Source organism: Malaclemys terrapin, chromosome 9 (genome assembly GCF_027887155.1).
Source record: "Malaclemys terrapin pileata isolate rMalTer1 chromosome 9, rMalTer1.hap1, whole genome shotgun sequence".
NCBI classification, from domain to species: domain Eukaryota; kingdom Metazoa; phylum Chordata; order Testudines; family Emydidae; genus Malaclemys; species Malaclemys terrapin.
The window spans coordinates 26497499-26641677 of NC_071513.1; the positions used below are offsets into that span (position 1 = coordinate 26497499).

General features: G+C 42.1%; 3 protein-coding genes across 8 annotated transcripts in view; all 3 read left to right on the forward strand.

The window, feature by feature from the left end:
• The first annotated feature begins 19551 nt into the window (after positions 1-19551).
• Positions 19552-72227, forward strand: LPAR4 (lysophosphatidic acid receptor 4). Of its 5 annotated transcripts, XM_054040790.1 has the most exons (4): positions 19552-19853; positions 53515-53868; positions 62719-62835; positions 70003-72227. In XM_054040790.1, the coding sequence occupies exon 4, from the start codon at positions 70148-70150 to the stop codon at positions 71195-71197; it is 1050 nt and encodes a 349-aa protein (XP_053896765.1). In that variant the 5' UTR covers positions 19552-19853; positions 53515-53868; positions 62719-62835; positions 70003-70147; the 3' UTR covers positions 71198-72227. The 5 variants fall into 5 exon arrangements, with proteins under 5 accessions (XP_053896765.1, XP_053896763.1, XP_053896766.1 ...); XM_054040788.1 differs by lacking the exon at positions 62719-62835; XM_054040791.1 differs by lacking the exons at positions 53515-53868; positions 62719-62835.
• Positions 72228-112952: 40725 nt separating this feature from the next.
• LOC128843197 (putative P2Y purinoceptor 10) lies at positions 112953-127044 on the forward strand. Its single transcript, XM_054039808.1, has 2 exons — positions 112953-113030; positions 123715-127044. The coding sequence occupies exon 2, from the start codon at positions 123759-123761 to the stop codon at positions 124737-124739; it is 981 nt and encodes a 326-aa protein (XP_053895783.1). The 5' UTR covers positions 112953-113030; positions 123715-123758; the 3' UTR covers positions 124740-127044.
• Positions 127045-134250: 7206 nt separating this feature from the next.
• LOC128843363 (putative P2Y purinoceptor 10) overlaps positions 134251-144179 on the forward strand; it is a 10529-nt gene continuing 600 nt past the window's right edge. The window contains exons 1-3 of one of the 2 annotated variants that reach the window (XM_054040164.1): positions 134251-134270; positions 134412-134429; positions 143078-144179. The exon at positions 143078-144179 is cut by the window's right edge and continues 600 nt beyond it. In XM_054040164.1, the coding sequence (XP_053896139.1) occupies positions 143131-144179 (1049 nt within the window). In that variant the 5' untranslated portion in view covers positions 134251-134270; positions 134412-134429; positions 143078-143130. Of the gene's footprint in view, positions 134430-143077 lie in introns of both variants that reach the window. The other variant, XM_054040163.1, reaches the window with a different exon arrangement.

The following is a 144179-nucleotide window of genomic DNA, read 5'->3' on the forward strand; positions in this document are numbered from 1 at the left end:
GATGGCACAGAATTGACTAGATACAGTCAATGAATATGTACAATGTCCACAGCTAAAATTCTTGGTTGTGTTGTTTACCAGCTGAAGGGCTACTTTAAACACAGGGTTTTTTTAGTTAGCAAAATTGAATATATCTGGAATATTCTCAGTGAACAAATATTTGTAAAGTTACAGATAATTAAGAGTGCAAGGGACAGAAGACTGACTGGAGAGGTTCAGATGAAATTGGAGGAGAGAAACTCCAGGAGTGCATAGATGAGTTTAGAGACGAAAGGGAGAAAGTAGACAGATCAGTAGTTGAAGAAGCAAGTGGGGTCCAGCATGGTTTTTTTAAAATGGGAGAGACTAATGCATGTTTGTATGGCCAGGGCAAAGATCCAAAGGAGAATGAGAGGTTAAGGAGAATGATAAGGGTGGGCATGAGGGAGATCAGAGGATTTGATAGAATGGGGTCACTTGGGCAGGTGGAGGGGCTAGAGGAAGAAAGGAGACTAGAAGTTTCTGCATCTGTGAAAGGGGAGGAGAGAGACTTTTATACACTTCGTTGACCTCCTGACTCCATTATTACTATTATTTTTATTATTTAAATCTTTTCACCTTACTGGCATTCTCTGTTTAGTAGCAACTCCTCTTTCTTTAGGACTGTAACATCCAGATGAATTTGTCCCACGTCCAAGCTAAAAAATACCCACACCTTGGGACCTGTGAAACCTCAGACAATACAGTGTCCTGACAACAGTAGTGATAGATACTAATTTTGATGTTGGACAGTTCTTTATACATAGAGTCACCCTTATAAGCGTGATATAATGTTGGGAACTTAGGTTTCCTGGCTTATACATGGTTTGTAAAACATTATTTAAACGATTCTTTTAAATATCTTAACACATTACAAGTCAATTGGATTTTATTAAGAAAATGGCAGCACAAACCTATTTAATGGCCTGATCTTGCAGATATGCACTGGACGTAGCTCCAGTAAAGTCAATAATACGGCTTGTAAGCTTAAAGTTAATCAGGTATGTAAGCATTTGCAAGATTGTGTCTTATATTACAAAATGTGCTTTCTGCGCATGATATTTATTTTAAAGAGCCCTGAAGACTAGAATTCCAGTTTGGAATACGCAGTATAAGACAGACAGTGAAAAAAAACACAACATAGCATAGAATGAGTGCTACAAATATTTTAGCTGTTGCAATGCTCTTGACTCTCGGTTAACAAGAAATGAAGAGAAGGCCCTGTAAAGACTACTAAACTGTGGTATTAATTAACCCTTTCAGATCAATGTACTGTGGTTTTTTTTTTTTTTTTTTGGTAAGACGACTGTTTTTGCACCAGAAAATGAGATTATCCTTCTAGAATGGCAGGATTTGGACCCTACAGAATACCAAGAGCACAGATATTGTGACATGGGGGAGGTAGCATGGTGTTTTTCTTATGTATTTGTATAGTACCTACCACAACAGGATCCTGGTACATGGCTCAGGCTCCTACTTGCTATCAGGATACAAACAGTAAATAAATAAATAGCAAAACAAGAACCACCACCAATAGTATGCTAGACTGTGGCTCAGGAGACATGGGTTCTATCCCCAGTGCTACCACTGACCTGCTGTGTGACCTTACGTAAGCCACTTCACCTTTTTGTGCCTCTGGTTCCCCTCCCACCCTTTGTTACCCTTGTATTCTTCAGGGTAGATAGAGTCCCAGTCTTGGTCAGGGCCGCCAAGCACTACTGGAATACAAGTGAGAAACACTAATAATGAAGGTTACACAGGCCCATCAGCACACCTCCAGTCCTGATGGTAAGGGACTATTTCTAGGAGTAAGGCAGCATCATTGAGACTCCAGGCACATTCAGCCTTCTGGTGATCTGCTAAAATTTCCAGGGGAGACAAACGCTGGCAGTTTATATGATGCTGATGTTCAGGAAACTGAAGTTCAACTCATTTTACAAAGGCCAAACAGGCCTCATGCTGCTGCCTCATGCTGGATTCAAACCAATGATTTAAAAATGAAAGGCTCCATATAACATTGTTTTATCAGTCCCCTGAGCCATCCTGTCTCCTCTGTACTATTTATTGGCCATGAAACACATACTTAGAAATTTAGACCCGCCCTGCAAAATATAATCTAGGGAGCTGAAAACATACCATCTCTAATGACTCCCACCCCTACCCTACTTTATTAGAAGAATTCATTCACAATAGAGGCAGCCAATAGAGTAGATTTAGGTCACATTTTTATTTTTTTCAAAATCTGAGTTTCAAACCTTGAAATCATTTCTGAGCTGGAGAACACTAACAAGAGAAGTAACAGACCGAAAGTGGGGCTGCCATATGGAAATGTCACACTTGCAATCAGTGCTGAGACTAATGCATACACAATTCATGGCTAATGCAGCAAAATATACAACTCTAGTGCAGGGGTCAGCAACGTTCGGCACGCGGCTCGTCAGGGTAAGCACCTCGGCGGGCTGGGCCAGTTTTATTTACCTGAATAAATAAACCTGGGAAGCCGCGGCCAGCACATCGCTCGCCCGCGCCGCTTCTCACCGCCCCCATTGGCCCGGGACAGCAAACCGCGGCGAGTGGGGGCCGCGATCGGCCGAACCTGCCGCGTCAGCAGGTAAATAAAACTGGCCCGGCCCACCAGGGTGCTTACCCTGGCGAGCCACGTGCCGATCGTTGCTGATCCCTGCTCTAGTGTATGCTAGTTGCACATTCTCTCAGACACCTGGCCAAACAGACGGTAGCCATATGGCAAGCTTTTAAGGTATCCTATTTTGTCACGGAAGCAATCCTTACCTCATTTAATGGGAAGCATGATCATCTTCATTCCTCCTTAAGAGCAAGGAAGAGAAAGTGGAAAGAAGTCATTAGCTTCCCCCCCACCTTGAGAACTTACGAAACAATTAGAAAAAGACTTAATGCCACAGAAATGTTCTTTGTTTTCTCTAAGCAGTAAGATGCCCTACACAACTGTCTTCATGCAATGTTTTAAGATCTTTGGCAACTCTTATTAAATTACTGAATCTCTGCATAACATTTCATAGTCATTTGTTAAATGTCGCTTTGGCAGTTATACTGCAATACATCACTCCCAGATGTTAGAGACATGCAGTATTATCCAGCTATAAGACAACTTGTCACATGCACTTTCCCTCCATCCTGTGCAATCTAGCAATGTTGCTTGCTGCACTTCAGATGCCAACATGCATTATAACTGGCAGGAAATGATTGATTAGCAAAGGACATGTTAACTCACTGAATCCAGGCTTGGACTTGTGTGGGTAATCTAATTCAAATGAAGGCCATCCCCAATTCTCAGATTTGTAACAGGGATAAATGCCAGATTCTTTCCAGATGTTTTTGAATATCAGTGTCACTGTCAATCAAGTGTAGAAAAATGTCAGCTATAATTTTAAGAAAATAAAGAATTCTTGTATTTCAGTCTGTCAGGTACAGATTTATGGGTTGTCCAACTAATACAGTATTTGTTCTAATACTTCTTTTAGTCCAGCTTTGACAAATTCCACTTACTCATGGCCCAGAGCAAGCAATTTTTTTGGACAGGTGAGCGAAATATCATTAGCTCTTACATTCTCAATCAATACTCATAGTAAATGTCAGGCAAAATAGACTTTGAATCTGGGCTGGTAAATGTTCATTTCAATTTTGCAAGGCTGTCTTAGCCCCACTTAGCTCACATAACTGATTCCATATAGAAAGTGGTGAGAGGCGTTCGACTAAATAGTGTAACTTAGTTAATTTCTAGTATTACATGTAGAAAACATAAAATAAATCATTTTAGCACATCACAGGCTCATTCACTCCACTGTATCCTAAAGGTTTTAGGGTTTGATCCAAAGTCCTCTGAAGTTAATGGAAATATTTCCATTGACTGATGGGCTTTGGATCAGGCATTTGATGTACCATATTTACCTCTGGACCAAGGCCCTGGGAACAAACAAACAAACAAAAAACAAAACAAACAAATAATGGAGATATCCTGTCTCCTAGAACTGGAAGGGACCTTGAAAGGTCATCGAGTCCAGCCCCCTGCCTTCACTAGCAGGACCAAGTACTGATTTTGCCCCAGATTCCCAAGTGGCCCCCTCAAGGATTGAACTCACAACCCTGGGTTTAGCAGGCCAATGCTCAAACCACTGAGCTATCCCTCCCCCCCGCAATTAGTAATAGTAAACGCATGGCAACAAAGGAAGAGAGACCTGATTTTCCACTTTAATTTTGATTTGATTGTTTGGTCTTTCTTTATGGCCAACTGGATGCTCTCTGACCAGCATCCAAAGCATTCTTATGCATTCACAGTGACGTCAGCACTAGCATGTTACAACGCCTAAAAGGGTAGAGCAAATTTGTTCACTTCCTGTCTGAGTGGAGTTGGTCAAGTGGCAACATTCTTAGAGTCTCCAGCGTGGTGACAGAAAGGGTTGGTCTTCCACTGCTTACTGTAGTGCCAGTCGGGAGGGGCTAACATCTCAAAGTTTAGGGCCAGATCATCTGCTGGTGTAAATAAATATAATCCCATTAAAAAGAAGAACAGGAGTACTTGTGGCACCTTAGAGACTAACAAATTTATTAGAGCATAAGCTTTCGTGGACTACAGCCCACTTCTTCGGATGCTGTAGTCCACGAAAGCTTATGCTCTAATAAATTTGTTAGTCTCTAAGGTGCCACAAGTACTCCTGTTCTTCTTTTTGCGGATACAGACTAACACGGCTGTTACTCTGAAACTTATAATCCCATTGATGTCAATGCAGCTATGCTGATTTATAATCACTGAGAGCCTGTCCCTCAGTGCTTATGTTTGGTTTGGATAAGCATCTGAAAATTCAGACAATTATTCCAAATTTATCTGAACTATCCAAACATGATGGCTGCGCACTAACCTAAGGAGCGGTCATTAAACCCTTCTCTAAGAAACCATCACATGACGGTTGCCTTCTCATAGCTATCATGTGGTCTCTAAACGTCCTGTTTTGGGAATAGTGTTGAGTTCTGATATGACCCAGATAGTAGGTTATAATACAGGCTTCAGGCTGATAGTACAATATAAATGGCTATAAAATAATAATAGTAAGAGATTATGCTGATACCTATCATAATTGTATAGAATGCTGCACTGACGAGCTGCTAATAGAATTAAATATGTTGTGCCCACTCTTTGGCAGCAAAAAATCCAACCCAACAAAATAAAAATTTTGACTACAGTGAAAAATTGCACAACGTTAAGCACGGGTGGCACTGTATGTGTTTCTTTGACACAGGTAAAATGTCATTGCATCTTATTCCATTGTCTGAAATTGTTCTCAAAGGAGAGAAATGAATACAATGAAAACAGTTTCTCTCAAATGTGGCATATGGCCAACTATTTAAAATATTTAACTAGGACCTTGAGAATTACAGAAGGATGAGACTGAAGCCCTAGTGTCAAAAGAAAGTGATTCCTTGCAGAGTTTTGTATTAACACATGTTTACTTTTAAGGATTAACTCAAATATGCTTTGTACAGACTACAGATGGCCTTAAGTACTGGGTAGAAGGGAAAATGTTTAACTCTTTGCCTCAGAAAGGCAATGTGCAGCTGCATCCATATGAAAAGGAACTTCTAGGATATCTGATCATTTCACTGTATATAGGTCAGCGGTTCTCAAACTGGGGGTCATGACCCGTCAAAGGGGCGTGAGATTATTACGTGGGGGTCGTGAGCTGTCAGCCTCCACCCCAAACCCTGCTTCACCTCCAGCATTTATAATAGTGTTAAATATAAAAAAAAACAACATGTTTTTAATTTATAAGGGGGGTCGCACTCAGAGGCTTGCTGTGTGAAAGGGGTTACCACTACAAAAGTTTGAGAACCACTAATCTAGGTAAACATTTACTCAGAACAAAGAAAGTGAACAGAACCCATAAACTCTACATATTGGTGCTAGGATGAAAGAATTTTTATACATCGCAGGGCAACTCCTGGCCTCATACAGCCCCTTTATGTCTCACAGGTATTGCAAATGGGCCATAAAGCTACCTCAGCTGGGCAGCTGACGGTGGACCACGCAGGTATCACAGAGCTAGCTCTGGGCCCGTTTGGCACAGGGGATGTGCTGGCAACATGTGCGATGGAGAGGGTTTGGCCAGAGCACAACTTCACTTCACTGATTCCAAGTTGGCAGAAAGTCCTCCGGGGACCATTATCAGCTGATGTATGTTAGAGTAGCCTGGAGGTTGTGCATAGCGGGGTCAAACTGGCTGTCAGCAGCCTGGGTGACTGGAGGAACAAAGAAGTGACATCTTGCCCCTTTGGCCCCTCTCCTCAGGTCCTATGCCCACAGAGCTCAGTCCAAGCCCAGGGTCGGGCCCAGTAAATTTGAAATGTGGAAGTATCTTGGTGTGAAATATTTGTTACCAGGCAAGGCTGAGACCATACAAAAGCAGGTAGCTTAACAGCCTGAAACATAGGCAGAATTCTTTTACCAGGAATGGTCAGCAAGGACAGAGACCTGACAGGCTGAAGATCATTAGAAGTTTATATTGTCCCCATAGGCACACCAAGACCTGTAGCTTCATTAGAGCCTCCACGCTTTACCTTTATTTCTTCCCCTCTTGCATTATGGAGACTCCTTCCAGCCAAACAGGGCTGAACACCTCTTCCTGGGGCAGCCAAATGGGTGAGCAGAGAAAGATGGGCAGTATCTCCTCTCTTGGCTTCAGGGGAGGAGCTCACATGATAATAGTACTGTCACCCTTCGCTGGCCTTAGGAGCAAGGGATTAATGCTGGACTTCTATCCTCTAGGTCACCAAGCATGCCATGTTGCTATTAAATCACGGTGACTGCCTCTATTTTACACGTTTAATGCAAATTGCTGTCATGTCAGTATACTTTGAACACTTATACGCACTTCTCTAGGCATCTTTTAATAACTATTTTGTCTGGAGATTGTTTTAAAACTAAGGGTAGTGATCTGCTTACCATAATACTACATTGGGATTTTTAAGCAGTTATTTCTTCTGCTGCTGACCTGAAAAACCCTTCTTCTGCTTCTGCCACATACCTTCTGTGGTCCAACAGACGGGAAGTGTAACTGTTAGGTGAAAAGATTATGTGCTATCCTAGCAGAGCGATGTGGCTGACTATTTAATCTCTGGCTTTTTGTAATGCTGTGAAACCATGTAATCTCTTTCTCAAGTTAAACGGCTTATCAGCTTTCCTTGTATTTCTTAACAGATATGGCCACAAAAAGAAAAAGGTAACCAATATAGCAGTTATGGGAAAAGTGGAACAAACTACAAGGGAACAAACTACAAGGGAAATGGTAGACTCTCCAAGACTTCAGCTGTTCAGCTCAGGAGTGGATGCCTTTCTGGAAGATATGCTTTAATCAAACTCAAATTATCAGGCTCAATAACTTGGGGGTAACAAGGTGAAATGTAATGGCCTGTGATATAAAGAAGGTCAGACTAGATAATCTAATAGTCTCTTCTGGCCTTACACTCTATTGATCTATGAATACTTCAGCTGCATTTGATGAAACTTGGACTTTTCAACTGAACATTATTTCCGAGAAGCAAAGAAATTAGAAATGGAACAGTAATTGTGTCAGTTCTTTTGCCAGTGCAAGATTGTTCCCTTCAGCATATACAGATATTTATTTGGTGCTTTGCCTGGGTTTCTCATCTGATGTCAGTCTTCCCCAGCTCCCAATAATTAAGTGACTCTTTTCACCAAAAGATTCAGAGAGTTCTTTGTGAAATACTGAAGTGCTTCCTGACTTGACCAGAAACTAAACGAAGTTAACAGCAGTCCCTGAGTTAACTTTAATAAAGAAAAAATCATAATCATTTGATTCATTCATGATTTTCCATTCACTGGCCTAGTGTCCTTGTAGCGGGGTGGTTACCTGCTCCTGCCCAGAGGGGTTTAAAGACAGCCCTGGGAGAAGGCTAGGGCAGGGGAAAAGCTCTAAAAGCTGGACTGATTGGGGAAGCAGCCGCAGCTGGGCCACACCCCAATCAGGCCACAGCTGGCCTGTATAAAAAGGCAGTGAGCCAGAGGCCAAACAGTCTCCCTCTGCCTATAGAGGGAGAAGGGCCTGGCTGCAGGGAGCTAGAGACAGGGTACCTGAGTGGAGCAGGGCTGGGAAAAGGCAGAAGAGCTCCAGCCTGGAAAGCCCCAGGCTGTGGCCTAGCATAAGGCCAACAGGTACTGGGGGTTGCAGAGGGCAGCCCAAGGATAGGCAAAGGCAGCAAGTCCAAACCCAACCTTGTCAGTGATGAGTAGGCTGATACTGCAGTCTAGGGGTACCATATTTCAGCAAGCAAAAAAGAGGACGGGAGGAGCCCCGCCCCTGTCCTGCCCTAGCCCCGCCCCTGCCCCTCCCACTTCTCGCCCCCCTCAGAACCCCCAACCCTCCCCCATTCCTTGTCCCCTGACTGCCCCCTCCTGGGACCACTGCCCCCCAGGACTCCACCCCCTATCTAAGCCTCCCTTCCTCTTGTCCCCTGACTGCCCCCTCCTGAGACCCTCCCCCCATCCTAACTGGCCCCCTAGGAGCCTACCCCTACCTATACCCTGACTGCCCCAACCCTTATCCACACCCCCACCCCGACAGCCCCCCCCCCCAGAACTACCGACCCATCTAAACCCCTCTGCTCCCTGTCCCCTGACTGCTCCGATCCCTCTCCCCACCCCTGCCCCCTGACAGCCCCCCCAGAACTCCCAAACACCCCCCCCCGCTCCTTGTCCCCTGACTGCCCCCTCCTGGAACCCCTGCTCCTAACTGCCCTCCAGAACCCCACCCCCTACCTAAGACTCCCTGTTCCTTGTCCCCTAACTGCCCCCTCCTAAGACCCCCCCAAACTGCCTCCCAGGACCCTACCCCCTACCTGTATCCTGACTGCCCAAAACCTTCTCCACCCCCCCCCAAAAGTCCCCCCCCGAACTCCTGACCCCCCCTCGTCTCTTGACTGCCCCCTCCAAAATCTCCCTGCCCCTTCTCCTGCCCCCTGGCCCCCTTACCCCGCCGCTCAGAACATGGTGTTGGGCTCTGTGTGGAGCCGGACACGTGGCTGCGCTCCCCAGCGCAACACACAACCCGGTCCCTGCCCCTGCACAGTGCTGCCGGAGCGGGGCGCTGGGCTGCAGGGGAGGAGGAGCTGCCGAGGCCCGATGCAAACGGCCCGGCAGACCGGCCGGCTCAGAATGTGGGGGGGGGGGGGGGGGGAGGGAGGGAGGAGGAGCTCTACAGCTGCTCCGGAGTCCAGCCCGGCAAGCTGCAGGGGGAAGGGCTCTGGCTGCCAGAGCCCCATGCGAGCGGCTGACTTTCCTGCAGCCCTCACAGCCGCACCTCGCTCTGCATGGGGGGGAAATCCCGGACATTTTTAGTGATTTACAAATTCCCCCCTGGACGCTATTTTTAACACAAAAAGAAGGACATGTCCGGGTAAATCCGGACGAATGGTAACCCTACTGCAGTCTGCCCCAGGGCATGGGACTAGGCGATGACTGGCAGTAGCCTTATACTGAGGTGAGGTGGGGATAGTGGGTGGGGGTTTCCTGGGGAGGGGAGACCCTGAGAGAAAGGGGTTACTGCCGGGGGTAGCACCCCAGCTAACAGGGCACCGGAGTCCAGGGAGGGACACGGGGGCCAAGCGGTAGTGGATCACCGGCCTGCAGAGGGCGCTCCGGGCTGGAAATCGAGCTAATTCCCTGAGAGACTAGCAGGAGGCCCCGCAGGGGTGAGTCCGCGCTGCTACATTCATTTATAGCAGAGTCCCACGCAGGACTAGTGTAGGGCCCTGCAGCGGGACTGTGATCCCTCAGGACCTGCTACCATAATAGCCAGATTGTGTGGGAGTGGGATTAAGAATAGTCCCGCGCAAGGCTCTACTTTATAGCATTTCTGTTACCTCTTGTGCAAGCTCCCTGCTCAGCAAGTAGTTCTGTCACTGGAGCATAGTGCACCCTTTCCTCCCCACGCTTGGGAAGCCCCACATGCAATATGTTTATGTAGCTCTGTGGATCCACCCTGCCCTCTAATTACTGCATAAATTTTGGCCAATACTCACCAATTAGTAGAAACAATAACTTACATTTATTTAGCATCCTTTATCTTAAAGACTTCCAAAGTACCTAAACAATTACACTACTAATCATTAAATAGATCTGTTCACATGATACTGTAAACAGAACTTCTAGGATATCTCATGATTTCATTGTACCTCGGTAAACATTTCCTCAAAGCAAAGAAACTGAATAGAACCCAGGAGCTCTACAAATTGGTACTAGGATGAAAGATACCTGGGATTCGGGAGACACAGGTTAAGTACCCAAGACAGTCAGTCTCTCAATATCTCTGACTGGACCTGTTCCATTCTGATTAAATATTCACTGGGCCAAACAAAGTGACTGACTCTCCAGCACAGTAGTTAGGGCATTTGACTGGGATGTGGAAGAACCAGGTTAAGTGCCCTAACCACCAGGCTATTGACTATTCTGGGGTGTCTCTATTGCAGGTTATTTCAAAAGGTCTCATTTTTGTTCTGCATTGGAACAAAATATTTAAAAAAAATGTTTTTTAAGGTTTCAAAAAGACCTATCCCTCTGAATAATACTAATTTGCTCTTGGACTTTCCAAGAGCCTACAGGTTTGCTCCGGTAGACTTTTGGAAAAGGATGGAATCTTGAAAATGTAAACAAGGTAAAAATACTTAGAATGGGAAAGATTTTCAAAAGGTACCATGGAGAGTTAGACACCCAGCGTCTATTGATTTTCTGTGGATGTTGGGTGCCTAACTGCCCTTTAAAAATCTCCCTCAAATTTCCTAGTGAACACAAGGCCAGATAGAAAAACTCTACCTGCTGAATCAGCAACATCATGTCTTTCAGCAGCCTAGATTGTCTGTGATAGTCTCACATCCAAGTAGCAACTGGTGCAAGCCTGCTTGGTTTGAGAGACTCTGATGAGATTTCAGCCTGAGATGGTATGTAACTAGTCAATTAATGAAAAAACAACAACTTTTAAGTCTGTTAAGTCTTTTAAGTCTGTTATTGAGTGTCCAGGGAGACACACCACACAACAAAAACACTAATCTAGGAACCAATCCCTGCAACAAACCCCGTTGCCAACTCTGTCCGCATATCTATTCAAGGGACACCATCATAAGACCTAACCACATCAGCTACACCATCAGGGGCTCGTTCACCTGCACATCTACCAATGTGATATATGCCATCATGTGCCAGCAATGCCTCTCTGCCACGTACATTGGCCAAACTGGACAGTCCCTACACAAAAGAATAAATGGACACAAATCAGACATCAAGAATTATAACATTCAAAAACCAGTAGGAGAACATAGGAACATAAGAACGGCCGTACCGGGTCAGACCAAAGGTCCATCTAGTCCAGTATCTTGTCTACCGACAGTGGCCAATGCCAGGTGCCCCAGAGGGAGTGGATCTAACAGGCAATGGTCAATTGATCTCTCTCCTGCCATCCATCTCCATCCTCTGACAAACAGAGGCTAGGGACACCATTCCTTACCCACCCTGGCTAATAGCCATTAATGGACTTAACCACCATGAATTTATCCAGTTCTCTTTTAAATGCTGTTATAGTCCTAGCCTTCACAACCTCCTCAGGTAAGGAGTTCCACAAGTTGACTGTGCGCTGCGTGAAGAAGAACTTCCTTCTTCACTTCAATCTCCCTGGACACTCAATAACAGACTTAAAAGTGGCAATTCTTCAACAACAAAACTTCAAAAACAGACTCCAATGAGAAACTACAGAACTGGAATTAATTTGCAAACTGGACACCATCAAATTAGGCCTGAATAAAGACGGAGTGGATGGGTCACTACAAAAATTAATTTCCCTCTGCTGATGCTCACACCTTCTTGTCAACTGTTTGAAATTGGCCACCTTGATTGCATTGGCCTCATTAGCACTACAAAAGTGATTCTCACCTCCCCTTGGTATTCCCCCTTCTTGTCAACTGTCGAGAATAGGCCACTTCCACCTTAATTGAATTGGCTCGTTAGCACTGACCCCCCACTTGGTAAGGCAACTGCCATCTTTTCATGTGCTGTGTATTTATACCTGCCTACTGTATTTTCCACTCCAGGCATCTGATGAAGTGGGTTTTAGCCCACGAAAGCTTATGCCCAAATAAATTTGTTAGTCTCTAAGGTGCCACAAGGACTCCTTGTTGTTTTTGCTGATACAGACTAACACGGCTACCACTCTGAAACTAGTCAGTTAATTGTATTTCTTATGGTAATGGTATACATTTCTTTATAAAAACTTTACAAATTTTAAAAAGTTTTTAATTGAGTTTTTTTAAACAGATGCCGATCAAGTCGTAAAGTGGCTGATCAATAGCAAGGAGAGTAGGGGGGAAGCAAGGAAACTAATTTAAGAAAAAGCCTCTTTTTTATCCTTTCTGGCTGGTAGTCCAACTACTTGACCTGCCTTTTCTGGAAGTTTATTAAAGGAAGGAAAATAAGAAGAAAAACAAAGATCTTATCTTCTGAACTGTTCAGGGGAAGGGAAATTTCTTGGTTATAAATATCAAAGTACTTTGAGCACAAGTAAGGATAAGAACGCAATCATGTCAAAACGCACATCAAGGTTTTGTTATTCACAATTTAATCCTCTGGGAATGAGAGGCAGAATTTATCATAGTTCTTGTAATGGTTATGAAAACAGTTTAATTCAATAGAGTTTTGTTACGCAAGTTCACTTGTGTAAGAAATGCCAAATACATTTGCTTAACAATTACAAAGCAAAGCACATGTTGAAGATTGCAGCAACAACAAGAAGAAGAAACGGTCGTGCTTTTTGTGTTAATAGCTTAAATAAAATAAAGATATTGTATCTCCTAGAACTGGAAGGGACCTTGAAAGGTCATGGAGTCCAGCCCCCTGGCCTCCACTAGCAGGACCATGTACTGATTTTGCCCCAGCTCCTGAAGTGGCCCCCTCAAGGATTGAACTCATAACCCTAGGGTCAGCAGGCCAATGCTCAAACCACTGAGCTATCCCTCCCTCTTACTTGTGCTTCTTATTTAAAGGACATAAGGAAGCAAAAGGATGAATAAGATTAAATTCCAATTTTTTACTTTTCAACAACATATATTTTTAAGATTCCAAGTGACTATAATTTGATGTCATATCCTTAGCTCACCATTCCACTAAACTCGTTATTCCTATGGTTTCGGTTCCAGAACCTCTACAGCGTTTCTTTAGCTGAACTCCTATGGTTCCCAATGATAATTCTGCTCAACAAAGTTCCTGGGCACTCCAAAGCATACCCTGTATGGAAGGAAACCCATATCAATAACATTTGGACTCGACTCAGTGTGCTCAGAGGGAATATGCTACCAGCCACATAATGAGGACTGCATGAAAATGACTCACACCAGTGCTTGATGGCACACTCCCAAGGGAACAGAGATTTAGAAAGGATCTCTCTGCCCATGTGAGCTAAATCTATTGTCCCTCGTTAATGCTCTGGAGGAAGGAAGAAAAATACAAGGGTCCCTGCCAATAGGACACAGGAGAAGAGTCTTTCCTAACCCCCAGGGCCTATAATGCACAAAGCACTGGTTAGGTGTCAGGAGTCCTGGTTCTGTTCCCAGCAGTGACACGGCCTGGCTGGGTGAGCTTGGGCAAGTCATTACATACCTTAGTTTCCCTTCCTTTGAGATCCATGGATGAGAAGTTCTATATTCATTATTCTCTCTCTCTAAGCTGAGAGTGCCCACAGCTTCAGTCGACTATAACATGAGTAGAAGGTACTCAGCACTTTGTAAGACTAGGCTACAAATCTGATGATCATTTCAAACATGTGCATGTGAGCAGGTGTAAACAGCACAGCGGGTAGGTAGGCAGATGCAAAGTACTTCCCCAGAAGTAACAAATTCAAGGCCTGTACCCTCTGCAGCTTATACTCTAATGAACAAAAAGAAGAACAGGAGTACTTGTGGCACCTTAGAGACTAACAAATTTATTAGAGCATAAGCTTTCGTGGACTACAGCCCACTTCTTCGGATGCATATAGCTATATGCATCCGAAGAAAGCTTATGCTCTAATAAATTTGTTAGTCTCTAAGGTGCCACAAGTACTCCTGTTCTTCTTTTTGCGGATACAGACTAACACGGCTGTTACTCTGAAACTTATCTAATGAACAAAGGAAGTGAACAGGTCCTGAAAGCTCATAGGTGAAAACTATTTGTTAAAACTATTTGGCAAGTGCTTACGAATACAGAATCCATTCATAGCAACGGGGACTGCCAATCTGCTGACAAAAAAGGGGCTAAATTTGTTATGAATGTTATTCTAAATCAAGAGTTCAACCAGCTCTGCCAGTCACACACACTGCGCCTAAACAGGGTTTCCAAAGCACTGTTCTAGAGAACAGTTTTTAAAACTTCCTCTTAACCATGATTTGTCTGGCCTGTGTAAAGCTGAATTAGCCTCAGCTGCCGTAAACTAGTTCAGGAAGCACAATTTAACCACAGGGTAGATAGAGACATAGAGTGAAATCCTGACTTCACTGAAGTCAATGGGTGTTTTGCCATTGATTTGAATAGGGTCAGGATTTCATGCACCCATAGTCTTTGTAAGTATTTCTGGTTCATATCCCAACCTTAATGACAGGAGCCTGCTATCATGCTGCTGCCTATGATGCACTTGTGGCTATAGTACTTGCCTAAGAAACTGCGAGTCAGAACTAGGATCTGTTTTCCTGCCCTGTCATAGACTTCCTGTGTAACCTGAGGCAAGTTAGGTAATCTCTGTTCCTCCGTTCACTACTATATCTGCAAAATGGGGATAAGGCTTCCCTACCTCACAAGGGTGGGAGGTGCTCAGATACTATGGGGATGAATGCCATAGAGAAGCCTATAAATAAACCTCTCCTAAAGGTTAATAAAGGGGCAATGACACTGCCACCCTCCAAACTGACAAGGGGCAGTCCTGCTATTGACAAGACTGCTCTCTGGCCTTTCCCTTCCACTGCAAACAAACCAGAGCAAAGACAGCAGAGTCTGGGGTAGAGATCAAACAAACTTATCTGCAGGTGGGGACATGAGCATTGCAACATACTCAGCCAGTCCCATCTGAAAGAGCCTTATGCCCAGTTATAGAGAATTCTCAGTACCTTGGGGGAAAATGAGACATATTTGCTTCTCTCTTTTCAAGTAAAATATAATACAAATTACATGACCAGTCTACTGAAAAGCATGAGAAGAAGGTAACTGGTTTCACTTTATAAAATACTGTATTTATGATGAGATCATCTTTATCTTAGCATCCCAGGATCTAATCCCGCAACTCTTGTTAAAGCAGAATTTAGACAAATTTCCAGTGACGTCAAAGGAAATTTTGCCTGAGGAAAGACTGTAGGATTTGGTCCATCGTATTAATTCCAGATAACACTAGTTAGGTTGATCTAATCTGCCCCTAGTATTTTGCAGGCATTGTTTACATTATTCTTGATATTGCTTTATCCCACCTGTTTTTGCCATCATGATGGCCCAATGACAGGTTTCAGAGTAACAGCCATGTTAGTCTGTATCCGCAAAAAGAAGAACAGGAGTACTTGTGGCACCTTAGAGACTAACAAATTTATTAGAGCATAAGCTTTCGTGGACTACAGCCCACTTCATCGGATGCCACAAGTACTCCTGTTCTTCTTTTTGCATGATGGCCCAAGCAACTCTTCTGGTAATCTATTTGCTGCTCAATTGTTTCTATTGTTTAGTATTTTTTTCTTAATGTCTACCTTAATTTTTTTTTCTTCCTCAACTTCAGGCCACTTCTCCTTATCCTACCACCTTCTGAAACAGAATAATTCCCTTCTTTCATTTATATTTTTACCCTGGAGGTATTTATAGGTCTTATTGTACTCCACTTAGCTTTCTGTTTTCCAGACTATGTAAATCTGGCTCCATCAGTATCTCCTCATGTTTCTGGTACGTCAATCCTTTTTGCTCTCCCTCTAGTAGATGGTGCACAATATAGCATGCATCCATCTAGCTAGTTATCTGTGTGCATACATTTTGCATGTGCACAAATGTGTGTGCAAATGGAGCACTTAGATTTTTAAAATCTCTACCTTAATTCCAGGTATTAATGTAAGATGCAAAGAGGCTGATTCAGATGTACATATTAGCGTGTAAAATCCAATGATTTTTCTGTTGAAAAAAAGTTAACTTCCCTCCAGGCCACTTCAGTTTTATTTTTTCCAGGGAACAATGAAGAAAAATGAGGGGGGAACCCCACCAAATTCCTGCAGGCTGTACTATGGAGGAGTCCAAAGTGCTTTAGGTGATGGTGTTTTTTCACACACATTTCATAATTTAATTACAACTCAAAATGCTTAAACAGTAAGTCTCACACCACACCTTTGATGTAGGAATTATTCCCATATGATAGAGGGGAAACTGAGGCACAGGAAGACGTTGAATGACTTGTCTGAGGTCTCCCACAGCAAACCAATGACAAAGCCAGCAATAGATTACTGATTGCCTGAAGCCTATTCATTGCTTTAACTACCAGATAATACTCCCTAATTTTGGTACAATATACCACCAAACAATCTCATTTATTCAAATAAGTATTCAACAATCATCATTTTCCAAACTCGCAAGACTTAATTCTATGTACTTTAATTCAAATAAGTAAAATATCTGGATATATCTGATATGCCCAGCCATATGAGATAAACATTAATTAGATATTTCTGACAAAGATAAGCAGTCAAGTAGTTAGCAATTCTGGGATTTAGGATGAGTACTCACAATTAGTCTCCAAAGTTAACACACCATTAGAATAAATGGGAGAAACCCACCCTTCTCCTGGGTGCTATTTCCCTCCTAAAGATATAGACCAGTGATGTCAGGATGTCAGCCAGGATCTCTCTCGATCCAGGATTTTGGTTTGGCTCGTTATAGTCATAGGAGCCAGCGATGGGAGGAGTTGAGGGCACCCAGCAACTTTCAGATGACCAGCAACTTGCTGGATCGAGCTGCAAATTTGCAAGAATTGTTGTCAATGAACCAACACTAGTGCACATGCACATGCACATGCACATTCCCAGCCTCAAAGAAAGAGCCAGGAACTGTGCATTCCTTTTTATCTGGGCTTTTCTCCACTGCAGCCCGGCCCACCTGAACACTGTCAGAACAAGTTTGGGTTTCTGAATTGTGATCTCCACATTTCTCCCAGGGACTACCTTTGGAGTCAAACTTCTCTAAAGTCAGACCTTCATCCCGATTGTCCTGGAAAGACTAAGAATATGAGGATGCACTTCATAAAGCCACCCCTACAGTCCCTCTGATGGAGATGGATTATAATTTACAAATGACTAAAACCCAATTAACAACACTAAAATAGACCCCAAAAGACTGTAGTGCATCTGTTTATATTTTCAATGCTATCTTCACAGCCAGAAGGGCTGTATCCTTTTGTAAATGAAAACTTAGATAATAAAGAACACATTCTGCAGGAAATCTGGAGGAAGACCTTACATCCTTAGAAATCACTGGTTTTCACTGCCCAGAAAATTGTCTATTGTCCCGGGTAATATGTTAAATGCTGGTAGTGCACTGACTATGTACCAATAGAACAGCCATTATGTATTCCACAGCAACACATACACAATTATTTGCCTGCATTATTAAGACAGGGAACTTGGCCCAATCCCTATCATGTATTCCTTCTGAACACTTCCAGAGCATGAGCGGGGTGAAAAATGTTTTTTTTTCTGTCCTGCAAAAAATTCTTGAGATTTAAACATTTTTCCTGTCCCGAATTAGGACAAAGTCAAAATCTGAAAATTTCCATGACCTGAAAATATGAAAAATTGGGTCAATCTAACCACTTAAGTTTGATTATCTGAAAATGTTTCATTTCAATTTTGACCTTTTTACAAAATAATTTTAAAGTTGTGAAACAAAGTTGTTTCGAATTGAAAATTTGAAACTTGTTTCAAAATTGTCAAAATGGAATGTTTTGATAATTTCAAAACTATTTCCCCCAAATTCAGGAAATTCATTGAAACTGACCCCCTTTCACCAAAAAGTTTGATTTTGACAAATCTGCTTTTTCTGATGAAAAGAAGTTTCAACGAAAAATTCCCATCCAGCTCTAGCAAGAGCAATGTTAACTGTTTCTTGGGTGCCAGAGACAGGCAAAAAGGATTTAATAGAGCGTTTCTGACAACATAGGTAACTATTTAAACAGGCCTGTGAAATATATTTGCAGCTCCCCTTTGTTATGATACTGTCTCTTCTCCCATAATTTCCTGTGCAACTCTACTGTCTTCAGATTATGACCTGAAGGACACCTATGCATGGATTTGTATAGGTCTGACTGGCTCCGCAATGGTAACATGGACTTGGCCTGTTCCTGCAAAGATTTAAACACATGATTAACTTAATGTATGCGATTAGTCCCTTACTAAGATTGTTCTATGTTTGTACAGTTCGTAGCACAGTGGGGTCCTGTCCAAGACTGGAGAGCTCTTATAATAATAAGTTAAGCACATGTGCAGTCTTTGCAAGACTGGAGTCTTATTAAACAACTCTGTTGATGAGGCACAAGAAAGAATTCAATCCATCTCTCTCATAATACTGTTGGCTAAGCAATGCTAATAGGAGTAAAATAATTTACTATTGTCCCTAAAGGAAGCAGATATTAATTTGACTATATACAAGGAACAGCTCTGTGGAGTAAAAAGGTGACATTTTTGCGTAGTACATTTTCAAAGTAGAACTGCACTGTAACATGCCTGTGGCTGCCTAACCAATAGGCAGTGGCAAAGTATCACTGTTTTCAAACAATTCAAGAACTTCATTCCTTAAAAAAAAAAAAAAAAAAGAATCACCCCAGAGGGTAAATGTATGTGAAAACTTTACAAGAATGTTTAGCTGCAGCTGAATGCTTTACAGCTCTAACTAGATTTGTGTTTCTACTCTCCTGTACATTTACCATCAGGCTTTTAGTCGTTTCACGAAAATATAAATTCCTATTTCTAAAGAAATAATTTACTAACCCTGACCAGCTGCAAGGAATCCAAAATGTCAGAAGGTATTAAGTCCAGAAATAGTTGTAGCCAGATGCAAAACATTATTCTTTCCAATGAAGGTCCTTTCTTGACACTTAGTATATGAATGTATGCATTTAGTTATTAAAGATAAATTGAGCAATGGTTACTTGCACTTTTTAATATAGTTAAATTTGCAAACACTTGGTAGAATTTATTCAGCCCATAAGTTCTCAGGGTGAAATAAAACAATGTCTAAGATCTCTCGTATGCAGAGATTTTCCAATAGCTTTGTGCTTTAGGGAAAAAAACTCTGAGGACCACAGGCAAAAACAGTATAAACGGAACCATCTGACTGGGGATTGCAAATGACCAATGATGTCTAAACTATGCAAGTGTAGTGCCAGACTGGCCTGAGATTAAGTTACAGTGTGGAATGACCTCACTGCTTACACAGAACTCAGCTCTTCTTTGGGTCTGGCAATTAAATTAATCAGGAATTTTACTGTACCTATGTCTACATCTCTTTCTGTGAAGATCTTCAAAGTTCATCAAATCACTGAGCCTGATATTCATACCCTTACATGCTATTTGGGACCTTGATTACTATGTTCAGTGGTTACTGTAGGCAGTGACTGAAAATGTTTATAAAAGAGACGATAAAAATCAGACAAAGAGGCTCCCTGTCTGCGGCCATCTGTTGCGTTATGTTTGACAAGCACCAGAGAGGAGAGAAACGTTATCTGAGGACTGAATAACTTCCTAAAGTGAGAGAGATTTGGGTAAGTTCATTTGTTTTTTCTGTACCTTTTCTTCCTGTTAAACAACTTTTTCCCATTACTGACACACAAAGAAAGGAACCAATGATCATCCCAAGCACCAAATATTGCAGAAAACAAGCATCATCTGGCGGTGATAGGGGAGAAGGGATTTGTGTTTAAAACTGGCTATTGTTGATAGTTGAGGGACAGAATAGCTATTCTAAACAGCTTACCCAAAAATGTAGATATCAAAGATTCCAGCAGCTTTATTTCTTTGCTCTGCCTTCCAAGACCCATCCCCATTACTTCAGGTAACACCTTACGGTAGCTGAGCTATACCATTTGCTAACGTATTTATTCCTTTTAGGGGGAGATTAGTTTGTAAGAAGCACACTGTAGCCAACTACCAAAGACAAAAGCCTCCAAACTAAAGCTGGAATCTGAAAGAATACTTAGCAAGTTACACAAAGGCAGAAAGAGAATGCATTTGTATTGACCCTCAGAGGAAAAAGTTGGCAGAACACTCTCAGTGAAATAAAACAGTTGGGGGGAAACACATGTCCTGCAATTCCTTTGCTTATGATAGCAAGTATCATTTTCAATGGGTTTGAGAGAGTGAAAACCCCTCTGCTTTTTTTGGATTAAAATGAATTGATTCAACTGTAAATTAGCAACAGATGATATGTGAGTGAGTGAGTGTGTGTGTGAGACAGTATTTACAGTTTTGGGCCATATTTTTCACTCCCCAAAATTTTTGAGCACAATACAGTTAAAAAAATGATACTCCACATATGTAAATCAACCTAGAATTATAAACATGCTGCATATTGCCAGTGTCATCACTGCCAGACTTTAATTCATCCTTTAGCAACAAGGTCCCAATTCAACAAAATACTTCAGTACATACCTCAAGCTAAGTTCTTTGCTGAATATGGAGAGGTTTAAGCATGTGCTTAAATGTTTTGCTGAATCACAGCCCAAATCCTTGGAATGATAAACAAAGGGAGGTTATGAAACACAGGTGAGCTCTCATATGCCAAATGAAATAGCACAGTTTAAAAATGTGTAAGTGGATTGATTTAACATAGGAGGCAGCCACTGTAACTGGCATGCAGTGGCTACAGGTTATCTACTTTGGTTAAAGAAAAAGGGGCCAACTTCTGTTCTCATTCACACTACTGCAGACCCACAGGGTCAAATTCACCATTGGCATAAGTGGGCACATCTCTGAGTTCAGGCAAGTAGCATCCATTTAAACAAGCAGGAAAGTTAGTCTGCTGACTACAGGGGATTTGTATGGATGTGAATGTGGACAAAACTGTGCCTCAATTGATTATTTTCCTCAGGAAAATCTCAATTTAATTCCTTACAGAAGAGACCCATGAAGGAGGACATTTCCTCTCTGTTTTAAGTTTATGCATAAAGGGTAGTTATAGATCCGATCCTTATAAAGAAAAGGGTAGAGCTAGGCACAAAACCATGTTTTCTAATGCTATTTTCCCCCTTTTAGTGTAATGAAAATTTGTGAAGTTATTTCGCAAATTGCTTGCTCATTTTTGCAACCAGTTTGTGAATATCCTGTGGGCAGGGGTTATCTTAAAACAGAATTTGCTAGTTTCATTTTACACTTGAAACACCATAGGAAAAGCTAATGAGAGAATATGAGAGAGAGAGAAACTATTCTGATAAATATTATCTGTTTTAACTTCAAAATACATTTGGTCAAATTCTGCTATCAGTTACAAGGCATCCAACACCATTGTACCTATTTAACAAAGCACAATTTGACCCATTACTTCTTTCCTAGGTATATATATTGAAAACCTCCCCCACACAGTGCCAAAGTGCAAACATATAGGGGCAGATTCTGATTTAAATTGTAATCCTACATAGGCCTAAATCCTGCAGCCCTTACTCAGGAAAAACCACCATTAAAGGTAATGCTGGCTTTGCCTGAGTAAGCACTGACAGGAAGTGGCAAAATTCTGCAGACATCTCTAACCTGATGCCAGAAAACATTGTAAGAAGACTGGCACTCACTGAACTTCTGTTCTGATTGAAAGCTGAGTTTCCCTTCATTTACACAGCATGAACTTTCCCCTCTCCCCTGCAAAGTGATCTGGAATTCTATCTGAGTAAGATCATCATACTTTGAGCCAAAATACTTTGACATTTTAAAACGGTCTTGTTCTCAGACAACCCTGTACTGTCAAAGGGCAATGTCAATGCAAGTAGTATTACATTTACTTCTTCCTGCTGTATTGTGATATATGGATGAGTATACACATTGTACATGTGTGTTGTTCAGCCTGTCTGCTTTGTTCTTATAAGCAGAACTGAGCAAACTATGCACAGTGAATTAATTCAATAAATATACCCCCTTTTCTCAGTTCATGAATTATCGTAACCAACTGATTTTTAAAAATGTATCTAGTGGTTTGGAGTTGTTTGACAGAGTGGTTATGTGAGCAAATTTCAGTCTATCAGTTGTGTACAGATGCTATGCTTAGGCTATTTATTCTTCATTATTTGTTGAGAGAAACTTGTCACAAAAGTCATGTTGTTGTTTCTGCTTCCTGATTAGACCCCTGAAACTTTAAAATAGGAAGATAATTAATAGCAAACACTCTCATCCACACTTGAATGGAGGTCTCCATAGCCGTAGTCAAGCCCAAAGCATTTGTGTGAATAGCCATATATTTGCAAACGTAAGAAAATAGGCGCTGGAACTTCAATCAAGATTTTAAAAAATGAGTACTAATTGGCACTCATTTTTGAGCACCCAATTTAGCACACTCTCAAAGGGGATGGATTTTTTAGAACCACGGAGCACCTGCCATTTGAAAATTAGACCTCTGAAGTTGGTGTCATGTTTCATGGCACACAAACAAAGAAGCTAGATAATAAATACTCTTGTTGGAAAGTTATAACAGAACACTACTTTATTACTTAGAAATCAGAATGACAACACACAAGAATCCGAAACCAGCGAGACAAAAAAAGGCTGCTCCCTGAAATAGAGAGGCACAACTCATCCGATCTTAATTTGAACATAATAGCTGACAGTCTAGGTTATGTGCTTTACTACAGAGTCCCCTAGCCTGCAAGCAGGATCAGGAAAACACCCTGACCATTTAAAGTAGCAACTTACAATTTCAATATACCATAGTTGAGCAGCCAAAAGTTGAGGCAGTCACTTTTAAAAATCTTGGCCATTGGTTTAAACAACATTCTGATGTTGGACTCTCAGGCCATCAAGCCTTTGCAGTTGCGCAGGAATGGACCAAATGGCGAACGATTGCTATGGCTGATTGTCTGGCTAAACGTTGAAGAAGAAGAAGATTGGTTTAAAGTCAACAGCCATCCAAAATCCAAGCAATGTAAGCAAACACTGATTGACAACATTCAGCCAGATGTACTTGCAAGTGGGAGGCAATCAAACATAGAAATCCAAAATATCAGGTTTCTTATTCTTGTATATCTCGCTACACACAAGAAGCAAACAGGCTGAACAGTGTAACAATACAGCATGCACAGGGCCACATAAGCCAGCATCAGATTTGTTATTGTAAGAACAATAGCATCCTAATAACTTTAATGTTAGCTATATTGCAGCTTTCATCTGAGAGAACAAATAAGTTTATAAGTACTATATGAAATTTATTCCTACTAACTTCCCAGCTATAACAAACAGCATCACAACATTTGTTATAACTGGGAAGATAGCAGGAATAAATATATTTCTAAGGGAGATTGCATTTTGGTACTTCCAGCACTGATGAGTTAGCAGGCAATGTCAATGTAAGAAAGGTTACAGACAATTTTTGAAGTGGCATGAATGGGAGAGTAGAGATGGGCAGATATGCATCTGGATAGATGCTTTACTACTTTGTTTGATAATGGAAGGAAGAGAAAGAATTTTAATGTTTGTTGCAAACTTTCTTATTCCTGAGCAGCTGGAAAATTGCATAATAGGCTGTCGTGAGCCATGAAATATAGACCCAAACTTCCCCAAAGCTTAGGGCTTTGGTTCTTGTGTTCTCATTTGGGCCTCATCTCTAACTCTTGTTATTTATTCATGCTTCTTAGATTTGGCTTGTTATTTATTCATGCTTCTTAGATTTGGCTATTTGAATTTTCCGTCTGGAATAGTACTTGCCCACACTAGTTTCACTGAATCTTTCCAGGGGGCCGAGTTTGCATGATTTCATAAATATTTATTTTTGCTGAGAGTTTCAGGTTCATTCAAACGCAGAAACTCAACCTGAAACCAGCTAGTTGAATTGGAACTGTCAAACTGACAAATGCCAGTGTTTCTCTAGAAGACCAACAAATTGCTGGTTTTGCAATTAAGCTCTATTGTGAAACTTGCTAGGGACACTCAATCCCCCTTTTTGCTGCAATCCCAGGGAAGCCAGAATCTCTCAGCAAAAAGATTCAGCTAAATTTCTTGAGAACCTTTGGGTGCTTAGATAGTCAAGTTGAACCCCCTAAACCAGGCAAGTTAGAAACTGTTGATTTCCAGTTTTGTTATGAGAGTTCTACACAGCTCTAAATAGTACCTGGGTTTTGAATAGTGGGACTTTATTACATTTTCACCCCAAAGAACAGGGTGTTTGTTTCAAATTGGGACCTTCACAGAATTGTCTTAGTGGCTAGAACAGTTGCAGAGAGTGAATGAATCTGATGAGCTGAACCTGGGTTTACTATGCAGTGACTGTACCAATGGTTCTCAGCCTATTTATCATTATGGGCCGCATATGCAGCTGTGTGTGTGTTATGTGGGCTGCATCCACACAATATATAGACTACATGTATGGCCCTGAGAATGCCACATGGGTCGCAGCTGTGTGCTGATTGGGCCACAGGTTAAGAACCACTACTGCAGACATAGCCTCAGTGCCCTGTGCACTGCTCTGGCAATGTACAAGTGCCTTAAAATGGCACGTGCACTTTGCACTCACTTTAAGTAACAATGTAAAGAGAACAATGTATAATTGAGACTCAGGCCAAGTATGTTTTATTCTTCACCCTTCCTTGTGCTCATGTAAGGAATTTGAAACTGAAGCTATTTACAATATGTTGAAATCAAATGCCTGTCTCCCTCTCTGTCGTCTGGAGAGCTGAAACATTGTGGAGCCTATAAACCAATCTAGTATTTTAGAGCACTGTTTTCCTATGAAAAGTGCCCATTTAGAGGCCAACCCCAGAAGTTCTGAACACCCACCGCTGACATTAGGTTCATTTGCCAGGATCAGGCCCTCATGTTGCAAATTGTATTAAGAATCTACGTTACTGTAGTTTTAAATCTGAAGTTAAATCTCAACTCAGTGAAGCCCCAAAGCTTCCAAAAGATTTTATTTTAAATTGCTTTCCTATTTCAGATTCCCTGTTTGTGTAAATTTTTGTAAAATCCTTTTACACAGTGATTCATTCATAGCAGCACTGGCTGCTAGATTTCCTCCAGCTAGTGGAAGCCATTAGTCCAGCTGCAAAGCCCTCTTTAATTCATGCAATAGTTTGTGTCTTGTGGACATTCTGTGGGTTTCTTTCATGCTTTAAGCTCCAGTTGGGCTATTTATAACTGTCATTTTCAAGTGTTGCACTCTGTTAAAACTGCAATCACGGTTGTTTTACACTGTATATTTATACAGAAATGTGGCTAGTCAAGAAGCATAGAAACCTCAGTTCTGAATATAGTAAGTTCAGTCTAGAGCTCCCTGTGCACCCAGAATAGACTAAGCTGAGGCAGATCCTCCCAAGTATGTTTTTTTTTAAACTTAAAATGTATCGTTAACTTACAAGAACACAATCAAGACTGACAGGAGAGAGCCAGATTCGTGTCCATTTCATGCCCTGTGTGTACGCTGTTTGATCACAAACAGCCTAGGGCACTGGGAATGGTGGTGGATGGTCACACAGCACACCTGCAATTATGACCATGTTACAACCCTTGTTTTGTGACATTTTCAAGAGAACATTGATTTTAGGGCAGGTTATATGTAGGACTGGTTAGATATCGAGAGTTCCCATCCCTAAGAACAAGACTTGTGGGCACTCAGATACCTTGCCTACACACAAAGGCTTAGCTGCTGTCCTGTGCACCATTAGCAGTGCTGGAGCTCCCCCCCCCCCGGCATTTGGACTTGTGTAGAAATGTAGCTGAATCAGTCAGAATTCCTCACAAGGGCTCTCCAAAAGCATGCACCAGTGTGCCTGTTGCACCCCCCTGGAAGAGGGTGCAGCATCCTTCCCTAGCCCAGCTCCATTGGCTGGTGTGGAACAGATGGGGTAGGGACCACGGACTTACCCTCATTCCTTTCCTCCTCTTTCTGAGCACTTATTGCCTGCAGAAGCCTCAGAAGGAAGCAGGTGCTATGCTCTTAAGATATGTCTGCACAGCAGAGGGGAGTGTGCTTCCTAACACAGGTAGACAAACATGCTAGCTTAAGCAAAGTTAGCATGGTAAAAATAGCAGTGTGACTACGGCAGCAGCTCAGGCTAGTCATCCAAGGACCTGGGTATGCACTCAGGCAGCTAACTACCCACACCGCTCTTTTTAGTGCACTAGCTCGAGCTGAGCTAGCACCTCTGTCTACCCACCCTGGGAAGCAAGGCCCCAGCTGAAGTGTAGGTCGATCCCCAGCGTGATCCTGAATAGCCCCAGTGCAGGGGAGCAAGGGAAGGTGAAGCTCCTTATGCCTTTCCCTGCTTGCACAGCCAAGCAGAGGCTTGCCAGAATCTGGCCGTCGAATGGAAATGGAAGGTGCTGAGAGATAAGGGACTTTATGCTCTTTGGATCTGCCAAACAAAACAAAGCTCCACTAATTCTTCTTCTCGCCCCTAGGAAGAGCACGGTCAGAATTCCCATTCCTGGTCCCTCCCTTCTCTAAGGAGAAAGGATACGTCCCCTCCCAGTTATACCCTAGCCGTATACCCCTCCTGTTAGAAAAAAAGAGGCTGCACCCTCAAGCGCAGATTATCTACTCCCTAAACGATTTTTGGCTGGTGCTGGTCCCACTTGTCCATACAGAGCTACTCTGGGCTCAGTGCCAATGGTTCACTGCATGTTGCCTGCTCCCTGGAATGAGGATGCGGATTAGGCAGTTCATACTGAGAGGGCAGGTCGAGGGTTTCAAGTAGGGTGTTCGGGCCAGTGGCATTCACTGCAGGCTGAGACTCAAACTTGTCCCAATGTTTCCAGCTGGCGGATGTTCTGAGTGTGCTCTATATCTGTATATGTGTAAATAGTTAATATTAGATGGCGCTCAAGAACATGTAGCATAGCCCCTCCTGGGTGTTGCAGGACCAGTACAACTCGTGGAATGCAAATAGGTTTCTTTGTGCAGCTCTTAACCAGTGCCTGTAGTGGCCGACATAAGCCCAGCAGTTAGTCAGTCTGCAGCTGAGGAATTCCTAGTCTCCCAAGTGTTAACTGTCCTCTTTTTTTTTTTTTTTTTAAACTATAGATGGAGCTGGTAATAATCTCGATGTTGCATAACACTTTCCATTTTAAGAGTCTTTTGACAGTTTTTGAGAAGCTCCACTACATCCATTGTTTGCAGTAGGCCTTTGAAATCTGACAGGGAGAAGGCCCTTGGGCTAAAGATATGCTTTTTCTTTGTTCCATGAGATTCTATTCAGATTTAGTTGAGTTAAAGACATTTGGAAATTGCTATTTCCCATTCTGTGCACTGAATGAGGCTGGGTCTCATGGAAAAAGTAAGTAGTAGTTAAGGTTGCCTGGGTAACCAAAATACTGGCAATGCCTAACTTTTGAGTGCTTGATTTGCAACCTAAATAATTTTAAATGCAGTTTTGTATCTAATTATATGAAGGTTAATGTGACATTATGGGATGTAATCCAGGCCAGTGAGGGTCTGGGTCACGCCTGCTCTGAATGCCTTGCTGCAGTAGCTCCCACCTGGGCCACAGACAGCCTTCCAGCATGCGAGCCACACACTGAGTTTCTGTGTGCAACTGCAGCCTGCCAGCCACACTTGGGTTTACATGCTGTTTTTCACTGGCCGTGGTTACTTCTGCCAGGTGACCCCAACAGACTCCAAGTCCCTGATTTCCCCCCAAAATGTGTGTCTTATACTGCCCAGCCCTCTCCTGGACAGTCCAGGGATATTAGGTCTGTCCATTGTCCCTTTAAGAGACTATACAACAACTTGCCACCTTAAATGGAGTTATCCAGACCATCTAACTTAAACACACTGGGTTAGTTTTAGTTAAAGAATAAAACAAGTTTGTTTAACTACAAAGAGACAGATTTTAAGTGAATACAAGTAATGAGGGACAAAAGTCAGAAATGGTTACAAGAAAAATGAAGGTTAAACACTTCCTAGTGCCCAGCTTCACAAACTATACTTGATTTAAGGTAGAGTCCTTACCAATCCTTTGGAATTACTGACCAAACTTTTCACATCAGGACCCCTCCCCCAAAGCCCAACAGCTGTTTCTTTTGTCTCCTCAGGTATAAAAAGGGAGATTGCTTGGAAATATCCTATATATATATTTATCCTGCCACTTCATAGCCAGAGGATGGGGAAGCAAGGACCAGTGATTAGGGCACTAGCCAGGGCCTTGGGAGATCTGTGTTCAAGTCTCTTCTCCATCACAGACTCTTATGTGATTTTGGGCAAATCCCTAAGTCTTTCTGGGTATGTCTACACTACAATTAGACACCCACGGCTGGCTGGTGCCAGCTGACTTGGGCTGGCAGGACTCAGGCTACTGGGGGGGGTATTTAATTGCAGTGTAGATGATCTGGCTTGGGCTGCAGCCTGCGCCCTGTGACCCTCCCACCTCATAGGGTCCTAGAGCCCGGGCTCCTGCCTGCAACTGAACATCTACACCACAATTAAATTGCCCGTTCGTCCAAGTCAGCTGGCACAGGCTTTTGATTGCAGTGTAGACATACTTTCAGTGTTCCCCATCTGTAAAATGGGGATGCTAGAACTTCCCTGTACCACAGAGGTGTTGTGAGAATAAAAAAAAAGATTGTGGGATGTTCACATAGTAGGTTAATGGGGATCACGTAAATACCTTAGATAGATAGCTTCTTGTCAGTCTTATTTTAATATTGAATGTACCAGCAGATCTTTTTATAGAGAAGTCTGATAGCATAATAGATATGAAGCCACTATAGTTCTATGGAAGTCACTCTAAAATCCTGTAAGAGTTAGTAGAGATTACAATCATCCTTCCTATAGGCTTTTGGAACCATCCCATAAATTATTACAGTGGGGAAAAAATATAAGATGGTCCAAAACCAATGAGTTAGTTTTTGTTAAATTCTGTAAAGTTTTTCCAAAAGGGCCTGTTACATAAAAATAAATTAAACTTAATACAAAAGATGCACAAGGATTGCTCAAGACACAATAAGCCGTTTAGACCCAGGTTTACTTTCCTTCCAGCCAAACTGAGGTTTTAGAAATGTTATTTAATAATTGGACCAACTCTCTCAGGATCCCCTTCCTTTTTAAGCAGCCTGCACTATTATTGATACTGGGTCCCCCATTTGGGGGATGATTATCGGAAATGGCCTTCAGATCACCTGCAATTCAAGTGACTAGACAGCTACATAATACAGTTTGCACCATTTCCATTTCCACCCATAACGCTGTGGCCACAGAATGAGATATCAAGTTGAAGCTCCTTTCGAAGCATAACTCTGCCCTGGACACCCTCACATGTGCCAGATGGGCATGTGAAAGGGCTGCTTTGTGACTGGAACGGGCCAGAATTGTCCCGAGGGAGCACACACCAAGCAATAGCTCACTGCTGTTGGAGAGGGTGCAGCATGTTCTCTGCTCTGTGTCCTAACAGCTCCACGCATTGGTGCAGGGTGATGGGATCATTGTCCTATTCTTACCCAGCACCTACAAAGGTGCTAGAAGGCAGCAGAGACTGAGCTCCCCAGTGGAAGCAAAGGTGTGTCTTTCTCTGCCCTTGTGCACTCATGGAGAGGCTGACCCAGGTCTGGCCCAGAATTGTGCTCTTTGGGTCTTTGCCCTCTATCAGCCTGGAAACAAGAGCATCCAACATCTCAGTGTCAAAGAATAGACTCCCTAATTAAATATGACAATGTCTTGATTAGAGACAAAGAAAACATCAATAAATGTTGGAGACCAGCAGCTGGTAAATCTGTACACAGGAAAACCAATGACCGTGGGCTTCCATTGTTAAAATTCACAGCAGAGATTACTTACCTTGGCAGATACGTATTTGAGACATACAACTTGTAGCTCTTTAGCTCAGAGGTGGGCAAACTACGGCCCGCGGGCCACATCCAGCTCCCAACCCCTGAGCTTCTGGCCTGGGAGACTAGCCCCAGCCCCTCCCCTCTGCTGTCCTCCCTCCCTCACAGCCTCAGCTCGCTCGTTCCGCTGCCGGCGCAATGCTCTGGGCGGCGGGGCTGTGAGCTCCTGGGGCAGCGCAGCTGCAGAGCCCAGCCTGACCTGGTCTCTGTGCTGCGTGCTGGTGGCGCCGGCCGGGCGGCATGGCTGTAGTGCCGCCAGCCACCGGTGCTCCAGGCAGTGTGGTAAGGGGGCAGGGAGCAGGTGGGGTTGGATAGAGGGCAGGGGAGTTCGGGGTGGTGGTCAGGGGACGGGGGTGTGGATAGGGGTCGGGGCGGTTGGGGGGGGAACAGGGGATTGAATGGGGGCAGGGATCCCAGGGGGCAGTCAGGAAGGAGGGGCGGTTGGATGGGGCAGCAGTGGGCAGTCAGGGACAGGGGTTCCTGGGGCAGTCAGGGGACAGGGAGAAGGGGTATTTGGATGGGGCAGGGGTCCCGGGGGGGCTGTCAGGAATAAGAGGAGGGGTTGGATGGGGTGGCGGGGATCCAGAGGTGGTCAGGGCACAGGGAGCTGGGGTGTGTGGATGGGGCAGAGGTCCCAGGGGGCCATCAGGGAACAGGAGGGTTGGATGGGGCAGGAGTCCCGGGGGGGGGGGGCAGATAGGAGGTGGGGGCCGGACCACGACCCCCTCTCCTAACCGGCCCTCCATACAATTTAGAAAACCTGATGCGGCCCTTGGGCCAAAAAGTTTGCCCGCCCCTGCTTTAGTTAGTACAACGCAAAACAATGTGTTTGTAAAAAAACAGGGGAAAATTTAGACTCAAGACTGTGAAAGCATGGAGCAGTGCTCATGACCTGTGCTGATAGCAAAATTAAATTGAATGTGTTTAACAAAACAGAACATCTGGGCTCACAGAAAGATAAAGAGGAACTAATGAAAATCACGCTGTTGATACTGGCAGTTTGAAAGTGAAATTAAAGGCTCATTTCCATCCTGGCCACTTGTGAGTGATGAAGAAAATGGGCATCAGATTGAATAATGTAAGTCTTGATCCCAGTGCTGCCACTAAGACCAGACTATATTTCCACAAGGAGAAGAAGAATCAATGCTTCCCAGCACTTAGGGGACTGGAGGATGCAGTGTCCACTTCTTTGTGCCCCACCAACTCCCCACTTCCTTTGGGAAGGCTAACAGCAGCAGTCGTACTGTCCCTACACAGCCCTTGTGTTTCCCACCATCTGCGCCATAACCTGTCCATGCCTCTGGGATTTCTCTTTCAGTGAGTGGGTTACTACTACTTACCTAGCTCTAATGCTTCGAATGTGCTGTGAGGTCCTGAGAGAGGTGGTGTTCTAGAAGTGCAACTAGCCTTTTTATTACTGTTATACAACATAAACCTACTCCCACAGACCATAATGGGAGCATGACAGGGTAGTCTCACACAGGATAGTCTCTTCTCCTTTCATTGGATGGGTTTGCTAAAAGAACCCCCGTAAAAGGCTGTGTTTGATACATCTTGAATGGGTTTTGCCACAGATGGGTCAGCCTCAAGATCATTTTTTGACGGTAATGGTTTCTGTTTGATGGTATCTGAAGTCCAATTATGTTGTGCTGCTAATGCAAGTTTATATCCAGAGATCACCTGGCAATATTAGCCTCGTTAAAATAGAGCACAATTAAAATTATAGGTTGAAGCACCTTTTTGTGTGTGTGGAAAGTGAGAGACATTCCCATCCCTTTAACCGCGGGGGCAAGTTAGCAACTAGCCATGCTGTAGCTCTGCTCTGGCTGACAGCTTTTAGTACATGCATGGAGCTTCAGTGCTAAGAGCTGCCAACGGTGCTATATAGAACTCTTGTGATTATGGATGCATCCATCATCATTATAAATTAACAGGAGCCAAATAAAAGTGAGAAGAGCAAGCGAAGGGAAAAATGTTATAGCTTTAAATCACCCACTTTGCAACCTGGCATCCCATGAATAATCCCGCAGTGGATCCCACACGAGTAGGTGAAACCATAATTCTTAGTGTTATTTTGACACTAAGGATGGCCTGAGAGGTGAATTGGCAGTAACCCCTCAAAGAATAAACCTAAGGAAACAAAAATAGAAGAAGTGTTTACAGGAGAGAAATAATAGAGCCGTCATAGAAAAGGACATGTCTTCCGCAACAGTTTCCTGGCAGAAGAAATTCTGTAAGATCAAAGAACTATTTAGGAGGGCTTTGTTATTTTTGAAACAGGTTTGCAAAGACTGCATTTCATTACAGTAATCATGGCAAATCCTTTAAACAGAGAGCCTGTAACAGACCAGCCTATTTAAAGATGTGTCAGCATTAGGATAAATATAGCACCAGTTGGTAATGGCCCAAGAAGTTGCTTTAAATTCACTTGAGAATATTTATCATTTAAACTCCACCAGCCTATCGCCATACTATTAGATCTCACAGCCAAGCAGCACTGGGGTCTGGGAGACATCCAGCAAACTAATTGCTGGAAAAAAACCACCCACGTGCTGGGAATGTTGTAGACGGGACTTTTATTTTCTTATATTAGCACTGAGCTGATGCTCCAGCTCCATGATATTGGTGGATGATCGTGTTGCTTGAGATACCGTCATGCAAAGGAGACATAAAATCGGGGTTCTGACCCACCACATGTGGGCATTAAAGTTCTGCTGGCATACATTGTAAGAGATAGGGTGACCTGGTTGAATTCCAGTTTGTGTAAGTACTTTCTGCCTCCATAAGTTCATCCCGACCTTCTATTTGGATTGTCTATTTTTTTCTTCCTCTTCTGAACTGTCCTATAGTATGGGTGCCCATTTTAGAAGATGCTGATTTAATTGAAGATGTATTGTATTTCATTACTGGGAGCATCTGAGTTGGTAAATAAATGGGGCATGGTGTATAAGGCTTGTACCAAAATAGCTCACTGATACCCCAGAAAGACTGGAGCATCCATAAGGTTGTGCTCCCTGCAACTCTGAGAAGAGCAGACTGTATATTTTCAGCCTGATTCTCTTCTCCTTTGCAAACCAGGAGGAGTACAACTGCAGGAAATGAAATTGCACATGTAAAGCCTACATAAGAGAGAGGGGAATTAGACCTTTTATCTTCCAAAAGAAAGTAATCCTCAACAAAATAGGTCAAGTAGGAGCAAGGGGCTCACACATAGCTCCCTATAGAGCAAAAGTGAGGGAAGCCCACTTAAAAGTTGGCAGAGCTACTGTTGACAGGTCCAAAGTGATGTTTCCCTCTGCATGTGCCTTCTTATCAAGCTGCTACATCAGCATGATGCAAATCGTGATGAGGTAATATCAGCTCATTCTCCCACACAAGCAACTTCCCCTGCCCTTGCACAGCGGAGAGACCAGACACCCCCACAGCTGCGCTGCATACTTCAGCAGCCAAAAATCCTGTGGCGATAAGAGAGCATAGAAAGGGCTAGAGTCCGCAAGGGGTAAATGTGTGTGCTCATTAGAGCAGGGAAAATGCCCATATGCCTCTGCCAAGGGAACAAGGAAATGTACCAGGATTGCACTGTGTAACCTCTGTGGATGTAACACCAGGATGGATAGCATGAAACAGCCTTGTAACATGTGGCCGTATTGTTATTTGTTGGTACTGCAGTAGCACCTAAAGGTGCCCATCATAGGCGCTAGTGCTAGGTGCTGTGCATGTATTTAATAAAAAGACAATCTTTGCCCCCAAAGAGCTTACAGTCTTGGTTGTAAACTGGGATTCCCATCACTGGGTTGGCCCTTCAATAGGGAGGCAAGCTTAAAACTAGGCACAGGAACTAGGAACACTCTGATCAGGCCATTTGGAAGCTTTCTGTACTGCATGTGGTTATAAAAGCCACCTCAAGATGCCTTAAACAGCTCCATACCAAAGCTCAGCGAACCCACAGTTTGTAAAAGTATCAATCAGTAGGTGAATTCAAATAAAAATCTTTCCAATTTTGCACCAAAATCAAACTTCGAGTTCTGACAACCGATCCAGAACAACTGCTGATCTAATACAAAATAGATTATCCTCAAACAGGGCGAAAGTACACCATGAGAGAGGGTGCTAGCTTCAGCAATGCAGGTGCTGCACCCAGCTATTTGAACAATACAATTTTTAAATTAAATTAAACAATCATTATAATACATCATGGCTCCGGAGAAAAGAGAGAGCAAATTATGATAAGAACAGCATTCCTAGACTTAATGTTAAAGATGATTTCAAGGGAGAGGGGCAGGGGCAGTAGCATTGGGTTTATGCCATTTATAACTATGTTACAGTGAATAAAGAAGGCTTGAAAAGTGTGTGTAGGTGGGTGGGTTTTTTTAAGTTGACTTTCCTCCCCTCTCCCCCAGCATTTATGTTAGAAATTCATGGCCAGTTTGGCCTACCAAACCCTAGCATGATTGGAGAATTAGTGAAATGGCATCATAAGGACCAAAAGAGTGAAATATGAACAACAGACCAGAGATGGGAAGGAAAAAATAAAATTAAGCTAATAAATTAGACTAATTAAAACTTTGGGGGTTTTGTTTGTTTTTAAAACATCTATTTAACATCAAGGCCTAGATTCTGGAGAAAGGAAATCTTAGTTAAACATTCAAACTCCTTCTTTCCATTAAGATGCAAGAGCTAACATCTTCTGAAGAAAAAACCAAGCAGAGTCCCTTCCCCACTTAAAAAAAATCAATAATAAATTAATAATAGTTTGCCGGTCACTTTTAAGAATCAGACTTCAGGTACCATCAAATAGGAATTAGTTTTAAAACGTGGCTATCACCATTTAAACACAATCATTTGCCCAGCCATTGTTGGTTTTAAGTGGTTGCATCTGGTCCACGTTGGCCAAAAAAATCGTGTTTGAAATGTGAGAGCAAGAAGCATTAAAAAAAGGTCCTAATCTGCTGTGTGAAAAGGGATCATTAGTAGAATTATACAGAAGGGTGAGAGAAAGAAAAAATGCAAAACCCAGCAAAGTCTGTAGCAGTCCCTTAATTCTCACTTCTGATTAAAATGTGATTAGTTATGAGTTACAGAAAGTGCCTTGGTCCTTTACTAGCTCATTTAAGGATAACGGCGTGAGAAGATTCAATTATGAGCAATAATTTCTACACTAACATTTAACTGTTCTTTGCAGGACTGTAGCATTTGGAAGAACAGGAGTACTTGTGGCACCGTAGAGACTAACAAATTTATTAGAGCATAAGCTTTCGTGGACTACAGTCAATTAGTATACAGTGCTTTGAAGAACCAAATGCTACATTTCAGAGTAACAGCCGTGTTAGTCTGTATCCGCAAAAAGAAGAACAGGAGTACTTGTGGCACCGTAGAGACTAACAAATTTATTAGAGCATAAGCTTTCCACGAAAGCTTATGCTCTAATAAATTTGTTAGTCTCTACGGTGCCACAAGTACTCCTGTTCTTCTTTTTGCGGATACAGACTAACACGGCTGTTACTCTGAAATGTAGCATTTGGTTCTTCAAAGCACTGTATACTAATTGACCCCACAACTGTCACAGTAACAGCTGGTAGCTTCAGGTTTGGTCATGGTGAGAGTACTAGCAAAAAGGGATGCTACAAAAAGGGATGAAAGCCCCCCTATAAATGCAAAATTGAACTATGTGATTTGCACGATAAAATTATTTGCATTTGAAATCATTGCTGCAGCTTCTGAGTGATGCCCTGTACAACATTAGCTTTCCGGCGAAGATGCGTCAAAACCAGAAACACCTCAGACAACATCTTGGAATTTCTCAAAATTTCAGATTAGACTCCTCAGATTTATCTGTCTCGTAATTTGGGTTCCAGGTTGTATCTAAAACCAGAAGGGACATTGGTTTCACTTTTGATATACCCAAAGTCTCAGGATGAAAACTGATCTTATAAGATTTCTGGCATTTGGGCTGTAACCTCATGAGAAAAATTCATGAGACTGAAGTGTACTTGAATCCTAACCTGAACTTTAAACTGTATATGGTTTTATACTTGTGGCCTACACTAAGCCTAGTTCAGATCCAGTCCTGGTCCAACCAAACATTGTCTCTTTGATCCACAAGTACTTTTAAGTGCAGATGACAAATGAAGTGAATTAGCATTATAGATAAATTGATATCTAGTATTAATATATCTCATTTATCCTGTCCACTGTCATGCTGGATCAGATGCATTTGGGATAAATGAAAGCAGGATTCAGTGTCCTAGAAGGGCAGCTAGCAATGAGTGCAAGATAGGTGTTAATATTCCCCACGTACATCAGAATTAGGAGAGAAGGCATTGGTGGCTCTGGGATGAGGATATGTTTCACTAGAAAGATGAAAAGTCATTTTAACGTCCTGGTTCAGGAAGGAAAAGAGCCGGGGAGAAGCAAGGTACCACAGATTAGAAGAACAACTGCAATGGAAGAAGATAGAGTACAATGAGGTCTAGGAGAGGCAGAAGGTGCATTGATTACTGATATTCTCGGAGCTCAGCCCAAAAGGATCCCACCAATGCTAGAAGCCCGGCCCTCAAAAGATTATGTAAAAATTCCAGACGAGTTTGTATTAAACATATCTATATATCTACTATTGCTGCTGTGTGGGGTTCGATATCTAATGCAGGCAGACATGAGCAATTATCAGAGAAACAGCAAGAAGAGTCCAAATAACCCCCACATTGGTCTCAAGAGGTGTAGTGCCTGCCCTGATAAAAATGATTAAAAGGTTTAAACTTTAAGTGTATTTTTCCCTTGATAACATTTTACATGATATAGAGATTTTCATCTTGATCTATGGAAACCATGGACAGAGTAGCCTTTCCTCTGCATGACTTGCTGCCTCTCAAAACTCCTTCTACAACCCTTCCTCCCATAGGAAGAAAAAATGTATTTTAGAAAACCCCTGTTATTCAGATATTTTTATTGTTTGGTTGGTTGGTTGAGGTTTTATTTTTAAATCTGATGCCACAAGTATTATGCCTATATCTTACTGAAAGTGAATGCTGGGGACTAGATCTCCATACTCATGTTGAATACCATTCAAATCCACAAGTAATCTTATTGATTTCAATGCGACCCCTTACAGAGAGTGGTGATACTCAGCATGGTTAAAGGTATCAGAATCTAGCTAAATGCTTGTGACAAGCGAAAGGAAGCAAGGAGAAGGCAGCTTGTATAGTCAAATAATCTTTTACCTGAGCAAAATACTCTTGCTCACGTCAAGCCTCCACATGACAGCATACACAGCTAGAAATGGAATGTTCACCAAGCTAGGTCCTTTCAGTAACCACCATCTTCCTGTCCTTAAAAGTCAAAGCACCATCATCAATGTGAAGTGACAAATGTGGACAGGAAATGGCGCTCACCATTTCCTTGCAGGCAGTCTGTAAGTGGTATGCAGATAATAAAATGCCAACTACATCTATAAGCTTTCAATCCATCCCTGTGTTCAAGGGAATCCAGATTCTTAACCACTTGAATTAAAATGAGGCCATCCTGTAATCAGTGACATTATTCTCTTAAACTAGGTTAAGTCAATTTCCAGTTAGCTCATTCTAAGATACCAGGATCTGATCACCTCAAACTATGGGAAAGTTAGCTTTAAAACTTTGTGATTTGGACTCATCTCTATTTCCAAACTACAGACAGGGCTGGCGCTTCCATTTAGGTGACCTAGGCGGTCGCCTAGGGCACCAGGATTTGGGGGGGCGGCATTTTGCTGCCCTCGGCGGCAATTCGGCGGCGGGGGGGGGGGGTTGTCCTTCCGCGCTCTGGGTCTTCGGTGGCAATTCTGCAGTGGATCCTTCACTCGCTCCGGGACCCGCTGCCAAAGTGCCCCGAAGACTGGGAGTGCGGAAGGACCCCCCCACTGCAGAATTGCTGCTGACGACCGGGAGCATGGAAGGACCCCCGCTTAGGGCGCCAAAAACCCTGGCTCCGCTCCTGACTACAGAGGTTATTGAGTTGCTGCATAGTCTATTTTAAATTACTGTACTAATGACAGACCTGTCGGGCAAGGCTTTGACCAATCTGGTACTAAAGATATACAATTAGTTATTTGCCGTTGTCTTTTGATTGGCTTAACCTTCTTGATGAGTGTCACCCCTCTTGCAGTCATTAATTACTTTGATACAGGTGGCTCCATTTAAAAGTAATCTGTTTTACTTTCTAGAGAACATCTGGCAAAAAGTAAAGTACAGTATGGCTTACAACAACCGTGACATTTCTTAAACACTTAAGCTTCAATCTAGGCATGAATTTGGAATTGTTAACTGGATGCTTTGGGATTAATTTGTTGTTTAAAGCTGAAATTCCATTCACCAGGTATCTGTTCAGAGGTCTTGAAGGAGGTTAGAACTATGTTGTGTGGGAGAAGGAGGATGTAGAGTCCTGGTAGCTTTGTGAGGGATTTTTTATGAACTTTGTGATGTACAATTTTTCCTCATTTTTCTTTTTGAAATGCTTTCAATATTAAGCAGGCCACAGTTCAGCACAGAATACACTATCTCATGGGGCTGGGGAGTACTCTATTAAAGGCTAGCAGAGAGAATACAAGAGCCTTTTCACTCTCAGAAGAGAGCTATCTTCTGTTATACTATAGGCGTTGCTTTTTCATTTAATGGGGGAGGGGTCCATCCCCACTGCAAGAAAAGATCGGTTGATATTTTCAGCTATTACGCCCTTTAAATCATTGCAAGTAGCCTCTACCATAAAATACATGTAGTTGGCCAAAGCGTACTGTAGCATCTTGTTGTTATTTTAGCATTGAGACAAATGGCAGTTCATATAATAACTGCTACATACAATATAATGATCCATAGTAAAGTGTACTAAAGCTATAGGCCATGGACAATCTGGCACTAAGTCAAACGATTTTAAAATTTATATTGTTTCACCCACTGTTTGTGTTGTGTTTCTGGATTAAATGGACTATAAACAAAAGAGGAGTTTAGAACCATAAAGACCAAGGGCAGAAAAGGAGTTTCTCCATTTATTTTAAATCTGAAGTAAAATAAAACTGGACCTACATAATTCCAGTAAATTGCATTAATTTGGAAAAAAAATCAGTGCCAAAATATTCTCTAGGGACAGAAAAGTGTGGATTTAATTCTTCCATTTCAGAATATAATGCAAAATAAGGATTCCCAACTTCTCCCCAGAACCCAGGAAATTTAGTCCTTTACTAGGTACTGCTCACCTAATGAATAGATCATAGACTGAAAGAAGAGGTTTGATTCTTTTAATTAATTATAACTCCATTTCTTGTTGAAAGTTTTGCTGTACCAAGATATTCAGCAATCTTTATCTGCAAGTAGGGTGACCAGATGTCCCAATTTTATAGGGACAGTCCCGATTTGTGGGTCTTTTTCTTATATAGGCTTCTACTACCCGCCTCCCCCTGTCCTGATTTTTCACACTTGCTCTCTGGTCACCCTATCTATAATTTAGTCTAATAATGAGTCACAGGCTTTTTTGGCTACTTAGACAGCTCTCTCTCTAAATCAGTCTTTTCTGTTTATAGCATTTCTATTGCCCTTATGCACATATCCTACTTTTATTAAGAACACAGGCATTTTTTATGACCCTGTGATAAGACAGTCTTTTGCCAATAGAACAAGCTTTAGGAAAACTGCATTATTCAAGAGACTTCCCCACTGCCACAAAGAAGCTTTTTTCAGTCAACAGAACTGATCATTCAGTGCTAAAATGGACTCACTGTATCACAAACAAGGATGATGTTAATGTTTTAGATGCCATACTCTCAAACTTCCATTGTGGAGAACCTTACAAACTTCTGGATCATGAACAATTAAAGCCAGCACAGATAGACCATGTGTGACGGGTTATCCCCCTACCCCCATTCCCCACTGCTGGGGTGCCACCTCATGTACTGGGGTACCACTGAACCTGCCTGTTCCACCAACCTGGGCTCCCTTACACTGTCCTGCTGAGTCAGGCCCTCAAGCCGCCTCTTCCAGCACACACACAGGTAGGGACACACCCAACTGCAGAAAGACAGACACAGAAAGACAGATCACTCTGCATGGGAAGACTCAGGGCTTGTCTACACTGGCACTTTACAGTGCTGAAACTTTCTCGCCCACGGATGTGAAAAACACCCCCGAGCGCTGCAAGTTTCAGCGCTGTAACGTGCCAGTATAGACAGTGCTGGTAGTTATACCTCTCATGGAAGTGGTTTCAGTGCAGGACTCTGGGGTGGGGCTGGGGATGAGGGATTTGGGTTGCAGGAAGGGGTTCCAGGTTCACGGGGGCTCAGGGCTGGGAATTGGGGCCTGGGATTGGGAGGCGGACTTACCTCCTGGTCAGTGGCACAGGGGGGTGCAGAGGCAGGCTTCCCGCCTATCCTGGCACCGCGGACCGCTCTGCGCCCCGGAAGCGGCCAGCAGCAGGTCCGGCTCCTAGGCGGAGGCGCAGAAGTGGCTTTGTGTGACTCTCGCCCGCAAGTACCGCCCCTCCCGGCCAATGGGAGTGCAGAGCCGGTGCTTGGGGTGGGGGCAGCATGCAGCGCCCCGTTGCCCCCCTGCCTAGAAGCCGGACCCGTTGCTGGCCGCTTCTGGGGCGCAGCGTCGAAACAGATAGGCACTAGCCTGCCTTAGTTGGGCAGCACCCCCAACAGGACTTTTAACGTCCCAGTTGGCGGTGCTGACCAGAGCGACCCAGTGCCTGATATGCTGCAACCCAGTGCTGGGTTGCAACCCGAAGTTTGAAAAATGCTGACATAGTCCATATTCCTAACTTCAGATACAGAAATGATACATGCATACAAATAGGATAATCATATTCAGTAAATCATAACCTTTCCAATGATACCTCACGACCCATCTTGCATAAAACACATCTTAGTTATGCCATATTCATATCATAACAATATCTCTATGAAGAACATTGGGCGTAGTGTCACACCACGTGAGATGATTTTTAAAGAGATTTATTTCAATCAGGTTGATACAGTAACAAAGTACTATCAATCATGGAGTTTTGGCGTGCAGGAATGAACTGGAGATACAACAATAATAATAAAAATCATGCTACCACTTAGTTCTTTATCACACTTTTCACCTATAAATCTCTTTATGCAGCAAAGTAGCACAAGAACTTGAAAAGATTAGCTTTGGTAATATACTTCACCAATAAAACAAGCATCTATATATAGATGTGGATACAATATAAACCTGCTGAATCTGTAATAAGATGAGCATAGACAGACCCTTGCACCTGCACATATCACTTTGCACAGTTGGAGCTTTTGTCATGGTCTCCCACTGCCTTTTCAAAAATGAGTAGTGTTGTATATTAAGATATTATAACGTGCCACCCACTAACCAATGTCTGAGAAGTCAATGAAAATCCCAGGCTATAACAACTATTAGACACTGTAGGCATGGAATCTTAAGAAAACTGGAAACCTGATTTTTCTTCCTTCTTAATGTGTTGATATTCATAGATTCCAAGGCCAGAAGGGATTGTGATAATCTAATTTGACCTATTTGATAATAGCAGCTAAGATACTGTGAGATATTGTCACACCTGCTGAAATTGGACACCATGTTGAGTCCTATTGTTTGCATCAGTCCAGATGCCAATACACATTCTATTAAGAGTGCAAAACTTCTGATTTCTGGCTGCAGCTCTGTCCCTGTGGAAAGAATATTTCCATCTGACACTTAGCTGATATAATCCAGAAGGCTGGAGAAGCTAATATGTTATGAATCAATATTGCACCAGCCCTCTGCATCTGGTGGTGAGAGTTGAAATCCCACAAATTCTGTAATGTCATGAAATGTAAAATGGCAAACAGAAAACATTGGCCAGGATTGAAACAACTGTTTATGAGGGAAGCAGCTGCCCTCTAGAGGGAGACAGGAAAAGGATTAGCAAGGATTTCTTGTAATAAATCTGAAAGCACAAAAACTAGGCTGCTGTTTAGGATGTGTTTGTCCCAGAAACAGATAGGTACCAATTGTTCTAATACACCTCACACAAGCAAAGGATCCTTGACAGTCAAATAAGGCAAGGCATAGTAACAAAATTAAGTTTCTAAATCTGCAAAATGTATCCTTAGGAGGAATAAAGTAGTATTCTTAATAGAAAGCACCAGTACTACTCTCATTAGATGGAAAAGTGTGTTGTGGATCATATCTTCATTCCCTTAATTCAGGATCCCTTGCTAAAGTATATACTCAATTGCTTTATCTAGTCTAATTGTAAATGATTCAAGCCATGGAGTTTTGCCACTTCCCCTGGGAAATTATACTGAAGCCCAACAGTTCTCATTGTTTGAATATGTTTCCCGATATTCACCTCCCTGTTCCTTGTATTCATCTGCAGCCAAATTGTAATCTACTGCATGGTTGCACTTTGGATTGTCCTGGACCCTCCAGCTCCTTTTCAAACTCACGGATGTTAATACTTCCCATCGCTACATGGGCACCACGATTTTTTATTCCCCAAGTTTGTTTAGTTGAAAACTTAATTTCCACATACTCTATGCTGAATTCAAACAGTTCCTGGTCACTTGATCCATGCTTCTCTATGACTCTATTTACCTGCTATGTAGGACCTGTCACTAAAATCTGAATGCTAAATTCTTGATCATTTTACAGTTTTTAAGTAGATAGTGCAACATTACTTCATAATTCACTTTTCAGAGAGTTTCTTGCCTTCCAGGACTCAGTGTATTCAGTAGTCACCATTAAAAAGCCATCATTTAGCACAGTATATTAGCTCTGATACTGCTGAAACTTCCTCCGTCTGCACATTTATACCAGTGTGGTAACTGCTGGTAATGTGGACAACCAGTTAAAGAAACTTGTTAATATATGACTATGTCCTACCATATCAGAACATGCTCCAGGATGCTTAAGAACTAGGACAGGATCAATAGTAGCTGGACCACAATTAGAATATGAGTGGTTTTTTTATAATCTCTTCTGAAAACCATATGTTTGCTGTTAATATCAGTTGGGTTTCCCTAGACCAGAGGTGGGCAAACTATGGCTGGGGGGCCACATTCGGCCTGCGGGACCGTCCTGCCTGGCCCTTGAGCTTCTGGCCTGGGAGGCTAGTCCCTCCCCCGCTATTCCCCCTACCCCGCGGCAGCATTCTGGGCAGAGGGTTGCGCGCTCCTGCCAAGCAGCGCGGCAGCGTGTCTGGCTCCGGCTGGATGGCACAGCTGCCAGACATGCTGCTCTGAACGGCACGGTAAGGGTGTCGGGGGGTTGGATAAGAGGCGGGAGTCCCGGGGGGCAGTCGGGAGACAGGGAGCAGGGGGCGGTTGGATGGGGCGGAGGTTCTGGGGGGCGGTCAGGGGATGGGGGACTGGGGAGTTGGATAAGCGTGGGGTCCCGGGGGACGGGGGTGTGGATAGGGGTCAGGGGATGGGGAACAGGGGGGGTTCGATAGGCGTGGGGTCCCTGGGGGCCTGTCAAGGGGCGGGGATGTGAATAGGAGTCAGAGCAGTAAGGGGACTGGGAGCAGGGGGGTGGATAGGGGGTGGGGTCTTCGGAGGGGACGGTTAGGGAACAAGGAGCAGGGGGGGTTGGATGGGTTGGGAGTTCTGAGAGGGGCAGTCAGGGTGCAGGAAGTCGGAGGGGGTGGATAGGGGGTGGGGGCCAGCCTGTTTGGGGGAGGCACAGCCTTCCCTACCCGGTCCTCTATGCAGTTTTGCAACCTCAATGTGGCCCTTGGGCCAAAAAGTTTGCCCACCCCTGTATTAAGTGAATTGAAAAATACAATTTCTGTTGTTTTTTTTTACAGTGCAAATACTTGTAATCCCCTGACTGCCCCCCGGGACCCCGCCCCTTATCCATATGTCCCTTCATGCTTCAACCACCATTACAGGGGACATGTCCATGCTTATGACAGGTTCTGCTCAATAAGAATCCAAAGCAGTGCGGACCGACACATGTTCATTTTCATTGTCTGAGTCAGATGCCACCAGCATAAGGCTGATTTTCTTTTTTGTGATTCCAGTTCTGTAGTTTCTGCATCAGAGTGTTGTTCTTTTAAGACTTCTGAAAGCATGCTCCACACCTTGTCTCTCAGATTTTGGAAGGCACTTCAAATTCTTAAACCTTGGGTCGAGTGCTGTAGCTATCTTTGGAAATCTCACATTGGTACCTTTTCTGCATTTTGTGAAATCTGCAATGAAAGTGTTCTTAAAATGAACATGTGCTGGGTCATCATTCGAGACTGCTATAACATGAAATATATGGCAGAATGTGGGTAAAACAGAGCAGGGGACATACAATTCTCCTTCAAGGAATTCAGTCACAAATTTAATTAACACATTTTTTTTTAACGAGCATCATCAGCATGGAAGCATGTCCTCTGGAATGATGGCCGGAGGGTGAAGGGGCATATGACTGTTTAGCATATCTGGCATGTAAATACCTTGCAATGCTCGCTACAAAAGTGCCATGTGAATGCCTGTTCTCACTTTCTGGTGACATTGTAAATAAGAAGAGGGCAGCATTATCTCCTGTAAATGTAAACAAACCTGTTTGTCTTAGCAATTGGCTGAATAAGAAGTAGGACTGAGTGGACTTGTAGGCTTTGAAGTTTTATATTGTTTTGTTTTTGAGTTCAGTTATGTAACAAAAAAATCTACATTTGTAAGTTGCACTTTCACGACAAAGAGATTGCACAACAGTACTTGTATGAGGTGAATTGAAAAATACTATTTCTTTTGTTTCTCATTTTTACAATGCAAATATTTGTAATCCAAAATAATATACACTTTAGTTTCAATTACGACACAGAATACAATATCTATGAAAATGTAGAAAAACATCCAAAATATTTAATACATTTCAATTGGTATTCTATCGTTTAACAATGTAATTAAAACTGCGGTTAATTGCAATTAATTTTTTAGTTAATCACGTGAATTAACTGCAATTAATCAACAGCCCTAATTTATTCAAGTAAGAACTCTGAAGAACACACAAATAGAAAATATAAAGACTAGTCCCTTTTGGATAAGAAGAATCGACCCTTCCAGTTCTCTTACTAAATAAGGGCATAGCAGTTTTGTGTTTTGGCTGATTTCTGATGAGTGAGTGTTCAGGTACTTCTTGCTTGAAGTAATTTTTCAGCACTAAACCAGTCATGGATGCAGTTTCTGAAATGAGTTGATGTTCCATGCTAGATTTGGTGATGAAAAATTGAAACTGTTCCAAGCTAAAGGGAAAAATGACCTGCAAGTGAGTTGGGAACTTCTTAAATGAATTAGTCCTCAGTGGAGAAGAAAAATTAGAGACTTTGAAACTGCTGAAGTACATTTGGAAGAGCACAGTTAAATCACTGTGAGATGTGAAAAGCGAGGATAGGCAGATACCACGAAGCATAGAGAAGACACTGTCCAAAAGACTGGCAGTGGCAGACTGCCTAAGTCTATACTCCCTTCAAAACAAACTGTGAAATGAGTAGCAACTGCAAATCCATTTTTGGTTTTTTAAGAAAAGAAAATTTACATGAAGCCTTCTTTTCCTACAGAAAGCACCTCGAGGAGAGATCTGTTCTAATATCTAATAGTTAAGAATATTAGTACAAGTGTGGAAATAAAACTTGGGAATGATTCTTCCCCCCAACTCCCCGAGTTAATTTTCAAAGCATCAGTGTTTAAATAACTGTAGAAAGAGTCTTTCATAACTCCAGTACTATTTCTAGAGGGGAGCATTAGTGCATTGCTCATGCATATTCACACTCTGGCACAACACATTGTTACACTATAGTACAGAATCCCATGATTTTAATAAAATTATTTTCTTAAAGTCTGATTTGAAACACTAGTTTATTACAATGGTTTCCCATGTTCTTTCTCCAAGGCACCTTGACATTAATTCTTACCATTCAAATTCTTATTAATGGCCTGCTTGGTGACCTTGGGGAAGTCACTTCCCCTCCTTCCCCATGCCTCAGTTTCCCCACCTATAAACATTAGAATAGTGATACTGATCTCCTTTGTAAAATGTTTTGAGATCTACTGATGAAAAGTTCTGTATAAGAGGTAGGTATTAACAACTATTATCATCCCAGTTTATTGAGAACACGTGGCACACGTGGAAGACAAAATCAAAGGTTAGCAAAAAATAGACAGCTTGGGTGCACATGCAAATCCAGGCATTTAGTGTATCTTGAGATTTTTATGCTGACTGATCTAGAAAATTCAACAGTTTGCTTTTTCTTCTTTCCCATAATTAAATAAAATGTACAGTGGTAGTTAATCTAAGTCCTTTGTACCCAGTTAATCATGCCTAATACAAGTGTGGGCTAAAGGCTGATGTACATGAAAATAATTGCTATTTGATGGCTCTGAAAATGGGTCTCAGCTAGATTGACTAATCCTATTTCTTAGTGGATTATGTACATTGGAAAACAGTCAGACAGGGACTAGTCTGATAGTCCTTGTATACCTCCAACTCCCACTGAAGCCAAAGGAAGAGTTTTGGGTGCACAGGGACTGTGGCATTGGTCACTAAGTTGGCGCAGTTTTTCCTAAAAGGAGGGTTAGGTTTAAACAAACATTTAGAGAAAAAATATCCTCTCATTTTATTAGAGGAAAACCCGGTCGGTCAGAGAAGTAGGGGAACATTTAGTTCTGCCAAATTAACAAAACATATACATTTTTAAGTGAAGAGTTTTTAAAAAGTTACAGGAAACCTAAATCCATCCAAATGGTAAATCTCTATTTTTTATTGTCTAGTCCTAACTTTTAAAATGATTAAACTGATCCCTTCCAAATATATATTTTGAAAAAGCTTCTACAGCACAGGTCGGCAAACTTTTTGGCCCGAGGGCCACATCTGGGAATACAAATTGTATGGCGGGCCATGAATGCTCATGAAATTGGGGTTGGGGTGTAGGAGGGGGTGAGGGCTCTGGTTGGGGGTGTGGGTTCTGGGGTGGGGCCAGAAATGAGGAGTTCAGGGTGTGGGAGGGGGCTCCGGGTTGGGGTTGGGGGAGGGGGAGGGCTCTGGCTGGGGATGAGGAGTTTGGGGTGTTGGAGGGTGCTTGGGGCTGAGGTCGAGGGATTTGGAGGGCAGGAGGGGGATCAGGTCTGGGGCAGGAGGTTGGGGGGCGGGGGAGGCTCAGTGGTGCAAGCTCATGGGCAGCGCTTACCTCAAGCGGCTCCTGGACTAGCGGCACATCCCTTCTCTGGCTCCTATGCAGAGGCACAGCCAGGCGGCTCGACACACTGCCCCGTCCGGGGGCATTATTCCTGCAGCTCCCATGGAAGCTTCAGGGTCAGTGCTTGGGGTGGGGGCAGCATGCAGAGCGGAGTCCCGGGGCTGCCCCTACGTGTAGGAGCCAGATGGGGGCCATGTCGCTGCTTTCAGGAGCTGCGTGGAGTGGCCCCCGACCCCGCTCCCCAGCGGGAGTTCGAGGGCCGGATGAAAACAGCAGGTGGGCCAGATGCGGCCTGTGGGCCGTAGTTTGCCCACCCCTGTTCTACAGGCTGACACTCTGCATTCCCAGTTTGATTCCAAAGTGATATGACTAAGAAGAATTTGAAATGGAAACATTGACAAACTGTTAAGTATTGTAGCGCCAGTCGGCATTGAATAGTATCTGCTAGAGCTGGTTGGGATTTTTCATTGAAGTGTTTTTTCAATGGAAAATGCCATTCCTGCAAAAATCAACCTTTTCAGCAGGAAAAAGTAAGTTTTGCTTTTAATTTTTCTACTTTCTACTGGGAAAATCTAAATGAAACATTTCGTTTGGGTCACCCTGAATCAAAACCTTTTCGTTTGTCAACCAAACATCAAAATATTTTTTTTTGGACTAGCTAAATTTTAACCTGGGTACATCTGAGCAGCCATAATGTCTCAGGGGAGTTTTAGTTCAGGAGTCTTACACCCCCATTTCCGCATATGGCCCACACTCCCTACCTGACCTTCATCTCCCATGATGCTGGAGATGTCCATTGCTACTAGAGACTTTCTTTACCTCAACTGACTAAAGCCTGTGTTTTAGAAGCACAAGGTGACAATGAATTGTACTCCTGATATGCACACTTGCAATGTAGCAGGTGGCTGTGATGACCTACAGGCAGTCATGGATTATTACCTGGTTGAAATAATGGATAGTTGAAATACCATGGATAGTTAGGCCTGGTTGAAAAATTTGACAAAACATTTTCCCAATCAAAAAATGCAATTTCGGCAAAACCAAAATATTTTGATTTCAATAAAAATTTCATCTGGAAGGTTTCTTGGGTCCAGGATGGAATTCCAGTTCAAAACGCGAGACAAAGAGAGAGAGATCAGCATAGTCCATAGCCTGGGGGTTAGGACTCTGAATAAAGCAGAGCAGTGGACTAGAACCCAGGTCTCCCACATTAGCAGTCTGCCCCGGCCTAATTTTAGGTCACATGCAGACCTAATCCCACCCTTCCACCCCATGCCTGAGTTGCCACAGCTGCCACTGCCTCCTGCCCCTGTGGTGGGCTGTCCTCTTCCTGCTTGCAGTCAGTGCACGAGTGGCTATGTGGCTGCCATCCATTGCCCCTTGATGTCCTGTGTCCATGCTGTGGCGTGAGAGGAGCTGCCATTCCTCGGCAGGCATATCCTGGAACACAGCCCAGCGAGGTGGTAGTGGCTGGGAGAAGCAGAACACACTGACACCCCAATGCCAACCCCACGGGCAGGAGGAGGAGAGCTGACCTAACCCAAGAGGGTTTGGTTGTTTTCCCACCCAACCCAGACTTAGCACTTGTAGTCTCGTCCCAGTGGGTTTAGGTTGGATGCAGGGCTCTATCCCTCTCCGTAATGGTTGCGGAACCACTGGTACAGAGAGTCTGTCTCTCAATTGTTCCAGCTGGAGCAGATCCACATTGTATAAATATTCACTGGGGGTGAGAGAGAGAGCGACAGAGACTCTACAGCCCAGTGGTCAGGACACTCACCTGGGATGCCAATAGCCTGGTGGCTAGCTAGAGCACTTGCCTGGAGCATGCAAGACCCTGATTTCAAGCAGAGACTTGAAACTGATCTCCCAGACCCCAGGCATGTGCCTTAGGCACCAGGCTATTAGCTCCTTTGGTCTTCCTTGTACTCGTTTGGGTTTGTTTGGGTGAAAACATTTCAAGAAGTTTCATTTATTTTTGCATCAGAACAAAAACTGATTTTGAAACCTTGAAATCTATTGTGAACCACAGTTGGTTTTCGGGCAGCCCAGTGTGTCCAAACACCTGGGGTTCATAAACTCACAGCCAGATTGTTCATCTTCCCAAACCAACCATCCTCCAAACCAGGACGACAGTAATCTCACAAGTATTGCCTTCATAAACATCACCACCACTCTGATGGACTGTGATGATTTCAAACAGTCCCCCACCTGCTGCGTGAGGACACCCTCTCCTCCTCCTTCACATCTCTCCTCCAGGCTGACTTGACCCAGGGAGCTTACAAGTCACTTCAATTGCTAGGCCAAGGGGTCTTGGGTCAGTGGGTGAGGGGCAGTTGGGGGAAGTCAACATTTATGTAATTACAAAACTAAAGTAAATTGAGTAGTGACTGTGTATGGATAGCAAATGCTAGGAAATCTAAACACGGTGTGTGTGTGTGTGTGTGTGTGTGTGTGTGTGATTGCGTGTGTGTGTGATTGCCACTTCCCCTATAATACAAATGGTAAATATTTCATTGCCTCCATCTCCTCCTCCCTTTATACACGGTTTGTCTTCAAACTATACACTCTTTGGCACACACAATATATTTACCTCTGATTTTATACAGCACTTAGCAAAATGGGGCCCTGATTCTGAATGGAGCTTTTGAGAGCTAATGTAATATAAATATTTAATAATCATAATAAGAATTACAATAAGAATTTGTAAATACTGTAACAATGTGCCTGAAAGTATCACCTTTAGCAAATGGTGCTTTTATCTTTGCTGCTTAGACTTGTGCATGGCTTTGATAAGAGGTACAGATGCTTTTTTATAGGGGCTCAATATAATATTTCAGAATGTATGGCATATGGTACAATACCCAGCAATGATTCATGCAGAAGCTAGTCACAAATTAAGTCTGCTTTTGTACAAAACAAAGAAAGGAAACAGAAATCACTCGTGAAAGGAGGAGAGTTGGGACTAGTTAATGTCTGTAATGCATATATATTCTATGGGCTTTTAAAAATGCAAGTTATTGATTCTATACCCTGTTTTGGCTGCTTTGGAAGTAGTGCTGGGTGACTAATAGATTTTTTGGTTCATTGGCAATTTTGAAAAATAAAAAAATTGTTTCAGGTCAAACCAAAAACAAGGTTTCTCAAAATTTTTGGTAAATCGAGTAGTTGAAAAAATATTGCTTTAGGTCAAAAGATGTTTTGTTTGATCCAAAGCAAAAATGTTTCCTTTAGATATGAGGCATTCACGTTTTTTAAAATTTTAAATAAAGTTAAAAGATTTTTTAAAATGTCATTTTGAATAAAAAAATCAAAATGGTTTCTAAAATACTGAAACAAAATGTTTCTTTTTTTTTATTTTGAGGGTTTTTTTCAAACACAAAACAATTCAGCAAAAGCGACACAAATTCGCAAAACTTTTTAGTGTCGCCAAATCTGCATTCCTCCCCCCCACCACCAAAAAAAACCCAACCATCACTTTTTGACCATTTCTACTTGTAAGTACCTCGAGGCAGGGAAAACACCTTCCTGTGCACATATATTTTGTAGGCACAATTGGGTATGAATTCTAATTGAAACCAATGGCAGCTTCAGCAATAGAAGTAAGTGATCATTTGAAACTACGCTATTCCATTCTTGGGGGCAAAATTTGCCTTTGAAACACAAATGCAACTCGGATTAAATTCAATGCAAGTAACGCGCACCAATGCAAGGCAAAATGTGACAGAGTTTACATAGATATGACAGAAAAGAGCACATCAGTAGGGCTTCATTGTACAAACACTAACTATGTGTGCTCTAAAAGCATGGTGGCAATTTTGCTGAAAATGTTGTGTATTCTAAGCAGCCGTGGTTCCCAATAAGATAACAGGCTAGGTTCATTTGTTTTTCAAAATAGCTGGAAATTGCCGATGTCCTGTCAATATTTTAACAAGGGGTGCCCACAAAATTCCATGCTCCCCCAGTCTATGAACAAACCAATGGGATCAGGGGTGGGGAGGATGGATTGCTGCAGAGAGGAGGGGTGAAGACCCCTGGGATCTATTCATTTGTTTTTCCATTTTAAAGAAAACACTTCCACATAATCATAACCAAGGATGGAGTCAACACCCTCCCACCCTCTTTTTTGTGTTTTTGTTTGGTAAATAAACTTGCATTAAAAGCACTTTGTTGGCTATTTTTATACTTTATTGCTGAAAAAATTATACTGAGCTTATTGATAGTATAAAACAGTATTCAGCTTGTTTAATTAGAAGTGGGGAAGGATAGGGGCAGTGTGTGTGTTTGAGAGAAGGCCTTGTGAGGGAACCAGGTATATGCCACCCTGAGAACATTTTTGGAAAATAACTGACATTTAGTGTAATCAGGTACTTTCCACAGGGGAAGGTTTGTTCTTTATGAGCCCTAGGAATTGCAATACTGGACCAGCACAGTGACCCTTCTAGTCCAGTCTCTTGCAGTTGCCAGTAAAACATGCTCCAGAAAAAAGAAAAGCCCATAATAGATAATTATGGAATAACTTGCCTTTCCGAGAAGTTTCTTACCAACTCCAGAGAGAGAGAAGGGGCAGGAATTATTCGGAATGGTTAGAAAGGGGGGTGAACTCCCTAAGGGGCAGGAAAGCCATCCCAACTCTCCCTTCAGCATGGCAGGAAAATTTTAATCAGGGGTTCCTGAGAGTCCCCTCGAGCCTGCAGCTGCTAAAGATACCTGTTAATCAGTTTACAGTTAATAATTAAACCATTGCCTTGAGATAAACCAACAGCCCCAGATTAGTGCAGTGGATTGATTAAATTCCAAAGATATCAAAGTCACTGGTAAAGTTGCCAGGTTCTGGCTAAATACTATAATTGGCTGTTTTTTAAAAGATATATCCAGTGTTTATTCTTCAAAAGGAAACATGGGAAAATTCTTGCAATGGCAGAAATACAGTAATTCTGGAGGACTGACCCAGTGACTGATATCTTTGAAGGGCTTTTGCCACGTATGCTCACCACTAATCCACAGGGGTTTCTAGCCTCTCACACTCTGCTTGACATGGCTACAGCAGTACAAAAGCTTCAAATCAGCTAAACTGCATTTCTTTCGCTAAACACCTTCAGGATGGCCTCAAGTGCAAATTTTAGGTTTAGTTAATTTCTACTGAGGGCACTCAGAGGCAATGTAATGAAACTATTTCTGTTTTTCAGTCTGAAAGGCAAAGGCCCAATTGGGCTCCCTCTGAAGTCAGCTGTAAAATTCCCATTGCCTACTATGGTAAAAATCAATTTTCTTGATTGTCTCTTTTCCAGGAAGCCAAATCAGACTTCCCTATGAATATAAATCTATGGATACAATTCACACTGGTGCAATAAGCCAGCACGAGGTCCTCCACACCATTTAAAGCATGCAGCTGAAGTGGAGTCCCTTAGTTTACCCATAGTGGTGTATGGATAGGTTCTCTGCACACCTGTGTGCTGAAGAGGTTTGTGTGTCAGCCTAGCACAGGCTGGTTTGGGAAGTGGCAATCGGAGGAGAATGGAGGATAGACCATACAATCTGCCACTATGTGGTCAGTTTCCCTATTACCTTATTCTAGAAGTATGGAGGGACAGCAGCTACTATATTCCAGCCCATAAACTGCGGTACTGACCACAGAAATGGGGGATCAGCATGTCTGCAGCCCCTACACCCTGCTTCTTTGGGATAGTGGCTTTTGTCTCCTCAACCCCTCCAGTCCCATATCCTTTGCCCACAAAAATGTGATTAATCTGATTGTGGATGGGTTACTAGGGGTGCTTTGCCTTTCAGTTGTGTGTTGCTCTGTAAATTAACACAGCTATCGCCTCAGCCTTATCTTCATTATTCATCTATATTCTCTCACACCTTTAAATCCCAGGTACAAAAGGGAAAACTGATCCATTTTCCCTTTGCACCTAAACGCATTTGCAGATTCTTCACTTGCCATTTGAATCTATGTCGGTCTTTTTATGGTTTCAGAGTAAATTTGTTAGTCTCTAAGGTGCCACAAGTACTCCTGGTCTTTTTATGCACTCTAAAGGGAGAATAAATGAATCCTGAGAGGATGAAATTCATTCATGGTCAAAGGAAGAAGGGCTACCACAGTGTCTGTGCATTTGAGAGTTAAAGCTGCTATAATGTGAGATTCACAAAGTTATTTGAGAGTCGAGTGGATAAAAACCCATGGCAGCTGGTCATGATGCAAAAGTCTCTCTCTCACACGCACTCTCTCTCTCTCTGTAGGAGCAAGACAGAGAATCCTCTTTTTGCAGTGCTGTATCACCCGCCACTAGTCCAAGGAATAGCATTCACTCCAGCTTCACAATGAGTTGTTTACTGGCCTTGGCTGCCTGTGAGAGCAGCCAGAAGAGAGTGGAGAAAAAGGAGAATAAACAAAATGAAATCAGGGCATGTGAGCTGTTTGGCTAAGTTTTAAAAACCAAAGTTTAAAAGCAGACTCAGGATCCCAAGCAGAGGGCTGGAGAAGGCTGGGAGAAAAGAAACTGACCACTGAATAATTTGTCCACTGACATTGCTCTTCCTCCCAGACAGAAGACACCCCAAAACCTTTTCCTAGCTGAAGGGCCGGCATTGAAGGTAAGAGAGAGAAATAAAACTCCTGGTTAATTGGTAAGTCAGGAGCCAGATTTACTGAGACAATAAGATTTAGCAGACTAGGCTATAAAGACCTGAGAAGTGCTACCTCTCTGGAGATTGTGAACTTTATAATGATCTCCATAAACATTTGAAATTCAAACTACCTCTTAAACGTTTTCAGCAGGAACCTAAGGCTTTCAGAGCAAACTGAAATCTCTTGCTCATTTTTATCTAAACAGTTGCACCTAGAATTTCAATTATCTTTATAAAGTTTCATTTTGCAGCCAGAGAGTGTTCTAGGGTGCATGCCTGAGGCAGAAATCGCTTCTTTACCCTCTTTTTTTTTTTAAAATTGGGGTTGGGGGTGGGGAAAACACAGTCACTGTAGTTGTGGAAACACAAAGTTTGAGCTTTCAGACCTGGGTATCCCCTTGCTTTACAGTTGCCAGTCTACAACAATACTCTGCTACAAGCACCCACCCACCCACCGGCTGCGTCAGCCAACCAACTGCTCAGGAAATAAGCTTTATCTATTGTCGAGCAGTACTTAAGCTGCTAATTCTTAACTGTGAAGGGTGCTTTTCCTCGGCAAGGCGCTTCGGGGGAAAACACAATCAGCCCAATGACCGGTGACTAAAAACACAGAGGACGGGGCGGGATCACAGCTACTAATAATACCTTCTTATCCAATGAAAAACATTTCCTATTGAGACCCCCAAGAGTTCCCCCTGCTCACAGATCCTGCATAGACATTGGGCCTTTTCTTGCGTCCTGTTTCCCAAGGCATGATGGCTGCAACGTTCAGCAGTTTTCCTCCCCTAACAAAGGAATGGAGATAACTGCTAGTAGCCTCACATTTTAAAGGATGAACGACAATCAGTAAACAGCTAGAGCAGAGAGATTTTACTTATAGGATTAAACAAACCTTCATTTAAAAAAATGGATAAGTCTATGGACTGCCAGAGAGGAATCTGTCTGAGATCTGCTAACTAGGTAGCTGTCTGGAGGCATGATATCTCTAGCCCTTTATCTCTTGGGTAAGTTTCTATTTTTATTTATTAATTTTCTGGTTCCGTTATAAAAAAGTACAGATTTAATGTCAGCTATGAGACTCTGATTTTAATACTTTTTAATTCACTGGGTCAGACTGATGCCTGCTGTAACCAATAGAATGATTTCACTGGAAATAATTCTAGCCCACTAGGTTTGAATTGTGGAATATTTTAGTACTAACCTAACAATACTTTTATCTGGGGAAATATTTCATTTCTATTGCCCAAGCCATAATATTGTTTCTATGAAAGAAGCGCTAGTTTCTCACAGTGATGTAGCAACATGTTTACAGTGAAAAGATTATCTCCATGTTTTTGGAATGCAATTACTCTGCAAAACTACTTACTTGCTATGAATTATTGCAATGCAAGCCATTGCAATGCACACTATCTCCTGAAGTCAGTATGACAAATTAAGGACCTCTGTCAGAGTTGTGTTTAATTAGCTAACTAACATGTTTCAGCTAATCCAAATGATAGCAGCTTGTTCAATAATAAATTGTTTAGAGCATTTTTTAACATTTTGCATTCAGTATCTCAAAGATACTGTTTAACATAGGTTTAAACAAGCGAGCTCTATATCGAACAATGCTAATTTAGGCTGTCATCTTGCAAAGATTTATATGCTTAGCTTTATGCACTGTGACAGTGCATACAGTTAAGCAAATGCCCAAATCTTTGCAGGATCAAGGCCCTAGAAGCTATATTTCCAGAATTGAGTATAAGAGTCAACATTTCTCATTTTGTAAAACTGTTTTATTTTAAAGAATTAAGGGGCATTCATTTGCAGCCAAATTTTGCTCCCTTATAATCAATGGAAAAACTCCCATGGATTTCAATAGGGCCATGGTTTGGCTATAAGTATATATAAAAATTTATCAAATGTAAAATGTATTAGGCATATAAGATACTTAGTTATTAAAATGTGATGCTTTAAAAAAGACAATTACAATAAAAATCCCTTAGTTTTTTCACCATCTCGAGAATGATTTGCAGCAGATACTTTTAAATAATAGTGCTGAGTTTTTCTTTAAGACCAGGCAGTTCTATAATTTATTATTACTTCAATAGATGAATACAATAGTTAGCAAAACCTAAAGGATGAGGAAGTTCAAAGCTCAGTGAGGATATCCTCTCACCCTACAATACTTTTTCCATCCTCCTTCTCTTACTAGTATTATGAAAGCAAAGCAAACCTAGCAGGAAGCTAACCTTGCTACTTTAAAGAGTTCAAAGCTTATTAACGTAAAGAGTCCTGAAAAACATGGGGAGAAAGGACTCAGTGTACATTTCTTTTTACTCCTTAGAAACTAAAAATGAGACTTCTCCTGACTAGGGTTTAGGTTAGTTGATAAAACCAGTGTCCTTTAAATTCTGGAGATAGAAGTTCAGAACATACAGAGAAAGTACAAATAGAACCATGCCTGAATGCAGTTACCTATTAACTTTCATTTCAGAAGATGTGGTTTGACAAGGAACACAAAGAAAATACATCAACTTGTCTCTCGTCATGTTTTCTGGCAGAAGTGAGATATTAATGTTAACAGTTTCTAAGTGTTGCAGATCACAAGCAGCAGAAAAGATGCAATCCTAGCAGTAGCACTTTCTTTTTTCTAGAGGCTGTGTGACATAACAGACAGAACATGGGACTAGGAATAGGAAACCTTATATTCTAGGATCTAGTACTGCCACTTTTAAGGGTATGTCTGCACTACAGAATTAGCCCAGGTTTTTACCCAGGTGTTTGCTACTAGCTCCTGTCCTATCCACCCTCAAAAACCTCTCACCTGAGAGAAGTGCTTTCAACCCTGGGTTAGAGCCCAGATTCTGCTTTCACTGGAACTAGTAACCCACCCACTTTGCAGTAAGGATGCAGGGTAAATCACTGCAGTATTGATAGTCCATCAATGCCTTGCCACAATTTCCCCCCGTGTGCTCAGAACAGAACTTCTCCCATAATTGACTGGGAAAGAATCAGAGCAGCTCAGCTTACCGCAGCATGAAGAATCATGGGATGTACCCGCAGAAGTCCTCATGACACACATGGGGGAACACAGCATCAGTGAGGACACAGTAACTTGGATGTGGTTTTACAGCGTGGTCACTCATATCCAGGCCAACTCTGCAGAGAATTCATACCCTTACATGCAGGTTGGGTCTGAGCCTGTCCCCATTGACTTCAGTGGTGCAAAACCAGACCTGCTAAGTTCTGGATCTGTTTCCAAAATAGGGAAAAATCATAAGTAAAACCCTGCCATATCTCATAGAATTAACAGCATTACAAGGTTTACTAAATGTTTGCAAAGAGCTGTCTACGTGTAAATCACTATAAAATTGCTCTGTATTTTTATTAATATTATAGGATTTCTTCAGTCAATTGACCACAATTGTCAAAGTATTTATATCCATATTCTTCCTGATTGGTCTACTTATGTTAATTTTTTAAGATATATTTGTGTTTGTTAGAGTTCACCAAAATGTGAAATCTAGTTATAGAAGATTGCAGCCCTAGCTTGCCTGCTGGAATTTAGACCAGGTTGGTAGTGAAGAACATTCATTACCATGACGCATTGTTGGCCTTCCATACGTAAAGCAAGCTGATTAAATCAATCCAGTCCCTGGCTATTTGCATGGACAGCTGTTCACTGCCACAAATGACATTCTATTTAACTATCCCAACAGACAGACATAGGACTGAATGGGTATGGAGCTGAAATCCCCATCCATCCCCAATGGGGTCTTACCAGGTCAAGTGGGTATAAAGGATTGCTCTGCTGCTATGCTTGTTCCATAAATAATATGACTTTAGTCTCTGGGGACATGAAGCCACCACCTTTCACAAAAGCTAAATTATTTTACTGGAAACAGAAGTTATCTATTCACCAGAGCAGACAGTAGTGGTACATGTTTTGCTCAAATGCACCATCTCCTGCATTTACTCAAGAGAGACTATGCTCTGAAAGGGTGAAGACCTATTCAGTTTCAGTAACAGTTTAGCCTGTCCTTAAATGAGAGAGCTTTCTGAATTATTTGTAGTTTTGTTTTCTAGAAAATTCAAAAACTATCTTTATCTTGGCAAGTTTGAGCAAGTGAATTTGAACAGTGTTCATCAGTCATTCAACTTTAGAAATGAGTACATACGAAGGCAACAATAGCTTGCTTTTGTATCATATACACAATATGCTTTTTCATAATACTTTAAAAAGTTATGTATGTTCACAAAGAAAGTCACATCTGAAAAGCTACTTTTTTTTTTAGCATTTTGGGGGTTTCACTTTGGAACCTACGGATACGGTCTTCTGTCTCAAGATGTCTTTGTTTTCAAGTTAAACATGAGTTGTATTGCATTACTCAAAAATAATGCCACCTCCCCTCAAACCATGCTGTAGTTTTCCCACCATTCTCTGTCATTCGTGGAAATATGGCATCTAGAAATTGAATTATGGGAATGAAATTATGGGGTCTCTGAATCTGTGTTTTTTTTAATGACAAATCATTCTAGCTTTATTACATTATTATAGCTTTGCTCCCTGAAGGAGTAAAATGTCACAACTCTCGCTTTCTGTTAGCTTTCAGCACTGGGGGGTGTTTTCTCTTATGTATTTCCATTATAATTGATTGAATTTGTTTTCAGTTTACAAAACAAAATAAAAGCCTGATTTACTGGAGAATGCTGGTTAGGAATATGACATTTTCCCTGTGAGAGGGTAAAGGTGCTTCTCTGAAAACACCAAACATCCAGGTCAGTTTACATCAGTTTTGACAAAGGTACCCGTGACATATGAGAGATGGATGCCTAAGGCCCAAAACCATGTGGTAATCTAACTCCAAGAAGGTGCTGAGTACCTTCAGCTCTCAGGATATGTCTAGACTGCAGTGTAAGCCCAGGGTTCAAACTCAAGCTCAAGTCTAACCCCCCTTCTGTCTATACACAAATCATGCTAATGCAGGGCTCGGTCCCAGGAGCCCACGAGTTGGAGGATCTAAGCCTGAATCAAACTGGGACCCTGTTGCTCTGCAATGTAGACGCAGGCCCATTGGACTCATGATCTGGGAGTCCCCCAGACGTATTTCACAATCCCACAGGCCAACTTTCTTTGCCTTTTGGACAATCAAGTTTGATGGACAGTCAATTTTTCCCCCACACTGCACCACAAACAAAGAGCTAGTGCAGCCATATTTTGGGAGTGCACTAGGAAGTCTTGGATATGGGTTGTTGGACTCAGGCCCGCATAATGCAGTGTAGATGCTGGAGCCCCATGTTGGGACCCCGGGTTCAACAATTCCTAACCTGTAATTACAAATGAATGTAGACTCTCAAGCTCTGGGTTAACAAACCCAGGGTCTCCTAACTCAAGTTCTACTAACCCTGAGTTTACATTGCAGTGTAAAAATACCCAAAAATAGTCAGCTCCTTAGCTAGTACAAAGCAGCACCGTTCCAGTGCAGTAAATGGTAATACAGTACAGACCTGTTTACGCGCGAATCTGCTTAACGTGCAGTAGCGCCATGCCTCCCAGTGCTACCTATTTAACACACGAGACTCATTAACACGTGGTACAGGAACTTGTTATGTAGTGCTACAGATTTGCTCACTAACTCACTGACATAGAAATCGACAGGAAGTACGGAGCAGAAACGTGTTGTATGTCTTTACCACTGATGGGAGGGGAGGGGGGGAAGGGGCAGCAACATTAAAGCGCTGCCCTGGCAAAGGACCCCCCTTAAAGCACTGCCACGGCAGCGTTTTAACGTTGCTGCCCCCCCCCGCCCCATCGGTGGCCCTGCTGGTAGGGACCCTACCAGCAGGGCTGCCGATGGGGAAGCAAAAAGGGCGCTTTAAGGACAGTCCTTTGCCGTGGCAGCGCTGGGCCGCCGACGGGGGGGGGGGGGGGGGGGGGGGGGGGCTCAGCAACATTAAAGCACTGCCGCGGCAAAGGACCCTGCAGCGCTTTAAGGTCCCTGCCCCTTTAGCGCCCCCCCCCCCCCCCCTCGGCCGCCGACGGGCGGGGGGGGGGGGCGCAAAGGGAGCAGCTGCCCTGGGGCCAGCGATTTATAAGGGCCTGGGGCTCCAGACGCCGCTACCACAGCAATGGCATCCGGAGCCCCTGGCCCTTTAAATCACCATGGGAACCCCAGGCGGCCTGGAAGGGTTGGCCGGGGGATGCTGACCCCCTAGCCCTGCCCTTTCTGCCCGAGGCCCCGCCCCTTCCGGGGGCCAGAGCCACCCCCGCTCTGTACTGGTAAGTGCCCTGAGTTACTTTCACCCTGTGTAGTAGTAGTAATGTTTTTATTAGATTGCACATTTGAATTTATATTCTTGCAAAGAGCCGTTAACAACTAGGCCTACAGTATGTGGGACGCTGTGAGTACGTATGTAATCCTAGATAATTATACGTGTATATATAGATATCTTAAGATATTTCAGCATGGCCCTCTTAACCCGCGGTGCGTTAACACGCGGTCGTGGCAGCTTGACTCCCGACATCTGCGCGTAAACGGATCTGTACTGTATGTCCATTCATTCCAGCTGAGGATCTGGTCCATAGACTTTAACGGGAGTTGCGGGTGTTCAGCACCTTCCAGGATCAGGGCCTTTGAGAGAGGAAAGCCTTATTATATCAATAAGATCACCTACCAAACCAGTGCAGGGTGCACATCCTGCAAGATCTGGAGCACTCCTGTGGGATGCTGAGTGCTCTCAACTCCCACTGACTTCAGTGGGGGAGGAATGAACTCAGCACCTCAAAGGAGATCAAACCTATAATCCCCTCACCACAGAGTTTTATAACTGCAAAAGCCTGAGACTCATTTGTATTCTGATGGAGGTGAGTGAAACTTCACTGAAGCTGGTGGGCATAAGACACCATTCATTCAGGATAAATGTAAGATGCAGCTAAGCTCTTTTTTACAGTAAGATAGATGAAAGTGTAGGAGCCACTTCCCAAAACACAGGCCATATGCAAGGCTGGTCAGAAATTTGACTTATTGGGCAGTGGGGTTTTACTGGAAATTATTTGATAGAGGTGTGCATGTGAGAGCAGAAGCACCCAGAGAACATGCAGAGAAGCAGGCCAAAAGCCAGCCAAGACAGCAAGAGAAGCACTGAAAACATGGCTGAGAGAGAAATCCAAAAGAGAGAGGGAACTTTTTGTGCAGAGTGCTGGCTGGAAAGAGACTTTGAACTTTGAGCAAAGAAACTCCCTCCTGTTTGATTCTTCTTGTGTTCAGGGAAATAGGACTTTGTACATTCTTTGTAAATAAATATAATTGCATCAAAAAGAAATACCTGACTCCAACATCAATTTCTCCTTCTAATGGAAACAACCTGCTAAACTCCAAACATTAGCTAACTGCTTAGGTCACAAGCATAACAGGGTTTTTTAAAGAATTTTTCACTGTTTTGTGTATTACATTCTCATTTGGATTTTCCAGATTTTGCATGGTCTAGTGCTATGCTGGCAAACGGCAGCACTATATTAGATCTGGATACACCAGTGTAAAGAGAGATCCACCCTGTAAGAGACTTGGGCATGAAAAAAGACACATGCAAAATGACAGTCTCAGTCTTCAGAAATCATTTTGAGGTTCCTTTGAAAGTTAGGCCCAAAAGGTTGAGTTCTCTTTATACTAATAATAATCCATTAATATATATATGAATTGAGGATCAAGTTTACCACATCGATGTACACACACATTATGGGGATAGTTTGAAACATCTACTGGAAGGTAGCTCTAATCTTAGAATAGGTTAGGGGATGAGGGGTTTGGGAAGAAGGCATTTTCAGTGAAAAGGGAAAAAAGGTATCTTGCCCTGAAGGTTAGCATATGATCATTGGTTAGGTCAGTTCACCATTCCTCTAAGGAAAACGTTTTAGTGAGCTAAACACAAAACAGATACAGCACAGGGAAGTCGCCATGCACAGGAAACGCCTTGGAGCTCCCCAAGGACTGTTAGAAGAATCAACAACAGTGCTGATCAATCCAAAAGGAAACAAAGTGTGATCCTTTAGGATTATAACTTATATAGATCAGGTTTCCCTTTCCACATTCAGTGAAGAAGAATCTCTAGGAAGAACAATCCTAATCCTGGCTCCTGTTTTGGCCACTTTATACTCCTCTGCTAGTGCAAAAAGGAGCTGTAGAACCCTGGGTGCAGGTTGGGGAAGAGGAGGGGTTGCCTCCCCAAATGGAGGCAATGCGTGGGGGGCACATAGGGTTACATGCCACTGCTCCCTCCCCCAATTGCTGCGAGTGCTGGGGGCTAGGGCAGCTCAGTGGGGACACCCCAGGCAGGCCCAGCCATCCCTATGGGGTGGGACCTGCTTGTTCACCAACACCCCTCCTCCTGCCCCACAAGCTGGTCCCTAGCAGGACACTAGCCTTGCTCCCCACTCGCTCAGACTGGTGTGCAGCCCTTTGTCAGGCAGCCACAGGCCAGCGATGGCAGCGGCAGGGTCCTGGGAGGTGGGGCAGGGCTTGTCTCCAAGGTGACCAAGCCTCACACCATGTCTGCATCCAGCCATAGCCCTGGCCAAGGCCCCAGGGTTCATGCGGAGCCACCGCGGATGGGCAGTGCAGGCGCTGGGCCATCATGGGCAGTGGGAGTTGGGACACCGCCCACCCCTACTGTGGGAGAGGCCAAGAGAAAGGGTGTGTGGCCAAGGTCAGGCTACCCCTGGCTGATTCCTGGCTGCTAGAAGGGCCTATTGGGACCCAGGATTATGCCAAAGGTTCAGTTTGCCCCAGATCTGGAGTAGTCTAAAACTTTGCTTTGTCTCTAATGCATTTCCTCTAGGATCGACAGCACTTAAACATGATGAAATCCTGGCCCTATTGAAGTCAATTGGCTTTTTGCTACTGATGTCAGTGAAGCCAGGATTTCACCAATTATTTCAGCCTCAACACCCATGAGGTAAGTAGCATTTGTGTTCATAAATATGGGAAAATTAAGATAATATAGGTGCTGAAGATACACAGCAAGTCAGTGCCAGAGCCATGAATGAAAGCCTGACTCCTTCCTTTATTCTAAGGCACTAGAAAACTCTCCCTTTCACTGTAACCTACATGGCATCTTCCTAACAGTAAATTGCTTTGTTAAAATACGCATGTTTGTGTGTGGAAGGATCTTGTTTGGCTCTTTGGAGTGAGAGGCTTTAAAGGGACAACTTAAAAGTCACACTCTATCTGAATAGGTTTTCCTACTATTGTCACAGATAACACCTAGGATTACTAGAGTTGCAAGATTAGGAAAAAAGTTTCTTTTCTGCTTTCAGTTACTTTGTACATTTAACAGCACTTTGTTTATAGACAGTTTAATTGTTTCCTGTTGTCAGTCCAGTTTCTTCTGTTCGGATGGCCTTTTCACACATCAACAGGAAACAGAAAAAATACTTTTGAAAATAGGAAGATGTAGTGCCTGAATCTAATTCTAGATTAACCTTATTTCAAATAAATAATTTTAAAAAATGCTGTTTCCTCTACCAGTAGTCAATGGAGTCAGTGAATACCTACTCCTGCTGTGTGACAGGGGGTAACCTTTTGTGATCCCACTCAATGTTATGTAACTGAGGCCAGGAAATAAAGATCAGTCTTTTACTGGCACTTGTCTCATATCTTTACAATATTGCCAGACCTGAGCGTTCAAAAATCATGAGTTCCCGAAAAGCAGATTTGTCTGAGCCTTTAGACTGCACTTAAACCATGTTTTCAGGCTCTCTCTCCAAGACTATAAGCAGGGACATCATTTGCTAAAGGCAAGGGAGAAGTTGTCTCCCCCCGCAACTTTTCATAGGTCTATATTCTCCATTATCTCTTCCACTTTTTGCACACCCTTTCCCCCCTCAATTTTGGATGACATCATTAGGAAAGCAATAATTGCCCAGTTTCTCATTTGTGATCCTCTTTGGGACAGAGGACACCCTATATGCTGACACAACTTTGCTCCCACCTCAGAATTTTTCTGAAATGACCCCCCTAACCATAAGGGCAAATATCTAGATCTATATAGATATAGATCTATATTGCAAGACTCACAAAGTCATGTGAGCTGGGCTTTATTACTATCCCAAATGCTAGCTGGCATTCTGAATTCAGGGTTGTTAATTTTTTAATTTAAACCTTGTAAGACATTAAAAATGCTTGATAACTAGATGCTACCATGACAGGTCCATTAGAAGTACCTTAGATTTGTCACACAATCTCATTTTGCATTTAGAAAACAAACCATATATGTAGAGTCCGTATTTACAGAGATATGTTCCACTCTCATATCAGTAGTTCTCATGCAAGTCTAGAAGAATCTACACCCTGCAGCCCTTATGCAGGATTATGCCCTAATAAATCTGAAGAAAAACTAAAACTGTCTTTAGAACAAAATACATTTCCATCCAAAATCTCTACCTAATCCAAGTAACCTGAGAAATAGACAAAAGGGAGAAAATTCCAAATCAGTGATTATAGCGACTTTGACCTTAACTCATCTCACTAGGCTTCGGCAGACACGATGCATAAGACATGTTTTAGTGCGGTGTGTAGTGTTACACACTGTGGAGCCATATTTTTACATTCTATCAACTGGATGCACAATAATGATGCAAAAGCCGTTTCATGCATACCACTCTTGCCAAGAGTAGGAAAAGTTGTCATGCTGTGTGTAAGGACAATACATAATGCAATACAATCCCTGCCTCTTTGGTCATGGAAGGTCTTTACGCTAGTCTATTTGCATGAGGAAATCCAGAGCAGTTCTGTCGCATCACCTCCTGGCCTATGGCTTTTCTGTCATCCACACAGGTACAACCACCTTCCAAAATTTGGTCCTATTTGTGTAACACTATTTTGTGTCATGAAGTGCATTAAGCACAATAATTCCATCAGAATTTTGAAAGGTTTTGATTTTGTCAATCTGAGTCAAACTAAGAAAATCAACAAGCCATGTAATTTTATTTACCCACACGACCTCTTAAATATTCATGCTCACAAACTTCAATTCACTTTACATCTCCACTTAGTTAGTATAAAAAGCAAGGGAAAGCAACAAATGTATTGAGAAGATGTGAATTGTAAGTATCGATTCCAAAGTTGTTTTGCAAAGTAAAAGTGATCCAATTAATGTATATTTTATGCATAACATATAAAAGAGACATAGCACTGGAAGGGACAAGAGGTCCATCTCTACCTGTTCTGAGGAGGACTGAAGTATACCTAGAATTAAGGTTGCCAACTTCGTAATATTTGAAAGCCAGACACTCCATCAGGAGTTCTGGAATCTCCTCTGTGGTGCATCTTGCCTGCCCTGAGGCCCCCTCCCCCTTCTCGGTCCTCTTTCCTCTTCCTGGGTCAAGAGGGACTCGCCTGCGGAGCCACCGCTGGGAGCGGTAGCTGCCCAATGTAGGTAGGAGGCAGCTTTGGCTGAGTAGGGGCTGGTGTGGGTGATGACCCTGCGCCTCCCTGCCCACAGCAACTGGACTTTGAGTGTCCGGTCAGTAGATCTGATTGGACACCGTCAGGTCCCCTTTTTGACCAGACTTTCTGGTCGAAAACCAGGCACCTGGCCACCCTATCTAGAATGTTTAGGTATACTTACAGTTAGCACTGAGTTCATACTGTATTATACTGGGCCTCCAATGGCTAACATGTAGGGGAAGAGACATGTCAATAGCAACAAAAAGAAGGCAGCTTCATGAATAAAATAAGACAAGAGCTCAGTTTCTTTCCTTTTTTTTTTGGAACAGTCCATTTATTGTGTGTCAAGAGCAATATTTTCAGTGCAAATATACTTCTTTTCCAAATTAAAAGCTCCTAGGATGCCAAGTAAATATATTTGATAATTACAGTGCTCCGAGAAGCTACGACATGGCAATTATGAGTGTCATAGTGCGTAAGGACAGTGGAGTCGGAAACAAAGGGATCATGTATTTTCGGAAGGAGAAGAGATTTCCTTAATTTTCAGTGCATGGCAGGTGAAAGTGATCCCTATAACACATGAGAATTGAGTGAGAGCAAGCTTGACTGTCAATTATCTGTTGTGACACTGCTGGCTTCACCCTCAGTGGGGCTGAAACTGGCGTAACTGACAAAAGATGTAGAGTTACGTGAAGCTCCCCCTTCACATTAGATGTAATGCTCACAGTAATTCACTACTCTAGTGTAAAAGCACTTTTCTATATTCCATTATGGCATCACTTCTAATAACTGCTGAACTAGAATTTGTACATTCTGTACAGCGGACAATGAATCTAAAGATCTGGCCTGCCTGAAAAACAGAATTCTAAATTATTTTGTTTATTTGATGTGCACTGAACTTGGCATGTTAAAAACGTGAAACTAAATCTTCTTAATCTTTCCCAACAGAGTGATAATTGTGGTGAGCATGATAGGCAGGGAAAATTTGCTGTTGATTTAATTCTGGTTAGAGAGAAGGAGAATGTATCTAATATTTAAAGCATTAAAATTATAGACCCTGACACCTTGTAATTCCAAGTGAATGACTAAGTTTGAGTACTTTGCCAGCTTGTTTAACCACCTTGGTGTTAGATATGTAAACAACATGGACTCATATTTTCAAGATCATAACCTAGTTTGAACAGTAGTTGGTAGATAATTCTCAGACTGATGCACCAGGAAAGTGAAATTTGTCCATGTGACTCCTTGTTAAATGAAAAAAAAAATTAAATGATCCAGCATCTTTTCTCCAGAGCACTGGAGCTGCATTGTATGCAGCTCAGACTGCTGGCACATAACATAGCTTGATTGTGAATAATAACGGTAAATATTTCAAAATATCCTTTAAATATGCAAGTCTTTGTTTCTGAATGCACAGTTGGGGGCTGCCAAAATGCAGGACCACATGCACAAATTGGGAAAATTGAATATCCAACTATCTGATGTAAGTTTTGGGTGAGTAGAAACATAGGTTCCCAAAATTGTGCCCTCCAAAATTTGGACACATATGGAGCCTATGTTGAGGCCACATGGAAAATCTGGCTGTCAATGAGGAAAAAAAAGAAATCTACTTATGCAAGTTAAATTTCAACGTAAACATTAGAGATTGCACTTTATCTCCATCAGAAGCAGTCTGTTTATGTACAGTATGTGGGTTAGAAGCCAAGAAGTTAATATAGTAGACTGAGGTTTAAGTTATGAGGCAAACCATCCCTGTTGGAACTACATATATTTGTGAACTTGGTTACTTATTGCCTTAAAGGCAGGCAAAATATAAAACCTATACAAATTCATTTGATATAGGTATAGCCAGCTAAATGTGTAGGTCAACCTCTGATTATTTTTAGATTACTTCACAATTAAAGAAAGTGCATTTTTGCATAGCTTAGTACCACCTCTTCCAAAACGACTCTGTGGAATTTTCTTCTGTGTTCTGTTTCCTACTGGTTGGCAATGAAATTCAATTTGTCATGAATTTAGTAAGGCAGACATTGAAATAGTGAAAGAGAGACAATGTGTGGATTATAAAGCTGAGAGATACCAGAAGAGCATTTTGCCCCCTACATTTTTTTTTATAAAGACAGTTCACATAAGGAAGCATCTGTTTGTGCTGCAGAAAACATCTGAATGTTGGTTTTGATATCATTTGTCATGCCACACAGCCAACAGTTATCAGATTAAGATATATCTACTTTTGATTTGAATGTGTGTTAACCAGGATCCTCATAGCAACTGCGCATCTCAAACATAAGTAAAGATAAAGAAGTTTACTGAACTGTGTTTAAAAGTGTGTGCCAAAAACTGCCAGGAGACCACAAGCCGAATTCAGACAGAGCAGTGCCCATACAGTTAGCAATTGCTAGAAAGCCCATGAATAAATGGGGCAGCCTGGGATAGAAGTTTTTTGCCCCAATCCTGGCTCCTCCAGAATTTAGAGAGAGGCTGTTGTGTAAGCCCTCTGTGACACAGGTGCAGTTCCAAGGTAACGCTTAGAGATCATGTTCATGGTCCATCTGATCTGACTTCACACTAACCCCTATACACCTACTTATACATAGATTGGTGCTCTTAGCAGGAATAGTCTCTAATGGACAAGGCAGGGCACTGATTAGAAAACTGGCACATAATGCTGCTTTTGCAGTGCCTACAGTACAGGTATGGTTTTCTGGTCACTCCTAGATTGGGCCAGAATTCATGTCTGTCGTTTGGTGAAGTTTTGTGATAAGGAAAATGAGAAGTTTCTGTTCTTTTCATTGTAGTAGAGTAGGTTTTAGTAAAGTTTTGAGCAATGGACATTTTACAGTTGGCTTACAGATAACTTGCATGCAAGAAATATTGTCTGAGAATGTAACTTTTTCCACTGGGAATACAATACAGAAAACACTTGATTTTACTAGTTAGACAATATGCATCCAATTATCCTGATTCAATCCATGCTTCATTTCAATTAGTTGTTTGCTTACATATTCTAATTTCAAAAGTGTTTTCAATTATTTCAGAGAATCATAATGTATCCAATACCACCTAAAATTTGCTATTTAATGTATATTGCCACAAGATCTCTTTTTGATGCAGCTCCAACTCCGAACTAGTGGTTCCATCTGTCAAAAATGCTCTATAGTTTTACCTACCAGGTCAGTTGTTAGATCACAGGAAACAAGCTTTACATTCTCTATTTGGTTTGCTATATTTTACAGTGCAGACGCTCCTCCTGCAGTTGTCTGACCTTGTCCCACTTTCTCCAGAGATACAACCATGCTCAAAAAATTATTCTCTCTCTAATCTGAGAAACTTTCTGATTGCTTCTTTGTACAGGCCTTAAAAATAGCTCAAGATAGAACAGTTAATGAGGGTTCCTCAAAAGGGTTCCAAGTATTTAGTTCCAATAAGTGTAAAAAACCAAATGCTTATCAGAACTATCCAAATCTCTAGAGCCTGCTAAATTGGGTTGGAAGTCTCATGAGACCAAATTTTCTATGGGATTTCCAATACTTCCTGTTCTGATCCTAGTCAAAGACCAGAAGTGAAAAAGGAGCTTTTTGGAAAAGCTTCATTAGAATCCTTTTCTAAGGAATACAGTTTAATCATCAAAACACTTCATGAAATCATGTTTTTGCCAAAATCTTGTTTGAGAAAAAGCTAAGGAGTTCCAAACAATTTCAGAATGTCCCTTTTTGGCCTTTTCAGAATGAAATGTTTTGATTTTTTTAAAATGACTGTTTCAATTATTTAAGTATAATTGAATTTTTTTAAACAAATGCAAATCAAAACAAAATGTTTCAACTTGTAACTAAATATTTTTCAGAATTTTCTTTCACAGAGAAATTCAAAATGTTGGGATTTCGTTCCTAATCGGAAGAATGACAAATGTCAAAATCCTTCACAAAATGGAATTTCCATTCTCTGCATAGCTCCAAGAGCTTATCTGAACATTTCAGATTCTTATTTGGTTCTAGCTATGGGTGATGTGTTAGGGTTAGGTTTTTTTGTTTTGTTTCCCAAACCTGATGGTCCATTCCTATTTAAGATTTTAGGGGGAGATTTATTTCAAGAAGTTGCCAGCTCTCACTGAAGCTATTCTGGGAGATTTCCCTCCCACCCCCAACATGACACAATGTCATTTTCTTAAAATATCCTATTAAAATCTCCCGGATTGCTTTCAATAGTCACCGGGAGATTGATGCCGATTCCAGGAGACTCCAGGCCAATCCTGGAGGATTGGCAATCCCATTCAAGGCACAAATGGTAAATTAGGCACCCAACTCCTATAGACTTTCAGTAAGAATCTGGATGCTTAACTGACCTTTGTGACAAACTCTCCCTCCTGATGTATTTCCAGATCATTTCATATTTCTTGGTTTAGTATATAAGAAAATATATTGTAAACCAAATACTACCATTATCACAACATTTCTAAAATAAAATAAAGATACCTACTCCATGATACCTACCTATGGGATGTATCTTTAAGAAAACGTACCTGATAAACATTTTAAAACCCTGAACATCTACAGCGGTAAGGATATGCTTGATATGTGAAGGTGGTGTTGGTGGGGAAAAGGGGCTGTGTGTTTTCATGTACAGAAATTTTAAATGATAGTTGGGTTACAGAACTGACGGTTTGTGTCTTCCTCAGGATGACAGGACATCACAAATATGAGGCACCAGAGCTTCAAGCCACAACATTAGAATTCTTAAGGAAGAGTGCGCTCACTAACTTATTTTATGGATGCCACTGAATTCAGCTTTGAAGGGCTCCAAAAGCACGTCACAGACCTGGAATGGGAAACCACAGCAATAATCATACCTGTTTGACAGATGATTCCTTTAAATACAACCTGTATGGGGCCGTATACAGCGTGGTATTCATCCTTGGCTTGATCACAAACTGTGCCTCTTTGTTTGTTTTCTGCTGTCGAATGAAAATGCGAAGCGAGACAACTATTTTCATGACAAACCTTGCCGTCTCTGACTTGCTCTTTGTATTCACTTTGCCTTTTAAAATATTTTATAATTTCAACAGGCACTGGCCCTTTGGGGACACTCTGTGCAAGATTTCAGGGACTGCATTTCTCACCAACATATATGGCAGTATGCTGTTCCTCACCTGCATTAGTGTCAACCGTTTCCTGGCTATTGTCTACCCATTCAGATCTCGTACCATTCGGACAAGGAGAAATTCAGCCATTGTGTGTGCAGGAGTCTGGATACTAGTCCTCAGTGGAGGAATTTTAGCTTCATTGTTCTCCACAACCAACGTCTCCAGCACTAGCACAACCTGCTTTGAGGGTTTTTCCAAAATTGTTTGGAAGACCTATTTGTCTAAGATCACTATATTTATTGAAGTGGTAGGATTCATAATTCCTTTGCTAATCAACCTCACATGCTCTTCACTGGTTCTGAGGACTCTCCGGAAACCTGCTACATTATCTCAGATTGGGACAAACAAAGAGAAAGTACTAAAGATGATTATTGTGCATGTGGCCATTTTTGTAGTATGCTTTGTGCCCTACAATTCCATACTTTTCTTATATGCTCTTGTGCGATCTCAAGCCATAGCAAACTGCTCTTTGGAGAGATTTGCTAGGACAATGTACCCAATCACATTATGCATTGCAACAATGAATTGCTGCTTTGACCCCTTCATTTACTACTTCACATCAGAATCTTTTCAAAAGTCTTTCAATATACACTCCCAAATACAAGTGGACTCCATTTCCAAGACTGAAACACCTCTAACAATGAAGATTGCACTGCCTGCAATACAGGAGGAAGTGAATGACCAGGCTATTACAAATGGAGGTGATCCAACTGCTGAATCACATTTCTAATGGCTTGTCTACATATAGAGTTATTCCTGATTTACTATCCCTGATTCACTCCCAGGGATGAAAGTACGGTACGGGCTGGTATGGTGTACCAGTGAGAAGCCGGTACCGGCCCGTATGCAGCTGACCTTAAAGCGCTGCCATGGCAGTACTTTAACATCGCTGCCCCTTTTGCCCCCCCATCGGCAGGGCCACCGATGGGAGGGGCAAAAGGGGCAGCTGCCCCGGGGCTGATGATTTAAAAGGGCTCCTGGCCGCTGATATTGCGTGAGCGGCCAGAGCCCCGAGCCCTTTTAAATCGCCGCTGGAGCCCCGGACGGCCCAGGCCAGGCAGCACAGATGGGCTGGCTGTGGGAGGCTGATGCCCTGCCCCTTCCGCAGGCCCAGAGCCAGGCCCCCATACTGGTAATTGTTTAATATTACTTTCACCCTTGTTCACTCCACATATGGATATTCTTATTCCAGAATAAGAGTGCCTTGTTCCTATTTAGCTTAACTCACTTGAATTTAGCTTTCAAAGTGTCCACACGTGGAGTTAATTGGAGATTTCTCCATGTGTAGATAAGCCCATCAGATAAAAGGTTTCTCAATTTTGAGAACTCAAGATATGTAAGTCAAGATAGATCTCTCTCTGGAGATTATTTATGGAGAGAATGGAGTGGATTCTTGCATTGAATGATGCCAACATTTGGTATGTTTTCCTAGGATTAAACATGGGACCAGTCAGGAAATATAAAAACTTTATCTTACTTTAGAAATCTCAGTCAATTTTTTCCTGCCTTCTGAAAATACAGGATATGTTAAGTCAATTTCACACATATGTATGTTTTCTTTCAAACATATAATAAAAACTTTCAGCTTTACCATGAGTGTATATTCTGGGTTTACTAGATACAGGGTTCTTTTTAAATGAGAGTAGGTATGGGTTGGTTTGGAGCTTAATTAGTTCTCTTACAGAATGCAGGAAATGGTGGTTTGTTGTACTAATAATAGGAAAGAGCAAATAATTAAAGGACTTTGATATACAAAGTCACCTGCAAGATGCTGTATTCTTTTGAGCTGCATGATTAAGTTAGCTTTCAATTGATTTTAGCACTGTATTAAACACCAACTGTAGATAAAAGAAAAAGCATATTACAGCATTATTAAGACTGGTGTTTCTACAGCCCAGGATGTTACTGCAAAGTACAGGGCCAGTCCTTACTCAGCACAGTCAGCTCAAAGAAAGGATCTGATCCCACAAAGTTCTTGCTCCAGCAACTCTCTTAATAGCATTAATAATACACATTTTCTGGTTGATGGTGTAAGTCTCTCTCTAATTCAGAGCTATCAGGGATAAAAACTGAGACCACAATGAACTGAAGAGAGAGACTTCCATTTAACCATTTGTTTTAATTCTCACATGTTGAACCTCCTGTGACATTTCAAGCAACCCATTAGGTCTAATTACGTCTTGAAATGGTTGGAGTTTAAATGCTTACTTACTAAGTGAATTGCAAAAAAAAAAAAAAAAAATTACTTTGAAAATAATATTTATTTAGCACTACCATTGTTTTCAATGAAAGAGAAACAGCCATACACTGAGCAAGACAAAGAAAGATCTTGTAGTTCAACATATTTTAGCTCTTAAATAACTACAGCACCTGACTTCTGGCACTCAGGTACAGAATGACTATATGATAAATTCCCGATACACAATCTCACAGTCAAAATGATAGAGTAGCCAAACCTTGATAGCTTGGCTTTGCGTTATTGCCATCTTGACTAGAAACTAACCTCTCATACTGGGACTTACTGCTGCGTAAGTGTCAGGGCAACAATGGGCAGTCAGCATTTCCAGACAAGAAAGAAAACATGACAACAAGGAGAAAGGATTCTAGCCACTTGGGGGTGTAAGTCAATAGCTGGAACAGGTGGCGGGGCAGGGTACACCAGCATTGCCCTGGTGAACTCTTTGATGCTTTGAGAAATACAGGCAACTCAAATGATAAAATGAATTAGCTGACATTTTACAAAGTTGCAGGGTTTGCTCAGCAACCAGTCACCATGCCTGCTTTGCATCACCAAAACAATCAAGTACAAAACATGCATCCAATTTTAACCAGATTGTTTTGCTCTCCCTTCAACAAAATGCTTGGACCTCTATAGGAACATGTGTGCTCAAGGAGGAGTTTGTTCCTGTAATTCAATACAGTCATTTGAGTCTTATGCCAAATGGAAGAAAAGTTCCCCTTCCATCCGCACCCCCCTTCCCCCAAGCTATACCTGCACAGTACCATTTACAAGGATTTCTGCAATCTCGATTTCCTTTGGGTGATGAACCTGTTTCAACACTTGCCATAAGTCGTATGCATTTCAAAGAAGCTGCTTCCATCGCTTCAGATCAAAATCCAAGATGTGGCAAGAGAGATTGGTTTGTGGCAAACTATCTTTCGCACCTGAGCACTAACAAGGAAGCAGTCGGGTCTGTCAAATCAATAACAAGTCTGGCACGCCTTTACGGTAGGTATTCCAGCTTTCCGCGCGCACCCCCTCCCCCCATTACTGGCTCTTGAATGTTGATACCTAAAATGTTAAAAATTGCATGTACTGGGGAGACGGAACTTTATTGTGGGTGGGAGGGAACAAGGAATGAAAAGGGAAAGGGGTATTGTTGGAAGCTAGATTACTGAATTAATGATGCATTTCTAAACTTTTAATCAAGCCCTTTTCCATTGAGTAAGGAAAAACAGCGTAAACAAGTAAGCTCAGATCTCAGAGGCAGGGTCCATTTATATTATTATTTCAGTCTTACAAAAGAGAAAATGGAAACTTCTGTGTAGAAGCCAGCTCTCTCTCAATGGAAAGCTTGGACTTTCAGCTTGTGACGCTCTGTTCATTAAAACTTCTTTCTACTTTCATGCAATAAGCATGATTCTTGAATTATGTGGGGGTAGTTGGGATGTTAGGCCAAAATCTGTTCTCAGCTAATGAATGCAAGGGAGTTTCATTGGTGAGAACAGAATTTGGCCCACTGTGTCAAAGTTGACTACAAAGGAGTATCTTGTTACCAATGATCTTGGGAAACCTCATGCTCTACTCAACTCTATGCTTTTACTAGTTAAATTTGCAGGACTTTTTAAAAAAACCTAGAAACCACTGTCTAGCCTTCTTAAGGAAATGTTAAAAGAGGAGGAAAAGAACTGTATGTGACTGGATATCATCCAGCCTGTACATGCATAGCTTAACTGTAATGCTAGTATAATGGTTGTCTTTTTCTAAGTGAAACTAGTGCCAATGCTTACACATTTCTGTTTGCAGTTTTATGGGGTGAGAGCTGTGGTTGATATTCTCACATAAAATGTAATACTATCATCATGTGCCAAAATGCTAACTGAAAAGATTCATTATTTTGTAATTTAATACGTTATAAGTTATATGGAGATCATATGCTGACTGGCATATCTGGTAGGACAGTTTTTTGACTGATTTTTTTTCTAGGTCAGGTATACCAAGTAAATGCCTGTATGGTTTGTATATAAGTAACCAATTATGCATTGAAAGGGAGGAAAATAATTTTTCAGATACTAGTAAGCAAGGCTGCAAGGAACTCTGGTGGCAAATGAAAAAGTGGATTCTGTTTGCCTGGATAACTTGCAGCTGGGTCCTCTCCCTCTTCCCTTCCACACCCCCCTCCCCCATACAAACACACTCACCACCCCTGGCCAACAAAGGGCTTCTGTTAACGAATAGCACAAAACAGAAACATTAATTTAGATGCAAGAAACAAATTAAGGAAGTTGATGCTCTCATCTAGCTGAACCTGTGAGAGACAGGACTCAAGCTATAAACTTAATCAAGGATTCCATCTATTTGCAACCAACTTTTCCTTTTTACAAATGCCACTTATGTGAATCACAAAACTATAGCTTACTATAGAATTTTGGGCCACTAATCTTTCTTTAACTCTGGTGCTAAGCTGGAGCATTTGCAAACGCTGATGTGTGAAGAATATCTTCCACTTGTGTGTATATGCATATCTATGTAAAATGCCATACGAATCTCATCTAAGGGTTTTGGATAGTAATGGTGTGAATTTCTAAAGAGGTTGGTTATATTAAGGCCATTATGTGCAGCTGTGGGACCACATTTTATGTGGTAGTTCGCAAGACAGAGCTACTTTTATAGCAGAAGAAAAGTGTGTGTTTATCTGATGGGGTAAGTTTTCATTGGCTTTGCAGAATGAAGGGAAACTATCCAGACTAAATTTTAAATGGCCTTCAAGAGCAGACAGGCACCAGAAGGTCACATAGAGAGTCTGTACATTGGGTCAGGGTACCCAGAGGCCGTGCTGGCTTAGTGAATAAGGAAGAAGAGTAAAAAGCACCCACACCACAGGTGAGTTACACAGTGATACATGAAAGTAAGTTCTCTGCCCCATGAGTACCACTATACTATTAGCCATACTTTCCTTTCAGATTTTGTGGGGAGGGACTCCAACCCCTAAGCATCTCTAATAATCCCAATAACATTCTTGGGGGCCTCTCATACTACACTGCTTCAGGAACAATGGGAGTTGGAACGCCTACTCTCCTTACACATCCAAAGGCAGTGGGCTGTAGCCGTTGAAGGGCTTCCCCACCAGCGGGGAATTTCCTCCTTCCCTCCACAACCTTTAAAGAGGGGCATATTTTCAGCAATATGGGTCCCTATCCCCAGCCAGCACACTGGGGAGGCACCAGCCATGCTGTCCCAATTGGCTTCTCCTCAGTAACTCCTCTGTCATTCCCAATGGGCTCAATTGCTATAAATTTAGGAAGGAGACAGCCACTTCCCGGGGAAAGTGCCATCTCAGGACAGGGAATGGCAACAGGTAACAGTGACTGCTCTCAAGACGTTTCCATGGGCCACGCAGTGCCCCAAATGTTTACAGCATAAAGAATGACTAGTGAGGTAATCAGATCAGGACCTAGCTGTATATTTAGTATCTTAGGAACAGGTAAATACAAAGGCTTTGCTGCATCTGAAGGGATGTGTTGTCCATAGTTCACTTCAAGAACACATGTCAAAGCAACCATCTGTTCATGCAGTGTGAGATGTTGGTTTCCATTAATCGACTAGGAGGGGAATATTTATTTTGATTAAGGTTAAAGGACAAATCCCACTTTTTTCCAGATTGGAAACAGCTGTAATTTGAACTACCATACACTGCCTTGAGACCTGACAGAGCCCTCTAATAGAGAGCTACTCAGAATTGGGCCTCTGATGCACTTCTCAGAACCAGGGCTATAACTGCCAAGTGTACCAGCTTGCTGAACGAGGGGATGAGTACTGGAGTTATTTTATTTTGTGAATTAAATGCACCGAGGATTTACTGTATTTAAAATGATGCACTCGAGACCTGAAAAGTGAAAAACAACTAGTGAGTATCTGAGGGCTTGTCTACACTGGCAATTTACAGCGCTGCAGCTTTCTCACTCGGGGTGAAAAAACACCCCTCTGAGCGTAGCAAGTTTCAGCTCTGTAAAGCGCCAGTGTAGACAGTGCACCAGTGCTGGGAGCCACACTCCCAGCGCTCGGAGCTATGCCCCTCGTGGAGGTGGGTTTTTTTTTTTTTTTTTTTTTTTTTTTTTACAGTGCTGGGAGAGCTCTCCCCCAGCGCTCTGCCGTGACAACACAAGCCACGTTAAAGCGCTGCCACGACAGCACTTTAGCGTTGCCAGTGTAGACTAGCCCTTAACGTTTTTATAAGCTTCCGGCGGCTTTTTTCAGAGTAGAACACCAGTTGAAATAATATTTATTAAACTTAATGCTACATGCAATTCTCTTTATGAATCTTTAAACTTCACCCTTATCCTATTAGATGCAAGATGCACTAACAGTTCTAACTTATGTAAAATATATTAATGCAAGAAGGAAAATAGCTGGTTTCCCCTTCAGGATTAGGTAGTGCAAGTTTTCCCAAAGACACTAAGAAAAATCTTGCATTAGCACTTCTGTCTGTGGAATTTTGACTATAAACATGTAAATATTGTATATAAATTTGTTTAACATCTTGAGTTTTTTGCGGTGCTCACTGTTATATTTGTATAATGAAGATGGACACCATTTGAGAAAAAAGTGAGTATATTCAGGAAAATAAATTAATATGAACACACACAGATTAACCAAAATAACATTTAAACTGAAGCTTTTCTATAGACCGTTTGAAAAAAACAAGGTCCATCACACAAGCAGAATTTCCTGGAGAGCATTAGCATGGGAATCTGGTCATTCTCATCTTGTTGTTTTATATAAATACCCAAGCCTTTTTTTGTGGTAGCACTTCATTTGCCTTAGGTCTCCAGGACCAAGCAACACTTCCTTTGATGTTGCTCTTATTCATTAAACCACTTCTGAAAGTCGGCATCATAAGACCGCAGAAGTCAGATGATGACACATCCAGAGTGGTTGCCAGAGAGAACTCATTTGATGTAGTTTATTTCCTTTAATTCCGAGCTGTCTGTCTGGCAGAGGACAGTAGAATCGAACACATACTATACTAAAGGACCACAGCAGTGTCTCTGAAGGCCAGAGTACCATTTTGTCATCACTTGTGTAACACATTATTTTTTTCCCCTTGGGGGAAAATGGATCTCTGGTTTGCCCATTTCACACCTTCTACTCCCTATTTTTGATGAATTGCTGGGTGATGTTTCCTGTGGAGCCTGTCAATACTGCTATGTAAACCAGAAAGAGAGGATTGCTCCATAATGATGGTTGGAGATTCCTCCAACAGCCACTATTTTAGTTCTTGGCCTTTTAATTGATTTCAACTGGAACATTGGCACAGACCTGGCCTGAAGATTGGATTCTATTGTTCAATGAATTCTGAAGACTCTTCCAGAAATTGGATGGAACGTGTTACCCAAAGTCAGCATTTTGCATATGTTCTCTTTGAAAAAAGCGAGCTAGCAGAAAAAGGATTGACCCTAAAGCAAAGATTGACCCTGAGAAGCTCTTCCCTAGGGAACCTGAGTCCCAGGCATTGCACTTGAAAGCTATATCAACTTCTGTGATCAAGTCATCTAGGAATAAATGGCCTTTCTGAATTATTTCATTTTGCTAAATTCATATTAGCTGCAATAAGACTACCAGAGAGAATGCTTCACACCAGAGAATCCCATTGTTCAGTGAAAAATCAGTGAAATCAGAACATAGCTACTCAGATCATTCCAGTGTTGCCTTTTACTTAAGCTGTAGCACATTAAATTCAACTTCTGTAAAAGGAACACTGGTGAAAGACAACCAAATCCCTACACTTATTTACTGGCGTCAGAACTATAACTTTTCAGTTGGTCATGTCTTTGCAGCTTCATAATATTGATAAAACATAACCTCCCCTGTCACACTTCATATGGCCAGAGTAAGACAAACAGTAAATCATCAGAATAAGATCTGAATCTCAAAGAGCCTATCATACATCCCATCATACCAACCCACCACAGAACTGAACTGGAAAATAGAATTGGCCTATAGCATTCAAATAACCCTACATTTTTTTCTTGCTAAGTTTGTATATGTATATCAATACTTGCAACAGAATAAAGTTTGAAACCTGCTGAATGTTCCTTTTACTATCCTGGTCACTTGGGGACATTTACCAATCAGCACATAGTTCTAATGTTGGCAGGGTTTTGCATTTTACATTTGCAGGTCACCATGAACTTTCCATTTTTGCATGTGCTCATCCCAAAGATTCCCAGATTCTCACACAAGGTGTTCAAAATGCTCTTCACAGCTCAAAAAGGGAAGGAAAACTGCACAAATATCTGAAGTAGGGACAACCCTTCCTACATGGTAATCACCATCTGACCTATCTCAACTATGCCATGTGACTTAAATTTTAAATCTGAAGTAACATTCACAACGAACTGGTTTTGTAATCCAACCAGAAAGTAAAATAGATCGCTGAATAAATTTGGATGACAAGTAGATCCATGATCTTCATTTGCTCTCAGATATTCTGCAAGCCAAAATTAATCCCAGTTTTGGCAATTACATCCCCCCTTTCTAAAAGCTTCCTGTACAATATCATCAGATACTTTTCACTTCCTGTCCTACGTAGCTGTTCACTAGTGACCAGTAGCCATATTACACTCTACAGCACTACTAGCTGGAAAGTTCTCATTGGGGCCCCCTTGGTTATGCTCTATCACTAAACTAAAGGTTGAAGGGAGAATTGGGTGATTTTGTGTTGCCTCTTTTCTTGGTAATGCTTGAGAAAAAGCATTGTTCTTTAAATAGAAAAAACAAGTAAATAGACTGCCCTGTCCCACATCCTTCCTGTGTGCAGGCCCATGCGTACTTAGGACACAGAGCGTATCAAGCTAAGATGAGGTGAAACATCTGTAGGAGCTCATTCTTAATGTATTATCAGTGCCCTAGAGGCGGCTGCATTTCAGTGGTGGGCAAACTGATTCCAATATATTATCATAATTAAACAACAGTATTGCAATTGCATCTAGAGACCTCGATCAGGAATTGGGGCCCACTGTGCTAGGCACTTCACACTCAATAGAGAAGGATGGTTGCTTCGGTTTGAATGGGCTCAGTAATTAAGGGCCCAGTACTGCTGTCCTTGCTCAGGCAAAATTCCTATGGATTTCAGTGAGGTTTAGGCTGGGTGAGGACTGCACAATTTTAGAGAGCGAGCAGAACAATATGTTAACTGCTAAAATGGAATAGCTTTGGAGGAGGAACTCAGACTCCAGGATACAGATAAATAAGATACTTAAAATAAATAAATAAAACTAAGAGTGCCTATGTGTACTTTTGGAAATAAGTGATACCCGTACAAGCACCTTTATATCCCTATTACTTCGTCCACACTAACGGGTTGTACCACTTTAACTACATCTGCTTCAAAACCAATATATTAAGTGTACAAAAGATGGGTGTAGATCAGCCCTAAATAAAATCAGTTTTAAAAAACGCTTAGGTCTACACTTAAAATGTAGCTTAGTGATGTCAGTTAGGGGGCGTGACATTTTTTAACGGACATATACCTCTACCCCGATATAACACAAATTCGTATATAATGTGGTAAAGCAGCGCTCCAGGGGGGCGGGGCTGAGCACTCCGGTGGATCAAAGTAAGTTCGATATAACGCGGTTTCACCTATAACTCGGTAAGATTTTTTGGCTCCCGAAGACAGCGTTATATCGGGGTAGAGGTGTACTTATACTGATGTGTGCAAGTGAGACCTCAAAGAAATGGACACCGATGTGGACAAAAGATCACACTCAAGACCGCAGCCTTTGGAAACAAGAGCTTAACAAAGGTCTCTGGAGTTACGAGAGGAAGCAGTCCAGCTTAGCAGAGGAGAAAAGAGCTTGCAGAAGGCAGAGCGCAAAGGGTCGAAACATCAACTTTAAATGTGACAGATGTAGCAGAGATTGTCTCTCTCGAGTGGGTCTCTTCAGCCACATTCGTGGCTGCCATAAAATCAACAGAGTAAGTTCTTTACCTCTCAGGGGTGCATACCCATGGTCTCTCGAGACTGAAGGATGCCTACTACTACTACTTATACTGGTATAACCCCTAGCGTAGATGCATTTATACAAGCATGGAAGTGATTTTGCCAGTGTAGCTTATCTTTCTCAAGGAACTCATGTAAGCTATCCCAGCAGAAGCACTTTTATACTGGTATAAGTGGTGTCTACACCAGAAGGGCTTGCCTGAATATAGTTATGCCAGCAAAACTTTTCTAACTTAGACAAGGTCTTAGTTAAACCAGTGCAAACCCCTGTGGTCATGCTACAGGCATGTCTACTTATGGGTGCTACAGCAGCACAGCTACAGTGCTGCAGCTATGCCACTGTAGTGTTGGCACTTCCTACATTGATGGAAGTGGTTTTGTCTTCTGGTGTAGATAATCCACTTCCCTGTGGGGTGGGTAGTAGCTTGGTCAACAGAAGGATTCTTCCATGGACTTAGCTGCGTCTACACTGGGGATTAGATTGATTTACTAAGAATCATATTACACACACACACACACAAAACTGCATCTACGGTAGGGGATTGTGTTAAGTTTGTATGTGTAGACAAAGAGAACATCCAAGGTAACAGTGACCTGATACATCTGCTGATACAAAAAAAAAAAAAAAAGTGCTGAATATTGTATTTGCTTTGCATAATCCTTGTGCAGGCCAAGCTCCCATTAACTTCAGATGGATTTTGATATGTACAACGATTGCAGGATCGGACATTCTGACTTATTAGATAGATCCATATGTTTCAGAGAATTTTTGACATGAAAACATCCCAAGTACTATGCAATCTAACACAGTAGTAAAGCATCTAAGACTGTGTCTAAATAAAGAAGTTGTACCGGTTTAAGTTAAATAGTATTTTAAAAACCAATTTAGCTAGCTGTATGCAAACTCCTTGGTGGACCCTCTTCGTTCAGTTCCAATTCCTAGATCAAGTTATGCTAAACCAAAATAAGGCTTTAAACCAAAATAATGCCCACCCAGGGGGTTTGCGGTGGGTTAGCTAACTAAAGGTGTGAGATTTAAAGCAGTGCAATTTTTTTCATTTAGGCAAGGTCTAGGGAATAATGCAACTAAGCTACATTATATCGAAGTTGGCCTCTTTAGTCATTTTAATCATGCACTGAGGCACAAATCTCTGTTGGTAACAATCGGGTCAGAGTCATCTAAACAGCTACCAGACAAATGATTTCAAGTCACTACCAATCTGGACTAGATTCAAACTGATAACAATCCATCCAATCCAGGTGAATGCCTGTGCATAAAATGACTAATACGCTGAGCCATGCACTCACCTAACAAGATTATGAATCATTAGGTACAAGTGTCTCTCAGGACTGTGGTACCATGGAAGCAATATAACGGTCTGGTCCCTTCAGAATAGTTTCAAGTGAATTTGTAAAGAACTTATGTGGTGCTATCAGCCTGACGAATAACCTAAGCATTTTGGTGACTTTAATGAGCACAGATAGCTTGCTGCCTTCACAGTACTTACAGGTTAGGACGAACCAGACATCATCACACATGGTCATTAGGTAAAAGAATGTTTACTGGTTGTGTCAGTCCTGACTTGCCCCATCAACCCTACATTGCAATGCCGCTCTCAGCAAAGCACCAGATTCTCAGATTATGTCTACTCTGCAATAAACCACCTGCAGCCGGCCGGTGTCAGCTGGCTCAGGCTATGGGGCTATACAATTACAGTGTAGACGTCCAGCTCCAGCTGGAGCCGAGCCTCTGGGACTCTCCCCCTCATGGGATTCCAGCAGTGGCGGATTAATAAATTTTCCACCCTGAGGCCCTCAAAAAATTGCCGCTTCCCCTCCCGCTGCCAGCTCACCTCTGCTCCCCCGTGGCAAGCCAGGGAGGGAGGGTGGAGAAGGGGAGTTGTGGTGCGCTCAGGGGATGGCGACGGTGGAGCAGAGGTGAGCTGGGGCGGGGAGCGGTTCCTGCCCCCCCCCTTGGGTTACTCCCCATGCCTGTGGGCCCCAGCTCACCTCTGCTCCGCCTCCTCCGAGGGCGCTGCTACTCGCTTCTCCCTCCCTCCCAGCGCTTTTGTGCGGCAAGCCTGGGAGGGAAGTGGAAGGAGGGAAGCGCGGCGCGCCTGGGGGAGGAGGCAGGCTGGGGATTTGGGGAAGGGGCGGAGTTGGGGAGGGGGCACGAGCAAATTTGCTACCCCTGCAAATTTGCCACCCTAGGGCTAGGCCTTGTTGGCCTTGGCGATAATACGCCACTGGGTTCCAGAGCTCAGACTCCAGCCCAAGCCTGCACTGCAATTGTATAGACCTGCAGTCTGAGCCCCGTGAGCCAAAGTCAGCTGACACGGGTCAGCCAGGGTGGCTTATTGCAGTGTAGACATACCCTAAGGACTGTTTCAGAGCATGCAAGGGAACCTCCCCACCCAACCCTCCGATGGCATAAGCTTTTCTTTAGCACTCACATGCATAGATATAAGGATCATCTCACTTATCCAACCTGACCATAGCCAAATAAGAAAGTTCTCAAACTGTGAGAAAAAGAGAAAAGAGGTTTAAAATAATCAGACCTTTATTTGTCACAGATAACATTTTCTATAAACTCTCATGATTCTGGGTTTGTGATATGACTCATTTACATGCTGAAAAAGATGTTTGTTTGTGCCAACATTAGAACTCAAATTGCCCCTAAAAATGTATGCGCCTGATTCTTCTCTCCTACCAGGTTTACACCAGGCTAAATCAATGGAATTATTCCTATTTACACCACTGTCAGAGAATCAGAATCAGGCCCACAATCTCAAAAAATGTGCTTCGTATAATTCAATGTCATTTTTAGCTTCATTTTTTATTTCAGATCAGATGAAAATTTTCAAGAGCAACTGAAAGAGCTTCTGAAAAAATATGCAAACTTCCCTTTGATGGGATCAACTTAACTACAAGCTTGAATTTTAAATGGAACTAGTTAGAAGACAGTAACTTTCCAAACTCGTGCTGTGATGCAGTATCTCAGACTAGATGGAGGAATCAAATCCCAATCTCATCCATTCCCATGAGTCTGTAGTATTACACACTTAGATGTACCTTAAGCCACATGACAATAATAGACATCTGCTTCTTTGTGTATGCAAGTCAAACAAGCTCATGCACCCTAAAATAAAACCAGCCAAGCAGTCATTTCCCTATCAAGTTTCCTGCTAAGAAGCTACCATTAGTTGGCCACGCACCATGGCATTGAAAGCCCTTGTTGGTTTGCTGTAAGTGAAGAGATTTAATTAGTAACTAAGGAAGCAAGGAATTCCTGTTTTGAAAAAAAAAATTAAAATGGGACAGAAAAACAAATTAGTAATAGTGTGCACATTTTTCCTGGCACTGCAGTCCCTTCATAATAAACGTAATGCTATGAACTACACCTTCTTCCTCTGCAGGTCCGTCACACTTTCCTTCCCTTGGCAGAATCACGTTTAAATAAAGAAACATCACCAGTAACTCTGCAGCAAACAGACCCTAAATGGGCAAAGATAAATACAAGTAGCTGAGACCTTCCCTGAGGTGCAGGATACCAAAATCCTTTGTGAGAAACGGGTGCCAAGCCACTTGAGCTACAGATTGGAATTGGCAAGGATTTCAAGGAAGCCACATGTCTGGCTCTGGGACTGGGATAGTGTGTTGTGGTAATGAAATAGCAATCAGGGATACAATAAAGGAAAATATGTATGCCAGCATGATTGTGGGATGAGGGGATTATATTACTACAAGTCTCCTTTTTAATGCAATAAAAGCAAGAGGCTGTAAGCCAATGTATACAAGTACATGCAAAATAGGTTAATAATAATGTAAAGGAATCAATTTCTATTGTTAACAATTCAGTTAGAACAAGGAGTACTTGTGGCACCTTAGAGACTAACAAATTCTCGTTCTTTATAGTCTCTAAGGTGCTACAAGTACTCCTTGTTCTTTTTCTCCTGCTGATTATAGCCCACCTTAATTGATTACTCTCGTTATAGTTAGTATGGCAACACCCATTTTTTCATGTCGTGTGTGTGTGTATATATATATTTATATTTTCCTACTGTATTTTCCATTGCATGCATCCGATGAAGTGGGTTTTAGCCCACGAAAGCTTATGCTCAATAAATGTTAGTCTCTAAGGTGCCACAACTACTCCTCATTCTTTTTGCTGATACAGACTAACACGGCTACCACTCTGAAAAAAGTTCAGTTAGAATTATCCTTCAACACCAGAAGGCCTCATCCTGTCTACATAAACACTCAAATTAGGTACTGTTTTTCTGCCTGTGTTTGCAGAGAGCCCAGCACGTCCCCAATCCTGGAGCCTTTGGGCTCTAGTGTATTATTATTATATTTGAATTGTGATAGCACCTCTGAACCCCAGTCAGAGATCAGGACTCCCTGTGGTGGGCACTGTACAAACACAATAAAAATGGTGCCTACCCAAAGAAGCTCACAATCTAATATAAATGTCAAATATTTTATGTATAATTATTATTTAATAGACAGTGTAAATTAAAATAATGTAATTGGCTTGTGATGATTATACCAACCCCACTTCCAAACATCATTTGCTAACAGTGGCTACTTCCTATTTTAAGCATAAAGGAAAACTCTGGTCATCTCAGAAAGAACCATGTGGTCTCATAGAGTATAGACAAAATCTGACTTTTTAATGCCAATTGCTGATGGTATTTGCCCACAGCCCCCACTCTGCTAGATATTTCACTTGAGGGTAATGCTGGAGATTATAAAGCAGTTCCTCGTAACATCAACTCATAGCTCCAGCTCAGGCAGTAAACCCTCATCTGATAAATACACAGCTGCAGCTGCACCAGAATGAGACCAATGGGTAGAACCTGGGCAGGATATATATATTTATTTTTACTAGCTTTGTCTCACTTGACCGCTATAGAAAGGAAGTAGAAGGCTTGAGGATATGGTCAACGTTTGTGTTTACTTCCTTTTGTTGTAGGTTTTAAGATGCTAGAGATGAAGTTGCTACATTTTGTAAAAGGCAGTTAGTAAAAATATTTTGTTTTTTTTCTTTTAAACCTATGTGAGAGCAGCTGGTTGCTGTGGGGAAGGCTAAATGAAAGCACTGCACCTGGATCCATGGACGTGCCGGAGACAGTCAATGGACAGTGTCTGGCAGCTGCCTGCATCCCTGGAGTTATTCTGACTGGGCTGAAGTACAATCCTCTCACAAAGGTTTTGGAGCTGCACTAAATGATTTCGGTCACCTAACAATGAACTTCTGTCCAATGTTAGGAATTCAATGGAACCAATTTGGACTACAAATGTGCACAAGCCTACACATGGGATCTGAATATTCAGGAGCATTTGAAATCAGACCTGCTATCCAGATTCAAATGTTGCTAATAATTTATCTTTATCATGGGCTGGAACCAAACCCCCAGACTCGGGGGGCCAGGGCTGATAGTGTGTGTGTGTGTGTGTCAAAACCAGGATCCAAATTTTGCAGCTTGAAGTCATCTCTAATTCTGATTAGTCATAGAGGAAGTTGTGTAGTCTGACACTTCACAGTGCAGAAGAACTTAAGATCTATCTTTAGATTACTTAGAACAATATGTTCCTGAAGCCTCAGGACTATATTTTCCAAAATCCTCTCTCTCTAATCAATATTGTAATGATGAAGATCAGCCACTTGGCAAGACTATGTTCTTGCCACATAAACTTGTCGCTTTAACATCTAGTAGCAAGCATATTAATGCTGAATAAATGCCTAATTAAATTGGCACTTCAAGGTCTGTCATCGGGCATCTGGGATGCCCTTCTGCAGCAGGAAGCAGTACAACATGTACTCCTGCCTCAGTTTCCTGTTTCAGAGTCACCGGTAACTTCACATGAGCTTTCTTGCCTCAGGAATATCCTTTCTTGGGGCCAGTACTCCATAAAAAGTCCCCAACATAGTACATTTATCACCCCAGTATATATATTTCCCATGAAATGTTGCCAATATACAACACTGCCTTCTGCTACATGTGGCTCTATCAATCCTCATCCCAGCCCTTCAAGCTGGAGTGCAACCCACTCTTTCCAGTGGGAACCCATCCCTCTCTCCCTGTGTCCATCTTATTCCCATGGGTCCCGGTTTCCAGCCCTGGCAATACCAGCAGATAAGTCACTCCACTGCTCCCCTGCCTTCAGCCCTCGGCTCCAGCTCGGAATTCAGCAAGCAACTCCTGCTGCTGCTCTCTGGCCTTCAGATCCTCTCTGGCTCAGGGACATCAACAGCAAGGCCCTCTCGATGCTCCCCTGCCTTCAGCTTTCTCCCAGGAACCACATGCAATCTTTTAGCTATGGTATTTCTCATCTGCCTCTTTTCCTGGCTCTCACTCATGCATGCAGCTCTGATTCACTGGATCTCTCTCCTTCCCGCTCAGATTTTTCCTGATTCTTTATAGCCCTAGGTGCTGCCCTGCCCTTTTAATTGACCCAACTTGGAGCCCCTGTCTTGGCACAGGGAAGCTGAACCTGTTTCATTTACAGGGGCCAGCCACCCTGTGACAAAGACAAATGGAAAATCCAGTTTCAGATATTGCGTGGTGGGGGTGCTTTGACTCTCACATAGGCCAGAACCACCTCTGACGTGGATACTAAAGAATGATTCCCATACAAATCTCCAGAAAACGTGCTTGGGTATATAAGCAGGGGACTCTCCAGTAGGAGTCAGGGGGTTATAGTACCTCTATATTTATCACTGGTGCGGCTGCTACTGGAATACTCTGTTCAGTTCTAGTGTCCACAATTCAAGAAGAGCTTTGTTAAATTACATAGGGTTCAGAGAAGAGCCATGAGAATGATTGAAGGATGGGAAAAGATAGCCTTATAGTGAGAGACTCAAGGAGCTCAATCTATTTAGCTTAACAAAGAGAAGGGTAAGGGTGGGGATATGATCACAATGTATAGCTATCTACAAGGGGAACAAAAATTAGACAGTGGGCTCTTCAGTCCAGCAGACAAAGGAACAACAAGATCTAAAGCTGGAAGCTGAAACCAGACAAATTCAGACTGGAAATAAGATGCAAATTTTTAAGTGAGGGCAATTAACCATTGGAACCACTTACCAAGTGTTGTGGTGGATTCTCCATCAGGGTAATTTTAAAACGCAGCGTGGATGTTTTTCTAAAGGATATGCTCTAGTTCAAACAGGAACTAGGCAGAGAAGTCCAATGGCCTGTGTTATGCAGGAGGTCAGACTAGCTGATCCCAGTGAACCCTTCTTGTTTGATGATCTAGGAATCACTAAAGCCCTTCAGCCCAACACTTCACATAGAGAATCCAGGCCTCAAAAAGTGATAGACCAAAAATGAGTGACCTCAAATCAAGATCACGAAGGCAGCCACGGCTCGCTTAGCTTCTAAGGGAAAGGACTCCTGCATTGGTGGATAGCTCTGGTGTCTGCGTCATTATATTTTGTGCACTGGGAGCATTAAAGGAAAGGAAGGAAGAAAGCCACATCTACATCTGGAAAACATTGTTCTAAATTAGGGAATGAAGGATAAATTACAACAAATGGGAGGTGGGTGGATACAGAAGTAATCTCTATGTTAATCTGCATCTGCTAGATCAAGCTGCAGTGGCAGCATGGAGACATTGTTATAAAATAGTTTACTCTTGCTAGCATGACAAAGGGAAAATAGATCCACATTTGATCCTATTGTATTCCAAGTCACTTACAAACCATGTATGTTATATTCCATTCCATGGTGTTCCAAGAAGGAATGTGTTTGTACACAAGTGATTACTAATGAAGGAGGATATTTGAATAAAAGCCAAGTCCACTTCTCTTGCTTGAGCCTTCATCAAATCATAATCCAGTTTTTATGGTATTATAATGGGTTACCATGGAAATTCATCATTATGAGCTCACATCGGGACTGCACCAGAGACAGACTTCATGGAGAGACCATTGTTTAAAAACAAATATTTTTGATGAAAACTTTCAAAAAGAGGCAAGAAATGATGAGTGCTACATGAAAACAAAATGGGTTTATTTCAAAATCTGTTCTATTAAAAAAAGATTTCCCTGTAGAGGAAACCCTTTATTATAGCAACTGCAAATCCTGTGTCTGCCTCAGCAGATTCATTTACACACCTGCACTTCACTTGGAAAACATTCCTAGTGGTTCCTGTTGGGCGAGACATACTTTTTCATTGGATTTTTTTTCAGGTCTCTCAGATTTTTTTTGTGGGGATCTGGCTTTAATTTCTTTTTGGTGTATGTAACGGAGAACCACACAGGATCACATTGATATAAGTGTTCTCTAGTTTAGGTCCTTACAGTCGGTTGCACAGGTGACAACTTTCCAATTTGCGGGAGGGGGGGGGGGGCTTGACCCCCATCTCTGTCCTAGGCCACGCTCCCACTCCATCCCTTCCCCCAAGGCCCTGCCCTACCTCTTCCTGCCCCTACTCCATCTCCTCCCCCGAGGGCACCGTGCCCTCGCTCCTCCCCCCAGCGCCTCCTGCATGCTGCGAGCCAGCTGATTGCGGAAGGTGGGAGGTGCAGGGAGGCGCTGATTGGCGGGGCTGCCGGCAGGCAGGAGGCACTGGGCGGGGAGGGGAGCTGGCTGCCCATCCCAGCCCCAGAGCACCCATGGAGTCGGCACCTATGGTTTGTTGGCTGGGCTCCCTTTTAGAGTCACACTGACCTGCAGGCGAAAAGGCAGGACTGATAACTGTCATGGAAATGAATCCTTCAGTGAGAAGACTTGGATGTTCTCTATGTGTTGAAGTACCGATATTTATTTTATCTGTTTCGATTTATACAGAATATAATATATGAGCCCTCATCCGCTGCTCTGGACACCCTAGACAATTTTAAAACCCCACTAAAATAAACAGACCTGTCGACTCTTCCAACTCAAATATGCAGAGATAACAAATATGACTGCCTCTATATAAAGCCAGGGTGCGCCCACACCTTGAATACTGCCTACAGTTCTGGACACTCCATCTCAAAAAAGATATGTTAGAATTGGAAAAAGTACAGAAAAGGGCAACAAAAATTATTAGGGTCATGGAACAGTTTCCGTATCAGGAGAGATTAAAATGACAGGGACTGTTCAGCTTAAATGACTAAGGGGAAGATATGATAGGTTTATAAAATCATGAATGGTGTGGAGAAAGTAAATTTAGGGAATTGTTATTTACCCCTTCACATAACACAACTATCAGGGTCACCCAATGAAATTAATAAGCAGCTGGTTTAAAACAAACATAAGGAAGTACTTCTTTACACAATGCCCATGTCGCACAATCAATCTGTGGAACTCCTTGTCAGGGGATGTTGTGAAGGCCAAAAGTATAAATGGGTTAAAAAAAGGATTAGGTAAGTTCTTGGTCAGGGACACAGCCCCATGCTTTGGGTGTCCTTAAACCTCTGACTGCTAGAAGCTGGGACTGGAGGACAGCTGGGGATGGATCACTCAAATTGCCCTGTTCCATTCATTCCCTCTGAAGCATTTGGCACCAGCCACTGTCAAAAGACAAGATACTGACCTAGATGGATCATTGGTCATAATGGGTCAAACCATTCTTATGAAACTGACCCCCAAACCCAGCCCTCCTCAACTCCCATTTTCTCATGAGCCATGGAGAAAAGGGGGGCCTTATAGCATATATCTGGAAGGCCAATGCACTCAGGCTGTTATGATGAAGGGAAACAGCAAGTTCCCAAAGGCCCATGGCCTAATCAAGAGCACTTTCTATACCACTGCTAGAGCTGGTCAGAAAATTATTATTTTCCCAGCCAACATAAAAATGACCAAAGCGGAAAAAAATTGGGGGCCAACAACTGATTTTTGTGTCAAAACCCCAAGAACTTTCAGATTTTTCCACGAAGCAGACACTTTCTGCCAAACATTGTTTTGTCAAAAACTGAGCTTTAATGGAAAATTGATTTGTGACAGAATTTGTTTGACCAGTCCTAATCAAAGCCTTTTGGAGGCAAATATTGCCTCTTTTCCAAAGCTACCGAAAGGAAACATGTCATTCCAATTACAAAACTTCTAGTCTGGAAGCAAGGAGCACTGATTGTTCGGTCAGTACTGTGTAGTGTCACAATGAGCCAGGAATGTGTCTTTTGTCAGGGCCCTTCACAATGTCCTTGTTGGTTTTACAAGAGACACTCACACCAAACACATGACAGCGTTACATCCCATGTTCTGTGAACTCCTGCAGACTGGCCACCCGAAGAAACAGCCAACCATCGACTGAGCGGAAAGGCTGGCTCTGTGCAGGTGTCCTTTAGGGGCCTTCCCCAAAAAGAGCTGTTGTATGCTAACACCTTGTTTCTCATACACATACACAGGCCCTTGAACTAAATCCAAGGTGGCAAAGAGGAGGCAGGGGTGTTATGTGGCAGAGGAAAAAATGTGAGAGATCAGCACACATGGGTTCTATTTTTCACTTTGAAAGTCTGGTTGTCTTACCGTTGTGATCAGCATGTCCAAATCATGGGCCAGTCGACAGATTGGGAATACTTGTTGATGTTGAAGAGGATAGGGAGATTTGTCCGATTTTACATTTTAGCATTTCACTAAGGTTTGGGGTGTGGGGGAATGAGGTGAGGAATATCACTCTGGCCTTCATGATTTCTTGTGGTGCTCATTGTGACAGAATTAGAACAGATGCGGACCAGTATAAACAACAGGGCCCGCTCTGCACACAGAACTGCCATTGACTGCTGCTTGCCTTTCTCAGTTTCCTTGAATGCCTCTGGGGTGTTGTGTTTAACACTATCAAACAAGAATTCAGAGTTCTCCTGCCCATCTGTTTGAGGGCTTGTCTAAAGGGGGCCCACTCAGAAAAATTAATCTGAATTAAGGATAAACCAAATTCTAATTCTTCATAAGAGTGTCTATATAGAGGTAGAACTTGGTTTAACTAATTCACTTTAAAATTTACACCTTTGGTTAATTCAGATAAACTTTCCTGAATGGCCCTAAATCTCCCAAAAATAACATGAAAAAAATCCTCTCTTTTACACTTTATGAACAAAAATCACAACTTTTAGCAAAGTGACTGAAGTTTTCAGAATTAGGCAGTTGGACATTTTTTCTTACCTCTCAATGACATGAGGTGTCTGACTGCGCAAGAATGAGCATGCAATGCAGGATGAGAACACTGGCTGGTATCTGTGGAAGGGAATTTCATTCCATACATCAGCTGGAGCAAGGAGAGGTGGTCAGGTTCAAGGGTCATCCAATCACGCTCCTCCTTGTCATCTACAGGTGGATCCTGGGAATCAACACACTCATCAGGACTGAACATGACATGGACTTGACAGATCTTTCACATTCCATGAATATAATCAGTGCTGTTCATCCACTCTTAGGGCACTGCCTACTGTGTGTGTGTGGGGGGGGGGGGGAGGGGGGGGGGAGGGGGGAAGGTGTTCTCAAGACTTTCCTTAAAGGCCAAAAGTTTTATTGCCTCTGCTCTGCCCCTGTGTTCCAGCCTCAGAAAATTCAGCTGGGTACTGCCATAACACAAACATCTGGAATCCCTGTGCTTGACTCGTTGCTCCCCAATCTACAACTTGCCCTGCTAAAAAATTGAGCTATATGCATTACGCTGCTGTACACTAGGGAAAGTGGCTGAGTTGAGGTCTGGATTAGCTAGTTCATGTTAGCTAAACCTAACCCAAACTTAGTCTTGGGGTCTGGAAACCTTGCATTATTACTTGCAAAAGCTGCATACAACACTTGATGGTGCACAATGCAAGTGGAAATTGTCTCTGCCACATTAAGGATAACATACCAAAATCTACCTATGCAGGTGATGATGCATCTGATTTATTTCTGTGGATGCCCAATATGTACACATTTGAAGGACGAGGGATGGTAATATCTGCCAAGTGTCATGCAACAGTGGATCCTCATGGAAAGAACAAGGTTTCCCATGCTGTTCCCCCTCTAAGAAGCTAGGAGGCAGGGGAGCAGGCAGCCAGGTCTTTCTTTTACCTCCCCCTTCACGTTCCTCTCACTGGTTCCCATGCCCCGCAGTGCTGCACAATTGGGGAAAAGGGAGTCAGGAGGAGGTGAGCACTGACTGCCTCATACCCACCTGACCACTTTCCAAAATGAGCAACAAGAGGGAGCAAATACTTCTCCTCCCATGGGGACGGGTGGAGATGAGGAAAGTGGAGAGACCTGGAGAATGTGTGTGAATGAACTGGATAGCCTGGTTTGGACAAGCCAAGGGAAGGGAAATAAGATCAGAGGAGGGATGGCTGAGGAGGAGAAGTAGGGAGAAAGACAACTAGCTAGTGGGCAAAGAGACAATGGAGAAGCAGAAGGAGACAGTGTGGAATAGAAGGAGGAGAGAAAACACTTAAGGTAAGATAGGAGGAGACTGGCCAAATCAGAACAATCCACGTGCTGCAAAGTTACTTCTCCTCTATCCAGCATTCTACACAGGTTACCACCTATTATGCCACTGACCAGGAACGAGGGAAGGAAGAACACATTGTCCCCAAAGGCCCAGCTTCTGCTGACGCACACCATACCTAACCATGTATTTCAGGCTAGGAGTGCAACCAATTTATAGTCTCGCAGCCCCTCCTCATGGCAGAATTGCTCTGCTGTAGCCTCCCATTGAGATCAATGTAAAACTGCAAACACGAGCTTATGTTTTCATAGGAGAGCTTGAACAGGCTACATTCTGCCCTCAGTTATACCTCTGGATAAGCCCTTTGTCTTCAGACTCTACCTTCATTGTCTTTCAGCAGAATTGCAGAAAATTCACTGAGACCAGGATTTGGCCCTACAAGCAGAATTTACTTTCACAATTCTATTAACAATGCACAAGTTAGACTAGAATCCAGCTCACCTTCCCATAGAGCCCAGAGGTTTTGGTTCTGCAGAGTTAACAGGAGCAAAAAAACAGTGGTTACAACTTATTCTGAAAGTGATTCTGAAAACACAGGGAGCTTTGCTGACTACGGAGGTGTCATTTTACATAGTAGCTTTCCAGAGGGGAGCACACTTTGATCAATTTCAATATTATTACAAGTTTATGTTGCCCTCACATCTAGAGTGCAGACAGATCAGAGCCCCCGTCTCGTTGTTCTAGGTGCTGTACATATATACAGAAAATAGCCTTGAAAGATCTGCTTCCTGTAAGCTCACTGCCTTCCCTAAATCCACCACTGACACTCTCAATTTTCCCAATACTGCCACGTGGACCTAGAAAGGTTAAGCATTTTAAGGGCTCCTGAAAGGCACTGGGCATTTAGTGGAAGCACCAGGCTGAGCAAAATCACCAGAAATCAAAGCAGTAGTTGACACCATAGCAGAAAAAAGGGTCCATTAAAGTTAGGAGTAAGGACTGAATCTAGGGATGGGAGGAGGAGAAGAAGTTAGGAAAGGAGTGTGTCTTTGGACACAGGAGCTGGTTATTAAGTACATTTGTTGGGGATAAGGTCTTTTTAGTGTATATTTCATGTCTTAACATTGTGAAAGGGACTTGATTTTACATGCAGTGAGTTTCACATTAAGGGATTATAGTTAGCTTGTAGTTAAGGTGAACACTGTCCTCTTGTGGTCGATTTGAGGAATGGCGGGAGGAAGAGTAAGAAAACTCAAATAACAAGTTCAGTGGGAGAAATGGTGCATACCGTTGCCATGGACAGTGTTTTGCAAGCACTTCGAGCCATTTCCGATCATCAAATGTCTCTAGCCTTTAGAGACAGAAAAAAAAACAAAAACACGCTCCATATTTACTACTGCTCACATCCATTCATTCCCAGGACAACCTCCCCGATTATCTCAGCCTGTTTTCCAGCAAAGATTTAACATGGGAGTGTTACAGTCAAGTATCCTATAACTGAGCTCATTTAGCAGGGCTTTGGAGCAGAGCCTGGAGCTGAAACGGAGCCGGAGCACAGCTCCGAAGCCCTTTTACAATACATTTACTAGGATGCACAGAAGCATAATGGCCACAGGCTGCACTCTTCCTCCACATTGGCATTAGTGTCCCTTGACCAGGCAGAGAGGGAGCAGAGCTACCCCTACGACTCCCTAAAGCGCTATCATATCCTTCTAGGGTTCTAACCTCACTCAGTACCTCCTCCAAGCTGTCCCTTCCTTCCCCCAGCATGATTTATACACGGCAGCTGGGCTTACTAGGGTAATGAGCCTCAGCTGTATCTGCTTCCTAGTCTCTTTGCAGTTCCCCACACCTGCAGACCTGACTGGGTAAATGGAGAGTTTGCCTTGCTATATCTAGTGAATCCTAGCTTTGCTACCCAGGCACTTCACAGGAGCCAAATATTGTGATGACGCCATATAAGCGGTGTCCATATTGACTGATGCGTAGTAAACCCTGTCATAGCCACAGAAACTAACACTATGTTGAACTTGCAAAAACCCACAAAAAGGAACCTAGTCTTTAGGGGTAAATTGCTCAACTTCTGCCAGAATATTTATTGAGAAAGTTGGTGGAACACACTGTGTAAAAAGTGTGGTATCAAAACCCTCAAACTGAATAAAACCACACTGAATCAGCTGCATTTAAATGGGCCTAAAGTAGGTGATTTTTGACATCCTGGCAGGAAAATGGACCAAAATGCATGTATACAAAGTACTTAAAAACATTCAGAAACAAGGCTTGATCCAATGCCTATTGAAATGAATGGGAGTCTGTCAGTTAACTTCAGTGGGTATTGGATGAAGGCCATATTGCTGTTTGTTCTTTTATACTCCAGCAGAAGCAGATAATATTAATATCTGAGATATTAAATAACAGCTATTTTTATTAGGGCTGCCAATTAATTGTAGTTAGCTCACATGATTAACTCAAAAAAATTAATAATGATTAAAAAAATTAATCACGATTAATCGCAGTTTAAATCACACTGTTAAACAATAGAATACAAATGGAAATTTATCAAATATTTTTGGATGCATTTCTACATTTTCAAATATATTGATTTAAGTTACAACACAGAATACAAAGTGCACACTGCGCACTATATTTTTTTATTACAAATATTTGCACTGTAAAAATGATAAAAGAAATAGTATTTTTCAGTTCACCTCATATAAGTACTGTAGTGCAATCTCTTTATCATGAAAATGCAACTTACAAATGTAGATTTTTTTTGTTATATAACTGCATTCAAAAACAAAACAATGTAAAACTTTAGCGCCTACAAGTCCACTCAGTCCTACTTCTTGTTCAACCAATCGCTAAGGAAAAACAAGTTTGTTTACCTTTACGGAAGATAATGCTGCCTTCTTCTTATTTACAATGTCACCAGAAAGTGAGAACAGGCATTTGCATGGGACTTTTGTAGCCAGCATTGCAAGGTATTTACATGACAGATATGCTAAACATTCATATGCCTCTTCATGCTTCAGCCTTAGGTTCCCCCATACTCTTTAACTCATCCTGCTAACATGTGACAACGACTAATTGCCTTGTCTTCACTAGGAGTTTACCTCAAGTTAGTAGAGCTTTTGTTTCTCTAGTGAAGACAAGGCCTAAAAGAGAGCTTGATACCACTATTCTTGGTGAATTGCTATGGATGCATGTGGTTTTGGAAATGTGTGAGGAGTCCAGCTGCCACACCAAAAGGCACTCGATGAGTAACTCAAACAAAATAAAGGCATGAAAGTCTAGTCTCAAATCTTCTGGGAGCCATTTGGTAAGGACCAAGGACCATCACAATAGTTTTCTCTCTTTAAATACACCTCTACCCCGATATAACGCTGTCCTTGGGAGCCAAAAAATCTTACCGCGTTATAGGTGAAACCGCGTTATATCGAACTTGCTTTGATCCGCTGGAGTGCGCAGCCCCCCCCCTCCCCGAGCACTGCTTTGCCGTGTTATATCCAAATTCATGTTATATTGGGTCGCGTTATATCGGGGTAGAGGTGTATTTTCTTCATTCCAAGATCTCATCTGCTTTTTTCAAGCCAGCCCACTGTAGAAGTATAGCAGCTAACAGATCCTGACTAGAAGGGTAAGAATTTGGCTTTTAAAAGCTCCTGGTAGGAATATAGGAACTGCCAGGAATATTGGATCAGACCTTGGCCCATCTAGTCCAGTATCCTGTGTCTGACAGTGGCCAGCACCAGCTGCATCTGAGGAAGGAGTAATAACCTTGCAGTGGGTAGAGGTAAATGAATTTTCACAAGAAATCTTCTATCTTGCCAGGAGAGATTCACCAAGTGAAAACAGCTGAACACAGTGATGTATGCAGTCGAGTTACCCTTCTATAGAAAGGACTAAATCAGGAATGTTAGCCAGCTCATCAGGGAACTTGTTACATAGAAACTGCCTGGTGATAGTTTCCCTGCCACCCACTGAGTGCTGTTGAGAATGACATGATTCCAGGAGCTGGGGCTTCACAAAAGACACCAAATAGCCTGAGAGTTGACAGTGCTGCACAAGGAGCACCAGCTGGATGTTTTCTTCTCAAGTAGCCTGAGTAGTGCAGATCATCCGGCACCATGGGTGCAATAGGCTGGAAAAGCTCCTTTTCTGGAGGCAGAGCAGCACTAGGGCCTGCGGTAGGTTCTGTGGAAGGATCAGATGCTAATTGGTACAATGCTCATATAACAGACATATAACAGTCGCCGAGGAGACACAATTCATTCTGTAGACCCCGGGGAAGGATGGATTGCACTCACTGCTGAGCTCATGGCTTTATTAGCTCCTAAAAACTCTCCACTTTAGACTCTCAGGAAAAGAGAAAGAACGGAACAAGAAGGAGCTGATCCTGCTATTACTGCCTCTGCAGTTATATTTTAATTGAAGAAAAAGAAAACAAAATAGGCAGAAAGGAGACAAAGAAATATGAAGAGAAATAAGGAGAGGATGAAGGAAACAAAGATCCACAGGACCTAGTTCTGCTCTCAGATACTGAGGGGCAATTTACATTGACTTCAAGGCAGAACTGGGCCCATAGTTTAGCAGATTTTTAATGTCTTTATACATATATAGTCCTTCCTTTCAATGAGTGTCTGCAATAAATCCCTGTCTGCATGGTGCAGATGACTGTGTAGAGAGGGCAGAATATGTCTGCTCTGGGGAACTGCAGGGAAATTGAAGCTTATTGTTACCAATAGTCATGTAACTAAGTTAAAAGTATGTAAGTCTTTACAAATTCAACTTCCTTCCACTTCTGCATGGATATTTTGGGCAGAGGAACGTCCTCTTGGCTGGAATTTGAAACTGAAATATCACCTACTTAAAAATAGCAACTCAAAACAAGAAGCATGTAAGAAATCACAATTTAAAAAAATATCTGTCCTGTTAACACAGTTACATAAGAGTGGGCATGGAACCCAGAGCTTTGAAAAATGTAGGCGACCAGTCTGGTACTGCCGTGTGTAAAATCATTGCCTGTACCACGTGAAATGAATTGATGGTCTCAGCCCAGTTCACATCACCAGGGTCAATCCAGGGCCACCCAGAGGATTCAGGGGGCCTGGGGCAAAGCAATTTTGGGGCCCCTTCCATAAAAAAAAGTTGCAATACTATAGAATACTATATTCTCGTGGGGGCCCCTATGGGGCCCGGGACCTGGGGCAAATTGCCCTCCCCCGGTGGCCCTGGGCCAATCGGGGGGGGAGGGCGGAGAGGCAGGAGGGCCATGTGGCCTGGACTTCAAGCTCGAAAGGCGCCTCAAATTTAAACACATTGTTAATTTTTTGGCATTTGATAAGTTTTGCAACTTGTTTTTATGTGTATCCCTATTGGACTAAAATGTGACACGCTCTCTCAGCTTAGAGCTGCAAATTTAAGTAAATAAGAGATGTGATTTGTTAAAAGACATACTTTTTTTTGTTATTTGATATAGATTTTGTCACATTAAAGAGTTAAAAATGTTCATAAACATTAATAAAAATATATCAGTTCTGATGGCACAAGGTTAGACCATGTGTCGTCATTTTTTTATTTTTATTATGGCTAGAGGCCTCAAAAGCTGGAAGAGGCCCGGGCCTCTCTGGACTTCTGAGGGGGCCTGCACATCAAACCACAAGAAACACACCTTCACAGGAGGCAGTCTCAGCCGAAACTAGTGATTCAATGAGCCAGGAGACTGGCCTCCAGCTGGTCCTAGCAGGTCAGGGTCGAGGCATGCTTTGTGCCCAAACCTCTTCTGCAGTGTGGCAGTGCTGGAGGAGGAATCCCTGTCTGTCTGTCTTGGCATCTTTCAACAGTGCTAAATTCAATCAGTATGTTCAAAATGATCATTAAAGCATTAAAGGCAGCAAGAAAGTAAAAGCCAGTTTGGGAGCAGAATTCACCCCATTGAAAATTAGAGCTGGTAGGGAAAAGAGACACATTCTTTGCAAACATTTTGGTGAAAAACATGTATCTTTTCTTCCAATTGAAAAACCTCCAATTTCTAAAGCTGTTGACCAATTCTATTGAAGATAAGTCTTGGATACAAAGTTCACAAGATCTCTCACTCTCTCTCTCTGCAAGCAGGGGGGACCCCAATGTCTCTTGCTGATTGATCCACTAAGAAAAAGCGTGGCCACTAACCTAAAAGTGCCGTGCCCCCGTTTGGCTTACATGTTGATTCCACATGTCATCCAGAAAGCAAGAAATGGGCAGCGGAGCCTCAGAAGGAATCACCGGAGTCTTCACCAGGGAAGTGGCGTGCAACAGACTGTGGCTATCTCAGCCAAGAAGCAGCTTTCTCATCGCTATCTTTGGTGATCTAGTGGGGGAGGCCCCTACACTACTGTTTCCCACAGCACTCTGTGGTAGATTAAAACACCTGGAGGGCCAAATGTGGCCCCCTGGCCATAGTTTGCCCATCACTGTCCTAGAGTAAAGGTGTCACAAAGAACATTAAATGTTTCCCTTCTTGACTATTTCACTGTCAAGACTAAGGGTTGGATGAACAGCAAGACAGAACTACTCCCTCCACTGTAGAATTCAGAGGCATTCTCTTTTTCACTGTTCCACAGTGCCTATTGGTTAGGTAAATGGAGGACTTCAGTCTCCAATGCTCTCTGTCTGCCCCCCTTTCTTAGCGTTAAATTCCATTATTGTATTTAAAAAATGCTCTCTTCTTTTTATTCTGTGGAATGTTCAGGGGCACTCCTGCTTCTTGTTTTCTCACATCTCCTTCATGAAACCAGTCTATAGTGCACAGTTACTTCTTATTTATCTGGATTGTTTCATGATCAGTCACGCCATTGGTCACTGAATAAGCAAAGCTTAAGAAAGGGAATTAAAAGTTATGTTTCAGGTCATAAACTGACCCTGATGGGGATCTGGAGGAATTCCCCTCTCCACTCCAGTGTTTAATAACATCACACAAATAGACAGATACATTGGTTTTTTCCTTCCTTTGAAGCATCAGGCATTGGCTAGTGCGGGAGGCAGGACATATGCAATGAAGTCTGATTCACTATGGCATCTCTGTTCTACTTTAATCTAATGATTGTACTCTAATAGAATAAACTTGAATTTCCTAATATGGTAAATATCTAGTGCTCTTTCCAGGTGCTTGTTAAACAAGAGAACTAGTGCAACTTCTTATTACGTTCTAACACAATTGTTTTGTTTATTAACTAGAATTCTCAATCCACATTGAGAATTCACATTTTACAGAGAATTCTTTCCCAGGTGTCGGGCTGGTGGTCTTGCCTACATGCTCAGGGCCTAACTGATTGTCATATTTGGGGTCAAGAAGGAATTTTCCTCTGGGGTCAGATTGGCAGGGACCCTGGCATTTTTTTGCCTTCCTCTTCAGCATGGGGGATGGGTCACTTGCAGGTTTAAACTAGTGTAAATGGTGAATTCTCTGTAACTTGAAGTCTTTAAATCATGATTTGAGGACTTCAGTGACTCAGCCAGAGGTTAGGGGTCTATTGCAGCAGTGGGTGGGTGAGGTTCTGTGGTCTGCAAATGGGCAGGAGGTCAGACCAGATGATCGTAATGAATTTCTGATAAAGTCTATGAGTCTGCGTTGCTGTACGTGCTCTGACCACAGTTCGGTGGTTTGCTTAACTGTAAATAGTTCTCAGAAAAACAGTTGCATCAAATGTTTGCCAGATACAACACTTTTTCAACCACAGTAGCTCACACAGTGAGGTGACTTTGGTAGCCAAAGGTCATAGAGTTGTGTGGTGAAAAGATGTACTCTCAATTTTTCTTTTTTTTTCAGGGATGCAGCAGGAATGCTGGAGGGAAATGAAGGTATGGGGGACTTGGGTGGCAAAAGGTCTTAAAAGTTATTAATAGACATGGGAGATAAACAATTGGCTTTTGCTTTGTGACAATTAAACAGCAAAACTGGAAACATTTCACAAAAGTTTTGCAAGCAAGAAAAATAAATGAGAAAATGTTAAGAGTTAGATTCAGTTAATCAAAGCGAGATGTAATTTACTGGTCTGATCACACTAAAAACTGCTATTGGGCCTATGATTAGCATTGGTTTGAATTTTAATTATGATCATGAATCAGCAGTGGTACCTAAGAATGTAGGGCCCAATCCTATGGCCACTGAAGTCACTGGGAATCCCTCCATTGGCTTAGATGGGCATAGGATCAGGCTCTTTGTTAGTGTCTGGGATGTTTGGGTTTGAGCTTTTGGTTTTCCCCATCAAGGCAACAGAGCTGAAATTGGAACCCATATCTGATTGGAGTTGTGAAATGCCCATCCTCCTCAAAAGGTCATGGAGTCTCACTTTTGGGTTCACACCCATCCATATTTAGGGTGGTTTCTGGTCTATTACATAAAAAAAAAAATTACCTCTCTTCTCCCCCGGAGGAGAACACACAGTGAAATGAACATCAGTCAGTGCAGTGTCTGTTCTCACAGTTCTGGGCATGATCAGCAGTGTGACCAGGAGGGATTTGCACTGGGCATGCACACAGCTACGCAGTGGCACATGTAGTACATGCTGACAGCTGCATAGTTAAGTAGCAATGACCTGTGTACTACAGCCAAATGCAATTGCAACAGTTTGCTTTTGTATTGTCTGCTCCTATCTCTAAGGGCTCCAATCTCTCAACAACTTCCCCCTCACTTAATTTTAGCAACCCTTTGATAGTTCTTCAAGGGACCACTATTTGCATTGTTGCATTGTTATCAGCACTGTTATTATAGGCCCTGATTCAGGAAAGCCTTGAAGCATGTACCTAAGTCCCTTTGACACCAAGAGAGTTATCCTGAATAGTTTGAAGCCAATGGAATTACCTAGCAGTAAGGTACTGCTCATTGTGAGTACAGTTGTCACAATATGGCCCCTAATTAATCATATGAGATGTAAGTATGTATCATATACGCTGAAAACCATTTGACAAGAACACATTTTCAGTGATATGCCAGGAACCATGACCTAAATTTGCAAAAGTGACTAGTGATGTTGCTGCCTCAATATTTGCATAGTCAAGTAGGAGACATTTTAATTGGGTCTGATTTTCAGAAGGCAAGTGCTTGAGACTTCCTGAAAATCAGACCCCTTTAAGTGTCTTACACTGAGTACCAAAAATTGTGATGCCCAAAATCAGTTGTCATTTCTGAAAAAAATTCAGACCATGATACTTATGGGCCATAAAGGTTTAAACAAATGACTAAAAGGGCCAAATTCTGCCCTTGGGTGCCTGCAGACCTCTGATTGGCTTTGGTGGGTGTTACACATGTGCATTCCAGAGGCAGAATTTGGCCCGTTGTGTTTAAGGCCATGTCTACACTCTTTGTAATGAACAGGATTGCATCAGATACCTTGCTCCATCATCAGGGTCTCCTCATAAGTGAAACAATCCACAGAGCCCTGAACTTGGGTTAATCACTCAGGTCAAAAACGGTAAAAAGTTGTTGTTGTTTTTTTAGTGCTTGGTGCCAAGTCTGAAACAACTATAGTTTTCCAACCCATTCAATATGTGCAAGTGGAGTTTGCACATGACTTTGACAAACAAACCTCAGAATTAAACCACAACGGCTAGATACAGCGCTGTTTTCTTATGAGTCATACAGCTAGCCGGTTAGTATTATAATTTAGAGGAAAAAACCCATAGCCATTGCAACAGCAGCTTGAAGAGGGTAAAAAGAACAAAAAAACCTCCAAATCTACCTACTGGGCTTTTTTCTTTGTTACCTAGAAATAATCTAGCATGCATGAAGGTAATAGACAAATGTATTTAGCAATGGTTAGAGTTCATAGGGAAATATGATTTCACAGCCAATACCACAGCCTCAGAAATGTGGAGAAATGAATGACAATGCTGACCTTCTCCCTCCCTTTCCCTTTTCCTTTGTTTCCTTTGGAGATGTGCCAAAAGTTAAATTGACCCAGCTGTGTTGCTCAGAGATGTGAAAAATCCACACCCCTGAGTGCCGGAGTTAAGCAGATCTAATGCCTGGTGTGTAGACACCACTAAATTTTTCCATTGACCTAGCTACCACCTCTCAGGAAAGTGGATTAACTATGGTGATGGAAGAACCCCTCTGGTTGCTGTAGTGAGTGGCTACAGTGAAGCGCACGTTAAGTGTAGATGTAGCCTTAGAAAGGATAAAAGGGCGTGGTAAGCGTGTGTGTGTGTGCGCGCGTGTGAAAATGAGACAGGAGAGAAGGTTTTAGAATGCCAGACCCCCCCATTCCACCTAAGTCGTCTTCTCCCCTCGCCGTCTCTCCTTCCCTCCACTCCCTGTTCATGTAGGTCTTCTCCTATTTTATTACTGTTACCCGGCCTTAACATGCTGTGTCTATGTAGTACTGTCTGGTTTTCTATCACCTGGTTTTGCAGCCTTGACAAGTTATCAAATTGTGTACTTGCATAATTCTATTGGAGAGGCGTGACCCATGAGGTATTTGGAAATATATATGAGCTGTAAGCCCTTTACCCTTTCTGTACTTTTCATTGTCTGTTTCTTTATCAAAATAAAAAATTAATCACCAAACTTTTAAAACATTCTTTTGTTCTCCAAGGAAATAGGTGCCTTCAAAATACTTTTGACATGTATTTTAAATTATTGAGTAAAGCTCACAATTAAGCAAGTGAAATACACCGCTGGGTAGGCATTATCCAAATCCAGGACCAACTCAATTTTAATTATTAATAAAAACAGACACGTATGTATACAGGGATGAATGTTTTTGAGGGGGAAAGTCTAAGCCATAGTATAACCTACTGTTGGCATTATTGCCATGAAAAGTGACCATTTTATCTTAGATGGCTTGGCTCTGGATTAGGGTTAGTGGTGCTCCGTGTGTAATACCAGAGGGTGACACATTTCATTGTTTCTGTAGGGTGAGCTCACTGCACACAACAGGGGCTTTTTGCATTCCTCCAACCCCCCCTCACTTATGCCAGAGGCTCTGTGACTCTCCAATGTCACCCCCTCACCGTACCATTGTCCCCTATTCTTCCCTTCACGACGGGGTTCTGTGTTCATTTCACTTCCCCCTACTACCTTCCCCTCAATCATTCTTATTTCTTGTCTTTCTGTACGGGAGATAAACTCTACTGGGAGGATGGGCAGAGCTAAAATGGGTGTATTGGTATTCTGGAAGGTGTTAATGACTACAATCAACTGGTTCTTTTATCTATAGAAAATTATAGAGGTGGTTGAAGCTGCTGGGTCTGCTAACTAGATGCCAGGGGCACCATGTACCCCCCATTTTTCCTATCTAATTTTCTCATTTTTCACCAAAATCAGTAGGGTTCTGCCTAGAATATTTCTGGAAATTTTGGAATTGATTGGATGTGGCATTCACAAGTTATCACATTACAGAGACACAAAGAGAGAAACGCTATGAAGTTGTGTGTAAGTCCTTGCTTCGCATGGTCAGTCAACATTTTGTATATATAGGAATGGCGCAGAAAGGACATGGTGTATCCCTGGAGTCTACCAGCAGGAGCTGTAGGCACAGAGTGCCCGTGCTGCACAAATATCTGCTGTGGAATTCTCCTACAGTAGCCACAGAAATTAGCCATTAAAATCATGCAGATTTCCTGCGGCCCAATTTACATGTTATTGTGTGGGATAGTACTGGGCTAGCCAGCCTTTCACTTCAAGGTCAGTGCAGTTCAGTAGTGACTAGACATGGGCTTCAACTCTAACGATCAGATCCAGTTTTGAACACCATGAAACCTGGGAGTGTTTGAACTCAGAGATTTAAATGTTTTGATGAAAAAAATTAAACCAGCTTTAACCTTAACAGACTGCAACAGTTATTTACAAATATACAAATGCTAACAGGCATATTACAAAAATACACGTTCATACTTGGCACTGACTGACATTTATGTTGGAAATCTTCTCTGAGAGGCTAGGAACGGAACTGCAAAGGAGTGATAACCCCCCTTTCATCCCAAAAGGTGGTACGTCCAGTTGGTGATGAAGGCACATTGGTGAGACAGAATGGGAGACCTGCCTGGCTATTGCTTGTGATGTATCATTTCTGTGCATGGAGACCTTCAGCTGCTAGAGGTATAACTCTGGCACTAGTCATAAACATGGTCAGTTTACTAATCCTAATCTGTGTATGGGTGCCCCAAGTGGAAATGATCAGATCAATAAAATGGGGCATTGCTGTGGTTTTAAAGAGCTTGCTCAGATGCTTTGGTGACGGGCACAGCACAAAATGAATATAGAATATTCATCAATAATATGAATTTAATTAATACACTTTTGTGTCTCAGAGAATAGGGACCTAGTGAAGAGAGTATATTGTTTAGATTGCTCAAAAAGCTCTATAGATAATAATAAAAATAAGATACTGTGTATGGATCTAGCAACTAAAATACAATCTGGCCACTGTAATACGGTAAGGATAAAGATCAGAAAATAAAAGGATGTACTTAAATGAACATGTGTCACCTCCAGGTGTCAAGGACATTTCTATAAGTGCTGTGTGTATAGATAAACCGTGGAACACTATGTATTTAAACAGGATATTGAAATGTTGTACTTCCTCCCCAGGTGTGACTAGCAAAAGAATAGAGTCCCTGCTGAGCAAAATGCAAGGCAGAAAAGACAACTGAAATACTGATTCAGGGAACAGTGGAGCACTAATGAAGATAGAAATCCTTAAAAGGAAAAGTGGATACTGAAGGCCAACTACAAGTCAAGAAAGCCAATAAACTACTCCTCTTCCTAAGAAACTTGACTTCCTCATCCAGACACCACTCCTGGGCAGACACATTTACTCACCCCTTTCAGCACAAAGTTGGAGTAATCAGACTTTATGAGGCAAACGAGCTGGGGGTGGCAGTGAGGGAATTCACCCCCAACACTGAATGCAGGCCACTAGGCTACAACACAGCCCCTTTGTGCTTACTATTCCTGCCCCTCTGCACGAGTTTCAGAACACCCAATCCACGTACTTGTAGATTCTACATGTACTCACCAAATCTGTCCCCAAACCCCCTAGGCCCATTTGCCCAGAGCCCCCTCTGAAGATCTTAGTTGGGGCTGGGGATGTTGTATCGCCAGGCACTATTTGCATTCTGGTGCCAACAACATTCCAGACTCAGTCAACACACATGGGAAGATTCAGTCTTGCCTTTCTGGGTGAATTTCAGCTTCAGAGAATTACAGAGAAAGTTAAGCAGAGCATTATAAAACATCACAGTTTAACATTCAGCTTTACCATTCAAATGTTAGGCCACTCCGATATTAAAAATTATATATTACAATGTTCTTTAAATTTAAAGAAGATATAATCTAAAGAAAACTTGGTTACCTTGGACTATATGCTCTGGGTGATTCTCGTGTCTTTTCACAACATCATAAGAACAAAACCCATGTTGGTTTGTGGCTAGATGCTTTGGTGTGTTGATGTTTTCAATGCCGGTTTCCAGTTTTCTTCCTGAAATCTTATAGCAAATGCAGTTGTGTGCATCTGTTTTCCGCAGTGAATCAGCCTCTCCTTGGAATCTTTAACTGGATGGGAACTGTTCAGAATAGTGCTTGAAATATGACTATTTGCCTTTGAACACTTTAGCTTGGGTGTTGACTCAATTGGTTTCTCTGTGAATGCTTTGCTTTCTTTCACCAGGACTGAACTTTTTGCTGTCCTTAACAAGAGATTTCTCTTTTTAAAACTAACCTGTTCCATTTGTTATTACATTTTGTTGGTTAGCTGCTGTTTGCCCATTTTCACTAGTGTGAAAACCATGACATTTAAAAAAAAATCTTATGTCCATTCCCAAAGGTGCGGGTTACTTGATGCAATGCAGCAAGAGATTCTGGATGATAAGGTGTGGCATCCTCAGGGTACAATCTGGACAGTTGAACAGCTGTTTCCCCTCAATTCTCCAACTTGGGGTGCCTTTTACATTGCTTCGCTGTGAGAGCAACCACTCCTGGTCTGTTCACACACAGCCTCTAGCATGTAAATTACTCCCAGCTATACTGTCTAAGTGCTATGGCAAGCCACTCTTGAATTACACTGCAGAACAACACTAGCAAAGTCCCAGTCCCAGACTTTCCCCCAGAAATGTGCATCTTGTACTGCCCAGCCTTCTCCTGGACAACACAAGCTCATGTAAAGTCCATCATTTTATTAATAGAAAATGATATGCATAAATCCTGTTATCTCAAAAGGCGTTTCCAAAACACTTCAATCCAAACACACTAGCTTAAACCAATAAAACAAATTTATTAAGTACAGAAAGAAAGATTTTAAGTGATTACAAGTAATGAGACATAAAAGTCAGAATTGGTTACAAGAAAACAAAAATAAAACACAACTAATAACTAACTTAACAAACTAAGTGAATTCAAAGCAATAGTCTCTCTCACCACATGCTTCAGCAGTCTTACTGGTTGAATGTTTGTCAGTCAGGATTCCTCCCCCAGGCCAAAGCTTTTTCCTTTGTTCTTCCAGGTATTGTGGCTGCTGTTGGTAGAGAGGGCAGAAAAAATTGTGGCATTTGATCCCATTCTTATACCTTTTCCTCTTCTTTAAGAATCATTGCTAGCTGGGGTTCAGGAGACAGAAAGTCTGTGGGGACAGGAATCTCCAGCAGTTTCTTTTCCAAGATGTAAATTTCTTGCTCATACTCTTTTTCCTGCCAAAGAATGGCCACTTACCCAGGTGATGGTCCATTTGATTTCATTGACACCTGGCTCAGGCATCAGTTTACTTTTTGTCTCTGAGAAACTGGTTTGTAGCTGCTTCCCCAGATTTAGAATATGTCTTAGTAACATCATACGGTAGAATCCTATAACTTTACATACAATGTGGTCACACATATTTTACCAGGACAATAATGATCAGCAAATCATGAGTTTTCAAATTATACCTTACAGGGCATAGTTTGTACAACATTTATCATAGTCTTGAAGAAGGAGTGGACATAGGGATACAGACTGTCACATAAGGCATGGTCAAATAAGGTTTAATAAAGACCTCATGAAACTTCATCTATTTTTAGAATCCAATTTAAAACCAATCTTTTTCAGAGAGTGTATATTACGTGTTTTTCCCACTTCCAGTTTCCACCCCAAACCAGAAGTACCAAAATACCACAATAAAAAACTCTTCTCATAGTGTGGTAGTTTTGTCTGGACCAGAAGAAAAGTCCCAGACTTCTTGTGAGAAAGCCTTGCTCTCCAGGTCTCAGAAGGTGGTTTGAATAAACTCTGGATGAGCATCCAAGATTTTGGGCATTCATCTGAACCTAGCTCAGCCTCTGAAGCATTTGAAGTTCGTCCCGTCCATAATTACTATAAGAGCAAAGTATTATTACTACTTACACAACAGTTTTTATATGAACAAATGGCTTTGTGATACCTTCTAGCAAGGGCCCTACCAAATTCATTATCCATTTTGGTCAATTTCATGGTCATAGGATTTTAAAAAATGATTTTAGATATTTAAATCTGAAATTTCACAATGTTGTAATTGTAGGGGGCCTGACCCAAACGGGAGCTGTGCAGGAGTCACAAGGTTATTGTGGGAGGGGGGTTGCGGTACTGCTACCCTTACTTCTGCGCTGCTGCTGGCAGTGGTGCTGCCGTCAGAGCTGGGTGGCTGTAGAACAGCAGTTGCTGGCTGGGAGCCCAGCTCTGAAGGCAGAGCTGCCTCCAGCAGCAGTGCAGAAGTAAGAATAGCACGGTATGGTATTGCTACCCTTACTTCTGCACTGCTGCCTTCAGAGCTGGGCCCTCAGTCAGCAGCCTCCGCTCTCCGGCCACCCAGCTCTGAAGGCAGTGCAGAAGTAAAGGTGGCAATGCTGTGACATCTCTAAAATAACCTTGCGACCCTCTGCAACTTCCTTTTGGGTCTGGATCCTCAGTTTGAGAAACACTGGCCTCCCCTGTGAAATCTATATAGTATAGGGTAAAAGCACACAAAAGAGCAGAATTCATGGAGGGAGACCAGATTTCACAGTCCATACTGTGTTTTGTATGGCTGTGATTTTGGTAGGGTCCTACTTATAGCACCTCTTGCACACGTTTTACTCTTGTGGTATACCCAATGATTAAACAAGAGGGAACTGGTATGCTACTGTAGTGCAGAACTGGGCTCTGTGCAGAGTAAGTACTGTATATATCAGGGGTCGGCAACCTTTCAGAAGTGATGTGCCGAGTCTTCATTTATTCACTCTAATTTAAGGTTTCACGTGCCAGTAATACATTTTAACGTTTTTAGAAGTCTATAATATATAACTAAACTATTGTTGTATGTAAAGTAAATAATGTTTTTAAAATGTTTAAGAAGCGTCATTTAAAATGAAATTAAAATGCAGAGCCCCCGGGACCGGTGGCCAGGACTTGGGCAGTGTGAGTGCCACTGAAAATCAGCTCGCGTGCCACCTTCGGCATGCATGCCATAGGTTGCCTACCCCTGGTATATATAGTAAATTAAGATCTGAAAATGTACCTTTTAAATTAAAGTAGAGTAAAATCTGTGCACCTGCACTATGGCTAGGGAAAACCTGGCCAGACAGAATCACCAATACAATCATTTGGCTATACATATAACTCCAGCTACATGTTAATAAAAGGTCCAGTGGAAACCAACAAGCTTCCAGTTGTCATAAAAAAATATAGCCAGGAAATTAAAAATTGAACCCCACATTACAAGTTTTTTGCATGCCTACACCCACACATCTGTTCTTTTCTTTAACACCAACATTTGGAGATTCTATATTTTGTTCACATATTCTGATTTTTAGCTATCTTGCCTTGTATGTTCATTTCTCTGTTTTCTACCTTGAGGGTACAGATCTGGATTTGAGAATAAACATGTTTTTACATTTTTACATCAGTGCATTATTTTCGTTCCTGGTATCGTTTTTTGTGTAGTTCTTGACAGGTACACAACTGGAATACTAAAAACCACTAGCAAATATTTGTAGTGGAACTGGACAAATGATTTATTGTTAATAACATTCATTAAAAATTTAGCCTTTTTCTTGTTTGTGAATGGATCCATTTAAAAAATATCTACTAGCTATTCACAATCATTTGATAAAGCGTTTATGTGAGTAAATTTCAAGCTATGGGCATTTGTTCACTTTGATTATTAACTATCCATAGCGTTTGACTTAACATAAGTCATGAGTTTTTGTGTCTGGTTCCTAATTGGACAACAGTAACTTTTTAATCAGAAGAGTAAATATTTTTCCTTTACATGTTAATGCCCTTGTTCATGTGAAAATATACATATCTGCGTAAAAAACAGCTATTCCCCAAATACTTATATGAACTAAAACTTATTAATGTTGTTCCCTCTTCAATAAATCAATCATGCACTTTTGGTCTTATATTATGGAAAGCAACACAGAAAGCAAGCATGAACGTAAAATCACCATGAAAGAGAATGCAGAGTGTTCTATCTCTGTACGATTCCCTCACCTTGAATCCCTGCCCCCTAACAAAGTCAGCTAGATTTTGTGGTGTTCTTTGCATTAAAAGCAACAAGAGCTTGTATTAAACAATTATATAATTTTTATTTAAGCATTAGGTAACGCAGACACTAGAGCCTACTGCAAGCTCCAGCCTGCTAGAGTCTGCTCTGCCCCTTGCAAAGGAGCCTGGGCTTCTGAGACTGAGCTCCAGTTCAAGTCACAATGTCTATTCAGCTATTTTTAGCTCCATAGCATGAGCCCTACAATTCCCGAGTCTGTCTATCCGGGCTCTGAGATTCCCTCAGTGACTAGACACACAGCAAAGTTAGTGACAGAGCCCAGAACTCAGACCCGTTAGTCTCTGGATCACTCAACCACTCCCTTTATATTTGTACACCTGTAAGTTAAACAATTGCAACTGTAATTAATTTAATGTCTCTTTTCTACAAAGAGGTTTGCCTTCGCCTAAATAAACCAAGTCCATTAGTGACAAACGCGAGAGGTCAAGAAGGTGTTGTAACTGTAAGCATGCAGGCTGTTGAGCATCTACAACAGAGCTGATTAACATCTGCGTTTCACAAATTGTTTCTCGGTTTCGATAAGTGAGTTATTTCTAAATAGCTGTTCCAAAATATTTTCTGCTTCATATGCTGTACTACTGGGTATTCTGAGGTCATTTAATTTAAAAAACAACTTCATTGGAATTCACCCAAAAGTAAACTTGTTCTCACTTCTCATGAGGAACTTAATAAAACCAAAACCAGGATTTGCAGATAATTCGCCGTACTGTCCAAAGGACTGTTACCTCTCTTCAACCAAGTCATGCAAATAATTGCAAAGCAAACTTCCAGTTCTTATTAACCTTCTCAACAACTCTTTGAAACAGAGAGATTTATAAACCAGAGAGCTGCGTGTTAAAGGGTATTTGTCTAGGGTCGTGCTTAGTGGAATTAGATGCCTTTACTTTTAGCTCTTTTATAGCCATAAACAGTAAAGCATCAGTAATGGCAGAGTGTTTACAAAGCCACAGTGAGTAATTTATAATTCAGCCCAATTCCCAGGGCAAAGGTGTAGTATGTGCGCTGCTGGTTGAAAGGTGTGGCTCGCCAGCTGCATGGCTGATGTGGAGAGGGAGGGCTTAGACCCACCTCTTTTGCACGGCTCCCTCTTTGGGTTGGTTTGCACCCCGAGAGCACAAGGAGGAAGAATTACACTGGGGTCTCAGGTGAGGAGAGGGGAAAAAAGAGGAAAGCTTTTGCACCTTCCTCCTCCCTTGTGTATGTATCAGGTATAGGTACGGTAGGGTCCTTAGACTTCTGAGCAGACAGATCAATGACTAAATTGTTGTTCCATGAGAAAACAGGACTTGGGATGTTCTCACCAGTGCTCTAATGCTGTGCCCTAAACAGGATGCAGAAGAGCATTTACTGCTGACACATAGTGACAGTTACATGCTACAAACCACAGGTCTGATTCCACAGCACCTGCACAGGCAAAACTCCACTGACTTCCCAAAGGGACCTCTGACACTTTAAACGTCAGTGATCTTGGGTGAACTCCTGGCCCCAGTGAAGTGATGGGAGTTTTGCCATTTACTTCACTGGTGCCCGGATTCCACCCCTTAGCGTGACACATTTCAGGATGTTACAGATTCTCATTTTTAGCGCTGGGTTGTCACCGTAAATTTAAAACTGTTTTAGTTTCTCTGTCTATTCAGGTTGCAGAGCAATGACGGGCCAGCTCCTGCTCCCACTGAGGCTGCTAGGAGCTTTGCCATTGGCTTCAGTGGGAGCAGGAGTAGGCCCTGTACATAACAATCACATGGAACAAGAAAGAAACAAACAGCAGCGACAAATACAAGGCAATAGCTGGATACATTCTGTGACTAGGTGCCCCCGCCCCCAAAAAATAAATACCGTGGACCAAACGTTAACTTCCCTTTGGAGAGTGAGGCAAGGCCCTGGGAACTCTGTAAACATCAGTTCAGAGTTCGGCCTGTAGAGGAGGGCAGGAGATCCAAATCCCTGCCTCAGGGGCCTACAGGGGAAGGAACCTCCTGGCCCACAGAAGAGCTTTCTCCCTGGGTGATAGCTCTGCCTGGTCTCCCGTGGCAGCCTGGCTCTTGTGGGAGGAAGGGCGACATTGGGAGGCTGCATGGGACCAGTCCTGGAGAGAGAGCCCATGAGAGCTAATGGAATAGTGTAGAAGTTAATGGGAATGGATCGCAATGAGAGTTGTGAGTGCTCCTAAGGTGATAAGCACTTTGCAGGGTTTACTACAATGTACGTGAGACTAATGCATCCTGATTTCAAGCACTTATATAATCTGAGTTGTGTACACCAGTCCTAACATGTGCTCAGTGAAGTTTGTTACAGCAGCATTGGATGTGGTCACAATCTAACCTTATTTTAAACAGTCAGTGGCGTCATTCAGGTTGCTTTCTGAGACGTAAACAAGCTTTCACATTTTACTTCCTCTTCTAGCTGCACAAGTCCACAGTTATCAGCAGGATTGCTGGGCAATAAGGTAAGGCTGTTTTTCAAGCTCTGACTGCATGTATTAAAGCAAAAACTAATGAACCTGCACTGTTGGAATATGCTACATTAAAATAATGCTTTTCTTGTGCTTTTCATTGTGGTCATTCCCTTGTCAAAGCAGGAAAATTAGAATGAGAAAAGCTTGTTGTAGCGCTCTTTGTTTTACTAACTTTATATTGTAAAAAAAATTTGCAACGAGTGTTTTCTCAAGATAGCTTTTCCATCAAGATAAAGATACAGACAGAGACTGCAGAAGCACAGACAAAAGCAGTATGATGATTTGATCGGTTTGCCCGCCAAATTTTTGCAAGCATGAAAGAGCTAAAGTAGTAGCTGTAATAAACCACTGATGCCTGAGAGAGTGAAATTTTATGCTGTTGCAATTAATAGTATCTTAATTACTATCAAATGTTGTTACAAGAGGTCATTTTGTTCTGTGGTGTAATTTCTGAGTCAAAATCAGTACAATCTTTTATTTTTAAATTGTATTTGATGGTAACGGAAATTCCAGCAGACCGCTATTTTATCTAGTGAAGGATTTTTATTAGAATCAAAAGATTCCTTGTTCTAGCTGTTGTTTATATGTAATCTATGATGCTATGTAATTAAATTGTGAGAGCAAAATGATAATATTCCTTTGAGCTGGGTGATGGAAAACACAATGTGACAAAAGTCTAAAGGGTGGGACGCAATGTTCTCAGAGACTATCAGGCAATTGCCACTGATATGAAAACTGCAGCATGGATTAGGATTGCAATTATTAAACTGGATTAGACATAGCTTGATCTCTGATGGATGCATTTAAATCACGCTTTCTAAAACTTCTTTACTTAAGACTCCTTAATACTCTGACAATCGCTCAAACAGGTGGCTAGAGATCGGAGGGAATGTAATAGTGCAATCCCCTGTCAAGTGGCTGGTGACTAAGTTTGTGTATCCTTAAGGTAACTACAAACAAAACTCAGCAGTACACTGGGTTCCAAAGCTAAGTAAATGAAAAGGGAATTCCTCTTTTGGTGAGTCAGTTACCATGCAAAGCCAGTCTTGCCACAGACTTGAGTGGAAGAGACCTTTAGCTTTCGCATGAGATTTTAGCATATAAAATAAGGATGTTGGGTTTTTCTTTTTAAAAGGCATAAAGCAGTGGTTCTCAACCTGTGGCCCAATCGGCTCAGAGCTGCGCCCACGTAGGGTGACCAGATGTCTTGATTTTATAGGGACAGTCCCAATTTTGGGGTCTTTTTCTTATATAGGCTCCATTACCCCCTACCCCTGTCCAGATTTTTCATACTTGCTGTCTGGTCAACCTAGGCCCATGTGAAATCCTCAGGGCCATACTGGTATTATTGGATGTGGCCCACATAACACATTGTGGGCCACGTATGTGGCCCACTATAATAAATAGGTTGAGACTCACTGGCATAAAGGCTATTGTCGAAATGTGGTCCAATGGATGATGCTCAGAGCTTTAATCCTGTCAGAGCAAATGGGCCAAATTCATCCCTGGTGTAACTCCACTTCATACCAATGATGAATTTGTCCCAGCATGGTAGAAGTGTGATGGCAAGGTATCTGGGAAGGTGTGTGCACTTGTATTGGTGCTGAGGGGACAGTAGCACAAACTTTTCCCTATCAGTATGAGTGTCAGTGGAATATTGGAGATACAGGATTGATGAGGTAATATCTTTTATTGGACCAAGTTCTGTTGATGAAAGAGACAAGTTTTCGAACTACACAAAGCTCTTCTCCAGGTCTGGGAAAGGTACTCCTTGTGTCACAGCAAAATGCCAAGTGGATCAGATTGTTTAGCATAAGTAGTTTGCACATATTGTAAGGGACCAAACAAGGTAGGAGTAGTCCCTTAACAATGGGGGTAAAAACCTAACTGGCTCCAAGACTGATCTTGATAAGTTTATTGAGGGGGTTGGTATGATGACACTGCCTACAATGGTATGTAGCCGGTCTGTGACTGCTAGTAGCAAATATTCTCCAACATCCAGTGCTGGGAAACTAGATGGGGAGGGCTGTGACGCTCTGTACCTTGGGGGAACACCATGTACTCCCATGTTCATCCTTATAATATGATTATGTGGTATCCAATGCAAAGTTTGTCATGTCGGGTGTCTTCAGAAGGCTCATGATGCACTGAGCATTGTTGTTATAGTAATCTTATCGGTTGTAATTTCATATATATAGTTATGAGGCTGAAAATGTGTCCTCATTGTTTAAAACAAGCTCAGGCAAACTCTCCAAGAGCAGAGGGGCAGTTCACACCTCATCAGGGCATTTTTGGGACAAACCCAGCCCAGCCTCACAGGAACAAAGTACACTGACCTAGGCAACAACAAAGGATCTGTTGGACTCTCGAGTGAGTCACCCCCCCGCTTCTCTTGGTCAGTTTGGGACTACAATGAGGTAATGCTCACCTGACTCTGAAGGGGGGGGGCAAAGCCAAGATGGAAGAAAGGACATGATAAAAGGGAGAGACATTTGCCATGCTCTCTCTCTCTCTCTTCTACCCCCATCTACATCACCACCACCAAGCGAATGAAGCGCTAATCAAAGGCGAGTGCCTGGCTGAAAGGCAACCAGCCAGCCTGTGGTGAGAAGCATCTAAGTTTGTAAGGGCACTGAAAGTGTTAAGATCAGCTTAGAAGGCGTTTTGCTTTCATTTCATTGACCAAACCTGACTTTCACTTAAAATCTATCTTTTGTAGTTAATAAATTTGTTTGTTTATTCTACCTGAAGCAGTGCATTTGGTTTGAAGCGTGTCAGAGACTCCCCTTGGGATAACAAGCCTGGTACATATCAATTTATTTGTTAAATTGATGAACTCATATAAGCTTGCAGTGTCCAGTGGGCATTACTGGACACTGCAAGATGGAGGTTGTGTCTGGGACTGGATATATTGGCTAGTGTCATTTGGTTGCACAATCCAAGCAGCTTACATGCTAGAGGCTGTGCGTGAACAACCCAGGAGTGCGGATTCTCAAAGCAGAGCAGGGTAAGGCTGGCTCCCAGAGTCGAGGATTGGAGTGAGCTAGCAGATCACTGGTCCAGAGTTATTTGGAACCAGGGGAACATCACAAGGGCTCTGAGTTATTACAGACAATTCTTTCCCAGGTGACTGGCTGGTGGAGCTTGCTGAAATGCTCAGGGTCCAACTGATCACCATATTCAGGGCTGGGAAGGAATTTTCCTCCGGAGTCAGATTGGCAGAGACCCTGGGGTGGAGGTCACCTTTTACTGCAACATGGAGCATGGGACACTTGCAGGTTTAAACTAGCGTAGATGGTGGATTCTCTGTAAGTTGAAGTCTTTAAATCATGATTTGAGGACTTCAGTAACTCAGTCAGAGGTTATAGGTCTATTACAGGAGTGGGTGGGTGAGTTCTATGGCCTGCAATGTGCAGGAGGCCAGACTAGATGATCATGATCATAGAAGATTAGGGTTGGAAGAGACCTCAGGAGATCATCTAGTCCAGTAGATGGCAACCTTTCAGAAGTGGTGTGCCGAGTCATCGTTTATTCAATCTAATTTAAGGTTTCACGTGCCAGTAGTACATTTTAACATTTTTAGAAGGTCTCTTTCTATAAGTATATAATATACAACTAAACTATTGTTGTATGTAAAGTAAATAAGGTTTTTAAAATGTTTAAGAAGCGTCATTTAAAATTAAATTAAAATGCGGAGTCCCCCGGACCAGTGGCCAGGACCCGGGCAGTGTGAGTGCCACTGAAAATCAGTTTGTGTGCCGTCTTTGGCACACGTGCCATAGGTTGCCTACCCCTGATCTAGTCCAACTCCCTGCTCAAAGCAGGACCAACACCAACTAAATCAACCCAGCCAGGGCTTTGTCAAGCCGGGCCTTAAAAAACTCTAAGGATGGAGATTCCACCACCTCCCTAGGTAACTCATTCCAGTGCTTCACCACCCTCCTAGTGAAATAGTTTTTCCTAATATCCAACCTAGACCTTCCTTACTGCAACTTGAGACCATTGCTCCTTGTTCTGTCATCTGCCACCACTGAGAACAGCCGAGCTCCATCCTTTTGGGAACTCCCATTCCGGTAGTTGAAGACTGCTATCAAATCCCCCTTCACTCTTCTCTTCTGCAGACTAAATGACCCCAGTTGCCTCAGCCTCCCCTCATGTGCCCTAGCCCCCTAATCATTTTCGTTGCCCTCTGCTGGACTCTCTCCAATTTGTCCACATCCCTTCTGTACTGGGGGGCCCAAAACTGGAATAATCACTTCCCTCGATCTGCTGGCAATGCTCCTACTAATGCATCCCAATATGCCGTTAGCCTTCTTGGCAACAAGGGCATACTGCTGACTCATATCCAGCTCCTTGTCCATTGTAATCCCCAGATCCTTTTCTGCAGAACTGCCACTTAGGCAGTCAGTCCCCAGTCTGTAGCAGTGCCTGGGATTCTTCCGTCCTACGTGCAGGACTCTGCCCTTGTCCTTGTTGAACCTCATCAGATTTCTTTTGGCCCAATCCTCCAATTTGTCTATGTCACTCTGGACCCTATCCCTATTCTCCAGCTTATCTACCTCTCCCCCCAGCTTAGTGTCATCCGCAAACTTGCTGAGGGTGCAATCCATCCCATCATCCAGATCGTTAATGAAGATGTTGAACAAAACTGGCCTCAGGACCGACCCCTGGGGCACTCCGCTTGATACTGGCTGCTAACTAGACATTGAGCCATTGATCATTAGCTGTTGAACCTGATGATCTAGCCAGCTTTCTATCCACCTTATAGTTCATTCATCCAATCCATTCGTCTTTAATTTGCTGGCAAGAATACTGTGGGAGACCGTATCAAAAGCTTTGCTAAAGTCAAGGTATATCATGTCCACCACTTTTCCCATATCCACAGAGCCAGTTATCTCATCATAGAAGGCAATCAGGTTGGTCAGGCAAGACTTGCCTTTGGTGAATCCATGTTGACTGTTCCTGATCACCTTCCTCTTCTCCAAGTGCTTCAAAATGGATTCCTTGAGGACCATGTTCCTTCTTCCTTTTTTAAAGATGGGCACTATATTTGCCTTCTTCCAATTGTCCAGGACCTCCCCCTATTGCCACGAGTTTTCAAAGATAATGGCCAATGGCTCTCCAATCACATCAGCCAACTCCCTCAGCACCCTCAGATGCATTGCATTCACCCCATGGACTTGTGTATGTCCAGCTTTTCTAAATAGTCCTTAATCTGTTCCTTTACCACTGAGGGCTGCTCACCTCCTCCCCATACTGTGGGTCCCTTCTGGCATTAAAGTCTATGAGTTATTAGTCTCCCTAATTTCCTGGGACCAACACTGCTACAACTACACTGCGTAGTGGAATAATGGAATACATTAGTGGACATTTGATTCATATTGACACTTGTGACCTGGGTCCTAGTGGGCAGCAAGCTGTGGTCACTCAATTAGGGTGAACTGCAAAGAATGTGGCAGACAATCCCCATAAAGCTGGTGGACATTCCAATACTTAGATTTACCAAGCCAGCATAAAACAGCTTCTTTATTACCTTACTGGTTACTCAGAAGTCCAAACAACACAGTTCCCTTAAAGTGATCCAGCCTCAGGCCTTCATCCAACCCCCATCAAATATGATGAAAATTTCTGTAAATCTTATGTCATCATATAAAAGAAAAGGTTCTACCAATCCCAAAGGATCAGACACATTATTGAATGTTTCAGATCTTACCCAAATACACGCTCCAGCCAATTCTTATTAACTAAACTAAAATTTATAGAGAGTATGATTAAAAGCTCAATATACCTACAGACATGAGTTCAATTCATTGAGGTTCAGATTCATAGCAGAGATGGTGAGCTTTGTAGTTGCAAAGAGTTCTTTCAGAAATAGTTCATAGGTTATTGTCCAAGGTCCAAATATCATATTCAGGGCGTACCAGCATAACCGGGACCTCAGTCTTGCTACTCAAACTTCCCCTGATGAAGCTTAAGCAGATTGGAGATGACATAAACAGGATCCAAGGATCTTTTTATACAGTGTTCTAGCATCCACTTGACCACACAGTCCTGGTTAAACAATAGGCTTTTGATATAACCTTTTGCTTTCTAAACACCACCAGTAATTCATTACACAAATTAACATAGGGCAATTTATCCATTAGGCAGTCTATTACAAACTTCAAAGAGACATATTGACAATGACATCATTTTGCCCAAGATTCATCCAAATATTAATATTCCCTTTTGATCTCTGAATCAATAGTTATAGTGACAGGCAGGAACTGTCTGTTTACAGGTAATATCTAAGATACACACAATTAGTATTACTTCTAACAATATAGGTTTGCATTTCAAAGTTCTAGACTATTTAGTATGAATGGCCCTAATTATCATTTGCGTACCTTTCTAACATGACTTTAAAGGTGAGCTTTGGGTCCTTCAGCCTACAAGCTGTTTAACCCTTTCTAGCCATGCATCACAACTCTGTAAGACATACATATTTATCACAGCTAAGAAGCTGTGAGCAGCATTCAGCCAGGGAAGCCTCCCTTTTGATTCAACTGTAGAGCTTTTCACTGCTGACGGTGAGGGTTTCAGTTTTCATTGTGACTCCAGCAACGTGCAAGATACAGGAACACTCAGAGAGGAGTGATTCTAGAGGAAGGATTTTGCAACATAGTTAAACCAGTTATAGTGTCTGGTCACCACTTGATGGGCACAATAAAAAAACAGTAGGGCCAAGGAATGACAGTCCTACACTTGTTGGTCTCAGTTTGAGCATTCCTTTCTTGATATTGCCATGGAAATAATATTTTGCAGCCTTCCATCTACAAGTAACCAAGTAATAGTGTGCACCAGTACAGACCGTTTCTTTCCTTGTTACCACAGTCTTACAAATGCAAATCAAGCATTAAGCAAACATCAATATTGTATTTATTCATTATTGGTTTTATCGAAATGGCATGTTCTGAAGAAAATGATCCAGTAGGAATTTGTTTTCGCAGAGGCTTTCACTGTCCATTTGTGACTTCCAAACTACTGTGATATGTCTTCTCTATATGGGAAAAAAGATAATTGAATGGAATATGTTAGCTTGCCACCTGTGCTATGCAACATGCTTTTGGTGCCCTTGCTTTGTCAGTAGCTTTGCAGTAAGGGTCCAGTCCTGCCAGGTGTTGAGCAGGTTTCTGTATTTTAGCTTAGAGGATAGTTTTATCATGTTTTAAATAAAGTGATTAATTATTGGCAAGCCTAGTGAATTGGTGGGTGAGAATGCTCTGTACTTGAGCATTGTTATTATATAAATGTTACCCATAATTTTGCACTCCCAGTCATTTCACACTCTTTAGTCCATATTTCATCATATAGAGCCTGACCCAGAGCCCACTGAAATCAATAAAGAGCCTTTTACAGGCCCATCATTCAATTGCTAATTTAATACAGATGTTTAATTTTTATTTTTTGTCAACCACATTTTAAGGGTATTTTTGTAACCATGTGGCTGTGCCCACAATGATTCTGAACAGCTATCTTTGTTTAATTTCCCTAGATCAGGACTTTCCCCTAACTATAACATCAAAAAGTTAGGGGATTTTTCTCTGAAATTATTCTGCTATCAATTGTCTAAAATCAGAACACAAACTTTTCAATTTGAGATAATCCCAGAAGACATCAAGACACACAAAACCATAAAACATAATTTAAAAATAATCATACCATATCTATCTAGGTGTCTATGTGGCCCTCAACGCCATAGCATGTATTTCAACACCTTATTTTCTCTTAGCAGGGTTAGAAATCTCTCTCTAAAGAAAAGGCAAAAAGAAATGAAACATTGTCTAAATCTGACACCTTGTGGCCAATTAAAGAACAGATTATAGGACGAGATGAAAACTATGGCACAAAAATTCCGTTATTCTCTAACCATCAGCAATGCTAGACCTGCATCATTCTGCACCTATATCTTTTCTCTGAGAAAACATGATTCTACACATCCAAGAAGCAACTCAAACAGTGAGAAAACCTTTGAGGGATAGGTATTTCCTCATGTCTGGAATGCTTGTAAGAAGGTATACTTTGCCATTAGAAAATGAAGGCGGCATTGCTGGAAATCACTTGTGTGCAGACAACGCTTTACTGAAGCAGGGATGATAATATGTTATCTTAAATGCTTATTTAATACATGGGTTCTTTTTAAGACCTGCAATAGGAGTGGTCTCACTGGTGAGCCAGAAGGCTGTGCTTGATTACATCAAAAGTGCTTATGAACTCTAATTCCTTAGTTATTACATAAAATCTAATAAAGGCTAACTGCACCTAGGGGCATCTGCATGCAAAGGGACTGAAACAGAAATATCCCATTTTGATTTAATTTCAGGTCAATGGAATTGAAATTCATGTAAGAACAGCAGTCCATGGGCCAGATTGCTAAAGGTATTTAGATGCCTAAAGACATAGAGGTTAGTGGTATTTTCAAAAAAGGCCTAACTCCCACTGATCTCAGTCAGCCATTTCAGAGGGCTGTTTATTGGGTGGGGTGTAGGTGGGTGGCTGTCAGTGCTATATGGCGTTAGTCTGTTGCTGGGCTATTCTTTAAGGAGAAAAGAAAAGCCAGAGGAATAGAAACATGTTTCAAACGAAGGGCAAAAAAGAGAGTGAGCAACAACTGCTGCTCTCAGGGCCTGCTGGCATAGAAATGGGTGGTCATAGGCACTGTTAGCATAAGCAGGCCAATGATTACACCAGTGGTGAATTTGGACCATACCCTGTGGTAGACCATATGCTTCTTAGTCATGTATGAGTAACATGCTACAAGTTACCAGGCCAGCATCTACTTACAGAGACACTTTTGCTGGCAGATGCCTCCTGTAGGTGGTACTTTGCAGAAAATGAGTCATTTGCAGTGAATCAGTATCTCCGATGCTATATCCTCACAGTAAAACTCCCTGCAGGGAACTAAAATGGAGAAAATTTCCTCACAGAATCCCTCCACCATCATTCTATTGGGATGCCCACCTCTATACCTAGAAGATCCAATGGATTCTCATGGATCATAGGGGAATGGGAATCAGCAGAAGGCCTGCAACTGCCATGCAGAAAGTCTGTGCTTTCATACTGGCTCTGTGCCTCTGGTGCTCCTCACTCCCTGGCAAAAGGGAGACAATAAAATCCTGCTGCCAGGGACTTCCCTGAATGGAGCCATGGAAGGAATGTAGAAAAGCAGCTGGGAATCTCATCCCTTTCTTCAGCCACTGTGTGACATTTACATGAAAACAGGAACCCAGTCTTCATTTTTACGCTTACATTGGATGAGCTGGTAAATCAAGCTCACCCAGGATTTTGAGTACAGGAATATCCCCAAACTGAACTTTTCTTGCCTGTATTATCCCCTCTGAGGAGAAATCCTAGTCTGGTTTAAAGAAGGAAAAATACACCTAATTTAACAGTTTAATTGGAAGTTCCTCACCCCACCCTGATCAGTCTGCAGTTTGAATCAAAGGAGAGTCTGAAAAAGGAAAATATCACCTCAAAATTAAACTGCTCAATTAAAAATGATGGCCCAGGTTTGTGTTGGGGTGGTAGGGAGACCCAGGATGACCACATTTTAAGTGTAGCTCAATGTGTTTGGTAAGCAATAAGAAAGTAAATTCCATTTGTCTAGCCCAGACTGCAGGTTATCCTGGGCTGTCAGAGACAGGGATTTTTTCTAGGCTGGGTGGAAATCAATCCCTTCTTCATTGATGGCTACAACTTTGTCAGGGTCCCATACTGCTTCAGTGACATGGACCTGGCTCACTTTGAGAAGAATGATTAAGTGGTTAGGGCGCTAGACTGATACTTGCAGTACTTAATTTGTGCCAGGGCTGAGCCCCGGCACCTCTGGGCTCGGCAGTTCCTAGTCCCAGCACCTCTGGGCTCGGCTGTTCCTAGCCCCGGCACCTCTTGGCTCGGCTGTTCCTAGCCCCGGCACCTCTTGGCTTGCCACATCAGTTATGACAGTAAAAAATTGCTTGAGCTCCGGCACATCTTTCATTACAAATTAAGCACGGGATACTTGGGACATGCAACTTCAATTCTTTGATCAAACTTCCTGTGTGACGCCGGCTAAGTTGCTTAGTCTTACTGTGCCTCACTTCCCCAGCTGTAAAGTGGGGGTAACAGCGCTGCCCTGGCTCACCAGGGCATTGTGAGGATAACTACATTATTGACTGTAAGATGCTCAGATACTATGGTAATGGGACCAGGTACATACCTTCGATAGAGGGAAACAGTCTTTGAGGTTTCATAACCCCCAAAGTATCTTACTGCTTGTGAAAAAGCATTGAAGAGTGAGAAGGAGATTTACAGAGGACATGTTGTAGGCTCTACATTTTACTAAATGTAATAATGTAAGTAATGCATGTAGTACATGTGATGCAAATATTAATATTGATCAATCTTGCATTGTCTTTGCCTTTACAGCAATTGTTTTGGGAGGCACCAGGGCTTAGTGGCTAGAACACTAGACTGAGACTCAGGAGATCTGGGTTCCATTCCAGACTCTGCCAGTGGCCGGCTAGGAGACCGTAGGAAAGTCACTTTTACCTCCCTGAGCCTCAGTTTCCCAATGTGCAAAATGGGGATCATGATCTACTGATGCAAAATGCTATATAAGAGCTAGATGTTATGATTATCTTTTTACTCTTTACAGAAATCTTCCATCCAGTCCCAAATGATTGCTCAGACACACTCAAGATGCAGAGCAACGGATCTTCAGAAAACTGTGCTGATCCTAATATAACATTTAAAAACTCTCTATATGCAACCACTTACACCATAATATTCATTCCTGGTCTTCTGGCAAACAGTGCTGCATTATGGGTTTTATGTCGCTTCATCAGCAAGAAGAACAAAGCTGTCATTTTTATGATTAATTTGGCTGCAGCCGATCTTGCTCATGTTCTCTCGTTACCGCTACGAATATATTATTATATAAACCACACGTGGCCTTTTGGGAGATTTCTCTGCTTGTTATGTTTCTACCTGAAGTATCTCAACATGTACGCAAGCATTTGTTTCCTTACCTGCATAAGTATTCAAAGGTACTACTTCCTCCTCCATCCATTCAAAGCCAAAGACTGGAAGCGCAGGTATGACGTCACCATTAGTGCTGTGGTATGGATTGTGGTTGGGGCTGCTTGCTCACCATTTCCCATTATGAGAAACTCTGACTTAACCAACAATTCAAATTTCTGCTTTGCAGATCTTGGAGTCAGGAAAATTGACAGTAAGACAGCTTCTGTGATTATGGTAACGATAGCTGAGCTTTTAGGATTTGTGGGCCCTCTAATTATTATTGTATACTGTACCTGGAAAACAAAAGAGTCGCTTCAGAAATACGAAATGCCTTTGCAAAATACCAGTGAAAAGCGGAGAGCTTTACGCATGGTTTCTATGTGTGCAGCTGTGTTCTTTGTGTGTTTCACACCGTATCACATAAACTTCTTCTTCTACATGATGGTGAAAGAGAATGTTATTACACACTGCGCCATACGCCGAAGCACTCTTTACTCTCAGCCCTTTTGCTTAAGCCTGGCAAGCCTGGACTGTTGTTTGGATCCAATCCTGTACTTCTTTACAACAGCAGAATTTCAGGATCAGTTATCAAGACACAGCAGCGCAATCATCAGGAGTCGCCTGATGAGCAAGGAGAGCGCCTCGTCGATTAAGGAATAAAAACCATGAGCATTTTTTTTAACCTTATTACATATGAAATCTTGGACTGCTCTATAACTCTGTAGTCAAATAGGTAGAATAGAAACACCTGCAGCTTTATTTGATGGAGTTTGTGATGCTGAAAGCCTTTTGAAATATAGAAAACAATGTTCATTTAAAATCAGCAGTCAAATGGTATAGGTGTTTGAGACTGGAGAACCTCTGACTAGAGTAAACTGGTGGAGTGCCTCACCTGATCTACCTGAACTAGAAAATACTGTAGGGAGCAGTGCTGCCTTTGCAGGGAGATGGCCTGAATGGCCTAGTAGCTCTTTCCTAACTTGTGTGGTTCTATGATCAAGCCAAAGACACTCCAAACACCGAGGCCCAGTGTGACCTCCTCTCAGCAACTGCTCTTCTGCAACAGAAGTACAGCGCAACAGGGGAAATAATTAACAAACAAAACCAAGCACAGAGACACAAAGTGGAACCTCCTCAAGGTTTGCAGCTTGATTCAATATGGCGACCACATTTCCATAGGTACACAGTTGCTCTTTCTACACTGTGGTATCGCTAGTGAAAAGCCTGTACTGCTAGGGCCTGCTGTTGGCACTAAGCATATTGTGTTATTCACAACACATTTCTATCTCTATTTCACATTTTCTTTCCATCTTTTCTTGTTCTCTCCTTCCATTTCTTTATATCCTTCTCTTCTTCCATCTCAAACATTTTCTCCTTAGTCACACGTAGGTGTCTGGATATCCTCCTCCCACCTCCCGCCCCTGCCTGCCCTCAGCAGCCTGTGCTACAACAGAGGTCAGGACTCGGTGACTAAGTTCTTCAGCTGACCTCCACAAACAGTGCGGCCTGTACATCAAAGAGTGGGCTCTTCACCTGCTGCCAGCTGCCTCCTTCTCAGCTGCTCACTGTCAAAGTGTGCTATATGGTGCAGGACCGTCACATCAGGACTGCAGGCCCCATCGTTCCTTGCTGCACATGGCCCTCTTCCGTTAAGCGCTTTGCAGTTCATCCATGCAGTAAAAGGATTGATTTAGTAAATTCAACTAACAAATAAATTAGCAGAAAGAGTGATCTACCCACAATCGTTCCACTAGTTGAAAAAAAATAAGAGAGAGGCCTAATTAATTGAATAAATTATTAATAATTCCCTCCGCTCTAATGGTGACCTCAATTTGTGTACCCCCATAAATACATTAGCTATTAAAACATTCAAGCAAACTGCAAAGTATTATTTCACAGAACGCAGAAATTAGCACACTAAAAATGGGTCAAATTCATCCTAGAGTAACTCCACTGATTTCAGTGGTCTTATACCTGGGATTGATTTGGTCAGATGTGTGTGTACTGATTTATCCACTTTGAATGAATTTTAAGACAAAAATTGTCATTAAGTAGCAGCAACAGCATCTATATCTTGCAAAAGTAAGCCTTATGTGTAGCTATAAAACGCAAACAAAAGTAGCTGAAACACTTAAGTGTAACTACCTGAATTTCATGTTATTACTTTTTGGCCCAGCCAAAAATGCCTTTCCATTTAGTGTCTCCCAGGTTTAAGGGGGCTGGGGGTGGGAATATCGCTTGGGTTTAAATAATGATTACATTGGGTATTATCTTTAATGGCAAATGATTACATTATATTGATAATAAGCTAGGTAGCTCAACTACCATTTTTTAAAGCTAAATGTTATAGTTTATATACATGCAGCTGTTTTTAAAGAGATATTTCAGTGTTCACAAGTGTAACAAGGGAGTATATTTTAATTAAAGGAATTAGTCCTAGCTTCTTTAGCTTCTTAGTGACAAAGTTGTTCAATAAGTAACCAGTGCAATGCCTACTGAAATCAGGGGAAAGACTCCCATTGCCTTAACTAGACACTGTATTTTGCCAAAGACATACACACACACTTAACTTTATGCATTACAAGTACTGCAATTGAAACATACATTTAAGCACATGCATAATAAGTCTTTGCAGGACTGGGGCCTAAGTGTATATTCAAGCCTGTACAATGCAATTTTTATTAGTTTTGTTTTTTTTTTTAAATCAAGTTTTTTTCCTGTGCTATCAACTGTTCTATTTACTATCCTATGTGGATTCAGCCTATAGTTGTAATTATTTCTCTGAGAATGTTTATGTATCTTAGTCAGCTATTGGGAAGTGTTTAGTGTAATTTCCTTCAAGCTTCTGTTTTGCGCTTTGTTTGGTGGAGAAACAAATGTTTAAGGTATCACAATGACATTCGAACAGCTTGTCTTCCATTTTTCTTTGCAAAATCATGCTTTAAAAATAAATACACATTTGCAAATGTAACACAAGTTTCACAAAGGTGTGTTAATGTCTCAGACAACAGTGTGTTTTCCGATCCTTGGTTATTTGCAATACAGTTTTGCTGGCGAGTTCCAACAGCCTATTCACTTTGAGTGAAATTCCTCCCTGTGGAGAAGGCCAGCTCAGGACCAATGCACAAATTAAGTCCCACTTAAGACCTTAGAATAGAACTGGGGCCAGCACTCAGTCATATAGGCCAAAGACTGCACATTTGATTTACTACCAACCTTAGCTGCATTTAAACTGTCTACACACAGTTTTTAATACCAATTTAACTACACTTCTACCCTGATATAACGCGACCCGATATAACACATATTTGGACATAACGCGGTAAAGCAGCGCTCCAGGGGGGGGAGCGGGGCTGCGCACTCCGGCAGATCAAAGCAAGTTCGATATAGCGCGGTTTCACCTATAACGCCGTAAGATTTTTTAGCTCCCGAGGACAGCGTTATATCGGGGTAGAGGTGTATTTCTATCAGGAAGTTGATTTTTCTACCAGAATAGTTAAATGGGTGCAACCCCTAGTGTGGATTTCAGGTGCTTTTTACTGGTATTGCTTATTGCCTTTCTTGTACAGGAATAGCAACAGGGGCATTATTTCAGAGAAATTCTAGGGTGGGGTGAGAGTTGTACCAGTGTAGAGAACACTATATGTGGTTATGTTATAAGCTGCAAAGTCTTTGGGTAGGGACGGGGAAGTGGAGCATATAGATCTATGAAAAGTCTGACGGTAGAGGGAAGCTGCTCCTTTCCCTTCTACTCCCCCGCTCCACAGGAAATGACACCCCTGAATAGCAACACTAGTATAAGCACCTTTATACTGATATAGACACCAGTGGGGGTTATATTATTGTAACTACAGCAGTATTGTTAAAGCAGTAGAAGACAAGGCCTCAGCAGTGAAAGGGTCTGTATTTGGAGTGACAATCAGTGAAGATCAGAATCTGTGTTGCCGCAGGAACAGCAGCGTTCAAATTGTGGTTTTAAAAATGTATCAACATCACTTCAAATAAAGTGGAGATTGCTAAACTATAGAAAAACAAAGTTACAGGCTGATCTCTCTAGGGAGAATGTCTGCTTTTATTTGCTCCGCAGAGAATTTTGATGACTTCTCTTAATGTTACAATTTCTGTGGCAGCAAATAAAATTGCCCATTCTTATTCTTGCCCTGTTGTCCGAAAGGCCCTTTGTGAGTGCCAGAAGGAGAACTAAAGACGAAGCTTCTTGTTTGTGAGACTCGAGATCTCTTGCTATTTTTTTTCACCATTGTCTGAGAGCAGCCTTCCCAGTAATAGCTTCTTACATGTTGTCTCTTCTTTTTCACTTCCTTTTTATAGATCTGCAGTTGAAAAGTGAGGCCACCCCTATTTTCTCACAAAGTTTTCTCAACACCTGTAAACTGATGTGCTCTCTGCCCTGATTCCTGTGGGTTACGGGCCTACATTGCTCTAAAGGCTAACAGCTCAGTAGTCTTTGCAAGGGATAACCTCCCCTTCCACTGTGACAGCACTCCCAGTGCACCAGTCTCTTCTCAAAGCTGCTGCTCCTCTCTCTGCCTGCCTCACTCCTTGGCTTGCATAATGGACTTGGAAGAGATCATATATTGACTCTATGTAGACTAAAGTAAAAGTGACCCCTGTCATATATCACAGTCTACACCCATATGTGAATATGACATGAGACTTATGTCTTTCCTCATGGGAAAACACCTGACTTCTCTCCCCTCCCATTTTTAGAAAGTCCCATCTTCAGATTTGCACTGATTTCCTTTTGCTCTGAAATTTGAAAGTAAAAATCAGGAATGAAAGGGCTTTTCTTCAACCTTAAACAGCATCCCCAACTCATTTGCTCCTTAGGCCCAGGCCTCATGACCCTTTTGGTTAGTATGGTTCAAACTTCAGCATTTCTACTGCCTGCTTGATTGAGAAATGGTGGTTCACGAATGGAAATGGTAATCACATGATCTAGAACCACACATCCCATGCGTGAGACCTTGTGGGTTGCATGAGCAGGTTTACTTGTCACTTCCTCCACTCCTTTTACAGTAAGTTTGCTTCATACGCAATCTGAAAATTGCTTTCATATTCAGTTCCCTGGAACCATGCAAGGCTTATAGTATTGTGACAGTAGAAAGCAGTCCAGGGAATCTGCCATGTTCCATTCTGTGACGATTCCTTTCATGGACCGTCTACATCCTTGCTCCTGGACTCCCCAGTGAGTGCATGGCAATTAAGATGGCTTTGTGTTTCCTCAACAAATACACCAAAAAACCAAAACAAATGGCCGTCCCTCCAAAGCCAACTAACTTTCATCAGTGACCCCTCAGAAAACCAAAGATGGGCCCACTCCAAAATCCTGGATCTGATCACATCTAAACTTTGGGTGGTTGAAATCTGGAACTTTTCACCTTCACTCCACTGCTAGAGAAAACTTAGTGTAGTGTCAGGGTTGAAGGAGAACTGGCCACTATCCAAGTAATGTAACAAGTACTCTGAATTGCTCACGTAGATCAAAAATATATCACATATCAACAGGGCTCTCAAAGGGTGTGGAATGCTCAGCAACAGCAATGCAATAAGACACTCCCCTTCACTGGTGAATGCTTGTTGGATGAAAAAATGTCCAATAGGAACAGGTAATGATATGTGTTATGTATATGGACATTTTGATTATTAGCACATGTTGCTTGATCTATCGATTGTGTATTAATTGTATTGATTACTTAAGAATTTCCAGTTAAAACTCTGAGGTTTGGTAGGTTCTTGTCCCAAGATCAGACCCAGTATTCTTAGAATTTCTGTTCAGCTGGAAACCCTGATGTGCACGGTTACAACACTCACACTTAAGAAAAACCTTCTGTATTTATAATATTTTATTAACACAGTTAGGAAAGCTACAAACACTCCAACCCAGCAAGGTAGATCGACATAACATAAAATGTGTGTCTGAGCATTGATATGCTCACACCATTGCTTGAAAAAAGATCTGAAGTGTTAGTCATCATCACCAGTGGCTGTCATCCTGGCATCTCCCAAGAATTACCTTTCCCTAATGCACACAGGCCGGAATACAACTTTTATAATGTGTTGTGCTGAAGCCACTGTGCTTAATGCATAGTCAGTAGGAGTTTTCCCCTTTTTCCTTATTTGTACTTCCTTACCCTATTAATGTTGGGGTGCCCGTTTCCAATAGGTTAAGAATCCATTTACCTCAAGCTTATTAGCATATACATCATTAGTTACCATGGCATTCTTGTGGTCAGACATCTGTTGATGTTCCTAAAATAAAATATCACAAACAGGTACAAACTAGTAAGCTTGTGGTTACCTGTCAGCAGTTCAGTCACTCCTGCCTTCTAACTTGTGATATCTTATGATCTACGGTTACTCCTGGTTAGCTGCTTATGCTAAGGCTTTTTGGGCCTTATGCCTTGTTTAGCTAAGCTATTGTCTTGTCTTACATGCCTTTTAGGCTCATTACATTACTCCCTTAACTTATACCCAGGCCTTACCTAGAAAATACCTACGCCTTATGGCTACTTATGAGAGGGCTTGTTCCTTGCAGGTTTGACACACAATCCCTCATCTGATGTGCCCTTTAGTATTTCAGTAGTACCTGGTGAAATACTACCAGTATTTCAGAGGTAAGTGGTGGTCCTCTCCCCAAAAAGATCAGAACCCTGTTGTGCTAGGCAATGTACACATAGAGTAAGAGAATGTTGCAGTGTTGCCAACTGACAATTTTATCATGGGTGTCACACTATTTCGTGTTTTTCTTCAAGCTGCTGCTACTGGAGTCAAGGGTTTTAGTGAGAATCTCAGCTTTATTTATTTTTTAAAATGCAAGTTTCTAGCTCTTGTTGCAGAGAAAAACTCTGAAAATATGACCTGAGTGCACACTACAAGCTCATCACCTATTAGGTAAATAAAAAGAGCCCCAAATTTATTTATTTATTAAAATCTCATGCTTTTAAAGAAAATCTCATGATTTGTGGGGCCTGACTCATGATTTGTGAATGCTTGAGGTTGGTAATTCTGCAGTCCCTGACCCAAAGTGTGTGCAAAACACAAAGGTAAAGAATAACTTGGCCATTAATCACTTTACAATAAATCTAACTCTAAATGAATGCCACTTCTGTAAACACTATTTATATATTTTATGGTGAACTTCACCCCTTGTCAGAGGGCCTAAACAAGTGATATGCACCACTTGACTCATGAAGGTCAGGTTTAAGTGGGCTCTAAGTAGTGCGTGGGCTTCGTGCCAGGACTCTGCCCACTGGCCAATTTCACTTGATGTGAGTAAAACCCCTTACTTTAGAGAAGTACAACCTTGTTTTACATACATCCTTCAGGTGTATCCTGTTTGATATGAAAAAATGTTCTCAGTTTAGAGAAATGTGGATATGCATTTGTCCTTCTGCCCACAGAATACCAGTTTATAAGCTTAAAAGGATATACATTTAATTTCACTGCCACTTTAAACTTCCTTGTACCTTTTGTCAGAGTTTATAAAAGCAGAGGTTATTCTCTGTAAAATGTGCACTTGTGTAGAATTATACTTAAGCAAGGATAGTTAAGCAAAAACATACATACATAGAGTTTATTCAGTCCATTAGAAGAGAAATATTTATACACTTTAATGTATGACAATGGATTTTTAAAATTAATATCTGTGGGCAAGATTGTCAACCTGTGTAACGTTGGTTGTCAGTGATGTTACATAATAGTGCATTCTGTGATGCTTTTAATGACCTAGAATGTGTGAAAAGTTTTCAGAGGGCAAAATAAACTGAGAGGTAAAATACAACTACAGGGGAAAAGCCCACATTTTAAAAATCTCTCAGTTGGACTGTGTTCCCATCCCTTTGGTTTTTTGGACATTTTAGGGAATGGGTGCGCCATTTCTTTGCTGACACAGCCACTTTGAAGCAAGTACTGGAGAAGATGCACAGAAAACAAATTTTAAATTTGTAAACCTGGTCACTGTCTTCCCAACACTGAGATTCAAAGCTTCCAGTGAGTGCAGGAAGCCCATGATGTTGCTGACTCTTATTCATATACAGATCTAATGAAAGTGATTAATAAGCAGGAATAATTCAGGACCCCATAGATCTGTCTATGAGTTTTAAAATATAAGCACTTAGGGCCAAACCATGGACCTGCACAAAGCTCTTTTCCCCATAGAACTTTTCCCTTGTGCAGGCTGCAGAAAGCAAGTACATACTTGGGGTTGTAATAGCAATTGCTGCCTCTTCCCCCACGTGGTGGTTTGGACTAGTCAATCCATGTAGTTGCAAATGTACAGGCTACATTCCCATTTCATCTAAACAACCCTTCCCCTGACAACTATTTTCTACTGCCCCAGAGAGAACAGTGCTTCATGGGTCATGGGGGGCTGGACCCAATAGTGCCTGCTCACTGTAACTGGTACCTTCCCCTGGACAGAGGAATCATGGTGGAACTACTGCTTTAAGGATTTTGTATGTTCAAATGCAGTGGGGTGGGGAGGGAAAGGATCGGGATTTTCCCCACAGCAATTTCCAGAGGATTTAAGCAACAAATTATTGTAGATTATACCTTTCCCTCTTCTCCTTCCTCTTGGTACCCCAGTGTGCATCTGCTTGTTTTGAATGACCCTAAAACCAACCCAACAGGATATTATAGCAAGAGAAAGAATACATTTCAATTTAGTCAGCATCTATACTAAGAACTGGGAGCACTACGCTAGCTCTACAGTGCTGCCATGTTATCTCTGCAGATGCTGGGACATGATATGTGATGTGCATCATCATATCACATCATTCAGCAGGAAATAATGCAACTGATAGTAACTCACATCGCAATGCCATTTCCGGACAACCCCGAAAGTAATATATCATCACCACTGCATGCAGTACCATGCATAAGGACAGGGCCGGTGCAAGGAAGTTTTGCGCCCTAGGCGAAACTTCCACCTTGTGCCCCGCCCCCCAGCCCTGCGGCAGCTCCCCGCCTCCCCCCGCCCTGAGGCGCCCCCCCGTGGCAGCTCCCCACTCTGCCCTGAGGTGCTCCTCCCCCACGGCAGCTCTCCCCCGGGGAGCCATGCAACAGCTCCCCACCCCAGCTCACCTCTGCTCCACCTCCTCCCCAAGCACACTGCCCCTGCTCTAATTCTCCTCCCCTCCCAGGCTTGCAGTGCCAAACAGCTGATTGGTGCTGCAAACCTGGGAGGCGGGAGAAATGGAGCAGAGACCGCGTGCTCGTGGAGGGGGCATAGGAACGCTGTAAAAAAAATTGGGGGCACCGCTTTTTGGCACCCCCAAATCTTGGCACCCTAAGCAACTGCCTAGTTTGCCTAAATGGTAGCACCGGACCTGCATAAGGAAAGGATATCTTATACACACATGGAAAAGGAATTGAATGAGACAGAGAAAAGAAAGGTATATCTCAAATACATGACACTGGACATTACATGCCTGTATAAGATGAAAGTACTTTTAGAACATTCAAGCTATAAACCATCATATATTTTGGATATGGAAAATAAACCAAAATTTCGCACCTTTCACTCATTTTGAACTACCTAGATCAGGGGTTGGCAACCTTTCAGAAGTGGTGTGCTGAGTCTTCATTTATTCACTCTAATTTAAGGTGTTGGGTGCCAGTAATACATTTTAAAGTTTTTAGAAGGTCTCTTTCTATAAGTCTATAATATATAACTAAACTATTGTTGTATGTAAAGTAAATAAGGTTTTTAAAATGTTTAAAAAGCTTCATTTAAAATTAAATTAAAATGCAGAGCCCCCCGAACCGGTGGCGAGGACCTGGGCAGTGTGAGTGCCACTGAAAATCAGCTTGCATGCCGCCTTCGGCATGCATGCCATAGGTTGCCTACTCCGACTTAGATCTATATATTTTTCAGTTATAACTAGCAGATTTGTGTGTGCACAGTTTTAGCAAACAGATGGAGTCTACAATGACAAAACATCACAGGCAAAAGTAAAGTATAGCTTGACTGAGGGCATGCATAGAACATAGCAGAAACTCCAATTCTGTGCAAAATTAAAGCCTGAGTCACATCAAAATAACATCATCTGAATTGTTTTAATGTCAGTAGCTGAAAACACGTTGGCTGGCTAAGTGAAACAAAATACAGGATTTCCTGTTATTCAGTCACTGTATCAGTCTCCAGAAGTCAGTGGATTTTGGAGCACTAGGGTAAGAGAGTGAAATTTCTCTCTTCATGTGAGAAGTTTTTAAAAATATCTCTATCGTTGGAATCTACAGCATAAACTGTAGCTAATAAAAACCATTTTGCTTTTTCCCCTACTCTTCGCTGTGGATATTTCCGTCTTGAAGAATGGAAGTTAGAATGAGGTAAGATTTATTTTTGCTGCATATTTCCTTTTGTAAATCCAAGCCATAACAATATTCAGCAATACCATCGTATACTTTTTTCAAGAGAAACTTCAAACAAATGCTTGTATTGGTAGGCTGTCCCCAGCAGCCTTTGATAGAAGAGCAATTTGCTGTTTCATTTCTGAGTGGGTGGGTAAGTAAAAATCAATGCATTGTGATAGAAAGCCTGTATGAGAAAACAGATGAAGACTGTTCTACAGAAAACATTACGTTGATTGATAGGACATTACAACAGATCATTCAGTTCTGTTTCACATATTCTCTTTCAGTTGCATGTGTTAAAAAAGCTAATGATAATTACTATTTAAACAAAAGCTGTAGAAAGTCTCGTCTACTTAAATCAGAAACTCTAGAAAACTATTTCAAGTCATCAAATGGATTTTTATTAAAAAGATGCATTTCCCCACTGCTGCAGTATTTGACTATAATTCCAGAGAGGAACCTTTACCATAAAATTCAGATTCAAAGTTTGGGGTTGTTTGGATCTGGAATTAGGGCTACCTCTATATAATTCATAAACAAATAAATAATAAATAATAATTATAATGAAAAGACTACGTTCCTACTGTCTCTTTGAATTTGGAAATTCTAAGCACAATACCACAGAAATGTAGAACTGGGTGGGGCACACAGTGAGTCAGAGTAATGATAATTCTGGCAATTTCCATGGATGACTTCTGTAATAAAGACCATATAAGTACATAGCAGAAAGTTAGATTGCTGATATATTAGCGCTTCTTTGCATTTATGTTTATTTTAATGATTGGCTTAACCTGCTAATTGAGCACCCGGCTGCTCTGTATAACCCATGTTGCTATCACCTTTACCTATATCCTCCTTCCCCATTCCTTGTAATGACACCCATTTTTTGTTTCCAGTCTTCAGTTACCCTGTAAACCCTTCACAACAGGAACTGATTGTTAGTATGCATTTATATGGCATCTAGTATAATGGTACCTTGAACCTGCTTGAGACCTCTAGGCACTACTGCAATAACAATACCAAAATGGCAAATATATTTAGATGATTAAAAGCTACAATACATTAATATTTTTCCAAGGTCTTAGAAAATATCACTGAGTCATAACATCACTGTCTTTACCCAGGGATAAATGAGGGCAGCACTTAGAAAGAGTCAAAGGGGCCAGAGACCGAAAGGCAAGAGAGAAAATTCACCAGAAGTTCAGCTGTGAACACACACAAAATAAAAATCACTTATTTCAGGGAGTATTTTATTGAAGGAGAACTGGATTTAATCCAAATTGACAGCAGCTTGTCAATAGGTGCTAGCTGCATTCATTCCATGTGTGTGTTACAACCAATAGACTATTGAACAAAAAACAAGTACAAGCCAGCCAGAGTGGCACATATGTTTTCCCCACATTCAAGTCTGGTCAGCACAATCTGTTTCTCTTTTTAACATCTTGAGGCCAAAAAAATCTCAGCTGCATTTAATTAGTTCCTGGCTGGTTCCTGAGCTGCCTCTAAACCCTTGATGCGAATTTCCCCCCAAGCCCAATGTCATTGGTTAGTTTGGCAGGGCCTCCTTATGAGGACAACATGGAGGTCAGGTGTGTTAGGATTTGAGGGCCTCTCCAAGAGGCACCAAAAAGTCTGTACATCCTTCCATAGAAAGCCACAACCCAAAATGATACTATAGGACATCATGCTAGCTTCAAAAGAAGTGGGGCCTTCAAAAAGTGTAAAGTTAGATACTAATATCTGATTTCTCCGTGAACCACCAACCAATTTCTCGCCCCATATCTTCCTCAGAAATACAGGGCCAAGACTCACTATTACTTGCCATCAGGCAGAGAAATGGCTTCCCTGGATTCAAAGAGCAGTTTTTACCAGTAAAGCAAGGGTTTAATAAACATTAATTGAGTCTTCAGGCAGCCTTCATGTCTGGTGTGAGATGGAGTTAATTAGTACATCAATATTGAACTCTGTCGTGGGAAGACAACTACCCAGAAAGACACCACATTTCATGTGTCCACCAGGGAGTTGGGGCTGGTGGGAACTTTTAAAGAGGAAAGTACAGCCCTAGAACTCAAGGGGCCTGATACTGACTTCACCAATGCTGCTGTAAATCAGAAGTAAAGTAATGCTACGGTACTGACAGTAGCCAGGAAAAGGTGCTAGCAATTTATGACTGTTCACTGGTCTGTTTGGAATAAGGTTTAATTTAGAGTATTTATCATTTTTTTTTTGTAAAAAAAATGTGCCCAATTACACATGTACCTAGTTAAAGATCAAAATACAGCCTCTGTACAAAAAATGCAAAGCAAGTCCAAACACATTCTCAGGTGTGAGGTTGAGAAAAGAGATGGACATGCCAGGTCACTGAACATGGGCTCTGCTGGACAACTTGGTAAGCGAATTCCACAGTTAAGTGCCTCCATTGACTATGCCCTAATAGCAGTCCCTGTAGGGTTACGTTTTGAGAGTTTGCTTGAGTGCCCTAGATGACCCCATCCTCCCTCTGGCCAGTGCCATTCTTCTCCTGTTCCAGACTCACGGCCTGCCCCACTCACCCCTTTCGGAGGTGAGCAGTCCTGAAAGCAAGGAGCAAGATGGATGTGGCTATAGAGGGGACTGGTAAGGTGGGCCAATAACCTTGGGGACAGCAAATACCTCCAGTGCTCTGAGACCATGGACAGCAGCAACACCAAGCATAAGGGGCCATCACCTTTTGTGGTGTCACCTCCCGCATAGCTACTGCCAGCACAGAGCCCTTGGCGGGATCAGTGAGGAATAAAAGAAGTAGATGATCAATAGCCTAGTGCAAACAAGCACATGAAGGACAGCTTAACCCATTCAGCCTGCGGCTTTTTCTCCGACCACTGGCAGCAGCATTCCCCACCCAATGGTCATCTCTCTCTCAGGATGAGGCTCCACTGAGGATCTTTAGCAGCAATTACTTTGTTCACTATCAGACCATCCACATTAAGCTACACACAGCTTTTCCAAGGACATCTGTTGTGTATATTTAAAAATATACATTTTTGATTTTGAAAAACAAAAGCACGCTAGCCCACACTAACATCTGCTTTGCCAAAGTTAATGATCAAAACTGGACCTACTTTTTCTACATGAGCAAAGTTCATGTATATTTATCTACATGAGCATTTTTTTCTTTCACTCTTCAACATGCTTTAGTGCATTTTTGAAAGAATGACAGGAGAGAAGAGTAAACTCTTGAAAATTGAAAAGTGGAATAAGTAGGAACTTAAAAAAATGATGACAAATACCTTGACAGTGTTTGTTGTTGTTGTTGTTGTTGTTTTTTAATACTGTCAAGCCCTTTTGTCATAGCTCTAGACAACAGGATATTGGCACCCTTGCTAAATACAGTCAGCATTACTTCCTCCTAACTACATTGGTCACTCTTAGAAACGTGCCAATTTTGCTTCAGATAATGGTTACTTTAGCATTTGCAGTAATATCTAAATTTCCCTATGCTTATTCTAAGGAATCAGCAAAATTCTGCAGAGATTGGAGTAAAGTTACTCTGGATTTAATTCTCAGAAGTGCTAAGTACCCACAACTCCCGTTGAAGATAATGGAAGCTATGGGTATTCAGAACCTCAGGGGTGGGGGTGGGGAGTGGGGGAAGGAGGGGAGAAATCAGGCCCTTAGTTACCCCAAGGCGAAAAACTCTCCAGTATTTAAATGTGAGCCCAGTATTTGGGGCAGAGATTAAAGATAAACTAGGCATGGCCCAAAAACCTAAACAAATATTTTGCCCCAGTTTTTAATAAGAGTAACAAGAAGCTTAGGGGTAGTAGCAGGGTAGGTAATGGAAGGAAGGATATGGAAGTAGAAATTACTCCATCCGATGTGGAAGTCAAACTCAAACATCTTAATGGGACCAAATTGGGGGGTACAGATAATCTCCGTCCAAGAATGTTAAAGGAAGTGGCACATGAATTGCAAGTCCAATAGAAAGGATTTTGAATAGCTCTGTAAACTCAGGGTCATACCCTCTGACTGGAAAATTGCTAATAAAGTACCTATTTTTAAGAAAGGAAACAAAAAGATCCAAAAAACTACAGGCCCATTAGTTTGACATCATTTGTTTACACAGGCTTGGAACAAATTTTGAAAGAGAAAGTATTTAAGGACAGAGTTAATTGATAATTGGAATAAAATACAACATGGTTTTACAAAAGGTAGATCATGCCAGATTAACTTGATCTTTTTTTTGAGACGATAACTGATATTTTAGACAAAGAAAATGCAGTGGCTCTAATCTACCTGGATTTCAGTAAGGCATTTCATACAGTCCCACATGGGAAATTATTAGTTTCATTGGAAAAGATGGGGATTAATATAAGAACTAAAATAAGGTGGGTAAGGAGCTGGTTAAAGGGGAGTCTGCAACGGGTCATATGAAAGATGAACTGTCTGGCTATTACTAGTGGAGTTCCTCAGGGATCAGTCTTAGGACCAATCTTATTTAACTTTTTCATTCATGACCTTGGCATAACAAGTGGGAGTGTGCTAATAAAATTTACAGATAACAAAAAGTTGGGAGGTATTGCCAACATGGAGGAGGACCAGAATATCATACAAGAAGATCTGGACAACCTTGAAAACCGGAGTAATAGAAATGGGATGAAATTTAATAGTACAAAGTGCAAGGGCATGCACTGAGGGACTAGCAACAAATTTTTTTGCTGTAAGATGGGGATGTATCAGCTGGAAATGACAGAGGAGGAGAAAGACCTGGGCATATTGGTTGATCACAGGATGACTATCAATATGATGCGGCTGTGAAAAGAGCTAATACAATCCTAGGATATATCAGGCAAGATACTTACCCAGTAGAGATAAGGAAGTGTTATTGCCATTATACAAGACACTGGTGAGACCTCATCAGGAATACTGTCTCATGTTTAAGAAATATGAATTCAAACTTGAACAGGTACAGAGAAGGGCTGTTAGGATGATCAGAGGAATGGAAACTCTACCTTATGAAAGGTGTCAGGGTGGTAGCTGTGCTAGTCTGTCTCAGCAAAAACAAGGAGTCCCTGTGGCACCTTAAAAGGGCTTGGCTACACTTGCGAGTTACACTGCAATAAAGGAGCCCTGGGCACCCTAGCTCACTCCCTGTCCACACTGACAAGGCACGTAGAGTGCTCTGACTCCATGGCTAGAGCGCTGCTGGTACTCCACTTTGGTGAGAGGAATAACGTTTGCTGCGCCTTGGCTACAACGCACTGGCGTCAGTGTGAACGAGGTGTTGGGTTACTGTGCTCTGATCGACCTCCGGAAACGTCCCATAATCCCCTTAAGTCAAGTGGCCTCTCTTGTCATTGTTTTAAACTCCTGTAGGCATGCAGAAATGCCCTTTCAAAGCTCCGTTTCTGACAGCCGGCATGCAAGCCCTTACTTTGGAATGCTGTGTGAGAGAGAGAGGCGACAGAGAGGGGGGGTCTGCTGCTGTCTGAACTTACAAGACAGCATGCTGACATGCTCTCAGCCCCCCCAAACACCACTCTCTCTCTCCCCACATACACATAACACACTCCCTGTCACACTGCACACCCCCCCCCAATTTGAAAAGAACCTTGCAGTCACTTGCATGTTGGGATAGCTGCCCATAATGCACCGCTCCCAATGCCGCTGCAAGGGCCGCAAATGTGGCCACACCAGTGCGCAAGCAGTTGTCAGTGTGGACAGACTGCAGAGCTTTCCCTACTGTGCTCTCCGAAGGCAGGTTTAACTCACAGCGCTCTACAGCTGCAAGTGTAGACATACCCTTAGAGACTAACAAATTTATTTGGGCATAAGCTTTCGTGGGCTAAAACCCACTTCATCAGATGCATGAAGTGGAAAATACAGAGGCAGGTATAAATACACAGCACATGAAAAGATGGGAATTGCCTTATGAGAGGTGACCCAGGCAGCTTGGCTTGTTTAGCCTAACCAAACGAAGGCTGAGGAGAGAGATGATTGGTCTCTATAAATACATCAGAGGGATAAATACCACGGAGGGAGAGGAGTTACTTAAGTTAAGCACCAATGTTGACACAAGCACAAATGGATATAAACCAGCTATCAATAAGTTTAGGCATGAAATTAGATGAAGGTTTCTAACCATCAGAGGAGGAGTGAAGTTCTGGAACAGCCTTCCAAGGGGAATAGTAGGGGCAAAAAACCTAACTGTCTTTGAGACTGAGCTTGATAAGTTTATGGAGGGGGATGGTGTGATGGGACCGCCTACAATGGTGTGTGTCCCATCTGCAACTACTATTAGCAAAAATTCCCAATGGCCAGAGACGGGACACTAAATGGGAAGGGCTCTGAATTACTACAGAGAATTCTCTCCCAGGTGTCTGGCTACTGGATCTTGCCCACATTCTCAGGGTCTAACTAATCACCGTATTTAGGGTTGGGAAGGAATTCCACCCTCCCAATTCAGATTGGCAGAGACCCTGGGTTTTTTTTCCCACCTTTCTCTACAGCATGGGGCACGGGTCATTTGCTGGTTTAAACTAGCAAGTGAATGGTGGATTCTCTGTAATGTGAAGTCATTACATCTTGATTTGAGGACTTCAGCAACTCAGCCAGAGGTTATGGGTCTACTACAGGAGTTGGTAGGCGAGGTTCTGTGGTTTGCAATGTGCAGGAGGTCAGACTAGATGATCAAATTGGGCCTTTCTGGCCTTAAAGACTATGAGTCTGTGAGTAAAAGGTAAGGACCTCATCCTGCAAACACTACTAAACACAGGCTGGGATTGTCAGGAGGGATCAGCACACACACCTGGGGCCAGAGTGCTCAGCTCCTATTTAGAAATCCAAATTTGCGGCTAGAACTTCAGAAGAGCTCAGCATGTGCATGGTGGATGCTGAACACTTCTGAAAATCACACCACAAATTTCTCAGTGGGAGCACCTGGGTCCAGAGCTCCTTTGAAAATTTGGTCTCAACTGTGGGTTCTGAACTCTTGGAAATCTGATCAGGAGCTTTTTAGAAAATTCTAGCCAGAGGGCTTACAAGTGTGAGCAGTCTCATTGACACCAAAATCATGTCTTTATTCATTACACATTGTCATCAATGCCAGTCAGATTTTCAAGAACTATGATAAAGATTTTGCAAGATCAGGCCCTGATCTCTTAGAGAGAAGCAAAAGAAAGACATTAACTCTGATCCAGCTGTGACACCTTGTGGTCAATTTAAAAATTATACTCATAGCATTTGGTGCTAGGGTGAAAATTACATGGTTTAGTCTTAAATGATGGTGTTATCTGTGCCTCCTTTTATAACCTGCTGCATGAACAATAATCCCTTTGCCTAAGAAAATGTTTCCCCCAAAAGGTACTCAGGAAGGGTGAAATTCATCACAGTAAAGAAGGCCTACACAAGTACCTCTGCACCATTTAAGCCCTCAATGTTGGGTATATATGGTACATAGAGGTTTATGCAGGTGCATATGGATGAATGTCACCCAAATTGGACAACTTCTGGGTTAACTGCAGAGAGATATTTTCCCCATCATGTCTGCAATGGTTAGATGTTATTTTCTGTTATTACAAAATGATGACTGCATTATGCCATTGTGTAGTAATGCATTTCCGATACCGACATAGAACCTGACACATATTTGGTTAGATATTAGTTTAGTTTATTAGTCCTAAATATGGAGCCAGAGCTCTGATGGATCTGTCTGCTCCTTTCCATCACAGACCTCCTCCACAGTCTGCTGTCTGCTAGCCTTGTTCCTTATTTAAGCTATTTATTGTTTTACTTCTGATAATCTAATACAAGACCTCTATGGTGGTTGTTAAAGATGCTCAGACAGTTTCAGTTAATTCAAAACTATATTTATTTAATCTCTTGTTGGAGACGTCTGTAGGTCTGCATGGGGACACTAATTCGATAGGCGTTTGAATACAGTGTACAATGAATGAAGTCAAATGTTATGGAGAACCTAGAGATCTGAAGAGTAGCCTGGCAGCCTGCAACAAGCTGATTAATAGCGTCACTGTGGCATTAGGACACTGTCAGAGTAGGTTTACATTCTGGATGGAATTCCATAGGACTACCTCCAGTCAAGGCTGGCTGGATGATGCACTGAATCAGCACATCTAAGAGATGGCCCAGTTCTTTATCCTTCCTAGTCAACCCGCACAACTTTCTGATCAGTGCTGGCTGGCTATGAGACCCTGGCAGAGTAGGGTTTCCGGATAGCTTGTGTGTGTATACCCAAATCCCAGAAGACTTTGGGCTGCTGAATGGCTGGAATCGATGAGTGAATATTACCCAAGGATGCAGATGTTCCAGAAACAACTACTCATGCTGGGATGGCTACAGAGTCATTCCATTGATAACTGTATTGGGAGCTTGGTCAAGTGACAAAATCTCTTTTATGGCCCTACTACTGATGGTAAAAGCATCCTCTTTGCTTGTCATTTTAATCTCTGTTTCTGTAATGGAGTGAACCACAAAGCTTTTCTTTATACTCCTTCCTTTTCAATAGGTATTTACTATGTGGATGGTCTCATTTAAATGTTTTTGTCTGAATTAGAAAATACAAACATCAATATTAATAAACACTGAACAGTTTTTGCCTTTACTGTCTTTGTTTTTACTCTCTACAGAAATCCTTCTTCCATCCCATCATCTCCTAAATGAATGCGCAGATACATTCAAGATGCCGAGCAACAGACCTTCAGGAAACTGCACTGATCCTCATATGGGATTTCAGTCCTCCCTATACGCAACCACTTATACCATAATATTCATACCTGGTCTTCTGGCAAACAGTGCTGCACTATGGGTTTTATGTCGCTTCATCAGGAAGAAAAACAAAGCTGTTATTTTTATGATTAATTTGGCTGTAGCTGATCTTGCACATGTTCTCTCATTACCTCTTCGAGTGTATTATTATATAAACCACATGTGGCCTTTTGGGAGTTTCCTTTGCCAGTTATGTTTCTACCTGAAGTATCTCAACATGTACGCAAGTATTTGTTTCCTTACCTGCATAAGCATTCAAAGGTACCTTTTCCTTCTCCATCCATTCAAAGCCAAAGATTGGAAGTGCAGGTATGATGTCACCATTAGTGCTGTGGTGTGGATCATTGTTGGGGCTGCTTGCTCACCAGTTCCAATCCTGAGAAGTCCTACCTTATCCAACAATACAAACACCTGCTTTGCAGATCTTGAAGTGAAGCAAATGACTATGGGAGCTTCTATTACTTCAGTAACAATAGCTGAATTATTAGGGTTTGTGGTCCCCCTAGTTATTATTGCATACTGCACTTGGAAAATGCGACAATCTCTACAGGACTGTCAAGTGCCCTTGCAACAGAGAAGTGAGAAAGAGAAAGCTTTACGGATGATTCTGATGTGTGCAGCTGTATTCTTCATATGTTTCACACCATATCATATAAACTTTCCTTTATTTATGATGGTGAAACAGAATGTTATTACAAACTGTGCCATACGCAGAAGCACTCTTCATTTTCATCCAGTTTCTTTATGTCTTGCAAGTTTGAACTGTTGTCTGGATCCAATCCTCTACTACTTTATCACATCAGAGTTTCAGAACAAATTATTGCAATGTAGCGGCTTTGCCCTCAGGAGTTGTCTCATGGACAAAGAGAGTGATTCATCTTCCCAAGAAAACAGCGATGATACTAAAACACAAAAACCCTTTTCATGCTTTAAATTTTGTTCTTTTCCAAAATTCTGGTCAAA

What these genes read in the sequence shown, in the direction of transcription:
- LPAR4 (XM_054040790.1), top strand. Translation starts at nt 70,148, where the DNA reads ATGGGAAACCACAGCAATAATCATACCTGTTTGACAGATGATTCCTTT.
- LOC128843197 (XM_054039808.1), top strand. Translation starts at nt 123,759, where the DNA reads ATGCAGAGCAACGGATCTTCAGAAAACTGTGCTGATCCTAATATAACA.